The sequence below is a fragment of the Dreissena polymorpha genome, chromosome 13, assembly GCF_020536995.1.
Source record: "Dreissena polymorpha isolate Duluth1 chromosome 13, UMN_Dpol_1.0, whole genome shotgun sequence".
In the NCBI taxonomy this organism is placed as follows: domain Eukaryota; kingdom Metazoa; phylum Mollusca; class Bivalvia; order Myida; family Dreissenidae; genus Dreissena; species Dreissena polymorpha.
Window position 1 is genome coordinate 59,495,228 of NC_068367.1, and position 144,179 is coordinate 59,639,406.

The window sequence follows — 144,179 nt, forward strand, 5'->3', positions numbered from 1 at the left end:
GAATTTAATAAAAACTCAGTATCAATTACGAGACAAATTGACAGACATAAACGCTACAATATTTTAAGACATGAGTCATGATATCCCTACATTTAGTACTACTATAAGTAAATCATAACTATTATTAACTACTTGCCTCTGTTAACGTTGTCGGCCATCTTGCTTTTTTGACATTAACGCGGGAAATCGTGTGAGGTTTTTCGACTGGTTCGCGATTTTCCAGATCGTACGCTTAACTAAAATCTTAGCTGTGATTCGATACTTACGACGGCGTTCATAAAACGGGTATTAGCGGATCGTAAATGAAATCGTAAGTCAAGGATTTAAGATGAGATCCGCTAAGATAAGATCTGTTGATAAAACGGCCTCCGGCTTTCTTATACATAAATACAATATTGTGTTTGTCCATAGGTGCGTTATGCCATTCATTGAGTTTGCTCATAAACACATTTTCACTGGCATAAATAAACTGAATTGAAGAAGGAAAACAAAAAGACCAATTCTTTTTTGTGTTTAGTCTTTTCTGGTCTACGTTTGCTTATCAGCATTGCACAAGTGTCACAGATTATTGAGCATGGTATGTTTCACAGGTGCCCGCAAACTAAGCCTCTGTCTTTTGTCAGAACATTGAACGATTATTGTTATGTTTCCTAGTTAATTGGACAGCCTTTACAAATTATAATCTATTTTCTATTAGGGTTTCTTTGTGTTTTTTTTGCTGTTGTAAACGTGACAGCAACGTGCAAAACGGATGCTTATGTAAAAAAGTATTCCACATTATTATGCACCAATGTGATTTACAATTGACAATAAAATGTGTTGCAGGAAGAAAACACTGTTGTTATTCTTATGATCACATGCCGATTTTTAAGCAGAACAATCAAGAATTCTAAGCTGTATGAACAGTTTTTAAAATTTCATTCAATTCAAAGTTAAGCTGTTCTTTGATACGTTCACTGGTAAACAGATTTTCATGTGTACTTTAATTTCTTAAAAATACAAAAATTCTTGTTTGTAAGTCCCTGTATGATACACACCAATTACATGCCAATAATGAAATGTGTGTCTACGCATAGGTTTATACTGCGATATCATGTAAATGTTTATTTAAAGATCCTCTGACATTGTTGCCTTTTGATACAAAACACTCACTGTCGGCATTTGAAACGTGAAATCATGATACATATTCACATGTATTTACACTTAACCCTGAATCAAAAGTTGTTTTCAACAATGCGGCCTAGTCCACACGTTCAATCCATTGTCAAGGTTATCACTGATGCTGTTCATAAAGCATATGTGCTTAAACAGATGCGATTTTTTTGCCAAATGTGATATGCTTATTTTAAAAGAACTTCCATACGCGCACTATATATCTGAGTGTATTTGTTTTATGTTCTTAACAGCTAATGATTCAGAATATGAAATGTATTTATTTATGTGGGGGGTTGGGGGTATTCACAGTATTTGGGCTGCTTTGAATGAGTATTATCATATTTTAATTCGACTCGAGCTTCATCTGAAATTCGTTCACGTGTAAAGACATTAAAATTGCAAAACAGATTTCGTAAAACCATTTCTCTTGACACGAGTATGACCTTAATGTTCGGATAAAAATGATTAAATCCCTATTTAATACTTGCTATCAATTGGTTATTAAAATGTGTTGACTTGGATATATAAACTGCAATAGATTTTAAATGTATTTAAAATTATGCGGTTTATTTAAATTAATCTTCGTTGTGCAAGTATTAAAGTTCTTATCATAAACCGATTGTCCAGTTATTCGAAAAGCTCGTTTTCGGCGTTTGTTTTCAGGTGAAATTAATATTCGAATGTGCGCATGTTTTGCTTCCGCATAGTTCATCCAGAATCAAACGTGTCAACCTAAAATCATGTGCTCGTATTTGGTTTAATCAACTATCGGGCTAAACCCTCATATCAGTTTTTGCTTCAATTGGGTGTTGACATGACATCCTTGTCAAGGTTAGCCCATGTGATGTTGATTTGCGCTAAAATAAAACGAGCTCTTATTTGCCAAAAAAGATATCATGTTTACATGGAACACTCCCAGCAGATATGATTTCACTAATTAAGTATGCGTTTGAAATTCAGATAGATATTTTATCATTTTGAATATTATCAGTGTTGATAACGCATTTAAATGCAGCCCCACCCTTCTAGGCATTATCCTCACCATTACAATTTTAACGTTTTAACGGTACGTAGATGCAGCGTAATACCAAACGGATTGACGATTGAAATCAGTATCAAACCCTTAACATATCATATTTAATGATATGCAATGAGGGATATCTTCCAACGACCATATTCACATACCCATTTTATGACGTAAGAATAACGAATGCACTTGGAACCAATAAATATATTAACAGAGTTTGAATAAATACACTCTACAATTTTTGCATAAGTCATTGATACAAATTAAAATTTGTATAGATGGAGGTGTTACGGTCCCTGTCTTATTAAACTGTATGATACGATTCGGGATTACAGTTTAAAGAAATTTCTTAATTTTTGAACTTAAATCTAAGCAATAGTTGGTGATTAAGAGCCTTCATCTCTATGCAACATTTCTTCCTATAATAGTTGTACAAGTTCATTTAAAATATGATCGCATGTTGCAACCATGATAAAAACACAATCGGGAATGCAAAAACAAGTTTAAGTTATGATTATCTGAAATTGATATATACGATGCTGAGTTCTGAAAACTTTTAAGAGAAATTTGGTGAACATTTTTATTCATCGTGCCAAAAAAAAGTATACGTTATGTTATTATGGTGTATCTAAACAATGTAGTAATTATATGGTAATACAATCGTATTGTTATTTTCTTTTATTCTTTTTTAATTTTAATTACGATGATATGAGGTAACTGTTGATACCCTTTATTTCTACTTGCTGATTATAAGGATCTCTTAAGCCGGTTTAAACCCACACGCAATGTATTTGCCGTTTCAATGCAGTATCCACAGCTTTAATCATCATTGCATGTTCAAGTTCGCATTGTATATAGTGTCTTGTTTTATAGGTAATTTGCATTAAAAATATTTTTTTCTAGTTTTTTTATTTCGCAATTTAAAAACCAGAAATATATATGTTTATATCCGTCTTTTGAATTCTAAGCAGGCAAGCGACGACGGACCATTCTTGCAGTAGAAGACAGGTTAAAAATCTTCGAAATTATTCTAATTAAAATCACCTCAGTATTTTTAGAATGTCCATAAATCTTCTATATGGGTGTTTGGCCGTGTGCCTAAGATATTACAATAAAATAGTTGCTCGATGCAACATCATCTTGGTTGAAAATTTGAAAATAAAATACTCACGTTATAAATGTAGGCATATATAAAAAAATATTACAATTAAAGCACCTATACACATAAAATATGTTACAATACAAGCACCTATACACAACGACCATTATTATAATATAAAACAGTTCTCACCATTTTGAACTGAGTTAAGGTTTATGAACTGCGTTTATCCGGATACAAACCGTGTGAATTTAACAATTACGTATACTATAAGCTGTGTGGTTTGGATAGAAATGTTATATATAGCACATAAACAGTTCAATGTCACGACGAAATTGATGTCTGTTTATAGTCGCGATGTCCCCGGCCGCGATATAATATTGACTTAAACAATTAAGGACAAATCTTTAATTAAGCGGGTAGATATCTCGGCTAATGACATGTGAAACATGTATCCGCAGTGTTTGTATTTTGTATTAATATCTGCACTTCAACATTCATATATTGCACTATAACGTTTACTATCTTTAACTTTGATACTATATTTGTTAAAAAATGATAATAGTTTACACCTCTGAAAGGTGTAGAAAGATCTTGAGTTTACAGTGACACAAGCTGTCAACATTATCAAACAGTGCCGGACAAATAGAATTATCTGAAAGATTGTGTTATGTTTGGGTACACACAATTATTCTGCATTTTAAATAATACAAACTCAAGTAAAACATTACAATTTATAAAAATCAAGTGTGCGCATAATATCAATACACCCCTATACTAGTGTTTAATACACCCATATAGTAGCGTTTCATACACCCCTATACTAGTGTTTAATACACCCATATAGTAGCGTCTCAGTTTTCACTGCATGATTGCATATTTGAAATGCTGACATGTAAAGTAAGTTGCCCCTACTGTTAATTAAAAAAATGAAATGAATGCAATAAATACTACTAATTTTAGTTATTATCCATTCAATAATAATATCAGCCTTTTGGAAGGAAATAGGGTTTCGAATAGCATTTTACTCTTCTAAAAATGGAATGACTTAAGTGGCTAACAGTCACGTACTAGTGATGGGTGATTAATGAAGTAATTACCAGATGACGTGTTAGCAAATGCTAAGTTAATTGACCTGTTAGCCGTGGAAGTATCAGAAACTATTCATCGCACGTAATAGCATAGGTTGTTTATGTAATTAGCATTTATATCGCATTGGGGGCAATTAGGCCGCGAAAATTAAAAATAAGATCAAATTGCTATTTAATTGACACTATATATAAACGGCTCTTCGAGATAAGAATGGTAACGTATCACTAATTTATTCGGCAAATAAGCAGTCATGATTGATCAAATTGAATTTAATTTGTTTGTCAATTAATTTCGATAGCGATCAAAGGGGATTGAAAACAAGTACTCGTAATTCATATACGAAAAACTTGCTTCGTACTTTAATGTCGGAAATATGAAGTAATATGCACGTTATATAAAAAAGTAATATTCATTTGAAATTAAGCATACACTTGGAATGTCACCATCATATCAGAGCGCAATATATATGCTCCGACGATTGTCAACCTTTAAAGTCACTATAACGCTCAAAATCAACGAAAATTTCGTTAAGTATTTCGTAAATAAAGTTAACACCTTAACAATCAGTGTTCCTTATAGCAATAGCCAAAATTTCAACGCTAGATGTGGTATGATTACTTAGATTTTTGTAGATACAAAATGCTCGTTTTTATTTATTTGTGGCCACAATTAATTCCGGTTGTGTAGAAATACCGAAATCCCCGTAATTACCGAAATCTCCCGAAATCCCCAGAAATCCCCAATAATATTTATTATTTATCAAAATACTGCGGATATTAAGATAGAATATTGCAAAATACAAAATATTCACTGATAAAAAATTGTTTATATCCATGTTTGGTAGTGAAAAACTAAAATATATGCATAATTATTGGGATTCCGAGTATGAATCCATAGTGCATGTTTTCACAAGCACGATCAGGTACAGAAATCCCCGCTGTAAATATTGTTGTTAAGTTTTTGTCTGTACCTCTTCTTTCTAATATCAAAAAGCCACCCAGATGATTTGTTGACACTTGAAGAGCTTTACAGCGGGGATTTCTGTACCTGATCGTTCTTGTGAAAACATGCACTATGGATTCATACTCGGAATCCCAATAAGTATGTATATATTTTAGTTTTTCACTACCAAACATGGATAAAAACAATTTTTCATCAGTGAATAGATTGTATTTTGCAATATTCTATCTTAATATCCGCAGTATTTTGATAAATAATAAATATTATTAGGGATTTCGGGGGGTTTCGGTAATTACGGGGTTTTCGGTATTTCTACACACCCGGAATTAATTGTGGCCACAAATAAATAAAAACGAGCATTTTGTATCTACAAAAATCTAAGTAATCATACCACATCTAGCGTTGAAATTTTGGCTATTGCTATAAGGAACACTGATTGTTAAGGTGTTAACTTTATTTTACGAAATACTTAACGAAATTTTCGTTAATTTTGAGCGTTATAGTGACTTTAATTAATTTTATAAAAGGCAATATTTTGCTATTTGCATCTGATTAAAGTTACAAAGTTTGCATATTAAATCTTACTAGGGGCTGAGCTATCGGTCTAATTAAAATGTCAACGTTAAACTGAAATACATACTTACTTAATTGTATTATAGAATTTATGGAAAAGTGTTTGAACTGTTTGTGTACAAGTTGATAGTTTCTTTCTTGGCATTTTCATAAGATAATAGTATATACTTTATATTGTTTCGAAGTTACATAATAGTATTAATTATGTTTTTTATTAAATGAACATACGCGTTGTTCAACATTCATCATTTCGATGGAGATGATCAGCAAATGATTTAAGAACTGTCAATAAATCAGTTAGTTTTACATTTTGTCGTACTCATAGGCAACGCTCTAATATTGGCCAAAGTTACATGCCTTATTTGTAACAATCTGAAAGTCCGCTCTTAAAATTTCACTGTAAGCGAAACCACAGGATTGCATTAGAAAATTTGCTTGATTTGCCGTTTATAAAGAAACGAAAGGTGAATTTTAAAGTTTATTTTATACACTAGGCATTGCTTATGTAAAATAATCTCGATTGATGAACACTAATTTAAATCTGTGGTACACTTAATCATACGCGATTAATAGTGTTGCTACCAATTATTGCTAGTTATTTCGCGACGGAAGCAGCGATTGTTACCACTAGGCGGGGAATTAGATAGTGATTAAATGGCTACAGGTAGCGAAAATAATAGGATTAACTGAACATGCACGAATGCATTTAGTTGAAAAAACAATTAGTGACATCGAATAGTTTGATAAGTGTGTCCCTGTTGTTTATTTTATTTTATTTCAGTCTCATCCATTTACATGTACACCATAGTATATACAAGATATAAAAACACATATATAACAACATCTGTAAATGGCCATTCAAATTTGAATTATAAAAGACTATAAAAATAGTCTATATAATACAGAGATCACATTTATGGTAAAAGATAGTACATGTATTCCGTAAGTGAGTGAGTGAGTGTGATTGTGTGAATACTATGTATGCAATATCAATGTTTTCATCTTGATATATGTAAATGTATCTGACATTTAAACAACATGATTACTGAATTACTGGAGAGAGTATATACATAATGCATTCAAAAATGCAACAACTGTACAGTTAACTAAAAGCCATATCAGTAGTGCTAATCTTAACTTTCATTTATAAGATTAAAAAATGCCTTTAAAACAAGAATTTTAAGATACTAAAATGAAATATTGTGACTTTTGCCAACATGGTAAAATGTAGATAAAATACATATCACCACAGGCCAGGCCTGAAGTGAACTGATTAGCACCACTGATATGTACTATATCATATTCTTAGGAAATTATAATGTTTCCGTGTACACTATGTAAAACAATAAGATCAAGTAAGACTTAAAGAATGAATAATCCAAACATCTGATAGTATAATCATGAATAGTATGGTAATCCATGGCTCGATTGATAAATTACAAATTGGACATAACCGTAAATTTTCCGGTAAATTATCATATCTTCCTGTTTCTAGTCAAGTAGGTGCCACTCCACACCGGAATTTAGCAAAAGCAGATCTATATGTTATTTGCATTTTAGATTTCACATAACTTTCTGTTTCAAAATCATGCTTAAAATACGATATGTTCTAAGTTTTTTCCTACCAGTACGGGATGGACCTTGTTCACTCTGGAGGTTATTGTTGCACATTCATCAAGATAATTCAACATATCAATACTTCTGAAATAAGATTTAACATAAAATTGCCAATTTCTACAGTTATAATTACTTCTATGAAAACATACTGAGAACACTTTACTATTAATCCTTGTGTCGTTCATACATTTCAATCTATGCCATTGCATATCAACAGATCTCCATTGTTTCACATGTGGTGGTTGCCATGATAATTCACCATAGAGAGCACTGTTTGGTGTATATTTGCCCAAACCCAAGAAAAAGCACATCGCTCGACTCTGGACTGCAATTATGCAAGAGAATGATCTTATACCCCACACTGAGGCCCCATAGGATATGACTGGCCAAACAGTGCTATCATATAGTTTCTTAAAAACATTGTATGGCACTCCGCCTATAGATTTACAGTTGGCAATGAGTAACCCAAGGGCCCTGCCTGCACTTTGGGAGACATTTTTAGCAGTAAGATCATAATCAAGGAACTCATTTAATAATAAACCCAAGTAAGTATACCTGTCAACCACTCTCAACTCATAGGGTCCACATGTGAAATTATATGAAGTTCGGTTGACAGATTGTGTTCTGAAGTGTATAATATTACTCTTTTCAGGGTTAACATTCATATGATTCTCAGTACACCATTGATATAAATTATGAAGCATAAATTGCAAATCTTCTTCCTTTTCTGCTAATAGAACAATATCATCTGCATATAATAAAATACATATTTTACTACTATCAAGAGTAACACCTTTATCTAGGTCTTTAATACGTACAGCTAAATCATTTATGTACAGATTGAATAAAAGGGGAGATAACGAGAATCCCTGCCTCAAGCCACACTCAACATTAAACCAATCTGTACATATACCATTTATTCTGACACATGATGTAACATTACTATACAGAGACTTAAAATCATCTAAAATCTTTCCTCCTATACCAATATCTGGCTGAGAGAGATAGTTTGGTCCATAAAATATTTTTATCTATAAAATCATACGCCTTTTTGAAATAAATAAAAGCACAAAACGTTGATAACGTTAACTTCTTTCGTGTCTCGATAATATTAGTAAGGGTTGCAATACCTCGATAAGATAAAGGATCCCTTGGATCTGACGTATTATTTTTAAGAATAGGATTAATAATCATTTTGTTCAATTCTGATGGAATAAAACAAGCATTAAAACATACGTTATATAAAACTTGTAAAAATGACACAGAATAATTTTGTAAAATCTCAACCGCTATATTGTCAATACCACACGCTTTTCCTTTCTTAGCTTTCAAAGTAGCTTTTCTTACTTCGTCAAAAGTAATACTTCTATTTAGCATTAGACATCTATCTTGGTTTAAATCAACTGTAGTAGTTGCTGAATTACTGTCACTAGGTATAGAGCCTCTAGATACAAATAATTCAATAAAATCTTCCTTCCATTTAGACAAACCTTGCTCTGTATCTGTAGATACAGACAATGTATGGTTTTTTTATTTACCTTAATCAGCGTTGAAACTGTTGATTTAATTCTTGAAAGGTTTTATCAAAACTATGCGTTTAAGCAGCTGGGCAAAATTTGTGTAATTTATTTGCTTCAAAATTAACATTACATCTTTAGCTTCTTAACACCATTTGAAGATCGATATTTGTATTTGAGCCGTGCTCTGTAAAAAGTGATTTTCATGCATGTGCGCATAGTTTCGTCCCAGATTAGCCTGTATAGTCCGATAGGCTACTCAGGGGCGGCAGTTTCCGCCTAAAGTAGATTTTTGCGAAAATATGCTTTCTTGAAACGATCATAAAAGCGGACTGAACAGTCAAATCTGGGACGACATTTTACGCACAAAACCAACTTTTCACAGAGCGCAGCCTATTAATATTGTATGCGTGGGCCAGGATGATGCAAACATTTTCAACTATGTTTCTGCAAACACTGTGCTTCTTGTGGGTTCTGGCCAGTACAGGATTGTCTAAAGAGATCAGACATGTAGTATGATTTATGCTTTGCATTCGTGTTTTTGGTGTGTTTATTTTTTCCGAATAAATACCAATTTTTAAATCGTATACCTGTCCAGTCGTTTAAGATATGAAAATACAAATTATATATTCATCATGCACATTTACAAACTACAAATCTTGTTACGTTTTGTTGCAATAAAACTAATAAATGATAGTGACTTAAAAACAATGGTTTGTAAATTATTTACCCGTAATCATCTACACTGATAATGTTGGATGCATACTATTCAACTTAACCGGTCACATATGTACAAAGTCATTCAAAATACCGCAGAGTTCTGAGAATGATGATACACATGCAAATACAATTTATTGTTTTTCTACACGAATTAATTAATTAAAAATTAGTAGTGGAGGATGACACTTTCAAAGATTGGCTCATATTATCTCTTAAACGTGAATGTTTTTCTGTGTTATTATCAGTTATTACTGATCAAAGGAAAAATACGCGGTTTACAGTTTTAGTTAAAGATTTATTTAAAGGCTCTATAAAGGTGAAGATCCGTAATTATTAAATATTTTTTAAATATTTTTTTCATATTTTATTTATAAAGGTTATCAAAAAACAAAATATATATGCTATTGGACATTAAAATAAAATATTAACAAAACAACTTGTTTTGAGCTCAAAATAAAGTGTCCTCCAAGTCAATTGTGTTTACAAACAATCAGTTTATTTACATCGCTGTTTACTCGGAAAAGAGAAATTGAAAGTGACTCAGGTCACCAAAAATATAACGATGATTTTTAACGTTTTCCGGTATCACCCACAAAATAGGTCTCTTCTAAATGGTTAAAATGTTTGTAGTGATTTAATAAGTTACTTTCTGCTGGTTAAAAGTTGTTTAAAATAGAATTAAAATTAAATTTTCTTTCGGCTATTTTAGCATATGTCACCGCTCTGAGGCTACACATCACGTTAGTTGCAAAAATGTAAACATTTCTTCCAAGTATGAAACGGGTTTATCTTCCATAATTCTTGACAACTTTGTACCTAAGCTGTTTTATTAGCAGTTTTAATGCAAGAGTAACTGAAATCCGGTAAAAATCAGACCAGTTGATATGCATAATAATTGGATTTGTCACCTTTATAGAGCCTTTAACGCGTCGTTATTATTATTCTAAGAAATTCACAGACTTAGAGGCTTGTTCTTTGATTTATTCTCATAGCATTTCAAGAAGATTACTTCCGTGACAGAATTGTCTGTTTTCGGAATATAAATAAAAAATAAACTTTTTATTAAATGAAGGAGTAAGTGGATCAAATAAAATAATTGCAAATAAAATCACTTTCGAGTGCAATCGTAGGCAGGTACTGAAATAACTTAAATCCCATGGATTTCTTAAGTTGTGCCGTTTAAGATTGAAAGTGCATTACTTTGGATCACACGTCAAAAACTCTTAATAGAAACGGTTTTCATTCAAAATAACGTGTACATATTTGTTGTTGTTTTACCTTTTTTTTTGCTTGACCGAATTTTCCTTACGGTCATTTCGGTGTTTAGGCCATTGCTAACTCCAGCACACTGTTGTTATGGACATGGTATTTTTACTCGACGGAAAGACAGGTTTCTACACACAATCTATATATATAATTATTAAACATCTGTATATCATCCCATACAGATGTTTCAATATAATGATATTTTCATTGATGTAATGTTCAAGACAACAGAAACCCAATACATTGGTACTGCTTTAATAAACCTTATTGATATTGGTCGAAAATCGGTTGCTTAAAAGACATTTATTTTAAAGTTTTCACCTCTAATTTCCGATTATGTCGGCAATTGTGTCAATTTCTCCTTGATTTGGAAATATTTATCTTCGGTTATGTATTAAATTGTACTGAATTGAAGTAATTATTTAATATTTATTATGCACCTCATTCGAAGGTATATTGTATTGCATTGCATGGTTAGGTCAACATATCAAAGATTTAGTTAACATAAATATAGGACATGAAATTTGAGGTCGCCATGGCGTAGTGGATATGGTGGCCGTCTAGTGAACTGGAGGATCGATCCCCACTAGGGGAGCGTTCTTTAGATCTCAAAATTAGACATCAAGTACTGATTCTAGCCCCAGAAAACTGACTCGAGAGCGTTTCAAACAAGTCGTATGCTTTCGATGAAATCGAGCTAAAATAAATAGGTTTAAACTAAACCAAACGATATATATAGAGCGTACTTTCCTAAGAATATCAAATTTGAGAACTGTTAACTAAGGCGGAAGCAAAACGTCAAATTAGTTTTAGGTCAACAGGTTTGATATTGCAGGGGCTAAGACATGTTATTCGTTTCTACACACATTCTAGATATTTATTTGACATTATAGCATCTGATGTGGTTACTCGGTGGGAAAGGAGTCATTATGTCGAATTTTAGGTCAGCAGATCATATGTCATAGTAAAGAGGCATTAAACGATAATTCAAACATTATTAACAAAGCTACTAGGTCCTGCTGGTCGTGACCGAAAAAGACAACCCCACAAGATATTTAGACCATGGAAGCAGGGTTCAAAATCTCTGGCATTCAATACTAAAACAAAATCTGTTTTACTAAGTGCACATTTGACGACTTGGTCCCACGACCGAACTATTTTGGTGCGTGACCTTAAGCGCGTGATCCACCGTGTAGAAACACCTGAACAATTAGCCAAGCTTCGCTCCAATACAAATAGATCGTACGCATCGGCCGCAAGAGGTGGAGGGGGGGGGGGGGAGAGCATGAACGGACATTTTCCACTCTTTCTTTGCTGTACAGTATGTAGATTTCATGTTCATGTCTTGACCATACAACAGTTTAACGCGGTACACCTGTTTGTTATTTTATACTATATTTATAAAATTCACATCCTTCACATAAAATAATCGCCACGCAGTGATGTTCAAGCGTTATCACGATCGAAAAATTATAATCCGCTTAAATATTTACTTTGAATGGATTATATGGACACTTCTATGCCTCGCTGTCTACAATAAAATAAATATGATTTTTGTGTTGTCACCCCTCCAAAACCGTTATATATCTCTGATATTTGGAATTTTAATGATATAAAGTTCTATTAAATGTGTACAGATACGCTTAATTAAAATTATATAAGCATATTATGTACATAGAATGCACGCTTTCTGTATAAGCTTATCACAAAACCTTTTACTCCGTAATGTGTGTATGTAATCAAATTCATTTCGTCATTCAAATCCATTTAGATTAGCTTATAGATCTTTAATGCCATTATATTTTCAGCTATATTACTGATAAAGTTTTGTTTTTTTTCACTGGTACAATTGCGTTTATTGTAGTATTCCCTTTTCTTTGTGTTGCCGTATAACTGTTTGACTGACGAATTACTACTACATTGTTATAATTCATGTAGAAAAGTAAGTCCATATCCTGTGATTTAGTGAGTCTATCTTTCTCTTGATCAAAATGCTTTTTAAATTATATTACTGTATGAAAGCGCTAGTTGTCTTGACTTCTTGTTAAGTGAGATTACTAATTATATATTAGTTAAGTTAAGTGAGATAACTAATTATATATTAAGCTATATATAACTCATGGTATATGGACATTTAAATCTACAAACGTATAGCCTTATAAGAATGTATGTACATATGTCTATATGCGTATGAATTCATGAGTGGGCGTGTGTGTACATGTATCCGATTACTTGTGCATGTGTATGTGTATTGTTCTGGATCATTAGTTCATTGACATACTTGTGATTACTATAGCGTTCTATTGTCATACATGTGTTTTACCGTTTGACCGGCTTGTTTATGTTCTTAAAGTACTACTATTTGTAAATAAATGTTTATTAAATTAACCAACTATATACACAATATATAATTAACATGAACAACTTCAAATATATTAATTTACCTTCACGAATTTGTACGCTGATGTGTTTGTTACTGATTTAATGTTTGATGGGCTTATACATACTACATTATGTATTATTAGTTCACTGAAATAATTATGCTAATAATAGTGTTCTCTTGTCTTGTAGATATATAACCGTTTGGTCGGCTTGTATTTGTTCTTCTTTAAGTACTATTATTTGTAAATGAATGTTTATATAATTAAAGAAATATATGCATTATATATAATATACAAAAATATGAACAACTTTAATTAAATTTAATTACAAATGAATGTATAATATACACAAACATGAACATCTTTAATTAAATCAATTCAGCTTCATAAATATGTATGCTTATGTGTTTGTCACTGAATAACTGTATGATCGGCTTACTCATCATTATTTTTTTAACTGTAATACTGTTTTGATTTGCTAACTACTACTACATTGCTTTAATGCTAGCTGCAAGCAATCTAAATACTCTGTCTTGTGTCTCTTTATGAGTTCATATCCATGCTGAGTATGTTCTGCTTTTGTAACTATGTGATTTCACTGCTTCTCTTAAATGTACAATACCCTTATAGTATACTTATTTATGTCTTCACCGCATAATAGCACGTCATACCGTCCAACTTATGTGTACGACACTTAATTCTCTCGCTGACCAGCTCATTTACAAAATGACCCCTTACCAACTCACTTACATCTTTATAACCTTTTTTATTTGCTTTATTTTCTTACTTTATTGTTCTCAGGATGAAGGATTTGTTGATGAGTTTTGGACTTTTGTAAATCTTGTTAAAGTGCACTCACCTTTCTCAATGTGTCATGTTGATTACACATAACATTTTACCAACATATAAACTAATCGGATTGTTTTTCGCAACTTTAAATTTACTAGTCTTAATAACGTACAATGACGAAATTGCTCTAGAATCGTCTATTCTAAACATCAGTGGGCAGTCCTAACTTTCCCGACATATTCATCTGCCTTATACACGCGCAATAGTTAGTAGACGCTACTATTCTATTGTTATATTTGTAAGAACAACACTTTTTGTCTTTTTAATAGTCGTAATAGTTACATGGCTTTATACAATAATGTTGCTTTTTGGGAATATCGAACTAAATCCAGGCCCAGTATCGATTAGTTCCCAATCTTCCTCTGTCACGGAGTTGACAACCCTTACTGACTTATTGACAATGCCTAATAACTTTTCATTTATTCAGTATAATACGCAAAGTATTTTTAACAAAATGAATATTCTTACAGCAGAACTATCGAATTTTGATGTATTATCGTTTACTGAGACTTGGCTTCATAACACTATTGAAAATGGCGATCTACTTATCTCCTCATATCAACGCCCCGAGAGCAAAGATCGAACACATGATAGCCACGGTGGGGTCATTTTATACGTAAAAGATTTTATCCACTACGAACGCAGATCTGATTTTGAACCTATCTCATTAAATGTATTTGGATTGAACTACACTTGCAGAGTAAAAAGCGTGTCTTATGTGGTTTATTTTATAGACCTACAAACGCAGATGCATCTTACACTAATATAATTGATAACTCTGTAGGCTTAGAAATTGACACTGGTATAAATTATCAGATATTATAATAACGGGCGATTTTAACATGAATAACAATTTATCTACATTAGCAAGGAAACTTGATTCTTGGTGCACTGAGTATAGCCTTGTACAAGTTATTGACGAATCAACGCATTTCACAGAAAGGTCTTCGTCCATTCTTGATTTGTTGATTTTAAATAACCCAAACAGCTCGGTATTATCAGGTGTCGGTGATCCTTTTCTTGACCAACATTATCGCTACCATTGTCCTATTTTGGTCTATTCAAATATAACAAGCCAAAGGCAAAAATATACGAACGTCTCATATGGAAATACGATGACGGTAACTACGATTTGATACGTGACACTTTCTCTTTATTTAATTGGGAATCAATCGTAAGTACTGATGTCGTAATATATTGCACTAATATTACTGATACTATTATTCGAAATGCTAAACTTTGTATTCCACACGGTCTGCTCAGTTGTAGTACATAACACACATTTCGTAGCACTGTCCTTCAATTAGTGTTTGGTAAACAAGGAATTAAAACGTTATAACGTTTATAGAACGTTTAGGAGAACATGAAATAGCGACTAGAATTGTGTGCCAAAATAAGGCTTCAGTATGACGGAAAATGGATTTATAAACCTGAATACGTATGGGATGAAATAAGCTGCAACACAGTTTCCTTTCATCAACAGTCTCAGAATATTTTAGATAAAACTGGTTCCAAACGTTAAATGGCCAACATGTATTTTTGTTTTGTGAGTCGTTGAGTAGTTTTAAAATCGATTCAACTCATAGTCAAACAAATCATGTGACTACGAATTTTAACAATATATTTTGCTGTTTTAATTAAAGTGACCAACACGAATGCCTGCTCTCCAAACGATTCGGATTACAAAAGCAATGATGATTGTTAAATTAAGTATCAGTCATTTGTTTAGGTGTTGTTTGGTTGTTGTTGTTGTTGTTTTTTTGTTTTTTGGGGCGGGGGGGAGCAAATGCATAATTTAATACAAAAAAAGTATTTTACCGTAAGCATTAAATATTTTTATTCCAACGGTTCCCATATTTCGAATCGATGATGAAACACGTTTAAAAAAGAATTGTAAATTTTAGTATTTCGAAAGGGCCAACACTAGTATGGCACGATCAATTAAAAACCCACCACTATACAAACAAGGTTTGCATCTTACAAAGGCTGATCGAACTTTGTATTTGGAACAAATAACCTTTAAGATTATTTATGCTTTATTGAGTTTTTGTTTAATCTTCTTTCATATCATTAAATAAAAAGATGATTCATAGTTAGTCTTCTCAATATTTTACTCCTGTCGTAAGTCATTATCCGATAGGCCAACACATACATAATAGTTATATGCTGAAAGGCTGATGCTGATTATGTGAACAATATTGCATGTGAATACGTGTTAAAGCGAAAGTTAGACTTGCAGAATGTACTATAACAGGTGAATACCACAGTTCAAATATTCTGAATACGTTTCCTTTTAGCAATGGATAATATATTTCACTTCAAACACATAAATTTTGCACTGTTAAAGATTTCAAAAAGTAATTATAAATCCCAACTGCCAATACTTACAAGAAAAAAAGACTGAAGGAAAAAAGCTGGCAGCATTTTGTGGCTTTCTTGATGTTCCTTTTAAAGCGCCTGATTGGACTTTTATTTGAGAAATTATATCCGGAGACGTAAAAGGCACGGGCAGCTTCGGAAACTACGGCATTTACCGTCAGTGATCGGATAACAAAAATACGAAATATAACCTAACAGACGTTTTGATGGGAAAAAATAATAGGCAATTACACAATCTCAAGTTTTGCGATGACTTTAAATCAATTAAACAGTCATCTTCAATGTATGTCATTGAAAAGTATGCGTTTATTTGCAAAACCATGATGTTATTTTACAAATTCAGTATGACTAAATAAATTCGTACGATTGTTACATATGTATATATACATGTTTGAAACGACCATACCATTAAGCATTGATTCACAATTCCTCTCATCATGCTGGATATGATATGAAAGTTTGATTTATATTGTTCAAAATTTTAACAAATAATTGGTCAAGAAAAATGTACGAACTTTTTTAGAAACACATTCAAAGCTACAGTTATGATTATTGACACAAAGAATTATATCATCCTGCTGAATATACTTAGTGTTCATTTTGTGACAAAGATCTCGTCGAAACGGGGCACCATCCAATCAAATCAAATTGCAGAAAATTACCTTGATTATGCAATCGGTAAAATAACAATATCGAGCACTGAATCAATTGTAATAACACATTGGAAAATATTGAAACAATCCCAAGCATAGTTTAGTTCGTATTGGATGCTACATCGTTCACAAAATCTTAAGCGCCACGAGATTTATTTGCGTTTCGCTTTCTAATGTAAGCATTTTGTGATATACATGTTATAAACAACATACTTGAGCTGTGTTTTAATATTTGCGCATATTCATATTCATGATCATAAGTTGATAGGTTGCACATTGGGTGGACAAGAAACATGTTATCTTGCTGTGGGAAACATCTGGGATTTTATCTGTAACAGTAATAATATAATCTGTGTTTCGATAAACAGAACTGCAACAGCGTGTGCTTATCTGGAATGATAAAAATGCTAAGAATTCAACGGAAGTATTCGAGCATTAACTAAAAAATAATGCGTAAACACTTTGTGTTTAGGTCAGAGATTTTTTAAATCTAATAAACATTAGTTGCTTTTTTGCACATAACAAATTAAATACCCGGTCAATGGAACAAATAATAAACGACTTTAATTGTAAGTCTTCTCATGTCTCAATGTTCAGGAAATTGTAAACACATAATAAATAAACATGTTAATAAACGTTCTTATGCGCGATTTCTCGATACTGTTTAAGTTTGAATTCTGATTTAAAGGGTTTAAAACAAGTCGATAATGATTATGTTACACTTATTGATATAGATACGATTCGACCCGCAGCGTAAGTAAACCGACCTGTTATGTCAACCTGGTTATATATAAATCATTACGTAAACCAACCGTTTAATATCAAACTTATTACTTAGATATCAGCACAGGACGTTTTCTCCACTTCAAATAAAATTGTAAGCTAAAATAATTGTATTGCTTAAGTTTGTGTGTTTACTTATCTACAAGTACGTTCATTTACTCGATCATTTCTATCATTTACACAAACAGCAATAAAGCACACACATACACAACAAAAGCGTAAGCAAAAACTGTTTATTTGGGCAATTTTTGTCAATACGAACGTTTTGCAGGTTTATTGTGCCGATTTTGCTTCAAGGGCCCCTTTCACAGATTTTGGCATGTATTGAAGTTTGTCATTAAATGCTTTATATTGATAAATGTAAACATTTGATCTAAAAAGCTCTATTAAAAAATACAATTAAAGAAATAAAAAAAGTAACCCTCAACTGAGCTCGAACCACTGACCCCTGTAGTAAAACTCTGTTGAGACCATCCATGCTTATACTAAGATGGATGTATTTTTTACTTAATATAAGCAATCCTTGTAGTGTCACAAAATTTAACGACAACAACAAAACTCTCCAAATTATTAAATCTGAAATATGTTTAGTAATGAAAATAGTAATACAGTACTAACCATTAAAACACAACGAACGAGTTCAGTTTGAAAGTGACCGATGTGGAAAAATAGCAACCAGAATGGTCCTTTGTATCCAATTATGGTGACGTTCGGAAAAAGGAATACAATTATTTGCAACGAACTCTAGTAACTCTGCACACATTGGTCCAATCAATAAAATTGCAATTTGTATATGGCAATATGTTTAATTTCATTTATTATTGTTCGCATATCTTAATTCACGACCTCGAATAATTGGCAATTATCTCGACAGGCATACAACTATCTATCTATTTTCGCAATTATTTTTGATAACTGACCCGTTATAAGTTTGCACGATTTATTTATTCTTATCACTAATTTGTTCAACTGTTATCGACTTGGGCACAGGCAAATTCGTTTCTCGATTGTTACCTTTCTTGGTTTAACATGAAATAAAGTATCTTAATTAAAACTACAATGTTCTTTAATTGAGTGCACTTCTCTTAGCAATCTTAAGATTAATCACTTTGGAAAGCTAAAATAAGAAACACTAGTTTATAACTACTTTAACTGCCTAACGCCATATTCTATAATGAGTTTACTTTTAAAGAATTGATTAAAGTATTGACTCACACGCTGTTTTCATTTTTCATATTGCAAATAAACTATAGACACCATAATATTACAAACAATTATCATAACCTGTAGTATTTTACTTTATTAAAGTAACACATTGGCAATCGCTTCAGGCCACTACTTGGATAACGAATCGGTTTTACCTTACCAATTGTGTTATTTCTGATGCTTATACTTTTTATTCATCGTAAGAACATATTTTACCTTATATATCGTACCTTAGAAGTTTGAAACCATTATGAGCCATTACTACGATTTGAATTGTATATCATAACTTTTACCGCGCGATGAAAGAAATGGAAGCATAGCTTCTTACATTATGTCCCTATTTTTCACCACCACATTCGTTTCATAACTTACTTACTTTTACTTGATAACCAAGCCACAGCTCAGAATTGTATATACATTTATTTCCAAAATATATCACTGATCATTCGGTCCTTTAATGAACAAAGTAACGGTTTTCCTCATGTTGTTTAGTTCTGGTCTTCTCGCCTTAGTAAGCTTATATTAAACATGCTTAAATGAACAAATGCAGCAAACATTGTGATGAAATATAAAAAATACAAAAATATGTAGCCACCTTTCTGAAAATATAGGTTGAGATGCAAGTTGAGTATCACCCTTTTATGAAACAAAATACTTGAATTTCGTATAAAAGGCGATATTTTTGTTAAAGCGTCCAAAGCCAAATTATACATAAACATATTTTAAAAGTACCGATATGTGTATTAACAATTCCTTCTTGCACTTTTCCTCGTATCAGAGAAATATATCTTATTTCGGCTACATTAAGAGTTTCTCCAAATTGAATATCTTGATGACATTCGAATTTTGAACGTGCATTATGGCCTTAATGACATATACAAATATTTTCATACGCTTTGATTGACGATAGGAATAAGACATATTCAAAAACCAATAGAACTCGAGGCCAACAATTCATTCCAGAAAATCAGTTATCAGTTTTGATCGTGGGTTTCTACGTAAAAAATGTACTGAATAATGATATATTGGCATATGTGACCAGGCAACTAACACTTTTTATCTACGAACGCATGACCAACTACATGCACTTTTGTCTATGCATTTCAGGAATGGCTCGCTCATTTAGGCCTTACGCTGACATCGTTTTCATACCACAAAACATTGGTTCACTTAAAGTCTGTGTAACACAAATACAAATAATAGTAACGATCAGCAACAAAGACAACGATTAAAATTTAGAATACGTAAATCAATCAATCAGAAAGTCTTGATAATTACATTATTATAGTGGTCGCTATTGCGTAGGGGATGTGATGTTCGCTTAGCGTCCGTGAGGTCACGGATTTGATCCAATATGATAGAGCTTTATTATGATCTCCCCCAAAGATATCAAGTGCTGGTTCTACCCGGAATGGACTAGACAGAGTTTTAGCAAGCCTGTGCTTGTCGATGTTAACGAACTTCAATAAATAAGGATACTCTATATACTGTACTGCTCTAAACTGGCGAGTATTTCAGTTGCAGAGAAATCATTTCAATCAAGTCAAATGTAGTTAATGGCTAATGGGTGGTTATATGACCGTGCCTTTCTTAACAAAATGTAATGGAAATCTAATGACGACTGTGCTGATGTAAATGGGAAGTAATGAAATGAACCAATGGTTTCTTTAAATGTAATTTTATTCACGGAACCATCGCGGACAAGTATGTTAAGTCTGATGCAAATTCGTATATTCCGTTTTCTGTCTCCTTAATGGCGTAATCATGGCATCTACATAATATATCACTCTAAATAATCGGACAGTATATTTAACAGCTGTATTTGCTAGATTTCGGTTTTGTATTCGCTTATCTTGTGACACTGCGATCATGAATTTTTACAACCGGATTAAGGTAATAACACACGGCAGATAGATGCCTGAAGGCAATGGACCTTAACAGTTGCGTGCTTAATAACCATTTATACTGGTAGAAAACAATCGATTTATCTAAAAGCATTTAAAATGACAAGGGTTAGCAAAGACCTGAAGTTGTATTTATTTCAAAGGAGAAAAAGCATAGCAAAATCACAATAAAAGTATTGTACATTGATTTATTGCTTTTATTGCTATATTATTACAATGTTTGAAAACTTAATTATTATTGTCTCTAAAATTTCGAGATCGTGTAATTTTTAAAGTATTTTTCGTATCTACATTTTCGGACACGAAAGAAATAATGTTGGGGCCGAAAACTTTAGCAAATACAGTAATAAGTTGTAGTGAATCATTTGCCCACGAAAAATGACGTTATTTTGCCTCACAGTTATTCAAATTTTCACTGCTAGAACCATGTTCAACCACAGATACGTGTAATAAAAACCCAATAAATCACCGCGCTTTTAAAACATCTTAATCATTTAAGTCTGCTACGTTACACGTAGTTCGTAAAAACTCTGATAGGTTCTAGAGGATGCATCCGTGATACAAACTTATAATAAACTACATACTGTCTGATAATAACTTTAGAATCTGGATTCCGTCTTACGTTATATTGCATTTCCCTAATATGTGGGTTTCATAAACTAGCCGCGAAGGAGACAGAAAACGGAATATACTAATTTCCACCATACTTAAACATACTTTGCATCCAATGGTTACGCCAGAAAAGTTTCATTTCATTTGTTCTCATTTACAAAATCGCTGTCTTGATTAAATTTAAATTATTTTGTTTTTGAAAGAAAAGCAAGGTCATGTTTCCACCAATCGGTATTTTGTTTACATTTAACTTGACAGTTAGTCAGAAACTGTTATATAATCGGTAAACAATATAATAGTGTTATTATCCAGAAATAAAGCCTGATTAATTTAAGTATTCTAAATTTTACAATAGTTTTATTTGTGACTGATTTTGATCATTGTTTTCTTTTTTGTTACTTAGATATACAATAAATCAATTTAGCGTGTTATGACCTCGTTGTCAGCAGAAGACATAAGTTATGCATATTAACGTTTCTTAAATTTATAGACACTAATACATGTAGTTCGTCTTGCGTTCGTTGACAAACGTGTTTAAGTTATCTTGTCAAATATGTAAAGATATCATTATTCATTCCCTTTTATATATAACAAAAACCCGGATTTCAGTTTCCCTGAAATAAATTTTTGATTTCAAGTTCAACTGATTCTCGAACATGACTTATTGCTTTTTGGCACCAAAGTAATAGTAAGTTTGTCTCTCTTTTAGACCATAATGCAAGATTTAAAACGCTTATAAAATAAAGATATTGGAGAATCTCTCAAGGAAGCTGAAATTAATTATTTCTTAAATGTCATACTAGACAGAGTGCAGCAATAAGTTGCTTATAAATAGATTGGCAATTATGGATATTTAATGCATCATTTGGTTTTGGACGTTTATGAGAACTATATATAAGAATGTGCAAATATTTTTAATGTTATTTCATGAAAACAACGCATTCACCGATACACTTAACAGCGTTGCTTTATATGCTATTTTGTCATAATATTAGGTCACTATTGTTGCTGCAATTTTGAATATTCAATGCATTATTTGATTTTGGACGTTTATGAGAACTATATATAAGACTGTGCAAATAATTTTAATGTTCTTTCATGAAAACAACGCCTTAACCGATAAACTCAAAGGCATTGCTTTATATGCCATTTTGTCATTATATTAGGTCACTATTGTTGCTGGAATTAACAATATTCAATGCATCATTTTGCTTTGAATGCTTAAAGAAAATTCACATTTTATGAGAACTTCAGATAAGACTGTGTATAATAATTTCAATGTTTTTTTATGAGATGGTGATAAACACACAAAGCCGTAACCGATACACTCAAAAGCGATGCTTCATATGCCATTTTAGCATTATATTAGATTACTATTTTTGCTGAAACGGTTCATCTTAACACGCTTTATATCAGCATTCTAAGAGGACTTGACAAAAACCAAACCTTATAAAGAAAACCATATCTGTGTTTATAAAAGGTCCAAATGTAAGTCATATTATCTGAAGCTTAAGTGTAAACATTATTCGGAAACTGTGGCTTCGTTATCAAGTACATTAGAAGATAGTTCAATGTTAGACATTTGTAGAATTTTTAATATGAGATTTATAAAGACTGAGTTTCGAAAATTTTAAGATTGTGTCTATGCTGACAAAAGGTCATCTGTGCGCCCCTTTCGTAAAGAGACTGGTAGATATAATGGAAACACAATTGCTATATAAGTAACATATTGTCTTTGGTGTAATGCCACGGAAACTGTGGACGAATTTCATTTTGTAAGTGTTCAACATTTGTTGAAACAAGAAAGAAACACATACAAATATATTACTATATTATATTAATCCATTAGTTAATTAGATTGTGCAGATGCTTCAATCAACCAATACGCCTGAACTAATAAAACTTTATTTGTAAAGGAATCGTTAAGTATAAGATCGAATTAAATCGTATACAGTAGTTTACAAATTGTTTATCATCTGTACTTAAATATACATTTGTTTTGTACATATTCATACTTGTTTACAATTGCTTTCTGCGCGTATACATGTTGACATATATCAATACCAACCACATGTGATGTTAAAGATGTACAAGTCAAATGAAATTTGAAATCTGTCTCTCTGTCTGTCTATCCGTCCGTCCGTCCGTCCGCCGTCCATCCATCCGTCCGTCCGTCCGTCCGTCTGTATGTATGTATGTCTATACTGTCTGTCTATAAAAGGTGAGTAATAGGAACAGAGAAGAAGCTAGCTTTCCAGTTCTTTAATTTAACAAGGAACGTTATAAAATGCAATTGAAATATAGTAATTACTAACAATGTTTTCCATGTCCAAGGTATGGTGACAATTAAATGTGCAAACGGTTTCTAAACAGTCTCTGGTGTTATGTTATTTTGGAAAATGTTATCTCGCGTGTGAGTAAATATTCTAGCCAGAAGACATTTAACAGAGGTCTACCAATGCCATATGACCTCTTTTGATCGTTAAACTTAGATCATTTTAGAATGTGGTATACGCTAAGCAGTAAAACATGAAAGTCTCTAATTTAAGTATTCAAAATTCTTAATCTTACGATGCCTACAGTAGTGCTTTAAAGTTTAATAGTTTATATTTTTGCTTAACAATAAATCAAACTATCGAGAAACAAAAGGGTCTTCGCCAAGGTGGATCACAGTGATATAAATAAATAAATCATGCATAGTTACAACAGGTTAATTATACTCCAATTATCAATGAAGGGAGAAATAGGTAGATAATTTAATGTCGGTGCAGAAAAGACACAATCTATTGAGTTCGTGAAATAAGAAATGCGAACAGTAATTATTGCATTTACTGTGATATGACTGAGTCGGTATTTCGTGCACATGCGATTGTACTTTACATTTCCTTAAATCCTTGCCGCAAAGCAGAAAGAGAGTACACAATCTCTAGCAGACTAACAAGATAAAATCAAAACGACAGACGGGATTTTTTTTATAACACAATAATTGCGAATGCTTGTTATCGAATTGAAGATAATGGGATATATTAATTTTATGGCAGGTTCTTTGATAATGATATAATAATACTTAACTGGAAACGGCTGCTTGCACCAATCTTGCTCAGAATAGCGGTCATGTGTTATAAATAGTCGAGCAGAAGCACAGTATGACAAGAAGCATTTTGTAGTGATACTAACGGTATTTTATTATTATTTTTTATTTTTATGGTCTGTTTCGTATAGAGCATGATTTTGATCATAAATAAAACTATGTAGTACGAAGATTGCTGTGCAAACTAATATACACAGTTTCAGAATTATAATATATAAGTGCAACTTGTTCAACGTTATTGTCTGTATTTATATGAGCATTGTTCTGAGATAACTGGGCTTAATGTATGTGCGTAAAGTGTCGTCCCAGATTAGCCTGTGTAGTCCGCACAGACTAATCAGGGACGACACTTTCCGCCTTAACTTGATTTTCGGTAAGGAGGGACTTCCTTCCAACCCAAAATACCATAACAGTGGAAAGTGTCGTCCCTGATTAGCCTGTGCGGACTGCACATGCTAATCTGGGACGACACTTTACGCACATGCATTATGCCAAGTTTTCTCAAAACGCCACACATATGTATATCAATCTTTTTTGTGTGAAGTATGCAGCATATCAAGATTTTGCTAGCCAAGCGTTCAATATCAGCTTGATTTTTGAGACATAAAACACAGGCGTGCGGTATTAGTTACACCAGCATTGGAAGGTTTGTTTTCGTAAAACAATTTTATGTTTTTATGCTCTTGCATTGAGTTCAGCTCATTTCATATGACAAAGAATGTACAGAAATCATTTTATCAGGGATCTTTATACATATTGTATTTGTCATTGATTATATAACACATTTTAAACATAAACAAAACATGATGAACTGCAGATACATTAAATGAAATTCCAATCAATCATCGCGCTTTTAAAACGTCATTTTCACAGGTAACTAATATTCATCATTTAGTTCGAAAAATCTATCTAAGGTTCGAGACGATGCATCCGTGCTAGAAAATAATAATCAGCCGCATACTTTCTGATGATCACTTTAGAGTCTAGAATCCGACCTACTTAATTATCTTTCGTTTCCGAATATATGTGTGACATGATTAAGTCATTGAGGAGACATAAAACGGAATAGACTAATTTGGAACATACTTTAACATACTGAGCAGCAATGGTTCTGTCAATACAATTTCATTAAAAGAAACAATTGCTGAATTTCAATTGTTCTCATTTCCATATCGCAATCATGAGAGCCCTATGCTATTTGTTTAGGGCGATAAGGTAATGTAACCGCGCATTAGTTTGTTTGCATTTAACTTGATTGAAATGCTTTCTTTGAAACTGAAATCCGGGACAATGTTCACTATAATTGTTGAACTATCAATACGTTAAGACTGATTGATTTATGTATTCTAAATTTCATAATGATGTCAATTGTGAACGATCTTGACATTTTCTTGCATGTTTGTTATAAAAATAGCATATAAAGCAACGCAGTAAGTTTATGATTTATGTGATGAATACGTTATAAGCGTTGGACCTAAATGGCTAACTTGTTTTTGAAATTCGTAGACACAAGTGCCTGAATGTTATTATGAGTTTGAAGATAAGAGTGTTAAATTGTCTTGTCAAATATGTCAAGATATTATTACTCAGTGCAAGTTCCTTTTATGAACTCACGATCAAGACGAATCGATGTTTCCCTGAAATGATTTGTTGTTGTCAAAGTCAGCCGGTTCTTGAACATAACTTGTTGCTATTTTCAACCATAGTTTAAGAAAGTATGTCTTTTTTCATGAAGACCACATAGCACTGTTTAAAAAGCGAATTTGATCAAGATATTGGATAGTCTCTAAAAAAGGGATATGCAATAATAAGTGTTGCTGTCATACTAGGAAATGTACAACGAGGTTAATAAACAAATTCGAAATTGTGAATATAGATATGTGTCCTATGGTTTTAGACGCTTTACAAAAGTTCGTCATTTATGACACTTTGAGATAAGACTGGGTAAAACAAGACTTACATTATTTAGTTTACACCCAACTTTCCGAAAGGTGGCTGGATTTAATTTTTTTAATATTGACATTTGAACATGTTTAAAATCACCATGCTGAGATGACAAAACCAAAAGTAAACCATTTATGAGAATAATCGTACTTGTGTTCGTTAAAAGACCGAATGTTGAGTAATATGTTATGAAGCTTTAGTGTATGAATAATTCGGAGATGTAGTTTTGTTATCAAGTAAAAGTAAATCAGTTATAAAAAGAAAATATTCATTTAAATGTAAATTATATCAGAAGCTTGGTATTTAAATAAACAGTAAATATTATGAATATTTATTGAAATGGTAACATGTAACACAATCAAAAGTCAATGCATTGGAAATAGCACAAGCATATAATCGCTAAGCTAAATACTGTCTCGTTATCTAGGTAGTGTACGGAATCGATTTACTATTGGTTACTTTTATTACCTAAAAGATCTGTAGGTTATGATAATTATTTCCATTATTATGGTGTCTCTAATTTAAGTGTCATATTTGAAAGACTCATCACACCTGTTAGTCAATATTTCAATTATGGCACATTCCATTAAGGTCAGCCAATCAAATATAAACTAGTTTAGTCATTGGTTTGCAAATAGAAACATTGAATATGGTAGGCAAGTACTATAAATGAGTTGCTTTAATTTGAGTAGTTCAATATGGTTGATCGTTCGATTGTTACGAGTTGTTCAATCAATTCAAATTAACATGTTCGCCCTAATAGTGATTCCAATATTGTATATATATTCACAACCCAATCAACTAAACCATTAAGAAAAAAATGTGTCTGCGCCTTAGTCGACCCTAGTTTATCAAAATAGTGATAAGAAGATAAACATTAAAAAAAATAATTACGAGTCAATTAGCATACATTAATGGGTGGATATATGGTCGTTTCGTATGTCAAAGTAAAAGATCGATTGAGTTCGTGGGATAAGCAATTTGAAAATAAATATTAAACATCTTGTCTTAGACATATTGCATTTTTTTACTGGACCGGTATGTGAAAAGTAAATAAGCTGACGTTGCAAATTAGTGTATTCGGCTGTTTTTGTTTTAATTTTTAAACATCCAATATATGAGACATAGAATAACGTGTGTGGCCGTAATGTACATAATTATGTACTCCTGTTCATATATCCTGTGTTCTCATTGTTTTAAGCTGGTTAATACTGTAGTACTATTTTGATTTTGCACTAACATGTTCATGATACGTTTAACATAAGTTTCTTAGTACCAGTGATCGACCAGTGTTTGTTCATACTTTACTGAATATTCAAAAATGGGAAGGCCAACAATAAAAGGAGGTAAGAATATATTTCATCAACCCGGTATACGCATTATTGTGTTTAAAAAAGATATATGTTTATTGTTTATTTGACGAATTTCTGTCTTAAACACAAAAAATAACGACATATACGAATTATGGGTACACTAACTTGCCAATACTTTTCTCGAATTCCTGTCATTTTTACCATTCAAGATAATCACACCATGTTGAAGATGTGTTGATAAAAAAGATGATATAATTATTGTTACTGATGAAAAGCCAGATGTTCCCGCTGCAAGATAACATGTTTCTTGTCCATCGACAGCGCAACCTACTACCAATCGGGCAAATATAACAACACAACATTGCGATTTTGTTTATATCATGTATACACAACTATGCTAAGATCTGGTGATGTTATGCAAATAAATCTTCTTTTTTTTTTGGGGGGGGGGGGGGGGGTAAATGAGATATGTTAACGATGAAGCGTTGGAGCATGGAATCAAGGTTCTGCTTGGCTTGTGTTATTGATATATTCAGAAGCGATGAAATGCTCTCTATTGCCATTATGTTACATAAGGCATAAAAAGGACAACTTTCTAAAATGATTTGATTGGATGATGTCATTTTTTAACTAAGATATTCGTCAACAACATGTTTATAAAGCATATTTAGCAGGATGAAATGAATCTGTATATCATGTATCATAAATCTGACTTCAAGTGTATTTCTGGAATAATTCTGTACATCTTTCTTGAAAAAAATATTGCACAAAAGTTGAGAAAGCAATCAAACTTTTATTTGATATTCCGCATGATTAGAGGTATTGTAGAACATTACTAATTGATATGATCTTCTCATACAAACAAGTATATATATATATGTAACGAGTGTACGAATTGTACATATAATGCTGAATCTTCAAAATAATATCATTGTTTTACAATTCATTTCGGATCATTTAAAGCGCTTGAATGAAAAAAATTGTATTCTTTCAACAAAAATGATTTTATTTTTTATAAAAGTTTTCATATATCCCTCATAAAAAACACTACATTAACTGATGATTGTTTTAACCATTCTCATTATGTTCGGAAACATTTCCGGAATTTTTTTAAAGTAACAAGCTATGTATATTGTATTCTTTGATTCGAACAACATTATATATATTATATAATATATTTAACAATATTTAGTTATATATTTATTATTTGAGCACTCAATTTCAGAGATTTTCAAACGACTCACAATATAATTTTGAATCCTAGCATATTGACTTGTGGAAAAATGGTTGCTCGTTAAAATACAATGAGACTTTTCAATTTAGGCATACTTTTCAAGTGATATGCATACAATCCTATTTAATACTTATAATTACAATGCAATGTCGAACGATACAGTTTTAATGTCCGCGACTAAATCTAGTAGCTAAGATAAGAATAATAGCAATACCCCCGAAGGACATATGGATGGACATAGAAAAGTCGAAACGGGAAGAAAGAGTCATAGGCTATGACACAATGGGCGGAACAACTGCTGTGAACAGTACTGAACATCTATTTGAAAACATCTATTAATAAAGCTTTTGAATATTTGTCTTAGTATATGTGTTTTTTATGGAATAAATTGTATTTTCATCATTAAATAACATTGAATGTAATTTTGAAGCAAATATAAAATGTTTCAAAAAACTGTATCCGAACATTTAAAGATTTAGGTATTTACTGGAGGAAAAAAACAATATACGAAAGTCAATAAAACAGTGCATTATGTTACAAAATACTTTGTTAGGAATGTACAAAGCTAACAACAAAAGGGAAACCTTCAAACGGTTAAAACAATGGGTATGCAGTGAACGCACATAAATACGTTTAAATGTAGTAATTGTACCTAAATACTGTATTGTAGTGAAAGCTTACCTAAATCCATTTTTCTCTTTATGTCAATCATGTATCTCGTATCATCAATTATAGCAGTACGAGTGCCCTCGCTCTGGCAAATGCATTTAATTTTAATTCACTATATGGAAGACATCGATACATCAACACTATTCTACACGAACCTGTTGAAAAGTTTGTGTTTATACTGTAATCAATTATGTGCTTATATTGTTAACAATTCTGCATCAGAATGAAACAATGTCTATCCGAAAATCTTATTCCTCTATGCAAGACACTAAGACATTAAACCACAAAAGAAACATTAAACATCAAACGCAACTGAACTTTACCATTATACAATTTCTTGATTTCTAATCGTATGTTTAAGCTGAAGTTTTATGAAAGTGCACATCGAGTTACAACGCAATTTTTCTTCAGATCGCATCGTTTTAAGTGCAAGATTTGTCTTGCTATCAATTATGTTAATGTCTCCATGAAGTATTATATAGAAACTTTGCAAAAAAATCGATCATTATTTTAAAGAATTTTTTGCACTTGAAACAACCCATATATTTTAAAGGGGCCTTTTCACAGATTTTGGCATTTTTTAACTTATTCATTAAATGCTTTATATTGATAAATGTAAACATTGGATCGTAAAAGCTCCAGTAAAAAATCAAGAATAAAATTTAAAAAAGGAAAAGAACATTGCCCGGAGCAGGTTTCGAACCTATGACCCCTGGAGTCCTGCCAGAGTCCTGAAGTAAAAACGCTTCAGCCTACTTTGCTATTCCGCCGAGTACACATACTTGTCGTATTTTATACCTTATATAAGCAATCTTCGTAGTTTTACAAAATTTAACGACAAAAACAGAACTCTCCAAATTATTCAATCGTTTCGCGTTGCAACGCTTTATAATTTTTAGGTTTTAAAATCGTCAAAAGATGCATATAATGGCTATATTAGACCATGGTCAATGTTCAGTATTACTGTTTCTTCACAAATATCATAACTAAAACGAAAATGTGCGAATCTGAAACAACTTTTTTCAATTTTGTCAATTTACCAAAGCGTGAAAAGATCCCTTTAATGTGAACAATAAATATCATACATTTTTATGTTTTTATATCTATGCAAGTCATGAGTGGAAGATTACGTGAAAGACTTGCATCATAAGGTATTGCTCCTTAATGCGACCCTGTCCCCAATAAGCAGTCAATGTTATGGTCCGCGTTTTATGTATTGACTTTTCTTTTTATGTTTTCCATATCAATCGAATATCTACACCTTCCTCAAAGAGATATACAATAACAAGATTCCATTCATTTACCCTCCAATGTGCATTTAATCAATACGGTCTTTTTTGCTGCGGCACCTGAATCCAATATGCATTTTTTAGGAATGATAAGTTATGCACGATAAAAATCATATAACCCTAACGTAAAGCCGGGAATTATTGCTTAGTTAAGAATTTTCTGCAGCGGAAATATAAAAAAACACCAAGTGAAAAGCATCCGTTATATCAAATAAAATAGTAAGTTTATAATGCTGACTTACTAAAACAATATGCAGATCATACCCCAATCAAAAGTCTGATAACTTAGAAAGACTGTCGGCCAAAATAGAAGCAAAACACGAATAATTAGATATTTTATCAGAAGAAATATACACAATTGAGTATTTTTATTTTTTTTAAACAAAGATGGAACCGATTGTGAAAAATTGACCTTCAGTTGATAATTATTATTCCATTTGAAAAAAAGGGAACTTGTTTTCTTGATGTTATATTTCTCTGAGTTGATTTTATTTAAAGGATGGCAGGTCTGTTTACATTTATTTTGTGATATAATCGTTCATATATTTGTTAAAAAAATTCATTACTTTTTTTTTCGAAAATATTATATTGGTGGTCAAAGTGTAAAGGAGTGTTCTATACTTAATTTTTCTATTGTTGTATGAATTTGCCGTTTCCAATACTAAAAGAATAAATTTCAGCAACATAAATGCACATTTTGAAATACTTTTAATACGAATATATACTGAATAATATCGCTGTTATCTATGTACATTCCCATTAAAGATTTCCATGAATGAATTGATTATTAATATTATCAACAATTATGAAGATATTTAAGCCGTTAAGCAGTAGAATAAAATTAATGTTTGGAAACAATATCCTTTACTCAATTACGTGTATAACTTTCATTCAATGACATCTAAATAGACACAATTATAATAATCCAAAAACGTGTGATGTTAATTTTTCCAGACTTGGTCACAGTGTTCATAGACAAAAGACTTAAAATAATGCATACATTTGTTGACAAACTTTGCAGTACCACACTAAGTCAAGTCTTTATAAACCCAAGACTTGACACAATAAATACATTTGGTGACAAAGTTTGCAGTAGTTTTACTTTTGTTTTGGCGGAACTTAATAAGCAAAATAACACATTGATAAATTATTTACCCATGAAAGCATTGAACTAATAAAAACTGTTCTTAAGCAATTAATGTACACGATGGTTCTTGAAAATGACATACTTTTAAATAGGTTAGGATAACGGGCTTTCGCTATTGTGCAAATGCGACAGTGAATTGTGTCGTTTAATCAGGATACAACGGTTGTAGCAAAACAATGTGTGATCAAAGCCTGCGATTGGGAAGGAACCAATGCTTTCGATGTAACTTTATACGCGGTGTCTGTATAGGGGCGCATATAGTCACGACGATCGCTCGAACGATTTTTTTCAAGAAAGTCATTCTCCACTTATTACACATAGGACATTTTTAATGGAACGTGTTTTCTTCTCGAAACATACGTAACTTAAGATCCCTTATCGATGAAACAGTATACAGCAGGTCCTTCCACGCCAATAATTTTGAGGAAAATATTAATTCCAGTAAACGTATGACATTTTAATCGCTTTACAATATCTGTGAAATTAATAACTTAAGTTCAGATACCTTTTAAGGCAGCATCCCTACCAAAGAGTCATTAGCACATTTGTTAGTTTACTATTGTCCTCAAGATCTTTCATAGATTATGGAACACATATTGTTGTTTTTTTGTTCCTATTCTTACTGTTTCTGTCTGTGCATTCTGTTACATACATTAACGCATGCATTAACAAATCGTACTCGCAAAGCGCATCAAGCATTTTCACTGTCATTCTTGTTTAATTTCATAGTATTGTAATTGCGTTGTTTATTTAATCACTACTAATTTATTTAAAGAATATAGTACAATAATAATTTATAGTTTTGTATTTTTTTCCAGACCTATTCTTATGGTGCATTTATTAATGATCAAAATTAAAAGCTCTCCACTAGAATCTTGTTACACACAACGTTTTTCGTATAATATACTTCTGCTTAGATGGTATAATTTGGAACAGTAACTTTAGTGTTGTAAACTGAATTATGGATATACCCATTATACATTGAGAGTTTTTATCCATACGGATTTTCTTACTACACAAAATCATAAGAAAACTAATCCGATGTCCATTGTAAAATATAAATAACATACTAGATGACGAAGTACCATTCTTTTGCAAGGTAAGAGCAACTAATTGTAACATTTTGTATGAAAAATATGTTGCTTTTTCTGAATTGTTTTAAGTTGTCTCTAAGATGACATGCAATGATAGCTGATTCTTTATATTGAAAGGTTGTTTTATTTTCATTTAGGAAATTGTCTGTTTAACCATTTATGTTGTCGTGCCAATATTCATCGCGCTCTCAAATTTTATCTTAAAATTTAGCCAACATGCTCATGAATTTTAGTGAACTATCTAAACTTTTCCTTTTTAGTTAGTTATTGACGGCCAATTGTCCTATCATTTCAAAGTTTGGTGAAATTTGAAAAGATGACAAATGTTGGACTAGCCGAAGTGGCATTTGGCAATTTTCACATAATGCAAGGACCATTTTCAACACAAAAATTTGCAAAAAATGGCCATAATGGAATGTATCTTCAAATAGTACCATGAAATGTGTTGAAGATGGGATGAATACTGTTTGCCTAATGAAAATATTGAATTTTTGCAAAATATTGTAAGGGCCATAACATACCATTTTCCAAAACGAATTCAACTTATTATATATTTAATGACGTTCTATGAAACATAATGGAAACAAACTGTGTCATTCAAATGACCAATATACCGAATTTTCTTCATTAGTGTAACCAAAATATTGATCTGTAATACATATTGTAAATAGTAAGATACAAAGTGCATTACAGCATAGTGACCATTTGGAAAATATTATCACTTCCAAATATATAAAAATGAAAGTTGTGAGCTCTATTTTTGTACATTTCATCCTCATATGGGACTTTCATGGCTACAATTCTTAATTGCTTGAGACAAAAATTGGGAAAACATATTCCCAAACTTTCTAAAATACAAGGATTTATAAATATCTCAACAAATACTGATGAAAGTTTTCTCAAAATTTTAATAGAATACACAAAACATAAAAAACAACCAACTCATAACACACAATTGTAACGTAACATAAGTGAGCCTTGGGTAGTGTCCTCACAGATTAGCCACCGCCCTCCGCAACTATCCGCCTAAACAGCATTTTTGCTAAAAGAGACTTCATTGAAACAAAAACAAAAACAATAAAAGTAAAAAATTGCGTCCTCGGTTAGCCTGTGTGGACTGCACAGGCCAATCTAGGATCATACCTTAAGCACATGCATTACGACCAATTTTCTCGGACCCAGGGTCATATAAAGGTTGGCTATATACAGTATATAGTTTTAGTACACAGATTGTCAAACTGCATGGTAAACATCATTTTATTTGGATATCAAATTTGATGGTGATAAAATGATCAGTTTTTATACATATTCATGAACAAGGCAATTTTGGCGACAGTTTTTTAAAACAAAACATTTAATACAGTAATGTACACAAAAATCAACATTACAATAACACTCATTTGAGATGCCCGTATTGCAAAAGTATTGCAATATGTAATAGCAAAAATATAAATCTATTAAGTTTTGCTGTGAATTTTACTTCACAATAATATTTCAAGGCAGTTAAAACATTCTACTTAACCAAAAAGTCATCATAAAAAGTCATGAAAAACATAACAATTCTTACTTATCTATTATATTGTTCATTTGTTTTTGTTTTAAATTTAATACATGGTCTCTTACAAGATATTCTTTCTAAAAATGTTCTGCATACGCCGTTATAAAGCAGATTAATTTTAATAAATAGCTTTATAATATATTTAATACAGCTTCTGTTCTCACTAACATCCAAAGAATTGCTTTAGTTTTTCTTATATTCTTAATCACATGAACAAATAATGCAAGCTCTGTTTAAATGATCCTTAAGTGAAACATTAACATACATAAATCAGGAGAAAATAAGATGGTGCATGGTACCAGAAAATATGACGAAATGCAATTTACGAAAAACCAGTTTCGAAGTCGGACAAACTATTGCATATAGATACAAAATGGCAATAGAATTTATCATATGCACACCTCCCTGGCAGCAATCAAAATAATTTTTTAAAAGAATTGTGTAGATGCAGTATTAATTTGAAATACTGCAAGTGGTTTCAGAAAACCTTATTTTAATATACCATAATAGTACAATACATGTACATTTTAGTAAGATTCGGAGTCAAATAAAACACCCTAGCAGTCTCAGCAAAAGTCCAAAAACCATCACTGCCAAAAAGGTCTGGCAATATCGTACTACAAATTATAACTTGTTTTTTTTTACAGTAAGTGGTAAGTTACACTATGATACCACACAAACCCAATATAACATTCAATATAGAAGAGACTTATATAATATAGTCTCATTGTCGTCCACATAAAACAAAGGATCCAATGTTTCTGATGAACGCAGCGAAGGCAAAGGCTTTTTGAAATTATTATTTAGAATATCTGCGCTGTAACATCAAATATAGAATAGGCTTACATTACTGAGTCTCATTTTTGTCCACATTAAACGATGGATCGAACATTTCTGAACAATGGGAAGGCTCTTTCACGTTATTGTTTAGAATCTTTTCGCTGCTAATAGTACAACCATTCTTCAACGCCTGAATGTTTAACGCTGTCGTGTTTCGACTCAAACCATCGCGAGTTGTACACTCAATGTTCACCACATTAATTTTAAGTTCAAACTCGTCCGGCTTAAAGTCCAAATGACCGTTTGATTTTTCGCCGGAGGTCAGGTTGCTATCTGAGGCCATACCCATGTCAGTATCCATAGCTTCGCATTCGATGCTGCAACAAGGTCCAATGAGAGTGTTTTTAAATGGCACGGTTTGCTCAATGTCTGTTACAGATGATTTCCTCCCTATCATGTAACGTTTATGCGCAGAATTCATATTACTGACTTCCGATGTTTTCGTTGCTATACTGAATGACCTGCGGGTATTCATAAAACTCGTGCGGGACACGGCACTTGACCGTCGCATGTTTATCCTACTCCAAGACTTCTTTACCTCAGAACGAACCTTTAATATTGGAAAAAAATGTGTACATTTACACGCACAGGACTTAAAATTAGATGAGCCTTGCTTTTGGTAAACAGGGCTTAACGCATGTGCATAAGGTGTCGTCCCAGATCAGCGACGCGACGACACTTTCCTTTTTAATGGACTTTTTTTTATTTAAATAAAGTCTCTTGTAAGCAAAAATCCAGTTTAGGTGGAAAGTGGGCACTACACAGGCTCATTTGGGACAACACTTTACGCACATGCATTAAACCCCATTTTCGCAGCTCCAATGTTTTAAATATATTTGGTATAAGGCATAGCATGTTTTGGCACCATGAGAACTTAAAATGTTCTTTCTAATGCATGTACATTGTGAACACATACCTGTATGAGATAAGAAAAATGCTGACCCAGTAAACCATGCAAAATGAATGTACATTTTGTTAAAATAACAAAAATATTTAAATAAAAAGTAAATCGTTTTATCAAAAAGGAAAATGAGCCATGCAAACAAATACACTTTGAGAATTTTAACTTCAAAGTTTTATTTATATGTGGGGATAAGCTTTCATAAGAGGTAATGCAACATGCAAATTCAAGCACAATTTTGCAAATGTTTAAATCATCAAGACCTTTCCACACACCATTCAAATGATTTAAATTGCAATTTGCAAAATAAATGTGAGTTTTATGAAAGGAGGAAGCATGGCGCTTTAGTCATGGAACATACTTCTTCAGACACACGGAAAGAAATTGTATAAAGCCATTCACAAATGTGTCGCAAAACATGGATATTATGGTAGCACAATTTGCTCGACATGTATTTTGCAAAGTGTGCATCGCTAAGCCTTAAAATTATTGTCATGCAGATATTATTTTCATGGTATATTACCTGTAGTTCATTACCTGTAGTATAGTACCTTTAGTATATTACCTGTAGTATATTACCTTTAGTATTTAACCTATAGTGTATTACCTGTAGCATATTACCTGTAGTATATTAACTGTAGTATATTACCCGTAGTATATAACCTGTAGTAATTACCTGTAGTAATTACTTGTAATAGTTTACATGTAGTATATTACCTGTAGTATATAACCTGTAGTTTATACCTGTAGTATATAACCTGTAGTTTATTACATGTAGTATATTACATGTAGTATATTAACTGTAGTATTCTACATGTAGCATATTACCTGTAGTATATTACCTGTAGTAATGACCTGTTATAATGTGCCTGTAGTATATTACCTGTAGTATATTACCTGTGGTATATACCTGTAGTATATTACCTGTAGTTTATATTACCTGTGTTATCTCTGAGGTAAATATTTCGATTTACGAAATACATAATTTGTTTTGAAAGGGGATCTTCCCAATGTTTATGGCCTTATCTTTCTAACCATGTATAGTGATATATTGGATGGCAGCTCGACCATGGTGAAAACAGACATAAAAGAATTATATATATAGGACTAGCACGTGTAACCTACAACCTGCCATATTTGATGGAAGAAGTCAATTAATGTGGCTTGATCTCATATCGTCCCAATTGCATGCACACACTCATGCAGTTTACCTAAAATTACAATATTAATTTTTTTATACAAAAGGCTAAACAAGCCGTTTAGCGCTGACATCTGACCACAAGGAACCAAATTGTGCTGAGGTGGAGGTTTTCACACAGTTTCACATTAAATATTAAAATAAGAAAAACTGACTCAACATCTGTCATCTTTGTTTTTAAACATACCAAAATAATTGTTTCAACCAGCCAAGAAATCATAACAACCCAATTATTGAATGACCTGAGCAAGTTTCATGATGAGTGGGTCAAAAACTTTACTTCTAGATTATTAACATGGTTTTACTATAGCTACATAAGGAAAGCTGTCCAACCTGATTGCGACCGTGTTTCCACGGACAGGATCCTTATATCGCGTGGGGACAGGAACCTTACATCACGTGTAGAAAAGATTATAAGAAACATGTTTAAACAAGTTTAAGAAGTTTCTAGAGTTTTAACAAGCTTTTTCTGATGACGCCCAATACAACGTACAACAACGGACGCTGTACACAGACTGACAACACTGTTTGATCAGGTGAGCTAAACATGAATATTTTTTTAAGGGCTCCAATCCTAAACCAAATTGTTGAGGTGCGTACATTCACATGCTGGTCAGTATGTTTTTAAAGTTTCAGCTCTGTAGACGAAATATGTTTGAGTTGAAAGGACACATATTTTAATATTTAGAAGGACTCTAACTAAGGTTGTGTTGAAAACCTGCAAACCAAAATATGGATGTTCACACGTTCACATGCTGGTCAATATTTGTGCTTAGTGTCAGCCATCTTTTAGAAATATGCACTAAACAAAATACACAAAAAATGTGCGTAATTCCACTTAATTTCCCCAAAAAAATTGGGCTAAAACTCCGGTTAAAATAAAACATTCGAATCAAAACATAGAGCTGTGCAATACGTTCAAAAAGTGTCATCCCTCTAGCTGCCAATACTTGTTTAGTTATGCCCCACAACAGACTGACAAAAGGACAGGCCATACCATTTACAGACAACAAAAAAAGATTCAGATCACTTCCATCTATAAGTACTGTTATCACCATAACAAAATTACCTCAGAATTGGTGAAGCAGAGGAGAACAGCGATGAACAGCCCCTGGTATGAGTTGAAGAACATTTCGATGATCAGCAGGATAAAGGAGACGGTGCCCTCGGGGTCGATGTCGTCTGCCTGCAGGGTGGCGATGATGAAGTGGACTCCAAACAGCACTATCAGCACCACCAGGCTCTTGGCCAGCGTCCTAGAGGCAGCATTTTATAAGAATTACTATTGAATCTGGAGTATTTGACATAGAGATACAAGGTGCTTTTTGTCAAATTTGCGATTGTTATTTTGCCCCATTTCCAATATCAAAACGTATATAATTTTTCCCAATTGACTAACTAATTTCCTTTTAATGGTTGCCATAAATGTCTTATTTTTTGTAATCAAATGCAATATGGGGTTAATTGCCATATGCAGGCAGCTTTATGGGTTGAAGCTTAGAAAATACACTATTGAAACGCTTAAATTTTTTAAGAATTTTACGGAAGAATAAAATGCCCCTGGGACGTAACTTTCTGCCTAGCATTGATTTTCATTTCGAAAACGACTTCCTTTACAAGAAAACTTCTATTGAAGTAGGAAGTGTTGTTCCTGATTAGCATGTGTAGACTGCATACGCTTATATGAGACAGGACGTTCATTAAGCCCCGTTTCCCCAAGATTGCGGATCAGATATTAAGCACATGCGCCAGTGCATGTAGATATTTACAATATATATTGCGGTTCAATAATTCACATCTTACCTATATCTGTTGGTATTAAGTTGTTGAACAGAGTTCATTTTTGTCAACAGAAGGCGTACTATGTTGATAAAGAAGAAGAAATTCACCTGGAAAAAAAGTTGTGAATATGAAAGGAAATAAATATCTTCACATATAATATACATACCAATATGAATATTTTAATAGTAAAATGTACAACCATAACTTAATAATAACCATTTGCAAGGGTTTTTATAGTGCTTAAGATAATAATTTATCAGATTGCTCTCTATGAGTTTAACATGTTTTATGATAAATTCTAATATAGTATTCGAGCATGACAATAAGTTTATAATTTCTGTGTTTTTTTAGTGCAATGTCCTGACCGTTTATATCTTATAAAAAACAGAGATCATACTTTTAATGTGGATTGCCGTTTATATATAACACCCAAGTACCTTCACTATCTTCAGTACTTTTCAAGACATGAACGGATGGACAATTGGACAGATGGACGGACGGACTAACAGACAGACAGACAGATGGACCAACACACAGACTGACTGATAAACAGACAGACACATGACAAGCCTATGATCCACTTGAATGAAATTCCCTTAGGAAACTCACAAAAGCAAAAGTACTTACGACGATCATTATGTAGATGGGAACTTGTGTAATAAGGATCAGTCGTTTGGAGTTGTAATTCCAGCAACTGTAAATAACATAATGGGAAGATAATAAAATTGATAACTTTTAGTTAATTAAAACTTGCATTTACTTTTTTACATTGTTGGCGGAAAACTGGCTAGATGACCTTGACATTTTAATTGTTAATGAATGGCCCGTCATGTCAAGCCTTTAATACAACAAATGAGGAAAACATAAGGCATCCCAAATTCTTGTTCAGTCTGGCAGTGTGGTAAAACTTTGGACAGTACAGAATTTTGCTATGGAAATAACAGTGGCACACTTTGGACACCATTTCTGTAAAAAAAATCCATATGCACTCAGACCGTATTAAAAGGTAGTTTCCATATTTTTTTACAAAATGCAATGCAGTATGTGTCAATTTTTTTTAAGACATCCCCCAAAATACTGTTCTACAACGTGGTACAATCAGTTAATTTAACTTGAAAACGTTATAGAAATTAATCTTCAGACAAATTTAACCAAAACTTCAAAAGTTACCATTATCAGAACTTGAAATTATTCACCCTATGACCATAAAGCCAACTAAACCTAAGGTATAAGCATAAGAAAGTAGCTTAAATATGATCCTGACTCTGTGACCCTGCACCTTTGCCAAGACCCTGTATCCCTAGACACTGTGCACATAACTCTGTGCCCCTAGACCCTGTGCCCCTAGACCATGTGCCCCTTACCACGTGCCCTAGACCCTTACCCTGTTCCCCTTACCCTGTGCCCCTAGACCATATGCCCCTTACCCTGTGCTTCTAGACCCTGTGTCCCTAGACCCTGATTCTTTGCCCCTGTGTCCCTGACCCTGTGCCCCTGACCCTGTGCCCCTGACCCTGTGCCCCTGACCCTGTGCCCCTGACCCTGTGCCCCTGACCCTGTGCCCCTGACCCTGTGTCCCTAGACCTTGTGCACCTAGACCCTGATTCTGTGTCCCTGACCCTGCACCCCTGACCCTGTGCCCCTGACTCTGTTCCCCTGACCCTGTGCCCCTAGACATTGCCACTGTGCCCACGGCTCTGACTCTGTGCCCCTGACCCTGTGCACCTAGACCATGTTCCCTGTGCCTCTGACTCTGTGCCCCTGACCATGTACCACTAGCCCCTGACTTTGTGCCCCTGACACTGTTTCCCTAGACCCTGACCTTGTGCCCCTTTGCATCTGACCCTGTGCCCCTGACCCTGTGCCCCAGACCCTTTGCCCCTAGACCCTGTGCCCCTAGACACTGAGCCTGTGCTAGTTTTATGGATTAATAAACCCCAAAACAAATCCAGTCTAGGCGGACGGCATTGTCCCTTATAAGCCTGTGGGAAGAATAAAGCCTGGTTTTACAGAGACAGGCCCATATCGTGAAGATTACATATATAAGAAAAAGGTAAATAATACAGTTTTGTTTTGTGGATAGGAATTTCCCACTTTCCAAGAATGGATATTTTCTGTTCAATGTTATTATTACTCAGGAAAATGGAAGAGAAAACTGACCTTTAATTGTAATACGTAAGGAAGTTACCAGTTGTCAACCAAAAAATGAAATAATTTTAGCAGATGTTGCCTCTTTACCTGTATACATGAAGTCCACAACTTACTGATAGGCAAATTCTAGGAAGGAAGCCTAGCAACCCTGATTTGTTAATACAGTCAACTTGCCAATAGGAGGTCACACCAATAGGGGGTCACTATCGTGTATTTCATCAAAAAGTATAATCAAATCAAAAACAATTGTTGCATAGTGTGTCCCTTGGATAAATGTACAATTTTACAAATGTGTGAACAGATGCTCTAACTGTTGATCTGACAGGGGAGATATTGCTGTAAACAGTGATCCTTTTTTGGCGATAGTGAGTGCTTTTGTGTACATCATTATATTATAGGTAATGTTTATTTTTTTTTAATGAAACCTTATTTATTCTGAAATATGGTTTAATGACAGCGTTACAAACTGTTTTTTTTTATAGTTTTTGTGATCATATGATATTCTTTCATTGTCGTACTTTAATTGGTCATTTTTGCAAAAAAAAAACAGCAGTGTACTGCGGCAAAATATATATACAGAGAAATGAAAGAATAGCATTTATTTGTACATCTTGTCATATATACACAAAAGCAAAAGGACAACATTCTAATGGGACTATTTAACATTTTTTGGCATGTGATTCTCTATTGGCATGTTGATAGTATTTTTCCTATCAACCTGTTTGATAGAAAACAGTAAATTTCTGTAATAGTATTGATGTAATCATTAAATAAATCTTCTTATGGGGAATGTACTTATTTTCATACTGTGTGTCCGATGTGCAGAGAATATTTTTAAGTAACTTGTTTGAAAACAACAGGAGTTATAAGTAAATCATTCTTAGAAAATTGAAAATGGACATGATCTCTCACACATATACCCTAAATCATGAGAGATGTTTGAGTTCAAATTCGTCCAGAGACACAATGTATTATCCTTCAACCATATCACATTTCAATATCAAGTGTTTTATCTGCACAACATTTTCATTCCAGATAACACATTTTTATGTGAACTTGGCCATATATATAAGACAACAAGCAGAATATTAATATATTATCTCAGTGTGAATAGTTAATATAGCATCCCGAGGACAGTAATGTCAACTGCTTGAGGCAGAATGTCAAAGTGTAAGATAACCATTTGAAAGAGGCAATATTGACAATACCACAAAACATGTCGTTGCTATTTTTTTTTTTTATTATATGAGATATAAATACTGGACTAAACGTTAGTTTACCAGGTTATGTTGGGAAAATAAAGTGCACATCAATCCTTGTTTCTTATTAGAACATAAAGTTTGTAAGCGTATAGATGTTTGTGTATGTAAAACAGTGCTTTTATTTATTATGTCACACATGATTTTGTAAAATATTATTTCTAATTTATTTGTAACTTTTTATTAGAATTGAAAAGCTTTACAAATACATTTCACAAAGTTTGTGAAACATTTGAATTAGTATTATGTCAAAATAGCTCAACATGCGTATCTCCTGACTGTATTGTTCACAATTCCACTTGCTAGGAGCGTTTGTATGCTGTCGGGATGCATTGTTTTATGTGCAGCTTCGCTTTCGTCAAGACGGAAGTATTATTGTTTCAATGTTTTACACTGAATATTCAACATTTATAGGATATTAAAAGTATGTATGGATGGTTAAATGGGATTTAAATATGAGAAAGTAAGCTATAATAAAATATAAAAAATTAACTGATTAGTCTTATTTTTCCAAACTAATGCATTCATCATTACATTATTTGATTATTTTGATGTCAGTCATTCAGACCTTTCCAGGGAAAATCTTATTTAATCGTAGGGACAAGAAAAACCATTAAAAAAAATAAAAACATTTAATTCTATCACATGTTATTTATTAAGTTATAAGTAAGGTATTTGCAGATGATTTGTCATAGAGCACATGAGTGCCTTCATTGATATGGAATGACAAAAGTAAGTGTTGTGGTGCTTCATAGTTTCATATTTTGTCGGCATTCATACTATTTGTCTATGAAAAAAAACGAATCTGTATTGGTTGTTATCTGGTACATTAGGTTCTTGGCATCTTCCAATGTGGATGCATAGAGTGTTGGGTTCTTATGAGCAAACATATTGACCAGTAAACTGTAAGATGGCTTCAAGTCACTGTCCAGTCACTTCCAGAGAATATAATAATATGAGGACCAGTTGCCAACGGGTCCCCAAACATTTTTCGAAAACTCATTATTATTTACAATATAAAAAAGTTGGATTCTACATAACTCGGTCACACCTGTTGTGAGCACAGCGGGAAGATTGATGCAATGCCCCACCACCCCCTCCACCCCTATCTTAGTTCCAAAACTACGTCACTTTACAACAACAGCAAATTAGACATATTGAAGTATTGCCCCAATCAATGCCATCCCTACTCATACCTTGGTCCCATAATAAGTCAACATTTTGTAAGCAGAACCAGCTAATTTATGTATTGCACCTTCTTATCTCATCCCCACCAATTACAATGTCACAAGTTTCAAATCTCATCCCTACCCATTACAAGGTCACAAGTTTCGAATATCATCCCCACCCATTACAAGGTCACAAGTTTCTAATCTCATCCCCACCAATTACAATGTCACAAGTTTTACATCTCATCCCTACCCATTATAAGGTCAAAAGTTTCAAATCGCCTCCCCACCTGTTACAAGGTCACAAGTTTCGAATATCATCCCCACCCATTACAAGGTCACAAGTTTCAAATCTCATCCCCACCCGTTACATGGTCACAATTTTCGAATATCATCCCTACCCATTACAAGGTCACAAGTTTCTAATTTCATCCCCACCCATTACAGGGTCACAAGTTTCAAACCTCTCTTCCCCACCAATTACAAGGTCACAAGTTTCGAATCTCATCCCCTCCAATTACAAGGTCAAAAGTTTCGAATCTCATCCCCACCCATTACATGGTCACAAGTTTCAAATTTCATCCCCACACATTACAAGGTCACAAGTTTCGAATCTCATCCCATCCCACGACAAGGTCACAAGTTTCGAATCTCATCCCCACCCTTAACAAGGTCACAAATTTCGAATATCATCCCACCCACTACAAGGTCCCAGGTTTCGAACCTAATCCCCACCCATAACACGGTCACACGTTTCGAATTTTATCCCCACCTACAATGTCATAAGTTTCGAATATCATCCCCATCCACTACACGGTGATAAGTTTCGAATAACATCCCCACCCATAACAAGGTCACACGTTTCAAATATCAATTCCACCCATTACAAGGTCACACGTTTCGCATATCATTCCCACCCATGACAGGTCACACGTTTGGAATATTATCCCCACCCATTAAAAGGTCACAAGTTTTGAATCTCATACCAACCCATAACAAAGTCACTCGTTTCGAATGTCATCCCCACCAATTAGTAGGTCACAAGTTTTGTAAGACAAACAGACAGACAGAAACATTAAGTTATTGCTCAGTATTTCTCCATCCCATTCTTTGTCCCATAACTAGATCAGACCTATGATATGCATATCAGATACACTGATTAATTGCATCCCGAGTTTTAATATGGGTCGGGGACCTTTTTGATTGGGAAAAAGCATGGTGTTTTGACCTAAATTGGGTAATTAGTTTTGTTGTTGTTGTCCCCGACTTCGAAAATAACAACACCACTGCTCCCCCTCCTTCAGACCCACCATCATATTGTAACTAGGGATCAGGAATAACATCTGAATAGGGATAAGTAAGTGTTAGGAATAGGAGCCTGTGAGTGATAAGTGATGTGCTCAAAAACGTGCCAATGATCTGGACAGGATTTCAATCAGGAAACATACTCATCTTCCAAAGGCCATCTTCATATCAAAGTTCTTATAAATGAAGATCTTTTGAAATAATCATTGAACATTCACAAATCATAGGTATCTTATTACCAAATGCATTCATTTATAATTTGAATATATTTCCTCTTCAAGCTTCAATACATGAAATTAGACGATAGGGCACGGATGCTTTTTGCTCATTCCACGTTTGTCTAAAAAAGTTATTTATGACAAAACCTAGCTGTGAATATGACCCCTTGGGTCTAAACAAATATCCAAATTGAAGTTGATGATAGGGACAGCAAATATTTTTTGTAGGGATACGGTTGTTATAGGCAACACAACAAATTGTCAAATATATTTATACCAAGTAACTTAAGTAAGAGAAAAACCATTACACAAATATATCAGATTATATGTAAATCAGGCCAAAGAGGGGTTAAAAAAATTTACACCCAAGAAAATGAAACCTAGACACTATAATGTGATTTTTGTTACGTATTATACTATAATAAACCTACGTCTAAAGCAATTTATTTGCAAATAGGACAAGGCGCCCATGATAAATACAATGTGGCATTACCAAATTACTTCCCAATCAGAAGAAATGGAGCAATTTGCATGTAGCAAAAACACACAAGTACAATACTGAAACATTCCAGACAGTGGAAAACGTGGCCTTAAATATTTTACTAGAGATTTGTCGCAAACTTGGCAAATACCTCGTAACCTCTTTCAAAGTATTGTTCAAGTTAAAAACAAAAATGGGGGAATAAGTGGATCAATTTGAATTTACAGCATGTCTTGCACATGCACATTTTCACTTTATAAGGATGACATATTATAATATTATTTGTGATTTTTTTTAGAAATATGAAGGTAGTTTAGTCCACAAGCTTGAAACAATTTACGTTGACTGTCCTCTGTCAGTATTGCTAAAGGTCAAATTACTTAGAACACGTGGCGTATGGGAATAAAAACTGTCTTTCCCATCTATACTTCATGGTGATTAAATATTTGAAGTTTGAATTAAATCACTTGAGAAATTGACGTTTAAAGTGAACAGCTTTCACTATCTCAAAGTTAAGTTTCTGTCAAAACTTTAGTGTGCAAATGGACCACAAAAAAACATGAGTAAGGATATACTTAATTGAAAATGGCAAAGTGCAAAGTAATTTGTAAATTCTTAGCATAGCCCCCAGAAGGAAATAAATACTATATGGTATTACTATACATATTCTTTGTAAAAAATGAAACAAAAAGTTACGATTATGAAAACATTAATAAAATAATGATGACGATACATTCATAATATTTATTGGGTTCTCAAGATTGTTTTCACATGAAGTTAATAGAATTCTCAAAAATTGTAGACAACCTTGTCACTACTATATACACAGCTATAAATTAATTTCTTTATGAGATGAAATAGATGCATTGATTTAACTTCTATCAAATCCATTTTATGAAAATAAGAATACGAAATGCATTGCGCAAATCCTGGCAATGCCTACTTCAGACAAATTTGCCAGTCACTCATTTATTAATCTGAAATAATGCATCAAGCTGCGGTCAAATGCATTTCGATATTAAACTTTTATTCAACCAATAATGGTGATTTGTTAAAATTTCATGCATAATTATGCAAATGATTCACAAAATGAGTTAAAGATGATGCAGAATGCAGAATTGATGCAGCAGACTTGATATTAATGTTAAAGAGAACACAGTTTTCTCATTACAACTTACTAGTTTTTAGGGACAATTATTGATTATTTAAAACTATAAAAGATCGATTAAACAATATGATTTTTCTATTCTTTACTAAACAGATAAAACATCGATGAATAACAGGCTAGAACAATTTGTTGACAATAATGCATGCAATATTTAAGTCCCCTAAAGATCGTGTGAAAACCCTTACCAAACAAAAATCTGCATTACATTCACATTGCCTTTTGCCTTTTTCCAATATTTCATAATGAAAAACGACGTCGTATCTGCACACCAATCTTATGAATCGCATTTTAAACTCACTAGACTAAATGATCTCAAATGAAAAAAGCTCGTTCATATTACACCCTCATTGCTATTCGATGGTATACCAAGTTATATGATTGTATCCTAGCTTTCTTTAGTTAAAACTTATTTATGTAATCTGGATTGCATTGAAAGCATTAAGCTTATTGAACTGCCTTTGCGTGTATTTCCCGAGTAGAACCAGTACTTGTTATCTTTGAGAAAGACTTAGAGAACACTCCCTGAGCAGGAATCAAATCCTTAACCTCCCGGTTGCTGGGCAAAAACTGACTTATTTTGTGTAATTGTATTTTTAGAAACAGTAACCTGACATTTAACAAGTGCATATAGCTTACATGACTTTTAATATGTAGACCAAGTGTCTCAATCAATTTCTATGTGCTTTTCATGATGTTTGTTTTTTAAAAAGGACAAACAGAGGATGGGTGAAACAATGAAGGATTAGTAGAGAAAGGCCAGATAATTTTACCAAATTGTATAGACATATCTTTTGAAACTGTTGAGTATTTTCTATATATAGTGTGTTTTTTTTAGTAGCAGTTTCAAACCAATGACAAGTGCTAATAATATCTATATAAAAAGCAAACATATGTGCAATATTCAAGCAATATTTGCTGTACAAATGATATTTTCTTGGAACATACGATGCATGATGCAGCAAGGGGATTTATGGATCATACCTTTGCACAATGAAGCGAGGGAACTTGATGGACATTGCTAAGAAATCCATGGAAGGACGTAATACCCTCTCGGATTATTAAGATATATTACATCCATTTAACCATTTGTGTACAATTTAACCTAGTCTTAACAATAACTCAGACTTCCAATTATATTTTGGATTCCAAAATATTTTATCTTTTGACAAACACAAATGTTTAAACATTAAGAAGCCTGCAGTAAATGCATCACCTATAATCAGGATAGTGTTAGAAAAGCAAGTGGCAGAAAAAAAGGCATATCTGCTGGAAATGGGGAATATCATGTGCTAGTCATAGCCTCATACTATTGGTTAATTTCCAATTTTAAACACGAAACTTCATTAGCAGACAAGAAGTTACAATAATCTCTAGTAACACTGTAATGAAAAGCATCATCAGTTTGGCAAACAGAAATGCATTTTATCGGTGTAGTTGTCTAACAGGTTATGCAGGTTTCACCTTAATTGACATAACCCAATAGCAAATAAAAAGGTTGGGAGTAATTTCTAGCAAGAATGCCAAAATGAATAATAAGAATGTTCATATTGGTTAAAAATAGCTAAACTAAGAATTATATTCAAAATGTGTTAAATAACACTCGGAAAAACAAGTCATCTATCTTTTTGGTGTAATTGAGCATTAAGGATGTACTCTTTTGAGAAATCCCCATTAATTCTTAAGATATTTTCATACAACAAATAGACACATTTTATATTCTGTGCATTTTGTGCGAGTTGACATGAATGTATATGAATTTGTTTTTTGCTTAGAATTAATTATTGTCCTATTGTCAAAATGCAAGCAAAGCAGCCTTATTTATTGTTGCTGATTTGCAAAAAAAAATGTAGTTATGTCTTAAAAGAAACGTATTAAGTGTAAAATATTCATCTGCAAATTAAAATCCAGATTTGCAACACGGAAAATGCAACATAAAGACCATATACTGATGCATAATATTGATCGGCCAACACTGTCATACATGAGTAATTGTCAAGTCACTGAAATATGTTTTAATTTATAGCTAGAGTGATCAACAGAGTAAACGAAAACTTTGTTTATATCTCCAAACTTGTGTTCACAAATACTAGTCTTTGTTGCACGTTTACTTTCTCGAAGTTGGTTCTCCGATTATTCTGTAAAGTACGTGAATGTTTAGTGCCTAGAGTTGTTCCGAAAAAAAAAACAGCAGCAACATAGTAATTTATGACTGTTTACGCACATGACTTGTGCACAGTTTTCAAAGAACAAGACTCATATGAGTCGTGTCTTGAGAAAACGGAACATAATGCGTGTGCGTAAAATGTCGTACCAGATTAGCTTGTGCAGTCCGCACAAGCTAATCAGGGACGACACTTTCCGTCTAAATTGGATTTTTGCTAACAAGAGACTTCATTTAAACGAAAAATGTCATAAAAACGGAAAGTGTCGTCCCTGATAAGCCTGTGCGAACTGCACAGGCTAATCTGGAATGACAATTTACGCACAAGCATTATGCCCAGTTTTCTTAGAACGCGACTCATATTATGAAGTGTATCTGGATGCTTCTTGAGTTAAACCAATTAAACAATAAGAGTTCATCAATAACTTTAATGTTGACATTAAAACATACAAATATCAGATGGCTGGAACAGCTTGCCACACCTGTCCTCAACATAAAATTTCCATTTTTACAGCTTTTGCATTATGAAAATGCATCTTAGAGAATCAGCAAACATTACAAATAGTAAATTGTTTAAGCGGAAAATAGGGAAAAAAGGAAAAACAACATGACATATTAATGTCCGAAAAAGTAAAAAAGTAGGAACAAATAGTTGAAGGCCGATGACTTTTACAACAAATAGACACAATTTTTTTGTTCGTCAACAGATACCAATGAAAACATTACGGTACCAGTAAAGTGCTTAAAGACTACTTTGATTGTTATAAATTGTGTTGAAGTAAAAACAATTGTTAATGACATCATTAACAATTTATTTATTACATTTTAACAGATATAATACAAACTTTTGAGTGAACCTGGAATACAAAATTCGCTGTTGAATACTGTTTGAGAAAGCATGTGATAATTAACAATTTCTGGACTGACGTAAATTACAAAAGAATAACCGAACATCTGCTTCATTTTTCTCATCCCTTTGGAATATGAGCATGATTTTTTTTCATTGCATATTCAATTAAGAAACGACATTTTGCGGATTAAATTCTGACCATTATATCGTGAAGTTTCAAATTAGTTGTCTCATAATGATTGTTACGCTAAAGCTTAGATACACTCCTGTCGATGTCTACTTCTTTGGTACTACAGCGGTACTCTCCCCGGTCTACAGCAAATCATAGTGCCAGATTTGTTAAAAGTCTCCATTATCCGACGTGTCCGTTATCAAAGTGTCTACAACATCATGCATACCACTCTTAAAAACATGCTCTCTCTTCGTTCATATTTCATTTAACATTATCAAAATTTCAGTATTTTAAGCACAGGAATTAATCTACATGCTGGAACAGCAAACAACTTAGAAAGAATAGTAATTGTATAACTACACGCAATTCAAGTAGAAGATAAAACTCGGATATCAGAGTGCCCAATTTGTTGAGAATCTCCGTTATCCGACGTGCCCTTTATCGGGAATCGAAGTGTCTACAAAATCATGCATACCTCGAATTAAAATATGCTCTATCTTTGGTCATATTTCATTGAATACTAGCAAAATTTCACTACTTGAAGCACAGTAATTACTCTAAATGATGCAATAGCAAACTCTGAATCGCAATATTTGTTTATGTTTATTTTTTTGAAATAGGTACTGAACTTCCAGTGTATGCTGTTTTCCGAAGGAATGTTATCATATTTTGGCAAATATCTATCATTCTACCTTGTAATTCGTCCTTCATAATACACAAGGATATATCATTTATCAACTCCACCATGAACCGTGTCTCAAAGAAAACTTAAATTAAAGATATACATTTAAAAAAACAGGAATTTATATTTCGCGCGTTGCTTTTGTTTTTGTCTGTTATCGAAGTGCCATCCGTTATCCAAGTATCCGCATTACCAGCCGCAGCGTGAATAATCTGATATTTCAGTGGCATTTGTTCATTGCTTATATGGCATATTTTCGTCCATATTTGGGGGCGAAAATTTAGCCCCTTACACTGTAAACCAAAATCTTCTTCCACCAAATTAACTAAGAAAAATGAAAAATGGAATTTAAAAATTCTTTGCTAGGTTAAACATAAGTATTAACACAGTCTGTGTCTATTTTTAATAATGATAATGTGAAGATACTAACCATTCCCCAAACATAAAAATATACCTTGTTTCAAGTTATTGAACATTTTAATTCCAATTTGCAGTATATTTATTTTATCACCTTAGTTTTTGGATTGTTTAAGCTTTAAACATGTATTCAGAAAAATAACCCATCATTTTTCCACTGTTGACGGTTCTTTTACCAAACGCTGGTAAAAAAGAAAGATTAAGAAAGATAAAATACGGATAAGAACTGGCAGAGAGGAACACAGGGGATTCAATATTAATCAAGCACGTAGAAATCAAATTAATACAGTGTAATTCAAGTTATGTTCGGTCAGCTCAATATTAAGACATTAATCACCGAGAATGTAAATATATGTACATTGATGAACGCCATACTGAATCCACGATGGAATGGGACGGTATGGATCTTCCTAATAATTAGATTTGCCTGGAATACTTAGTCATTTGATCAAGACTTTTCTCCATATCCACGGTTTCGGGACCCAATTTGCTGCATTCGTTTCCCCTAAATTGATGGTTAATAGCAGCACAATTTTCTTTAATCGTGCTTTGTATATAATTGTTTTGAGATTCTTTTTTTAATTGACATGATTTATTAACGAAACATACCTTCTAATACAACGAATTTCTTCATTTGTTATTTCTTCATTTTTGAACAAAATTTCAAAAGAATGTAAAAACAAAATCAATAATTTATAAAATGCAGACCACTAAATTCATCTATTCAAGTAAATAGCTATAGAAATGTTTCTGCCTTCCTTTAAATTTGAACATGTATGTCAATGACGCATTTTCCCATATGGTTTAAGCCAGATTTTGATGTCTTTGTCGAAAACATGATGGAATTTTGGTCTATACGTACATTTATAAAACAAGTGGAACATTTTTGTCAAGGAAAGTGTTGGATTGTAAGGATGCAACCATAATATGAAAACAATTTATGAGCATAAAACCTAGAGTACAGGGTCAAATGAAAGCCCTTGGCATTTCTTACAAAGTTTTAATTGAAATTAAGCTGTAGCAAACCTGTACTGATACAATATACTATACTGATACAATGTAACATACTGAATAATTATATCATACTGTCACAATATACTCTTACTGATACAATATACACATACTGATACAATATATCGTTCTGGTTCGATATACCGTACTTTTACAATATACCATACTGATACAATATACAGTACTGGTACAATATACCGTACTAATACAATATATCATACTGTAACAATATACCGTACTGATAAAATATACCGTGCGGATACAAGATACCATACTGATACAATATATCGTACTTGTTCAATACATCGTACTAATATAAAACACCGTGCTGATATATCAATATATTATACTGATACAATATACTTTGCTGATACAATATACATTACTGATACAACATACCATTTGAATGTACTTTGGGTATACCCATATCTTGTTGCACCCCGATAGTTTTGTCTCATATATGAAACTTTTACATCGACATTAATTATTACCACAGTATTCCTTTAGATGCAAATTGTTGTTTAGAGAAGACTCCTACGTTAAAAAAAGTGTTTGAAGGAGAAAGTGATCAGAATGTGGTCATGTGTGTTGTTTGATTGGTTAAACAATATGAAACTCTAATAAAACGTATGTCATTACAGCTTAATTCGGTGTACATTTGTTAATGAAGTACTATGTCAACACACTTAAAATATCTGATTCATTTGCACAGTACTTGCGTCCATGTTTAATAGTTTAAGTCATTTGTAATGAATCAATGGTCTTTTAAGTCTAAAAAATGCACCAGTATGTTGGTTACCTCCAGAAACGTTATATACTTTGACATTTGTTCTGTATGGTCTGCTATCCAGTTTGTGTGGAAAATTGTATACAAAATTCCGAATTTATCCCGTTAATGAAGACTTACACATATTGACAAATCTGGGCCTCATGATGAGTGAGCCAGGGAAATCCTGACCCAATTGTTTTACTTACTTTTGGTTGGCTTTGGTCTAAGCTAACACAAATGATTACAATTACTTATTGGTTATTTATGTCGATTCTGGCCAAAGCCAAAGTTACCACAAAGGGAAATACTTAATATTATTTGTTTATGTAGATTCTGGCCAAAGCAAAAGTCAGCACAAAGGGAAATACTTAATATGGTTTGTTTATGTAGATTATGGCAGAAGCCAAAGTAAGCACAAAGGAAAATACTTAATATTGTTTTTTATGTAGATTCTGGCCAAAGCCAAATTAAGCGCAAAGGAGAATATTAAATATTGTTTGTTTATGTAAATTCTGGCAAAAGCCAAAGTAAGCAAAAAGGAAAAAAACTTAATATTGTATGTTTAAGTAGATTCTGGCCAAAGCCAAAGTAAGCACAAAAAGTTATACTTGATATTGTTTATTATGTTGATTCTTACAAAGGCCCAAACTACATGTAGCACAAAGGGCTATTCATACTGGTTGTTTACCTAGTTTCTGGCCATTAACCAAGGTTACCATAAAGGGCTAAACTTACGATTTGGGTTTTTTGAAGATTCTGTATATGGCCAAATCTAGCACAAAGATTTATTCTTGCAATAGGCTGATATGCTTCTGACCTTGGCTGAAGCAAGAACGAAGATTAACACTTACTATTGGTTGTTGACATAGATTCTGGCTATGGCCCAAGCTAGCACAAAGGGTACAGGAAATGCTGAAAGTTAAGCAGAAAATTATATCTACAAATTCAACAATAAATCTGAATAAATTCAAATGTTTAAACACACGACACTGTATGTTACAGGTGGAATTCATTATAGATTTTGATAGTTTGATTATAATATGAGAATCCTTGACATTTTCAACATTATCAACGATGCATTTTTTTTTAAACTAGAACTCTGCAAGTCAGATGTGTGGCATGATTAGGAGGAATTAATTGAAAAGTTTTATAATGAGTTCACAAATACTTCTTAATTTTTTGTTCACACACCTAAGCTAAAGATATCTAACGGAACATAACTCAAACTTTATGATTGGCCGAATGACGAATACATTTTTTTTAATATTCATGTTCTATAACACATATTGGTAGTTTATTATTAATTTATGATTACACAAAAACGTCTCAAAGCGTCTTCTCAATGGTTTTCAGCAACATTTAATGTTTGTGTTCGTTTTTTACGTTTTAAATGAGACATGCTATTGACGTATCAAAATGCCTTAAACTTCTTAACTTATTGTCCGTATAAAACTGCTAAAGTAATTCCTCCATATTACATGTCACACCACAACAAAAAAGCATTCATAATTTGCAATTTCTATGACCTTAAAATATTTCAGTAAAGACATTTTTGGATAGAAATTTCTTCTAAAATTTATTTTACAGTTTCAAAGAAATAAGAAACAAAATAATACAGTGGTAAAGAAACACACAGTACTTTGATCATGCTACATATTTGATGATCAACATATATAAAAAAAAAACTAAAAAAAATAAAAATGCCATTTAAGCGCCAAATGAAATGCATTGCTTATGCAACAGAAGTCTGGTATGACGATCTTAGGTTAATTCTCCAGAATGCTAATGCTATCAGTGTCTACAAATCGCTACATTTCCTTTTAAATATGCATAACATTCGCCAAGCAACTTCAAGACAAACAACATATGGCATTGACAGGCTGGTAATATGGCAGTCTGGGACAATAAGATTACAAACATTCATCACAATTTTTCATGAACATTTTAATATGTCTGCAATTTTCATAGTTTGAAAATACCAGTACTAGTGTACCATTTTATTTGTGTCATAAATTGTTTTTACAATAGAATAATCAATGTTTATAAGTTGTATTACTTATTTTAGATGTGTCAAATGCATTAAAATCTTACACCTAAAGTGTTATCTTTCCGTGTATAAAACATGCCAGCAATTGAAACCTTCATCAATATTGAACATGTCAACTTTTCTACTGAGGCAAGAATAGAAGTATTTGATTCATACAATTTTTCTAAAAAAATGTGTTTTGTGTCAGTTTTTTATTTAATTATCCTTGTTAAAAGGAGAAAGCATAACACTCTCCTCTCACTGTGTGCTTTTGTTGGGCTAACTATAAGGCAGCGATTTTCATCGCCCAATTAAAAAAAAAAATATCGGTACTGCGCAGATTGGGAAAAATAAGCATAAAAGCCCTGAAATTGGGAAAATTTGCGTAGTGAAATCTTCTGATTGGGAATTATGATTCTTTTTATTGCTTTGTACTTCATGTACAAACACATCAAAACATTCTTTTGCATGCCTTTTTGCTGAAATCTTTAGTTTCATAGCTCATTGTATTTGTTAACTTGCAGAAAATGCGCTTTTGGAACAAAATAAACAAAACTTTCTTATTAGAATTTCTCAGACAGAAATGGGGAATTTGTAATTTTTGCTGGATTGTGAAAGTACCTTGTGCATACTTTAAAATTGCAGCACCTGAAGGGTTTCGCGGGATGGAATGAGTGTGGAGATCAAATTTGAACATGAATTCATTCTTGTTTTATGGTTACATAGTTTTCGCAGAGAAATTTATATACTTATCATTATTTTTATGTGTTCTATTTTCAAATGTCCGGCCATGCGCTGCCGTGTGTTATCGTTTATATTACATATGAAATCCGATTTTTCTCTTCTGCTGAAATTTATCTCTGAAAAAGCTCTCTGTACATTTATTTTTCATTCGAATGGTTGCGCGATTTATGACACATGTTGTTCGACGTAATTTATGTTACGAAACATACAAGTTTTATGTGAGACTCTCCGAATTTTAAGGTCAAGTAAGACGTGGTGGTTTTTAACAGTAAAATATGTGTGTAAGGCATCGAACAAATCCAAAAGTATTTTATATTGTGTGTTTGTCATGCATACTTAACAACTTTGAAAGGGATACAATACAATAATGAAGCTTAAAATAAATTTCGATGAAAGGATGAAAGAGCAAAAAATTGAAGTGAATATAGTAACTTTATTGTTCTAAGCAATGGATTAAAGTTGCTATTGTTTGCATTGAGGGAAGAGTGTCGTTTGTACTAAATTATTGTTTATGACTCCTGATAAAGCTTCAATTGCGTCATCACTCTAATCTACAGCACTGTTTCAGTTGCAAATGATATGTCAATTATCCCAGTTGTGTGCTGCATGTTAACATACTTATTGCTGCTTGTTTGTTGATTCGTGGCCGACCATTGATTTATTTTCACTATTCCTATTTTGATTGGAAACAAATACTTATTTAGTGAGAATACGTGTTTTCAATAATATTGTTTTACTTGGTTTTAACTGATAGAGCTATACAGGGAAATAAACTAACTTTAAACATTTTGGATACCTTCAATTGGGCAATGTATGCAGTCATTTGGTATATTCTTTTTGAAATTGGGAATGGGGCAAAACAAATTTAACAAAGAAAACTACTGCCGACCGACTCAAATGCTTTGCGCTAATCCTTAACTGTTCTTTACTGTTCAGTTTGATATTTTGATAAATTCTGCCACATGCGCCTAAGCTTTCAGAGTTTTTTTATTTGTTCTATATTGCAAATGGCAAAATTATATTTTTCAAATCCAGAATTGGCCATGAATGGTTTGACTTTAAATCTAAATTTTTTTACATAGAGCTAGTAAGTATAGCAATAAAGAGTTTGACGTTGTAATATCCATTTAAGTGGTACTATTCTAAAGCTATAAATTACAATAGTATAAATGCCCCATGCCAAGTTAGGGTATATTGAAACAAAAATGTTAGATTTCTCAGGGTAGGTCATATTTCCCAAAATGGTGAGAAAGAGCTCCTGCTTCACAATCGTATTTACTAATCTTACTTACTCCATCCAAAGACGATGTACCAGACGACTTTGGTTTTCTCTGTGAAGACAGCAATGAAGATGACCATGTGTATATAGAGTGCCTCAACGAACACCCAGGCATAGCTGGCCATCAGTACGTAGTTGTAGATTGTATAAAACAGCCTGCATTCCCAGTGCTGTAGAAAACACAATATAAATTAGCGCCGGCCTGAGAAAACGGGGAGTAATGCTTGTGGCTTATCAGGAATGACACTTTCCGCCTTAACCTGGATTTCATTTAGAATGGACTGACTTTAAATGAAAAATTGTATCAAAGCGGAAAATGTTGTCCCTGATTAGGGATGAGACTTACTTAACGCAAATGAATGAAGCGCCATTTTCCAGAGCGAGGCTCGAATTGCAAGGCTATGAAAGATTCAATATTGGCTATATAACAGCAGTGTTTGAAATAATTGAAGATGGTGTTAAAAAGCTTGAATTTTCAGTGCTGTAGAATTTTGGCCCAAAATATGCCAACTAAGGAGTGAACAATAGAAGCTTCATGGGAATTTATATTAAAACGTGAATAAACAAGGGGCAATAGTTCTTCTAAGGCTTATCACAGACACTTTTCCTTTCTTTACAATTATCTGCAAATAATAGAAATTAAACTTTGAAAGTTTGAGTGTGATCCACCAAGTAGGTTAAATACTATAAAGCCTCAAAATCTGTTAATTTACGCACATGTTGTTAAATATATATATGTATATATATATATATATATATATATATATGTGTGTATATGTATTTATTTATTTATTTATTTATATATATTTATATATATATATATATATATTTAACAACATGTGGGTAAATTAACAGTTTCTACAATAATATTTACCAATCCTTCCGTGAAAATGACCATTCCGTTGGGCAACTCCACCACATCCTTCTCGAACCCAAGATTGTGAACGAACGTGTTCTCTCGGATGATGTTCGTGCACGCGCGTAGAATAAACGCAACAAACAGGTTCAGGTGAATGTAATTGCGGGGACAGCGGAGTTTCCTGCAATGCACAGCAAGAGTCATGTAAGTATAAAGTAAACTTATTACACATATACAAGATTTAATTTAAGAAATGCTTGGTAAATAAGGCCATACAAAAGTAACGGGAAATCTTATTGTGGCGACAGTGGGGTTTCCTGCAATAGACATCAGGATTTACGTACTTACAAAGACAAATTGACAGTGCATGAACAAGACTAAATATAACACTTGTTTGTATGTGTTTAAGTATTGTTGAAATTGCATTTACTGAGCAATGTAATTATATCTCCCAAAAAAAAAAGACTGAACCATTACCAAACAAAGTTTAGCCGACCTAACTACCTTACTTTCGTAGATCTTAGAGGAAACAAATATTTGCTATCCTGTAAAACTATATATATATAAAATCAACTCATAATCAGTACTACATTTTTGTTTTGGTCGTTGGCTAGCTAAACACCGATGGTGTAGTTTGTCATAAAATACCAAGTATCCTGATCAAATCGTCATTGTAACTGCATGTTTATTTCAAATAAAACTATTAAATTATAATAATAGCGATCATCTATAGCTATTTGAAATACGTACGTGTAATAACTTTCTACAATTTAGAAAACAGCCATATCGGATGCTGTTTTTGTTAAAGCAAACGTTATTCCCAACACATGATTTCGCACACATCTCCTCGTGCCAGTAATGCTCGATTGGTCATTGTCGGCTCGGGTGCTACTTAAATGTAACCCGGGCACTCTTAAGTATACTATAAATGTACCCCGGGTACGGGAAATATACTTAATGTACCCGAGAATACTAACGCTAAATTGGTCGTTCTTGGCTCTTTTTTCTACAGATTAATTATATTCATATTTATGTCAATATTATGTAAAATGTCCTGTATATTTTCGAAATACATACTCAAAAAGCATGTTCAGAAAGATTTTGCTCAAAATTGAATTTTGTTTCCGTAGCGCGTTTGACGATATCGGATCTTGGGCGGGCATAAAACTCGGGTACAGTCTATTGACCGGGTACGTTTTAGTATATTAAGCGTACCCGGGGTGCATTTAAGTATACTTAAGTGTACCCAGTGTACATTTACGAAAACACTGCGGAATATGTTCGGTAGCTCGGGTATTTCGATAGCTTTACTATAGTTAAAATCCAACTGAACGTTCGGTCAGACGAGGGCCAACATAGCATTTATACGATTTCGAGAAGTGTTTTCTTGTAGTTATGTGGTCAATGTTAGACACAAGGCAACCTTTTCCTACAATGTGGTACATAATTTACGAAAATGGTCTGCCATTTAGGCGATTAATTGCTTAACAATTTTGATGCTCGTGATTTTCCTGTGCCAAGAGATACCTACCTTGTTCATATATATTATTTAAGATATGTTTTGTCTAATTGATGAAAAATGTAGTTTTATGACATTTTGATAAAACCATGCACCCAAAACCTGTGTGCAAAACAACTTTTAAACACAAACATCTGAACCCACTATATATACGTCTTTAGTTAGGTTGTCGTATTTGTATTTAAATAATATTAAAACAAAACAATATTGGAAAAGAAAATATTGTTGCATAATATTGCGCTCTAAACTGTAAGACCTCGTGTTAAAGAAGAACACTTTCGTCAAATAACAGTACATGATGCTAATTATAAAGCAGTATGCTCATTTTATCCCGCAGTTGTCTTTATATTAAATATTCCTTTAAAACGAAGTAACGACCAATGCTTTTGGTTTATTCGAATGGAATGTCCGTACAAATTCTCAATCTTAACCGCTTTGTATTTGTTATCAGTATAAATACTAGAAAAAAAAAGATTAGCATAAACACACTTACATTCCCATGTTTCACTAGTTGGATGACAAAGCAACATTACATAAGTCGTAACGCAATAAAGTAGTGCTATTTGCTTGCGTCGTATCAACATACTGAACAATTTGTATTCTAGTAATTTCCTGTACACTAAGGCTAGACGCAGAAAACAAAACATCTGTTTTATACATATCTTATATGACTATGATGATGATGATCATCAATAATGTTATCAAATCACCGTCAGCAGTGAAAAGATCAACAGTATCACCAACAATGGAACAGGGTAGTCTCCGCTCGTGATTGATGCTGATTGCCAGTTTGACCATGTTTCTGGCCCACAAACACAACGGCTTACGTGTCTTGACCAAAGAAGTCTGTCAATTTGGCCATGTCCTCTGGCCCACGAACAAAACGGCTTACTTGTCTTGACCCGATGAGTCTGTCAGTTTGACCATGTCCTCTGGTCTACGAACACAATGGCTTACGTGTATTGACCCGAGGAGTCTTTCACTTTTACCATGTGTCCTAGCCCACGAACAAAACGGCTTACGTGTCTTAACCGATGAGTCTGTCATTTTGACCATGTCCGCTATTACACTAAAACAACGGCTTACGTTTCTTGACCCGAGGAGACTGTCACTTTGAGCATGTTCTCTAGCCCACGAAAACAACGGATTACGTGTCTTGTCCCGAGGAGTCTGTCAGTTTTACCATGATCTCTGGTCCACGAACACAACGGCCTACGTGTCTTTACCCGAGGAGTCAGTCAGTTTGACCATGTCCTCTATTCTACGAACACACTGGCTTACGCGTCCTGCACCGAGGAGTCTGTCAGTTTGACCATGTCCTCTAGCCCACGAACTCAATGGCATATGTGTCTTGACCAGAAAAGCCTGGTGTTATATCCTGATAACTTTTGTCGACCTACCGGAATACCAAAATACCTACGGGTGAATATGAAAAGAAAAGCAGCGATTTTCTTGGAAACGGGGGCCAATAATTAACATTGATAATGCGCAACAAATACGGTTACTCAATACAAATGATAACTTTGCTCAGTTTTCATTGCATAGCATATCGCGGTGATGATGGTAAGAGAGATAGATCCAAGTAAAAAATCAAACAGTGCATGCAAGGCAACACACACGCTATCAAAGATATTAAGTATCAAAGTGTTATCTTCGATAAGGCCATGTGCTAATGTGCGCCAGGTCGATGTGATACGGCGCATATAAATGCGGACCAATGTATAGCGAACACATAAACTGGTCGAGAGTTTTGAGATTTGAAACAAATTATTGAACTTATTTTCAAAAACAAAACACAAACAAACGGATACACGAAAGAATAAACGAAAACACGAACGCACCAACGAGTGAACAAACGAAAGAGCATTGCGCCTTGCGCACTTTTATCGAATCATGAGATTATTGATGCTATTGTTGAGAATTGCGTCTCGCTCGTTTATATCGCACCATGAGAGCATTCGTGCTACTTTTGGGACAAATGAGCATTTCGTCTCGCGCGTTTCTATAGAACCATGATAACATTCGTGTTATTATTGGAACATACGAGCATTTCGTCTCGCGCGTTTCTATAGAACCATGATAACATTCGTGCTATTATTGGGACATAGGAGCATAGCGCCTCACGCGTTTCTATAGAACCATGATAACATTCGTGCTATTATTGGGACATATGAGCATTGCGTCTCGCGCGTTTCCGTCGTACCATTATATCAGTCGTGCTATTATTGGGACATAGGAGCATTGCGTCTCGCGCGCTTCTATCGAATCATGAGATTATTGATGCCATTGTTGGAGCTGAATAGCACGTGCGCTGTTACCGATACATAAAACGTTGTGTTATTGAGCGAAAAGTGCGGTGCGCTTCGCGCAGTCTCCGATCGAGTTATAACAGGTGAACACATTAACCTTCACACATACAAAATACCAATAACCAAGACAAAACGATTCATCAATCATTTGATAGTTACGAGAAAAGTATAATAAATGACACACACATTTGTAAATTACTCGGGGGAGCCGCATTATACCTGTTTGATTTCTCTATCAGCGCCAGATGCGTTGCTGGCTGCGCAGCAAATGTTCGCAATTCCAATATTACAGTATGCACACGCCTCTTGGTCTGTAAGAGGTATTGAGGCTTGCTTTTTGAAAACGGGGCTTCGCGTTATAAGTGTCGTTCCAGATAAGCCTGGGCAGCGTGCACGGGCAAATCAGGGACGACTCTTACTGCTGCTGTGATACTGTTCCTTGACAGGAAGTAATCATCTTAGCAACAAATCCAGTTTAGGTGGAAAGTGTCGTCCCGGATGAGCCATTGCGGACTCAAAAGGTATTGTGGGACGATACTTTACGGATAGGGATAAAACCCCGTTGTTCCACAGCAAGGCTTTGTATGATATGTTTCTGCCTGAGTAAGCTGCTGCTATCAAAACAAAATAAAACTACCACAGCTCATATTGGAATTGTACAAAGAATGTGTCTGCATTAAGCCAAAAGTTACAAAGCTCGGATTAGGGATTGCAAATAAATATTCCCCTTGTGCTAATCTAAGCAAAATAGCATCGTGCTATAAACATTATTTTCGGAACGAGAATGTTTAAAGTAAAACAATGCCTAGATTTCGGACTGCGCACAATCTCAAAGAAATTATCATGTTTTTCCGGCTGATATTAGAAGAAAAATACTCTTGCATTCTGTATTAATGGGACTAATAACAAACTTGCAGCTCACGTCATGTTTGATTATCAATTAGCAGAACCAAGTGTCTGAAGAAATCAAACAATGCATATGCGAAATGCAACTTCTGACAGCTCAATTCTTTTCGGGGTAATACGTATTGCCCACGGTGATCCGTTTTGGCATTAAACGTTATACCGCTAATTAACTTATCTTTGCGGCCTATGTGGTGTAATACACAAGGTGGCCATAAACCATGCAGATGTTACCGAGAAATGATAGGAATTCCCATTTCCAATAATTTGAACTATTTGGCAAATTAAAGGAAATTGATAATAGCTTAATATATATATTATTTCAAAGTGGAAGGTATTTTTGCAATAAAGTATGCAGTGGTATTCGAACAAATTGTATCGCAAGACCCAATTATCAGGAAACGTTAACATGGATATCCAGATTCACACGATCGAAACGCATGAGGTTTTTGATATGCATCCTCTTTATAAAGATAGCGATTTTTTTATTTTGTAAACGCCCAAACATAGCGATAGATTCAAGAATGCGTCAAAACATATGTTTATCCGAATTATCAAGAGTATAATTTGTAGGGTCACGCTCTTTGATGCTGTTCTGTGTCCGGTATATGGAGCATTTTTTAAATTTGTTTCGAAGACAAATATTTAACTAAATGAACAACGATTATGTGCAACACATCTTGTTTATTTAAAGATAAGCACATGTATTTGACAACACTGACGGGGCTCGTTATGCTTGTAAATATGTTGAATAAAGTAACAACGACGATATAGCACTTGCAGTCTGTTAAAAGGACATGCATGCACAATTTGTGGTTACACAGAAAAACAAACTGTATATACCTAATAAATTTCATCTGTCGTTACACACAAACTGAAATATGGCATTTCAAACAAGGTCAGCTCACGAACATTATGTTGTGCGTACTTGAAATATGGCATTACAAACAATGCCATCAAGATTAACACACAAGCACCACGTAATGCTTACCTGAAGTAGGACATTACAAACAACGCCATCAGTAGGGCCACGAGTGACACGCCAAACCCAACGTTGTACATGGTCCTCAACGCTCCTTGATATTTCTAAAACAAATAAATACTGAGTATGCAAATTATTATTTTAATATATAAAAGAGCTACAAATATAATGACAGTCATGGACCACAGATTTACAGAAAAAATAGTAGCTCTTTTTAACGCTGTTGTCCATGTAAACCTATTTAACATGTAGTTATTTGGAACAATGAATTAAATCTTCACTTTACTGCCGTGTATTTCTAATGAAGTATTTTTCTATACGAACAGTGTTTTGTAGAGTATAATAGACGTTAAATAATGATAAATAATAACGGTAAATACACTATTGTACATGCAGGTTTACACCAGATAATAGGCAGCGTGCACCGTTTTTATAGGTATATCAATACGTTCGATGTCAATTGCACATAATGTCTGCACAGTTGTATTTTAATAAAAATATTTTATTTGAATTTTTGCCAGTGATGGACTAATCCCTTAAAACAAAAAGCGTCATTTAAATATGCAATGGTCGTAGTCTGATTTTGATCAATACAGGAACTTAACTTATTTGAAATAAATATTTGATTGGTTACTTTTTCAGCTTCCCAAAACACCATATATATTGGAATAAATGTTTAAAAATAGTTGCATAGAGCGGGCATGTGACCAAGCTTTATATGTAGTAATGCAAACAAAATAGTTGCAGATAGCGGAAAATTGACTTTCCTATTCAAAGTTTATACAAACCAACTGTGTAAATGCACAATATAGCTTCAATAATAATTGTAAGTGTTCAAACGTAAATATTGCCTTTGAAGTGGGTAGTTGATTGAGTCTACAAACACTCGTAATTTGCACAAACTGCAACATTCCATACTGATAATTGTCCTATTCAAATGTGTTAATTGTTACGTGTTTTGACAGTTTAATCGTAAAATCTGATCACCAGAAACTGCATAATTATTATCTGTCAGACAGCTTGCTCTTGTAATTTTATTTACAAATTGCATGGATCCTGTAAAGAAGTATTTCTTAAAATAAATCCAAAAAAGCTGCCTTTCAGATGGGCGGGTTTTTATTTATGTCAAATAAACCGCAACTTCAACTAGATTCCGGCACATAAAACTTGTATATTAACCACAGCTCGCTATGTTTATAGCACTTCAAGATATTTTCATTCGCTATGTTTTCATATTTCGGGAGCAGGTCAAGTGCAGGATTTCATAATACGGGGTTTTTATTGCCTCATTGCTCATTAGCAAAACTGCGAACACTAAGGGAGCCAAATATTTATGCTTACGATCAAACTCCGACTGTGGTATGACGACGGTATGCATGTATTTGTTTGCGTTCTTGCAAGCCGTTTATTTTAGTCATGAAAGGTGTTTTATTTAGTTATATGGTTAAACCAATAGTTCAATCATTTATATGGTGTACACGTGCGTTTACACGTTGAACGATGCGTGTTTCCCCAAATGTTAGTATGGTAGAAGAGTTAAGGACCTTACCATCAGCGCCTAGGCTTTAAAATGTTATCAAAATGTTGACATATTATTAAAATCCCTTAAATACTTTTTCTCAGAGTCGTGCACCAGATAAAGAATTATTCATTACACCGTTAAAATAATTCACGTGATACAACAGCGTAAATACTGACGGAAGGATTACTGTTCGTTAACTCAATAAATATATAAATACAACGTGTTATTTTTAGTGACTGTAAAACTATATGTATAAATGGCTACCTAAATATTCATAAAGAGAACTGCAATTTCGTGTATGTTCATTTTATGTTCATTGAGATAATTCGAAAGTGACTCTGAGTGACGTAAATACATGTATATGGCGTCTTCAATCAATATGTTTAAACAATGGAATGGTAAAGTAACGTTTGCTGGTATTAGACCTTGCCCACACAGATTTTTTTAATTGTTTTAACCTATTTATTTAAGCTCGATTTCATAACAAGCCTAAGCTTATATGAAACGCTCTCGAGTTCGTTTCCTTGGTGTCTATGTGAGAATCTAAAAAACGCTCCCATAGTGGGGATCGAACACAGAATGTTGGGTGGACGTCATAGTATTATGTAGGTAAGTGAAATATCTTTCGAATCCCTTAGTTTTCTGGAGCTTCTCTAAAAAAGCAAGTCGAAAAGACAGCGAAATTATGTGTAAACTATATATACCCAATCTTCCGTTTGGGAGAATTTTCGTACATACATTAAGTAAATCAGTTCAATTTCGCTTTTTTTAATTTGCTGAAAAAGGCTTATCATTTTAGTTTCATTAAACGTCACTTCTGTAAAGTAAGTACTAATAACATAATTACAACAGACATACGCTAAGATAACAACATTCTTAATTCGAACTATCCACTTAACCTACAACACTTTGCATTGCTAATTGCTGATATGAGTTGGATTATAATGCTTACAACAACGACGAATTTAAGTATTTGTGACCTTATCGCGGTGTTTGCGTCTATGTCTATATCTATCTCGGCTAGGTTTAAACCTGGGTCACGTGCGTCAAAAATAGGTCTTCCAGAAACAACTTAGAAATACTTTGTCACCACACATTTATTACTAAATCTCGGTGAAACTCGGTCAGACTGTTTACCCTGACAATATCTAGGCTGAGTTATTAGGTTACGTGCTTATACAAAATAGGTGACGCGTCAAATCTTAGAAAAAAACCAGTTGCCACCCTAGAAGTCACACGTACGACTTAATCTTGATAAAAACAATCGGCATATTTATCTTGACATTTTCTAGGCCGAGTTAAATCTGAAATACGTTCGTCCAAAACTAGGCCACCACGTCAAATCGTTTAAAAACATTGTTTCCAATCAAGCGGCCACACATACGACTCAATCGTGATGATAATAAGTCTAAATGTTTATACTGACTATACCTAAGTAGTAATCGAATGTGGGTCATGTGCGTTCAAAAACTAGGTCATAAGGTAATATTGTATTTAAAAACCTTGTTATCATTATAGCATACAAAATACGACTCAATCTTGATGAACTTGATCAGAATATTAATCTCGATTTTTTTTTCAAGGGATTCAATTTAGGTCACGTGCGATCAAACACTTGGTAAACAGGTCAAATATAGATGCCACATGTATGACTCAGTCTCTTATTAATATTTATCCTGACATTATAAACTTCATTCTGGAATCTGGGTCAAGTATGGTAGACACTAGACCATACGGTAAAGTCTTAAGCAATAGGTGTCCATGCAAACAAGTAAGCGCTAAACCAGCAGTATGGCCTGCTTGTTCTTGTTCTTTTATATAACGAACTGGTGTACAGCATAACTGATTTTGGAAATGTCAACATGATAATTCGAATTTTATTTTTATTTTAGAGATTGAATTCAGTCAGAAATAAATCAGTATTGTAACATCAAATATAAATATGATACATGGGTTTACCACTCTGAGGACTAGATGGCATAAATACATGAAAGTCTAAAAGTTAAATATTCTATTAAAATATTCGTTTTTGTTTAAAAGTCAATTATAATTGTTATATGGTAATGTAACAAACACAAGCTTCTAAAGCGTTAGAAGTATGATTGTGCAATCAAATTATTCTGACACTGCAAAGATATTGGAAGAGAATGATGTCATAACTTAAAGTACATTTCTATGAACAATACAACCATTCGGGAGTTACTCATTCTGCTGTGGTTCAGTGTGAGGTTCAACTTGCTTTTAATTTGGTTTAGACCAAAATGCTTTGTATTTGCTGCACACAGGAGCTGATACCATAAGTAATCAGTTTTAAACAAAATATAGACAATAAAATCCAAAAAATAAATTTTATGTTTCATGTGTTTTACTGTCTCGTCTATGCAATCGGTTTCCTGCATTTGGTAAAGGACTAAAGGATGGTGACGAAATTTTCTTTTCTGGCTATGTTTTGATGGTTAATCAATCATCTATATCCGTCACAATAAAAACACACATTGGGTAATTGCTATTTTATTTATTGGACGTACAATAGGTGTGATCCCTCTTTAACCGTTTTAAAGGCATGTGTTGCAAAGTCATCGTTTACCAATGAAAGACCTGACTCTGTGAATGACTGAATAAATTGTTATTAGAATCACACCGTTTGATTCACCGTAGAGATAATTACTCAAATAAACGAGCAGACATTTAACTAAGCGATTATCTTAGATGGGTGCTTGCTGCAATAGTTTATGAAGACGTCGTTTGATGAATAAGCCTATATCATACAGATAAGTTCGTGCATTCAACTATCGATGACTTATACGTTCTAGAAACAATCCAAAATCAACACTGGTTCAACCATGCAATCGATAATTAAATACATGGGTCGACAGCCAATGACCACGTTGTCTAAAGGTAAGCTATTCCAGGTAATACTTTCCCGTAGATTACCTGATATATTCTATTCATAGCATTGTTGATATATAGCGTAGTAGCGTTCTTACCTTACATCAAACGATAACCATCTCAGAAGAGTTTGCAGAACATTTTGCATTACAAAATGTTCTAGCCCCACGATATGACATTTGTTTATCTCAAAATTACTTAGAATATTTCATAAAGTTGTTATAGAACAACATATTTCAGTTGTTAATTAGTTAGGTTCGTGACGCTTTTGTTTGGTGTGTGTTTTCTAAACCACCTAACGTTTAAAGTCATCAGGCCAGTCTGAAGGAACAATTCTTACCGTCATCAAAGCGATAACTTTGTGTGATGGATCAGAAATATTGACCGAGATGTCGCGACTTGGCACGTCCCCGATACATGCAGTATAGTTTGTGAAACCAACGTCCGACGCCCTCTCTGGTCGCGGGTCGTGCCAGGTACCGTTTGGAAGACATTCCCTTGTCACCCATTCTGGAGAATAGAAATAATACGCGCGCTGTGAAAACGGGGCTTAATGCATCTGCTTAAAGTGTCGTCCCAGATTAGTCTGTGCAGTCCGCACTGGATAATCAGGAATCAAACAATTCGCTGTTTTTTAATAGATTTTTTCGTTCAAAAAGGAGTCTTTTTTAAACGAAAATCACGTTTTGGAGGAGAATACGGTCTGCACAGGCTAATCTGGAACGACACTTTACACACAGGCATTAAACTTCTTTTTCACAGAGCGCGCCTAAAGTTTAATTGATTCATTGACCACAAATCGCTCCGAAAATACATGTATTTAAATACTATCTACTTTCTTAAATACCATAACTTGAAAAAAATATCGTGTATATTTATATAATATTGACAAAAAACAACCAAATAAACAAACGTAAATCTTTGAACACTGTATAGTAGGTTTTGAAAATCTGGAATGCTCTAACGTTAAGGAAAATAAAACATATATTTTAAATTAAGTAAAACAACTAAAATCATAAAATGAATTATTGAACGCTGCATCATGATATGATATAAGGCGGGCATTTTAATAAAGTAAAACAAATAACACAAACACACCGTAAACCGTAAATCACCGAACACTGTGTAATACGGTTTGAACATGTTGATATAAGGCAAAAACTTAAATTAAATAAAACAACTACAAAACACAACAAAGTTAATCATTGAACACTATACCATTGGTTTTGTACATGTTGATATAAGGCGGCACGTTTGATTTGCCAAACATCCCGCTGAAGTCTTTTGAAAAGTAAAAAACTAACACAAACCCAAAGTAAATCACTGTACACTGTACCATAGGTTTTGAACATGTTGATATAAGGCGGACACTTTTGACTGGCCACGGTGCCCGCTGAAGTCTGAGGCCAGCACATCACCTTGTCCCAAATCACCGGACACGGATCACCTGAAAACAGAAGCGTTACAATAAGCCTCGTTCTGATAAAAACTGGGCTTATTGCATGTGCGTAAAGTGTCGTTCCAGATTAGCCTATGGAGTTCGCTAACCAGGGGCGATACTTTCCGCTTTAAAATGGATGTTAGCTTAGAAGAGATATCATTTCAAAGTAAAATTCCAATTACAGCAGTAAGTGTCGTCCCAGATAAACCTTACGTACTTTCATTAAGCACATGTTTCAAAAGATTAGGCTAAAATAACTATATGCTACCAGTCGATTTCGTTCACCTGTTACATTTTCTCTTGTACAAAACCACAAAATACATCTTTATCTTCTAACGTAGACATTTCATACAGAAACTTGGACGCAAAATTGCGTTAAGAATTTGCTTTACTATTGGGTATGATCGCTCTTTCAAAGTTAATAGTATGCAAAAATATAAAAGAACACATACTGAATAAATTATATGTTTTGCATACAAAATAAAGTTTTGTTTTCTGTTACATAATTAGTGCTCATCGTAGATAAAACAAGTTACAATCTTGCAATGTCACTTTGAGACTTTGTTGTCACAATGGGCATTACATGTAAATGATAGACACACTACATGATAGATTTACGCGGGACAGTATGTACATAATGGAAATTGTGTAACTAAGTATGTGTTATATTCGCTATAGGACCAATATTCTAGCAAAGTGAAACCATCTCGAACAAATATCAACCGGGAGTCAGCATTATAATCATTATATTATAGCACTGTCTCACATAGTAAATAATAAGGGCAACGTGTAAGAAGAATAAATCAGAGATCGTAATGGAGCAAATTAGCATGCAAAAAAAAACTATTTGCAATTACTGTTCTATTTAAACGCCTTAAGAGACATTAAACGGCCAGTAAAAGGATACGGGGGACTATCAAATATTAATTAATTTATATAAAATGTGTAAAAAAAAACTTATTAAACATATATTTTAATATAAATAAAAATAAAAGTTAAGAAGAACATGTATCGAAAAATGCGAAATAAGCCAGATATTTTATTCTGAAATCGACAATAGCTGTACAGTCGAATTCGCCAGCATGTATATCATGCATGTACGATGTGAATCTTAATTTAGTTGAAGGGTCATTTTAAATTTCTGCAACAACATCTATTCATACGACACATGAACACTAACTAAAAAGACGAATGCTTCGGTTATTATAGGAAAATATGTACGAATTATCTTCGTCACAATCGGCTCGGGGCGCTAATTTGTCTTTGCTGCATTTTATGAAATTCGTCTTCAATGTATATGTTTTCGTGACTATTTTGTGTTATTGTAACATATTTTATCAATATATTAAAATTGAAAACAAATATACAAAATCGTATATTCTCGCTTTAACGTTATATTCTTTATTATGCATATTATGTAAATACGAGACAGCTTTATGGCAATAATATGACATAATTTGCCAATGAGGTTAATCCCAATACCAAACATAGTCCTTTATATAGTCTTTAATACAAACAAACCACGACTATTTCGGGTTGCGTTAAAAACATTTTATTAACATTATACAATATATCGCAACAAGAACAATAATGGGACCAGCCTTTTCTCTTTAAGCGAACTCGTTAAACATCTGCACATCATCTTGGATTTCGTCCGACGTCATGTGGAATCATATTAACAAGCCACAGTAAACACTTTTTAACGAGCGAAAAAAAAAGTTAGAATAGTAAATCTAGAACAGTCTTCTGTTTATGACATATTAACCAGCAGTGGCGACAATAAAACACCGACACAAATGTAGGCTAAGGAAGGAAGAAAGAGTTTAATTGATGTATTACATTACTTAAACGCGCTGTGCAGATATATTTAACAGAAATACGGTGATATACTGAAATTAAATTCCCATTATTTCAACATGTGAAGAAATTTCTGACGCTGTTGACGTTTATCGGAGATAAAAACTGAACTTCACAGCAGATGGAATATTAAACTAAGAAACAGATGAACATTTTGATACCTTATCAGAAATACTAGATGCGGTGAAAAGAAAAGACACAAGCGGTGAAATAGATAAATAAATACATAAATTAATAAACAAAAATAAATAAATATTGAGGTGCAACGACGACCGAAGTTAATGCATTATGGCAAAAAAACACAGTAAATATACTCTTGAACTCAAAAGCGCTCGTGTGCCATTAAAACACAGCTCGGATCCTTCTTCAAACGCGCCAACAAAACATATCTGATCAACATTAATTTGACATATCTCATAAATTAATACGACACGCAATGAGTAAACGTGTTCATAATTATCAACATGTCGAGAGATATAAAGTTTTGTGAAAGCAGTTAGCTTTATTTGTAAGTGTATGTTATATTGTTCCATCTTCTCTCTGAAAGCAAAACTTTCTTTTCGGAGAGATGTTTCTTTAAATTACAAAATATCTATCCAGTCTGAACGAGAGCGTATTAAGCAATCCTTCATGTTGTACTTGTCTAATTATTTCTTAAATAATTTAAAAGTGTGTTTATTATTTTCCTGTTTTTCCTCTGTCTGTGATTTCTCAAAAAAACTAGATTTGATATTAATATACTTCGGTGTGTTTTTCGTGAGTGTGCTTCGTGACTTTGATAAGAGACGGTATTTCCTCTTATATCTATTAACAGTGTTTCTAGAAAAAACTTATCGTTAATTACAAACTGACTTTGGCTCTGATGAATATCAATTAACGCGTCTAAATAACACAAAGGAATGAATTATTTCATTCTAATACCAACTACCTATATATACATTTCTGACAAAAATTCAAAATCAGATAGCAAGTCGTTATGTAATTTCAATAAACATTTACCATCTATAATTTTAAAACTTTCAAACATGTCAATCATTGAATGTTCTGTTCTATAGCTTGTTTGTATTTAACAATTGATTAAATATCCACTCATGTTATTTGTTATAGCGTAACAAGGTTCAGACGGCTTATTGAAATAAGCAAGAACGCCTCCACGTGTATCAGTTTTGTCTCACCGTTTACATGTCTTAAAGTATTTGGGATTTCCTTTTTAATTGTTTACCAAAATATCATGTTCATTGCTTCCTATAAATATTCTAATACTAGGTCGAGGATTGTATTCAAGTATCAAATTATAATATGTATTGTTTTTGCAAATGTTATCGATTTTATATCAAAGACTTGTTCATTTAAAGACGGATTGTCTTTATCTATGCCTTAAACATTAACTAAAGAATTGTTGGGAACAGAAACTTAGTTTGAAGGCAATCATTTTCATTATATCATCATTTTACAACTGAATTTTGAAATTAAATGGTAACGCCGTCAAATAAATAGACCCAACGCTAATGAAGCAATCTCAAAACCATTGAAAATATATATATGTGCTTAGTTAAGGGGCTATCATTTTGATTTGATCGTCTTTTTACAATTGTATTTTTGTAATAACATGGCAACCCCATTCAAATAAGTTTACCCAACTCTAATGAAGCGATGTCGAGACAATGGGAAACATATGTGTTTCCATCTGCGCATTTCAGTGAATTTCTTGAAAAAGATGCTATTTAAAGCGTTTTGATATGATTCATTGCATGAAATCTGTTATCGTTATCATTTAGTCAACGATAGTAACAGATGAATGGTTTATGACACCTGAACGAAAGTTCAGAAAAAGTGATACCAGAAAATGAATTCGTTTGAAATTACAATCATTCACAATAGAAAACTTAATCAAAATAAAACAACACATACACTCTCGATTTTCGGGACATCATAGGTACTTTGAGTATTGACGATACGACTGCCCCAAATAAAGTTTGTATTATTTTTTGTTTGCGAAAGTTCGATTTATTTTCAATCGCTTGACGTCAACGTGCGGTATGTGTTTACAAATTGTATGTTTATGATGTGGGTACTTGTGCAAAATGGTTCATTTTAGTTAATATAGTTTTGTCGTAATTTTTGCATCTAATGACACATGGCAGCAAAACGACGTCTGCACTCAAGCAAATCAAACATGCCGTTAAGAGAAACACCTGCAGCTATCAAAAGGTTTTTGTAACTCACTAAATACAGTACATAGTACATATGTACACAGTGACACATGCAGGTCCTTCATCGTCTATTGTAGAGTGATGCGAACACATGTAAAGTACTTGTTCACAGTTTGGCAAATAATCAAATCAGTGTCTTTTATTCGAAAACGGATGTTTGAATGCTATTTCAACAATCGGAAAAACATTACCGGCTAAGAAACACGTACTTATATAGCGTATAAAATACTTTACTTCAAACGCTGCGTTGTCCATTTTTTTGTGTTACTCACACTCACATCCAATTTTATTAATATTTGGGGGTCTCATGAAAATTTACGTTTGCAAATAACAATAATAAAAGGGTTCTATAAATACCAGTAGTGACGTACTTAATTCTTGATACGCGAATGTTTAAAATATGCCTCACCGGTCATACGGCATTTCACAGATTTGATTTTCCGGATACTTGCTTATTTATCAGCAAATAATTGCAGTTTGTCTCAATCGATAACTTAGTGTTCAGAAGTAAATGGCAAAACTTATTATAACATAATTGTGATACACTACAAAATAAAATGCGATCAATGACTTTAAGATATTTGTCTTGGAGGTCATTTGTCTGGGGGACGTAGTTCTGGTTCGGCACAAGCCCGAATATGCTAAAATATCGTGCTGGAATATATCTGAGAAGGACATTAATTTGGCTCGCCTATTGGTCACTATTGTATGCACAGTGTATGCATTCAATATATCATCTAATCTGATGTTTTTATACGCAACATTTACAAGCAACAGCATTATATTGCATTGAAAAGATATCGGAAATTTGTATCTGTTTTGTTTTCGATAAAGCAGAATATGTGGTTTCTCTGTATTATACTTGAAACAGACGATATGCAAGGACGACGCGATTGAACGAGTCTCGTGTATTTGCTTCGATATTGCACAGTTTGTCTAATTGAGCTATCGAACACAACACTCAATATAAAATTAGAAAACGGTTACATTGCTGTTTATTAAAACTGTGTCATACATTAAGACTGTGTCACATATGCTAAAAACTTAAGAAAAACAAAGTTTATTTTTAAACCGTTGTTTATATTTAACACACACCGATGACTATGATGCAACCAGACGCATCTAGGTTTGAGTAGTATTTAGGTTTTAAAAAGTTGTTAGTTAACATTTATCCGACTGACCCTAAATTTTTGCGAAAACCATTAATTTTCTTTTCCTTATTTCATGCTGAGTTTTCGATCATTCTTGCTTGATTTACTAAATAACTAATTAGATTATGGTAAGTTCTGGTATATTCGATTATATTAATTGAAATAACTTGTAATTTTATAAAATTAACTCAAACAAGTTAAAAAGTGATTCATTTTTTGTGAATGATATCGCATTATCTTGCTGAATTGGAAATTGTAAAAAAGTTATCGAAAAATAAATAAAGTTTAACCGACCTATCTAATGGAGATGTTGAGGAAACAAGTTACTTTTCAAAGGGTTTTTCACTTTAGCATAATCATGAAGTGAAAAGTAGGAGGCATGAACAAAAAGTACTTATTTATTCAAAATCATATCATACTATAAATATGAAATGGTATTACTGTATTCTAAACTCATTCAATATTTTAGAAGAGTAGAAATTTAAAAAAATAAAAGCAAACACATGGAAATACAAGACTCGTTTGTGTTTTCCGTTAAAAGCTATTAAAATCAACCGAAACAGTGTAACATACAGTTGAACTTTATTGACTGATAATGTATTAAAGGAAATAAGGGAATGTCTTTGATTAAAATATACAAAAAATACCATGTGGTGCCAGTGTCTATTTGCTTTATGATGACACAAAAATGAGTATGATTTTAATTTTAGGACATAAAGAAACTTACAGTGATTATTCCCAAAAGATTGCCATATTATTTTCGAACATGTGACTTGCTCAATACATATGCACATATAAACATTAATGGCATGATACCATTTAATTCCATAACGCGACAGCAAACGTCTTTTTGAGAGATTATTTTGGCATTCACATCAGAACAGAGATCCATACAAATGCATGGGCTAGTCTGTAAATTGATTTTATATCAGCACACGTTAATGACGACAAAACTTTCATGTCTAATGTAAAATAATGCAGAAGTGTGGTTTTGATTTTTTTTAAGCCATACGAATTACGAACACGATATTCTAATTTTCATGTGATGCTTTAAACTCGGAAATATATTTCCGATATTTCAAGGTAAATTGTTGACAACTGTAGGGATAACAGTAAAACCAAGACAATGATATTGTTTTATACGTTGTACGCGTGACGTATGAATGACGAACAAAGAAATGCATGATATCTAGTTATTTAAATGTAAAGATTTAATAAACGTTAATGATAGAGAGCATTTTAGAAGATGCCTTTCAAATCGTGTTTTCTGTATTCAAGTAATGTATTTTTATAGATCAGAATTGATGATCTCTAGACTAAAGTATGTGTAATTAGATACAGCATTAAGTTATCAAACAAGCTGGTTAACGGAATTAAATAAAGTTACCATAACTATATATTTTCGTTGGTATTTGATTATGATTTAGGTTTCCATTTGTATTCACATGTCAGCTGGCAGACTATTAATTCATCACAAATGCAAATTCTGCAACCCTATTGCATTTTGTTACAATGAGTATGTTTTGTTTATTGTTCTTTGAGCAAAAAGAAACTTTTATTGATGTCGAACGTCTAATTAAAAGCATGATTATTAGTCCTTTGTAAAAAAATGGAACCTTTTTGCATGGATAATATTTATAAATACGAAGTGACTTTAATTGTATTCAACACGAAAAGTTTGGGAATATAATAAGCTGAGCTAAGCGATTTTAAAAGACAAAACATCGATGTAATGTTTGAGCTAAATCCTCAAAGCAGTTAAAGGAGTTGAACACACACCTTCAGAACTATATGCTCTATAATAGACAAAGAACACTGTATACTAAAGCTCATCGCAGCTTAACATTATTTCTTTACGATAATCTACACCTGCAGTCACTCAACTTTGAATGTTTAAGCGGGATCCATTCAGTAGTAAAAGGTAGAAATAAATAACCCCCCACTATTTCGGTATTATATATTCATAATTAAAAATGTGGCCTTCAGAGTCTTCACATATGGTTTTTTTAATGTGACTTAGTGATCTAGATTTTTACCAACTTGGCCATCTCAGCCGAGACCTTATTTGGAACGAAAGATTTCACTTGCGCAAATTTTCTTATCAAGTTTCAAGGAGATTGAACAATAAGTGGGGCCTATAGATCGCTCATAAGCTTGTCTCAGTCTTAGACAATATTACATTGGGAATACATGTTGGCAATAGAGTGTAGTCAAAGTAAATGTTGACGAAGCTGGACGCACGACAAACTGAAGGATACAAGGCGATCACAAGAGCTCACCATGTTCCACGTTGTTCTCATGTGAGCAAAACAGATAAAAGGCCATGCCTCTGCAAAAACTGTCGCACCAAAATATTCCCTCTTTACAATCATCTACAAATTAAGTTCATTTATCTTTGAGATATAATGGTACCTTATACATATTTTTGATATTTCTCCAGAACATTAACTTCCCAAAATATCAAATGAAGTCTCAGCTGTAATAACGAGATCCTTTACCGATATTTCTAGAATTATATCTATTATACGTGATTTAAGTCATCTATCAACAAAAATGTACTTTTTGTATTACAAAACAAAACCTCCCAAACGTCAGGGTTTCATTACAAAACGACATATAAACCGTAAATCACAAAGAGGTCATTTCAATTTGCTCTGAAAATGATGGTGGTCGCAAACGGAAAGATTGTATTCAAGCAAGCGTACATGGTTTTAGATAAAGGACAGCCGAGTCAAAACATAAATACTTGAATGGTCATCATATGCTGAGTTGCTAGTTGACAGCTTCCAGAGTAGGTGATTGCACCAAACTATATTATATTGCGATAACATTAATTTAAATCATAACATGTGATCAAAAGGGACGATACTGAGGACAGTATTTACAGTGAATATTTACGGACTCTGCTCAAAGAGCTCATAAAATTATAAATGAACAAAATCAAACATGAAAGTGAAAAAGCGATTAAACTTTGACCGTTGATGTCACAGTTATCGAACAGTTTAACGATCAACAAATATATGTATATATTATTTGATTACAACTTTCCAATATTTAACTCGTGTATACGTTTTGCTTAGATAATGCGCTGGGTTTAAGTCTTATAAATCTGATAATGAAAGATGTACCTTATATCAAGGCAACAGTTTGCAAAAGCCTTTGGACCTAACAAGACTGACCTAAATACGATAACAAACATGCTATTACTTTGGCTTGCTGACTGAGTGATCGTTTAAATTACCTCAACCAAGCCAATTAGGACTGACCTGATATATTGCTGTGAAATGTGTCGTTTGCCATCTCAGTGCATTTATCGAACATCTCTAACATCTCAGCATGCATTTCCTCTGGTGTCAGGAATACCACGCCCTACAAAAACATGGAACAAATGCGTCAGCTATAAATTGTACAGTCTTGTACAGTTGGGTCCCCATCATATGTCGTTAAAGTGGGCGAACAGTGGAAAAGAACCAACAACAGACTAGTATACTAAGTGTACAGGTAAAACTTGTTTGTTTGATGTAGTATATTCAATATACATATATATTTAATTGTAATTGTGCTCATGTTAATGACCTAAATCTTGCTTTAATTTAACAATTATCATATTTATTATTATCATATTTAAATATACCAAACGTTTTAACAATAATTACTATAGTCGATTTAGGATTTATAACATTTATTGTCTACGCGTATATACTAGAATATAAATATGTATAATACCCATATAAAACCAATATAATATCTAACCTCAGCCGAAATAGAAACATACATTAGCAACAAATCTATATAAAAAGACATAGACCACAGGTGTGAATGGGATCCTTAACGATGATTTTTAATAAATAGAAAACTACATGTGCAACAAATGTATATAACAAGACATAGACCGCATGTGTGAATGGGGTCCTTAACGATGATTTGAAATACCAGACCAGGGATCATTTATGGATGGTTGATGAAATAAGAGTCATAACGTTTTGTTTGTGAATTCGTAAAATGTTTTGCTATTTACATTAATAAAGTTTTTTTACCACGCTTCTCTTATATTGAGTGTATACTCATTGGGTATATTGATAACTTTCTACACAATACATAACAAACATCTTGTCCGCACTAGCATGCATGTATTTCGACGAAGAAGCATTTATAGCCATTGTATCGGTAATTTATTTGACACGCAACGCAATTTCATTTTTTTTTAAGTATTAAAACGCTTTGTTAACGACCTTTAAAGAACATTAAACACGAGGAATTGATAGTTCCATTTCAATCGAATCCCTAAGATCCTATTCAATTAAAATGTTTAAAGCCATATTGGAAACGTATTTATCAAATAGTCCATGTTGCGACAACACTTTGAATATCTGTACTCGTCTTTTTGGTCACGTTTTGCTAGCTCACCAACGCATTTAAACCCGATATGTCTTTCTTTCAGCGTGCCAATGCGGTGATCCCAGTTCTATCATTGAATGTTTTAAATAGGTGTGCTGTTACAAAAGGAGTGGATTAAAAGAAGACATTCTCTTCTTATGGAGTATCTGGAGTTTAAGTGTTTGAAAAAAAGAACTACATTAACATTGTTTGTTAAAATTACGTTTTGAACTACGTAACAATTGTCGATCTTAGTCTGTGCTTGCTATTTTTATTAATTTACTAATTCAAATGAAAAATTAAGAAGTTAGCTTATACTTTAATTTTCATAAAGATGCATAAACAGTGATGCTTACTGTGTTTAATCACTTACAACACAATACGGTCATATAATTGCCAATGCTCATCTCAAGGACATAACATGTATCAAATATAAACAATACATGAAAAAAAAACAAGGTATTCAAATATACACAACGTACAATATATGCAAGATTTGCATATATTTAACATATACATATATATATTTACCATATTTATATATTTAATATAACTTCTTTGCCCCGTTGTTCCGACTTAACTTCACTTTTTTTTCTTTTTCAAGCTATCCAATACAATTGTAAAACGACAAAGTTTCTCAATGGATATTCCGTTATTTGCATATTGAGGTATCCGTACATTCTCGTCGCAAAGGCAAGAGCAAAGGAAATCGCCAGCAGATTAACAGTTTAAGAAACAAAATGACAGGCTGTCAATTTCCATAAATGCAATAATTGTGAATTCTCGGAATCGAATTGAAGATACTTGTTATTGCTCATTTTCTGACAGGTTCTCTGAAACCATAATATGAATAGGAAATTGGGCACACTTTCTTGCATTAACTTTGCTAAGAATAGCGGACGTTATGAAATAAAAAGTCTAGCATCTATACGTCTGAAGGTATAACATATGCCAAGAAAGGCTTTTGTGACAGTTATGGTATATAATGTATTTGTTCGCATAGTAGACGTTTTAAGTTTAATTTACTATTAAGTAACCACTGGCAGATATAATACCTAACAAATAACGCAGCATGTTAAACAATGCAGTGTACTCAACATGGATTATGATTTATCCGCCGTGTTACGTTTGTGTTCGTGGAATTATTCGTATGCATTTTTTCAACCATCGAAGTATAACCACTTTTTGTTTTTTAAACAAATGGACTTAACAATAGTAATAATAACAATACACAGTATAACTTAACATTACATAGTGTACCTTTAAAGTTGACACTTTGTTTTTAAATCTTTGAAATGTATTCAAACGAAATCCAAAAAGATTCAATTCAACTCGACAATCTATTTTGCGTGATAAGCGTTTCATTCTATTTCGGTGTTCTACAGGGAACGAATTTATATCAATAATTTCATTTCATGTTTCATTTGATAAACCTGACAGTGAAAGGAACGAAATCGAATTTCAAACAAGTTAAAACAATTTTGTTAGATACAATTCACTGACACCTCTAGCGTGTGACACTTCAGCTCAGTGTATAAAAATATCATGTACTTTTAATTTAATTAAGAATAAATCGAAGGGCAATAAAAACGCAAATAAATTTCCAAATGCTTTAACACGCGAATGCCTTGACTACGTTTAATAATGAACGTGTTTTAAAACATCAAATCTGGCATAGTTGTGCTTGAATTGAGTAAGGAATATATTTATCGTTATATTTAGAAAATCGGCACATTTTTTTGCAATAATCCAAAATGGCATATTCGGGCGCATAAAACCTAATCGAACAAAATATTCCTACAAACTGTTATATTAATATAAAACGTGAACCACTATATTGCATGTTTGAACAAACAAAAGACAAACAATCAACATAATACAGTGGGAATACATAATCATTTTGTTAAGATTCTGCGATTGTCGCGTCATGCATCCACGCGATGAAATGAAACGTGTTAGTGTCTGTTCTGCAAGTTTTATGAAAAATAATTACCAAAGATAATAAATTTCAGTATTCAAGCACATATAATCTGCATATAAATGGTTATTTTCTGTGAAATCCGTAAATTACATCGACAACGTATTTACTTATTAAAACCCTGATAACTTATAAAAAAAAGTAATATCATGATTTTTGCATCCGCGAAATAAATTTAAGGATGATTTTACGAAAATTGAAATAATACCTTAAATGAAATAATAATTTGCAGAGAATCACATGTCATTTTAAGTAATGTTGCTTAAACATCGTATCAAATAAACAATGCTTGAACCAAGATAAAAAACGCACTGACTGATTAGGTGAAATCAATAATCGGGTTTCGAAACATCTTTTTCTAAAGTAACCTATTTGAACTATTTCCGTTTAAAACAAATCAATAGTTCCTAAAATAACTGACACTTTCTAGACGATGTATCCTTTCTACAAAACCACAATCCATTATATAATTTTCTGATAAATAGTTCAAGGTTATAGACACACTATGTCTCCAAATGTGTGGGTGACAAGATAACGGGTGATTGTGGGTGACAGAACAACGGAATATACTAATTTAAACATACTTCACAGTCCGATGGCTCCGTCAATAAAATGGCGATGCATTTTAAAAATCCAAGGTTTCATTACATGTTATCATTCTAGTTTCCCATTTAAATATTACCATTACATTCCAAGCTATTTGCAATAAAACGCAATTTCATAGTCTTTGACGATAAATGTTTCTTGAAATTATATTTTGTTTGATTCTAATTCACAATGATGTAGTTTAAATATGAAGACTGTGTGGACCTGGTCGCCCTTAGATTATTCGCCTTACGTAACATAAGACTGCGAACATTTAAACTAATTTTGTTAATGATATTGTCATTACCATCCTACTTCTTAACACATGCACCCCCTACCGAGACATCCTAAAGCAAAATTACACGAGTTTTAACTGTTCCTAAATCAGTTGACTCAGGATGATTTGAATTGTCGTTCCAATGGTGTTTATAAGTGCTGCTCCTGGAGAATTAATAGTTGTATTTTATCAAGTGGTCTCTGCAGTTTCTCCTCAGAGGATGTTGAATATGCGCATTTAAAAAAGACGAAACCACGAGTAAACCATATCATCGACATGTTAACTGTGTTCATAAAGGTCGAATCGAGAAGTGAAATACTTTGAAGCTGAAGTGTATAAGTGTATCTGAAGTGTGCCACTTCGTTATTTAGTTAAAGTAAGTCCGTTCTCAAACCAATCATAGGTAGTAATAGGGAAGAATGCAAATAATATGCGTTTTGCAATCCGTTTTGTGAATATCAAATGTACTTAAGTCGATTGAAATTGAGTTATTTTGTCTTGAGGGTTATAAACGTAACATTTACTTGTATTTGAAATATAAAATGCTCAAAGGATAAATACAAAGTGATCTTAGGTAACACTGCAGATCGGTACGGTATAATGTACGGCATTAAAAACCATTGGCCACATGCATTACATAAACGATATGTAGACGTTAATGAGGGTGTATTACCTGATTATGCCTAGTGAGTATCACGTTTTTAATATGGGTAGTAAAAATCGCAAAGGTGAGTCAATTTTCCAGATATACATGTGTCAACTCCGGTAACGATTCTGACAATTAGTATTACTATTAATGCCAATGGGTTACAGTAGTATGTTTCGAATTTAACTAGCAAAGGAACAGAAAAATCGATCAACAGATTTGCCCTAACCAACGTGGGACACAACAAATAAAAGCAATGCTATCCTTTTGCAATAACACGAACTAGTTACCGTTCATAAATGGGCTAATAAATTACTGTGTTTTTGTGAAGATAAAAAACACACTCTTATCGATCCATGGAATAAAACAAGCAAACAATTAAGACTTGTTCTTAGATTTATTGACATTTCATTGTAAGACCCGTGTGTTGCTATGTTATATAAAAGTATCTGTCAATTGGTACATTCGCTTGTTCGTCGTCTTACTGGCTTAATCCTGTCACCGCCTTATATTTCAGACAGAGTGTCACGTATGTGGCATTATATAATCAAAAGTAGTTATCAGAAAGTATGGTGTTGCATTTTTTTCTTGTACGGAGTATTTCGCAAAGGAGCGTGTTTCCAAACATGCAGTAACATGCTTAATTAATATTTATCTGATTTTTTTTTGTTAAACTCAAACAGGGTGCTTGGTTAGGTTTTAATATGATTTTATGTTCGAGGAAGCAAAATAAATTTGATATCAATTAGCATATATAACTATATTATTGATTATTTATTTTCATTAAAATGCCAATATAATTGCTTCTAATCATGATTTAAACGTTGTTTTTTAATTATTGGTCATTTACAAAAAATTAGAGACGCTGAAAATGTGTTCAATGTATAAAATGTATCGAGTTCAGAAAATAAGCATTAGCCTTTTTAAAGATATGATTAAAGACCTGCTTAAAGAAGAGCAAATGATTAAAGTTACCGGTAAGTTCAATCCCCCAATAGTCTCGTGCATCATTTTGGTGATAAAAGATACGGATGCTGCTACAGAATGAATTAAGAGTGCAGAAATTTACGATAACATAACATATATGCTTACTTAAAATGTCAGATGTTGCCACAAGCAAATATAAATATTACTTGTCAATTACATACGCAAAGTATCAACCATCCGGCATATTTGAGAAAAAGACACTTCTATGCTCTAAACATGAAAATCAATTTATGAAGGCAACAATCTCTGATACCTGATTAATACGGTGATATTATGTAAATGATTCTCACGAGCGTCATGATTAAGAAATGAGCCAAGATATGCATTGATATACAGCATAACAGTTTTTATGTTAGCATACTTCTACTTCTTCAACCCCATCTTTTAATAAAAAATAAAATATAATGGCCACAGCTCTTTATTTTTTAAATGAATATTGTGTATGACACTTGACGTTTTTATAATGATGTCATGTATTCTTGGACTACACTTTTTTGTAAATACGTATGTAGCTGTTTTGAAGCTTTTTGCGATTAAAATATCATCAGGTACCTTTTCTCAGGTTGATGTGAACGTAGAAGTATAATTCAAATTCGAACATACATCCGTTTCGATTGTAGTATCATACATAACATACTCACTTACTACTTGAGGAAAGCGCTATGTACGAATACCTGTGTTGAAAGGTCGTTCGAATAAACGGCATGATGATAATGACTTTAATATTTATTGCTCAATATTCTTATATCATTTAATTGAATAAAACATTAAGCATGTTGTTATATTGATATATGTCTTGTATATGTAGGATAAATGATGTATTTTTCACAAAGACAATAAGCTAAGAATAATTTTATACCTGTTGCAATTATCAAACTACATTTTTTTCATTTTATGATCACTATGTATTAACCTTATCCATATGGCATTTTCACTAAAATATGTTGTATTTCGTTCCTTTTTAAAGTGATATTTCTTCGAAATGGTGTATGTTTTGTATTTAATTAAAACGCATGCTGTTATTGCATATGTATGTTTATGACGATGAGCTGTATATATGCTTACGTCGAAATAAATTAATATGTTCTGTTCTGTTCTATACATTCGTAAATGCAAAGTAAAGTAATTGACCGAAAACCAGAGATCAGACAACATTTCTTTGGCAAATGAGGAATAATTATTTGGCCATTATTTAAAGAAGCCTTATGATATTGGGCAGATTATCAAACTAGGTGGTGATTATATGCGCACGAACATCACCAGCATCCGATGTAAACTATCGAGTTTAGCAGCATCTAGACATTTAGTCATTTAGACATTTGCATCTAGATTGAAGTTCTCATTGCTCTTCGGCTATTTATTGAACACAAGATATTATGCCAACATCATTATTAGCTATTAGCATGATGATTCAATGAAATAACTTTGAGTTTTTGAGCGGACATTGTTTCTCTGGACGTCGCCTGCCCACCAGGGGGGTTCCCATAATTTTTTAAACGGTCGTATAGATAACATCAAATTTTTAATATTGTGGCCAATTGAGCTTATAATGTTTTCTTGTGCTGTAAAAACTGTACTTTTGCACTGAATAGGCACATGAATCATTAATTGAAATACATATAATAACAATAAAGAGGATACAGATATAAACAGTGTGCCTGCTCTGAGGTTCGACCAAGGGGCCTTTAGACGCACTGCGTTCGCGCCACCACAACTCCGCGAAAGCTTTTGCATTTGTTGTGACAGTTTAAACACTATGCCGGTAATATACGTTTTTGCTGTATTACCGATGCATTGCTAATGCTTTATAATTTTTCCCATTTCGAATTAGCAAACGACGTACATATACATTTCTATGTCAGGAGGTTTATTGAGTTTTTAATATATTTGATATATTCATTTTTAATATATGACTGTTCTGACCAACGAATCAAACTCACACGTGGTTAGCGTGTGGCTATGATATTAATTAGTGAAAACATAATTTTGAATGATAAATAATCATATTATAACGAAAAATCTAATTTTCTGAAAAACTAAATTTCACTATCAAATATATATATATATAACAAAGTATTCAACTAAAAATCACCCGAAAACAGGGTGCATCGCTTTGAACAGCCTTCACTTCATCAATTTTGCAGCGATTTTCATGAACCCGGTCTTATTCAACGCAGAAACGAATTTCCTTTGGAAATGTATATATCTTGTAATATTGCTACACATGTTGGGTCAAATTTAATTTTAAGAAATAAAACGTTATACAATTCGCGTGACCTACTTGACAGCGATCAGACAGGATTCATGAATGAAATCTCCAGGTGTAAAGACACACCTTCGCATTGGACCAATGACATCACTCGTGTGTTTGAAATGTCAGTTAGTTGAAATGTATGTAAACAAGTGCTTCAAACGGCGCTGGACAGTTAGTTTTGATGCATAATGCAACGGCAAGCACGGTAAGAATTTTTTTTTCATACGTTTTGTTGAATTATGGTATCGAGGTCCGTGAACTTTGCAGTGAAAATGCCCTTTACTCCGTGAAGAGTTCAGTCTTATATCCAGTCTGATCGATGTCAAGTGTGTCACGCGAGTTGTGTATCGTGTTATTTCTTAAAAGTTGACCCAGTATTTGTATATTGCAAGACCTCTATATTTCCAGAAAGGAAATTCGATGTATGCGTTGAATAAGACCAAGATCGTGAAAATTGCTGCAAAATTGATGAAGTAAGGCTGTTCAAAGCGATTCACCCTGTTTCCAAGTCTCCAAGACGCTCAATTTTCTTATTTAAATCTTTTAATCAACAAAGGCTTACAATAGACTTTGGCAATCATTTAGTTTTTATAATTTCATGTGATACTGATACACAAAGAATTCATGATTTCATCAAAATACACATAATAAATAAAAATCAAATACTAGTATTTATAACTTGCTTAAAAATGAATTTGGGACAATACGAAACCTCATTTTCATAGACTCTGTTTACAACGCTTTGTTGGCACAAGTAAACACTCGATTGAATATTTGAATTTAGATATGCACCTCTAAACTCGAATGTATGTATGTATTTATTTTGACCTTGCGGTCAAGGATAACCCATGAAAGTGCAAGCACTTATTTCCAATGGGGTCCTTTGGTTTTTGCTGAAGAGACAGCAAGCAGAAGAGACAGTATTGGGATACAAGGAATCCGGGTGCGATACCCTAGCTCTTTGCGAATAGATACCTTGGTTCTTTTACGTGCTCAGTGTATAGCACCGATACACGCGAGAATTACCTGGGTATCATACCAGTACATCTCTAGTTGGGTGGGAAACACTTGAAGCATTTCTGAAATTTCCAGTGCCCCGGCCGGGATTTGAACCGGGGACATCTGGAATGGTAGACCAGAGTGTTACCACTCGACCACCGCACCACCCATAAGTACCGAAGTACGGAAGTACGTAGTTATTTTTCCAAATAATATAAATAAGAGCATAGACGTTACCAACACAAATAAATAATATTTGTAGTGAAGGTCAAACATGAGAAATACATTCAAATGCCTACCATTTCTAAGCTTTCACCTTAGTGTTCCTGACGCAATTTAAAGTAGTGCTTTCCTTTCATGCATTCATGTATTCTAGTGGCAATTCTAAAAAACATAGACACAGCCACATTAATAAATATTCTTGAAAGAAAAAGAACGCTGTTTTTGTCACAGTTCAACCCAATTTTACGGTAACAAATATTTGCAAACAATATTACATAAATTGCATTCCAAGTTGAAGTTGTGAGTTTTATAGCAAATTTCACCCAAGACAATTCAAAGTAGATGTTTGATTGTGTTGGTTTCTATATAGTTGTTTCGTGCAGTGGATGTCGAAGCCAATGTCAAATAGAGATTTGTGTACACATGACATTTGAATCACATAAATATTTAAACATTTCAACGTATGTAATGATATTCTGTTAATATTGTATGCGTGAAAGAAAAGCACACACGAGTAGAATAAACTTAACGGTATAACTGATTACGGTATTATCATTAAAATATGATTTTAAAGATACGTATATACTTACATGTAACCGTGCATTCAATCGATTTCTTCAATCCCATATATTGTATGGTAAATGTCGCTTTTCTATTAAAATTACTAAATTTCAATTATAAAAAGGCTATTTAAAATATAAACTGTATCTTTTATGTGTGGACGGTAGAGTTTTTTATGTAATCCTCGTACATATATTAAAACTAGGATAGTAATTGACGTAAAAAAACATATAATTCCTAAACGCAGCTGAAATGAAATGAAAAATGTAATGTGAAATTAATTGGAAAAAGGCCACATGTGTGAATGAATTGGTTAATGATGATTTTTACCGTTTACCAGAGAGTATTTATGGATTTTTGGTGACACAAAAGTTATTATTATATGTTGAAACATATTTTTAAATTCGTGTATTGCTAAATAAATTGAAAGAGGTTCTCTAACAAGGCTGCTATGATATTGTATAGTCCCATCATGCTGTGTTGTTTTAACTTTATATCGAGTTTATTGTATTTAAAAACATCTTAATTCTCAGGCATTATACGAACATATTGTTCCGTTATTACGCCAATTTTTAAACCTTATATATTGGTTTACTGTGGTCAAAACATACACGTTTATGTTTCACACAAGCCGAAAATGTACGTTATGAGCATTACAACGCCAATAAATGTTTAAAGTATTTTTGTGTGTAATCTGTTAATAGTAGTCCACCATTGTGAATGCGCCAAAGCAATTTGCTTCAGTGAAGTGTAAGGAATAAACCATCATAACTTTACGTTTCCATTACAAGTTTACATTTATCAAAATGACAACAGCATTCGGATCCATAATAGACATACATACCTGAATGAAAAGTAAATCTTTTAACTCGGGTATCGTATTATTATCTAGACGATTGACATCATTGCACACAAAGGCTAATACTTGTTTAGGAAGAAAATACATATTTGCCTAAATTGTAATTGGTCAATAGCAATACGATAGTCCATAAGTTCAAAAACAACTTAGAAAAGCCAGAAAATCATTAAGTATATAAAGTATGTAATGAAGCTGTGTAAAGTTTTGTAAGATAGATGTCTTATTTAAACACCTTTTTCTGACCGCGGTGTCATAGGTTTGTTTTCCTGTACTTCTAACTCTTATTAAGAGCATAACAATTTAAATTGTGATTCAATAGATATTACAGCAGCTTTAATTTAAAAATTCTCCCGTTTCTCTGCGTTGACGGCGTTAACGAAATAGAACAAGGAAATATATAGTTTTTATTCTATAAATCCACAATTTCTTTTTAAAAAATGTCATTGTTTTATGTAGTTATCTTCCTGCATTCGCCTGTGTAATCAAGTCTTGAGCTATATGTTCGTAGTGTTTTCGTTGTTTATTAAAACAGTACACGTTATATTTGTATGACGTATTCATGATAACCAGTTCTATAAGCCATTGCTAGGTGATTGAATGGTTTATGAGCTTAAATCATGTTCCCATTTGCAAAGAAAAATTGTCCACGTACCGTTAACAGTTTGGTCTGTTAAAATGATTTGAAAAATTAAATACAATTTATTTATATAATTATTAGCCATTTTACATATCATGTTCATCGATGTGTGATTTTTAATGTGATATTTACTTCAAAAACACGATCTGTCCCTAACGTTGTAAATGCTCATCATAATTTTACCTAATGAATAATTTCTACAGGAATACGATAGTCTTCATGTTATGTATTTTTCAAAGCTGGGCAACACAATCGTAAAACATTGCTGAGTATGAATCGGTTTATCGTGCATGGACGATTATACTTTCAGTTTCCCGAAATCCTCGTCGCAAATGTAAAATAATACGAAACTTCTAGCATACTAACCAGTGTTAAAACATTTTAGTTACACAATAATTGCGAATGATTTGAATCTAATGCAGATAACGGCTTCTGATTATTTTATGAAAGGTTCTGTGAATATATAATAAATGATATCTGGAAACGACTGCTTGCACAGAGGTTGCTTATATTTTCTGCCAATGTGGAATTAAGAGTCGATCAGTATAACAGATAAAGATACATCTTATATTAAGTAGGGGTTGTAAAATAACGTACGGTATTTTCTTTTAGCAAACGGTATGGTCTTTCTCGTATAGAGCCAGATTTAAATTATCAACAAAATTGCCATGAAATACCAATTCAGCAACTAAGAATGCTGCATGAAACACATTAAGCAGTGTGATAATATATAACTGTGACTTTTGTCCACTTACATTCACTAACACATATTTTGTACCATGTTGTGGTAACAATAATTACTACTTTTAATATCATGTTAGTTGTAAAATAGTTTTACTTCAACTTGCGTGCTGCGTTCGGAAATAAAATATTTAAATGGCGATCAAACGAACTTTCAGTAAAATGTAATTAACCCATATAACAAATTTAGCGTGATAAGTGTTTCATTTCTATTTCGAGGTTCAATAATGAACAAAAAATTATGCATAAACAAGACTTATTCCAAGCAATAAAGTCCCCTTCCGGTGAAACTCCTCCATTTTCAGCAAATTTTAGTCTATTTGTTGCGACAGCAACCATAATTCTTGACTTGAAAACAAAATGATATGACGTGCATAATCTCCATATTGCCATCTCTAAATGTTACAAATTTCATGAAAAAATATGAAGAACTTTTAAAATTATCGCAGGATCCAGAAAAGTGTGACAGACTGACAGACAACTGACAGACAGAGCGCAAACCATAAGTCCCCTTCGGTTTCACCGGTAGTGGAAATAATAAACATTAAAATTCAGACGAAGGTAGACAATACAAGCGGAAATTAAAACCCATACACGTTTTGAGTACACACATGAATGCCAATACTATTTCATGTATGTTTCGGTTTATTTCTCATTGATTCATCATCATAATCGATTTTTCTTTGTATATAAAATCCACAAATATGGTTTAATTGAACTATGAACAGCAAAATCAAATTATTTGTATTTGGATTGATTCCAGCTGTATATTTGTATTGAGTACCTTAAATGTATTTAGACAATCACCACCGACGTCGAAGCTTAGAACGATACGTCACATTTGCGTTTTACCATACATAGCGAAACACTTCCCCAGCCGTACATACAAGTAATTGTTTTCTCTATTACAATGCAGTCATATGTTGAGGTATACATTAATAACGGTTTGCACGACTACCTACCCTACCTTTGGCAATCTCATTGTCTCCTCGATAAGGAAGGTTAAGGTTTAAAAAAAAAAATTAAAAAAATCATCTTTTTTTAAGAAGCCGATTGCAATACACATTTTCAAGATGCAAAACTATCAGAGATTATGAAAAAATCATTCAGAGGCTTCAATACTTGTGTAGCCAAGCATTTAAGATTAGCTTGATTATGTAGACGTCAGCAATTTACGTGTGTGATGCTGTATATCAGTATTTGAAGGTTTTTGCTTGACAAACAATTTAATTTTGTTAAGGTTTTTACATTAAATTCATCACAATTTAATTTATCAGCAATTGTTACACAAATTTAATTGTTCCCTGATTATATAAAACATTTTAAACACAATATAAAACAAACAAACGATCATCAAAGAATGCAAATTAAAAATTCAAGGTATGTTATTTCGAGTTATGAACCTGTACTTCGCACCAGGGGCTTGCATTCCTTAAAACACATTAAAGTCGTATGTTTTCAGAGTCCGATCGACACTAAATTGACACTAATTTATATGCTTATTCTTAACTAAGCTGTTTGGTTTCCAGGTATTAATGGCCTATTCTACATTCAAAGTACGTGACACATTCACCCGTTTTCAAATTGATATAAACGCATACGTTATGAAGAGAATTCAAGAACAGTAAGGTTATTTTGGAACATTTACAATATTGCAGGAATAAATGAATGGAAATGTAGAATATTTGTACCATAATAACTACTAATTACCCATCAGTGTTTGGACACTCTAAATTTTCGGACAACCTCTTTTTTCGTTACTATTAATTTTCGGACATGCGGGTTTTGGTTTATCATATATGACTCTAAATTTTCGGACAGTATATTTAACAGCGCTATTTTCCAGATTTTTGCCCTGATTTTGCTTATCTTGTTACACTTCGATCATGGATTTTTACAACCGGATTAAGATCATAAAACAAGGTAGATAGATGCCTGAGGGCAAATGAGCTTAACAGTTGCGTGCTTGTGTAAATAACAATTTATAATGGAAGAAAAACAAACGATTCACCTAAAAGCATTTGAAATGATATCGTTCTTTCATGGAAGAAGAATGTGAAATGTTTTTACATTTTTGTTTTGTATCATTTCAGGCAAGAGTATGCAAGACATGAAATAGTTTTTATTTCAAAGCAGAGAAAGAATAGTTTAATCACAACAAAAGTATTGTGCATTTATTCATTGCTTTTATTGCAATATGATACAATTTTTTAACACCGAATTAATGTCTCTTAAATTTCGGACACCTATACTTTCAGTATCTACATTTTCGGACACGAAAACATAATCATATTTAAGTGTCCGAAAACTTATGTAATTACGGTAATCAGTTGTAGAGAATCATCTGCTCACGAATATTGAAGTTATTTTGCCTCACCTTCATTCAAATTGACAGTGCTACAACTATGTTAAACCACAGATACGTGTAACTACAACCCTAATCAATCACCGCGCCTTTAAAACATCATTTTGTCAATTAACCAATCTTAATCATTTTAGTCTGTTAGAAGTAGTTCGTAAAAACTCTGATGAGGATGCATCCGTGATACAAACTTATAATAAACTACATACTGTCTGATAATTACTTTAGAATCTGGATTCCGTCTTACGTTATCTTGCATTTCCCCAATATTTGGGTGACATAATCAAGCCGCGAAGGAGACAGAAAACGGAATATACTAATTTCCACCATACTTAAACATACTTTGCACCGAATGGTTACGTCAGAAAAGTTTCATTTCATTTGTTCTCATTTACAAAATCGCTGTCTTGATAAGATTTCAATTATTTTGTGTTTGAAAGAAAAGCAAGGTCACATTACCACCAATCGGTATTTTGTTTACATTTAACTTGACAGTTAGTCAAGAAACTGTTATATTATCCGTTAACAATAGTGTTATTATCAAGAAATAAAGCCTGATAAATATAAATGTTCTAAATGTTATAATAGTTTTATTTTTGACTGATGTTGATCATTGTTTTCTTTTTTGTTACTTAGATATACAATAAATCAATTAAGCGTGTTATGATCTCGTTGTCAGCATAAGATAGAAGTTATGCATACGAACTTTTCTTAAATTTATAGACACAAATGCCTGTAGTTCGTCTTGCGTTCGTTGATATACGTGTTTAAGTTATCTTGTCATGATACCATTATTCATTCCCTTTTTTATATAACAAAAACGCACACAATCAAGACGGATTTCAAGTTTCACTGAAATGACTTGTTTTAAAGTTCAACTGATTCTTGAACATGACTTATTGCTTTTTGGCACCAAAGTATCAGCAAGTTTGTCTCTCTTTTAGACCATAAAGCAAGATTTAAACGCAAATTAAATAAAGATATAAGAGAATTTCTCAAGTAAGCTGAAATTGATCACTTTTTAAATGTCATACCAGACAGAGTGCAGCAACATGTTGCCTATAAATAGAGTTACAATGGCTATGTGCAAACAGCATAAAACCAGAACAGCCTGCGAGTAAAATTTTTATGCTGTTTGCTTCTCATCATTATCAAAGGTTTGGAACTTAAAACTTTAAAACTTGAATCTAGCAAGAAAGGTCTTTAATTAAATTTAATGGTCTAAGGGACTACTAACACATCGAAATAAGTATCTATGTGGTATAGGGTTAAAGTTCAATATTTTATATTTTTGATTAACAATCAATCACACTGTCGAGAAACAAAAGGGTATTCGTCAAGGTGAATCACAGTGATAAAAATAAATAAATCATGCACAGTTACAACTCCAATTATCAATGAAGGGAGAAATAAATAGATAATTAAATGTCGGTGCAGAAAAGACACAATCTAGTGAGATTCGTGAAATAAGAAATGCGAACAGTAATTATTGCATTTACTGTGCTATGTCTGAGTCGGGATTTCGTGCACATGCGATTGAACTTAACGTTTCCTTAAATCCTTGCCGCAAAGCAGAAAGAGATTACACAATCTCTAGCAGACTAACAAGATAAAATCAAAACGACAGACGGGATTTTTTTACCACACAATAATTGCGAATACTTGTTATCGAATTGAAGATAATGGGATGTATTTATTTTTATGACAGGTTCTTTGATAATTAAATAATAATTCTTAACTGGAAACGGCGGCTTGCACCAATCTTTCTTAGAATAGCGGTCATGTGTTATAAATAGTCGAGCAGAAGCACAGTATGACAAGAAGCATTTGTAGTGATACTAACGGTATTTTATTATTATTATTTTATATGTATATGGTGTTTTTTCGTATAGAGCATGATTTTGATCATAAATAACCATGTAGTACGAAGATTGCTGTGCGAACTAATATACACAGTTTCATATATTTATAATATATAAGTGCAACTTGTTCAACGTTATTGTCTTTATTTATATGAGCATTGTTCTGAGAAAACTGGGCATGTGCGTAAAGTGTCGTCCCAGATTAGCCTGTGTAGTCCTCACAGGCTAATCAGGGACAACACTTTCCGCCTAAACGGTAAGGAGAGACTTCCTGAAAACCAAAAATACCATAACAGCGAAAAGAGTCGTCGCTGATTAGCCTTTTCGGACTGCACGTGCTAATCTTGGACGACACTTTACGCACATGCATTATGCCCATTTTTCTCAAAACGCGACACATATGTATATCAATCTTTTTTGTGTGAATTATGCAGCATATCAAGAATTTTGCTAGCCAAGCGTTCAATATCAGCTTGATTTTTGAGACATAAGCAACAGGCGTGCGGTATTAGTTACACAAGCATTGGAAGGTTTGTGTTCGTAATTTTTTTTTGTTTTCTATGCTCTTGCATTGAGTTCAGCACATTTCATATGACAAAGAATGTACAGAAATCATTTTATTATGGATCTGTATACACATTGTATTTGGCATTGATAATATAGCACATTTTAAACATAAACAAAACATGTTGAACTGCAGATACATTACATGAAATTCCAATCAATCATCGCACTTTTAAAATGTCATCTTCACAGGTAACTAATTATTCATCATTTAGTTCGAAAAATCTATCGAAGGTTCAAGACGATGAATCCGAGCTAGAAAATAATAATCAACCACATACTTTCCGATGATCACTTTAGAGTCTAGAATCCAACCTACTTAATTATCTTTCGTTTCCTAATATATGTATGACATGATTAAGTCATTGAGGAGACATAAAACGGAATAGACTAATTTGGAACATACTTTAACATACTTAGCAGCAATGGTTCTGTCAGTACAATTACATTAAAAGAAACATTTGTTGAATTTCAATTGTTCTCATTTCCATATCGCAATCATGAGAGTCCTATGCTATTTGTTTAGGGCGATAAGGTAATGTAACCGCGCATTAGTTTGTTTGCATTTAACTTGATTGAAATGCTTTCTCTGAAACTGAAATCCGGGACAATTTTCACTATAAATGTTGAAATATCAATATGTTATTACTGATGGATTTATGCATTCTAAATTTCATGATTTTAATTGTGAGCGATCTTGACTATTTCTTGCGTGTTTGTTCCAAAGATATACAGTAAGTTTATGATTTGTGTGATGAAAACATTATAAGCTGTGGACCTAAATGGCTAAGACGTTTCTGAAATTCGTAGACACACGTGCCTGTATGTTATCATGAGCTCGAAGATAAACGTGTTAAATTGTCTTGTCAAATATGTCAAGATATCATTACTCAGTACAAGTTCCTTTAACAAACGATAACGACGAATCGATGTTTCCCTGAAATGATTTGTTGTTGACAGAGTCAACCGGTTTTTGAAAATGACTAATTGCCATTTCAACCAAAGTATGTCTTTGTTCATGAAAACCACAAAACACTGTTGAAAAAGCGAATTTTATCAAGATATTGGATAGTCTCTAAAAATGGATATGCAATAATAAGTGTTCCTGTCATACTAGGAAATGTACAACGAGGTTAATAGACCAATTCGAAATTTTGAATATACAGTAAAACATGAAAACAACAGTCAGTCAAGGGAAATGACCAAAGTGACCGTTGTCCACAGTTGTCCGTTGTTTTTGGATCACATGTTTAAGATGGTTGGTCAGTTTGTAGTATTGCTACGTCCGTTACCCCACCAAGTCGTTTGCATACAGTGTAAACAAATGCTCATTGCCGATAACTAAGCATAATAACAGAATCAACTTGCATTGAATAATACTGACTACTATCTTATAAATTGATTTTATTTCATATTATTAAACTAAAGCAATGACTTTATCAACGCTAGTATAATTGTTTACTCGTGCATTTCGTTCATTCAGTAAATAACGCTTGTCACGTGCCATTGACGTTACGTCCGAACAAGTCTAAAAAGCGGATTCGCTGTCATAAACCGATCACATGTAAATTAGTTTAGTCATTGGTTTACAAATAAAAACATTGAATATGGTAGACAAGTAGTATAAATGAGTTACTATTATTTGAGTAGTTCAATATGGTTAACCGTTCGATTGTAACTAGATGTTCAATCAATTCAAAAATATTTTCGTTCTAATAGTGATTCCAAGATTGTATATTTTGACAACCCAATCACCTACACCATTAAGAAACAAATGTGTCTGCGCCTTAGTCGATCCTAGTTTATCAAAATAGTGATACGAAGGAAATCATTTTAAAATAAAATTACGAGGCAATTAGCATACATAAATTGGTGGATATATGGTCGTTTTGTATGTCAAAGTAAAAGATCGATTGTGTTTCGAAATTTGAACAATATATATTGAAAATTAAACATCTTGCCTTAGACATATTGCATTTGCATTGACTGGACCAGTTTGTGAAAAATAAAAAAAACTTACATTGCAAATTAGTGTATTCGGTTGTTTTTGTTTTAATTTTTAAACGCCAATTATATGAGACATAGAATAACGTGTGTGGCAATAATGTACATATGTTCCCCACTTCATCAAGCCTGTGTTCTCATAGTTTTCAGCTGGTTAATACTGTAGTACTATTTTAAGTTTGCGCTAACATGTGCATGAGACGTAAAACATAAGTTTCTTAGCATGATTGATCAGTGTTTGTTCATACTTAACTGAATATTCAGAAATGGGAAGGCCAACAATCAAAGGAGGTAAGAATATATTTTATTAACCTTTTTATTAACCCGGTATATACTTTATTATGTTTAAACAGGAGATATGTTTATTGTTTATTTGAAGAATTTCTGACATTAACACAAAAAATAACGACTATTACGAGTTATAGATGCAATAATTTGCCAAATTAACAGTCAATACTTTCCTCGAATTCCTGTCATTTTTACCATCCAAAATAATCACAAAATGTTGAAGATGTGTTGATAAAAATGATATTATTATTGTTACTGATGAAAAGCCAGATATTCCCGCTGCAAGATAACATGTTTCTTATCCGACGACAGCGCATCCTACAAGCACTCGGGCAAATATAACAACACAACATTGCGATTTTGTTCATATCATGTATGTAAATTTATGCTAATATCTTGTGACGTAATGCAAATACATCTTTTGGGAGGGGTAAATGAGATATGTTACGATGAAGCATTGAAGCATGGGATCAAGGTCCTGCTTGGCTTGTGTTATTGATATATTCAGAAGCGATGAAATGCTCTTTATTGCTATTATTTTACATAAGGCATAAAAAGGGCAACTTTCTAAAATTGATTTGATTGGATGATGTCATTATTTAACTAAGATATTCATCAACAACATGTTTATAAAACATATTTAGCAGGATGAAACGAATCTGTATATCATGTATCATAACTTTGACTTCAAGCATATTTCTGGAATAGTTCTGTACATCTTTATTGAACAAATATTGCACAAAACATTGAAAATGCAATCAAACTTTTATTTGATATTCCGCATGATTATAGAAATAGTAGAACAGTACTAATTGATATGATCTTCTCATAAAATATGTATATATATATATATATATATATATATATATATATATATATATATATATATATATATATGTGTAACTAGTGTACGAATGGTACATAAATAATGCTGAATATTTACAATAATATAATTGTTTGGCAAATTAAACGCATTATTTTCATTATATACATTAAACATCACTTGAGGGTGTTTAATTGCCTCTAAATCTGATCCATCAAAACGTCTGTTAGTTTAAATTTCGCTGTTTATCAGACCGCTATCGAACAATGTCGAAGTTTTCGTAGCTTTACGTGTCATCTTCGTGTACGCAAATATTTCCGGAAATAATTGTCAAATTGAGCGCTTTAAAAGATACATAAATAAATCTATAAGGGTTATGAAACATTTCTAAAAAGATACATAATCAGATGCTTCGCCCTGCCGTTTTCACCTGATATAGTACAATTCTGTGCGTCTAGAGATTGTTTGAACAAGTATTCTTATGCAGAATTGTCAACGATATCAACATCAGCATTTCAACATAATTATTAATGTAATAATAGTATTGGCGTATCGGATAATGCAGGCAGACAAGAGTAAAATAAGCAAAGTGCAGACCCACTAATAATCTTTTTCTTATTTATTTATGGAAGACGATAACATCCTCTGTAAACCACAAATAATCTTTGTGATATTTTGTTACAAATAAACAATTTCAATCTGCCTTTATTAGACGCGAACCTCGTTTGTTGTATTGTATTTTGATCATGCTGTTTGTGCTTTCGAAATACTTATTCGTACGGTGCGTTTCTAAACATGTATCATCATTTCGAATCATTTAAACCGCTTGAATGAAAAACAATGTATTCTTTCAACAAAAATGATTTTATTTTTATAAAATTATTCACATATGCCTCATTAAAAAACACTACATTAACTGATGATTATTTTTACCAGTCCCATTATGTTCGGAAACATCCGGATTTGTTTTTAAAGAACAAGCCATTTATATTGTTCTCTTTGATTTGAACATCATTTTATGTTTAACAAGATTTAGTTATATATTTATTATTTGAACACTCAATTGCAGTGATTTTCAAACAACTCACAATACTATTGTGAATCTTAGCATATTGACATGTGGAACATGTTGCTGTTCGTTAAAATACAGTGAGATTTTTCAATGTAGGCGTAATTTTCGAGTTAATACACCTATGATATGCAGAAAAGCCGATTTAATACTTATAATTACAACGCAATATTGAACGACACAGCTTTAATGTCCGCGACAAACAATGAAGTCATTTAATTAGTCATCAATGAAAAGCAACGTAAAGATTTGCATTTGACCAGTTGGTAACAAAGTAGTTCCGTCATAATCGAGTTAATATTTGATTTCTTGTTTTGTTTTAAAGGAACGTGGTTTCGTTGTAGGATTTTCGTCTAGCACTCGGAAGGTCCCTAGTTCGAGTCCCGCTTGACCTCGGAAATTTACTGAGCAAATAATTAATCCAAAACTTGCTCCTTTCCACCCATTGTTATAAATTAAACATGTGAGAGAAATAAGCAAAAATGCCGTGGCTGCATACAGCGCAGAATGAAACGGACTTTTTATATCCCAGTGATCGGGTAACATGATCGGGTTGCAGATAAGTCTAGTATCATAATCAGACTATTAACCTATGCCTATACCTCTTTGCCTCTCTTAGCAATACTGTCGAGAGGGTATGTTAAGATATGTGGCAAGGTCTGAAGATGTAGATGTAAATCTAGAGTCAAAGATCAGAATAATAGCAATACCCCCACAGAAGGACGTACGGATGGACATATGCAAGTCGAAACGGGCAGAAAGAGCTATAGGCTATGACAAAATGCGTGGAAGAATTGCAGTGACTAGTACTGCACACTTATTTGAAAACTTGTATTAATAAAGCTTTTTAATTTGTGTCTTAGTATAGGTGTGTTTTCGTTTTACTATTAAATTGCATTTTCATCATTAAATAGCATTAGATGTAATTTTGAAGCAAATATAAAATGTATCCGAACATTTAAAGAGTCAAAATGTCTTAGATTGATTAAATGTAGGTATTTGCTAGAGGAAGAAAACACTAAGGAAAGTCAATAAAGCAGTGCAAACCTTCAAACGGTTGAAAGAGTTGGTTTTAAAGTGTGGCTATCGAGTGAACGCAAATAAAACAGTTTAAATGTTATTATTGCTCCTAAATACTGTATTTTAGTTAAAGCTTACCTAAATCCATATTTTTCTCTTTATGTCAATCAAGTATCTCGTATCATCAATGATAATAGTACATATGCCCTCGCTATGGCAGATGTATTTATTTTAATTCACTATATGGAAGACATCGATACAGCAACACTATACTACACGAACCTGTTGAAAGGTTTATGTTTATGATGTAAACAATTCTATGCTTATATTGTAAACAATTATGTCTGAGGATGAACCAAGGTATATCCGAATACTTAATTCATCAAGGCATTATACTAAATTTTAAGACGGTAACCCGCTAAAGAAACATTAAACATCAAACGCAACTGAAATATATTGTTTTACAATTTCTATATTTTTAATCGTATGTTTAAGCTAAAGTATTGTGAACGTGCACATCAGGTTACAACGCATTTTTTCTTCAGATCGCACCGTTTAAAGTGTGAGGTTTGTTTTGCCATCAATCATGTTAATGTTTCCATTTAGCATTATATAGAAACTTTGTACAAAAAAAAACGATCATTATTTTAAAGTATTTTTATGTGCTGAAACAACCAATACATTTTTAATATAAACAATAAATAAAGTAGATTTTTTTTTGAAAAAATATCATTTACTCAACTTCTTTTAGAACTTTCGTAAAGTAGACACAATTACAATAATCCAAAAACATGGGATGTACATTTTTCCAGACATACAGTTTTTAGAGACAAACTACTTGAAACAATACATACATTTGTTGACAAAGTTTGCAGTACCCCACTTAGTCCAGTGTTAATAAATCCAAGACTTGACACAAAACATACATTTGGTAACAAAGTTTGCAGTACTTTTACTTTCATTTTCGCTAAGCAAAATGAGCAAAATAACCCATGAAAGCATTGAACTAATGAAAATTGTTCTTTAACGACTTCGTTTTGAACATTGGACAGTCTGTAACACATTTAAAACAAATCTTCTTGTGCAGTCCTCAAACAAGCAATTAGTAATAATTATGGTGACTGAAAATAACATACTGTTAAATAGTTTGGATTCCTGACTTTCGCTTTTGAGCAAATTAAATAATGCATTGTATCGTGCACTCAGGATACAACGGTCGAACAAAAACAGAACAACAACAAAAAACAATTACTTTGTAATCAAAACCTGCGTTTGAAAGGTAGCCTTGTTTTTTATTTCATACGATAAATAATAAATACATCAGCGTGATTTTGTTCTTAAACTCTAGTTAAAATCCGACATAAGCTGAACCAAGTACACTTGAGAAGAATCCAACGAAAGTCATGGCAGTAAATTCAATGTTTGACATTGTTAGATGCGGAAATATGCACTCAACAATCTAGGCTGAATTCTTGTACTAGACAGTTAATCATTCTAACAAAAAAAATATTCTAAAGATGATATAGTTAGCAAAGTGATGTAAATGGTACCAAAGATATGCCATTCACCTGTCAGACAACTTTTGGTGCGTATGCCTGTGTGATATTTACAAATTGTATTATGTCATTTTCGTATCATTTATGTTACTTATAAGCTTTGATTCAACTCTTTTGCATTACAGATAAATCCGTATCAATACAGTATGGTTTAATATAATAGACTTCCCCACTTTCTACTTTAACAACATCTAAAACATTATTCCCGACTTGAGGGCAAGCCGTTAAACGATGAAATCATCAAATAATGTGTTGCAATATTGCATGATCAACAGACATACTAACCAATAAAACCTAGCTAAATTCGTAGCCATGTTTGAATTATTGTATTCTCATTAATGCCCACTTTAACCTTGACATTGTTGACCAATTATTCGACAGAATGGCTCCTTGACCACCGGTTGACTACATCGTATGATCGAGTGTAAGAGAATTATCTAGATAGTAAATATACAATAATTACTTCATTTTAGTTTACTTATGAAGACAAATAGTTCCAAAAAAAACTACACCATAGCGCAACATAATCGGGCATTAGGAATAAAAATATGTATTTCAGCATTTCATTATGGAATTTCAATTGTCTTTAATATCACTTTAAGCGAAATCGTTATAAAAAAAGATGTATGTCAATCGGGCATTAGGAGTAAAAATATGTATTTCAGCATTTCATTATGGAATTTCAATTGTCTTTAATATCACTTTAAGCGAAATCGTTATAAAAAAAGATGTATGTCAATCGCAGACAACATTCTTTATGTTGCATAAGTAAAAATTCCATGTCTCTATCAATACTGTGATGCCATTTTTATTTCTTTAAAACCGAATGACATTCGGGGAAATTCGGTCAAGCAACATGTAGGTAAAACACAAAAACAAACTAGCACGATGTTCTTAAAATGGTAACCGTTTCGATAATAAAAATTAAATCACGATATTGTGTAATGCAGCTTCGATGTTAAATGGCACTACTTTAGAAATTCGTGGGATATAAGTTATTTCAGTACCCATCTCTGATTGCACTAGAAAGTGTGGATACCCTTGGCAATTAATTAATTTGATGTGCTATAAATGTTACAGCTTTCATCACCTATGTTATACTAAATCTTTCATTTCCGAAAAAATCTTTCTTTTAAATTCATATTTCGAAAAGAGACAATTCTATCAAGGAAGGTAATTTTCTTGATTTTTGTTTAGAGTTAATTAAAGAACAAGCCTCTAAGTCTGTGCTTTTCTTGGAATAAACCTCATGTCGTTTTAAGAAAATGTATTATTAAAACTGTTATTCGATTATTTTTCCTTTGATCAGTGATAACTGATAAAGAAAAAACATATATATCAATAACATCATATGAGCAAATTTACAAGATGATATCCTCCAAAGCTAGTTTTCTATTTATTCTATAGTGGGAGACAAATTAAATTGTATTTGCAGGTTTTAAGTACTAATTAATTATTAAATCATTGGTTTACTATTCAATTACTATTTAATTATTTAGTTATGATTTTACTATTCAAGTACTATTAAATTATTCAATTTGGTTACATAAATCAATTCGTATTTAATAATATAATTATGGTTACAATATTGAAATACTATTCATTTTTTAACTTAAATTCAAGTTCAATAAAACGTCACTAACATATGTAGTTTGCAAATGATTAATGCATTCAATCTATACTAATAGTTCATAAATTGTAATCGACTGATGTAACACTGACAAAATTGGTAAATTTTGTGCAAAAACAACAAACAACAAGCCATGAACGCATAATACAAATCATACTTACATGTCTGATCTCTTTAGCAAATCCGGTAGTTGTCAGAAACCACAAGAAGCACAGGGTGTGTAAAAACATCATTTAAATCGTGTGCATCATCCCATGGGTATATCAGCATAATTAATATCAGTTTTTTCACTATACATGTATTTTATCACGCATACACAACCATTATTATATCAATCCACTAAATGTGTTATATATAAATTGCTATGATAATCATACTGAAAATTAGTTAAACAAATTTCGACCAGCTTCTATCAAGCGTAACAGTTTTAACGTCTAATTAAAGTAAATCACAACACATACAGCGAATAAACATTTCTCAAAATATCCAGTGGCACTAATCGTATCTTCAAACTAACTCCATTCGTGGATGTTCAGTTAATGCCATCCTTCTCGCAACCTTCATCCATTAAATCACTATTAAATTCCCCGCCTAGTGATTGCAATCGCCGCTTCTGTCGCGCAATAACTAGCAATAATTGGTAGCAACACGTTGAACCGCGTATGGTTAAATCAGTACCACAGAAAGCTATTCAGTTGTAGCACAATCGGTATTTCACAAGAAACTGTTACCATAACATAATGGCGTTCTTACAATAGTCTCGCGAGTTTCTTAAATCGGCATCATCGGAGTCTATATGAGTATTTTTCATCCGCGCTGCCTTGCATAGGAAATAAACTTCATAATTCACCTCATGTGTCTTTTTTAAACAGCCAGTAAAGCATATGTTCTAATGATTTACATGGCAATAAGAAATGCGCACTTAAAGATTATCCCATATAACGCATGCGGTCAATGTCAAGCACTGCGTATGATAACGAGCTATTTTGAAACTAAATGATTTATTGACAGTTCGTTAATCATAAACGATTCACCTCTATTGAAATGATAGCCTTTCAACTTCATTTATGTACAATTACTAAAGTTTTTAAAATCAATTCTGATTAAACAATCCTTTGATTAAGTCTTCATGCAAAGAACATATCAAATTCCATGAATATATAGCTAAAAGTATTAACTTTATAGTTTTAATTTACATAAGACCAATAGCTCACCCCCTAGACAGATTTAATATACATAACTTAAAAAAATAAGCAGATGCAAATAACAAAATATCGGCTTTCTTTAAACAATTAAAAAATGACAACAGTTATTGGAAACATTCCACGTAAAAGCATCAAGTTCTGAAAAGTGATCAAAATAATATTTTTAATCTATCGAATGAAAAAATTGGCTCTCGAAGTATGCGTTTTGCATATACCTAATATCAAATGAATAAAATCCTTTTTAATTGTAAAGAGATACTTAAAACACATACTAACTACAACCGACCGGAGTTCAGCACACATTTTGAACGGAAAGTACAGTCAATCTTTTTGCTTTAAAATAATATTTTATTATCATCGCATTCCGTTACGATGCTTAGAATACAACCGAAATTAGACATACAATCATTCTTCCAATACCATTTTTATACGATCGATCCAGTTACGACCACTCTTCAATATTTCTCACGTATTATCTTATTCAGGGAAGCTCCAACGCTTCTAACAACGTCATTCTCTCGATTAAACAACGTGCATATTAGCGGGCCCTTCATATTTCCGGCGGTAAAACAAGAAGCACGCACTTCACTAACGACATTCTAGTACTTGTTTTGAATCTCGTTTGATCGCTATCAATATTAATTGACAAACAAATTTAAATTCAATTTGCTCAATCGCGATTGCTTGCTTATTTTCAGAATAAATTAGTGATACGAAGTCGTGTTTATAAGTGTTAATTAAATAGCAATTTGATACTATTTTTAATGTGCGCGGCACAATTGCCTTCGATGCGATATAAATGCTAATTACATAAACAGTACACAACGTGCGATTAATAGTTCCTTCAGCCAATAGGTCAATTAAGATAGCATTCGCTTACACGTCATTCTGTAATTACTCCAATAATAACCCCATCATTAGTATTAGTATAATCTCCACAAACTACGTGACTGTTTGATGGTTAAGCTTTCTATTTTTAGAAGAGTAAAATGCTATTGAAAGACATATAACCTTCAAAAAGAAGGTGATGATCATTTAGAGATAATGTCCTAAATTAGAACTCTTAAATGCATTTCATTTATGTCATTTAAAGTTAGCACACCTTACTAAATTACATGTACATGTATAAATCAATAGTACGAATTGAAACTATCATATTGAGGTGTAATGAGACTATGCGTATGCTTGTTTTATATACAGTGTATGTTATTTTACGAAACTCAATTCATCATCATTAATATACAATAGAACTGTTTGAACTCAAATGTGACATATACACTTAACATTAATTTGTCCAGCACTGTTTGATAATGTTGGCAGCAAATGCCACTGAAAGCACAGAAGATCTGCATACATTTGTCGGGAAGATGTATGAAAGTGTTGGCAAACTTTAAGGTTATACACCCTCAGTTAAACCCATAATGAATGAGAATGTAATAGTACAGTATACGCATATTTAAAGATAGTATCACATTATCGATACATGATTTATCTGTCACAAACCGAAATCTATACCCGCTTTGTTAATCAAAGCGCTGAAGGCACTAAGGTTGTTCGCTATTGCATAATTTAAGACGCAACTCATTTCTCAAAATTAATCGCAAGTTTGAAATGAACAAACGCCATTCACATTTATAAATAACGCACGGGTCGAGATTTGTGTTCACTTTTTATCATCCTATTTATTTCATAGAGAAAACTTAGACAAAATAACAACAGCATGACCCTTTTTGGACGTTCTGAAAGCATAGAACGTATGATGAAAATGTTAATGAAAACTGAATATACAGTTGCAATCACCATCATAGTAAATGAATATTGATAGAATATCGAATACCTATGTCACTAAGAAAATAATTTCATGAAGAAAATGCCCTTTACATTTTTTTAATTATTGACACCATATACAAATTCAAAGTATACAATACGATAATTGATGAAAATAATTATACAAGCACTACGTTTTACTCACGAATTAGGTAGTCGTAAAGAAAGCCCTGTTGAACCAGTTTTGTTGTTTATGCATTACTTTTTATTCTAGGAGTTCATACGGTGTCAACAACTCTGACATAAACATAGGTTTAGAGCACTAATGGGCTTTTTCGGCGTAACTGTTTTACCCAGCTTTTTACCTGAAATGACTTTTAAGTAACGCCAGTAGACCCGCATGAATATTTTCGAATATTTGATAGGCTGATTCGAGATAAAACCTCTGAACTTTGGCTACATCATTGTGTCTGTGCTCAGCGCAAAGGATGTTGCACTGTTCAGTGTTAAGAACTCACGGACTACTCTCTGTATGTTCAAACGACACAATTTGTGGTCGAGTAACAATAACGCGTTAAAAGCCATCTCGCAGAATTTCAGGGTCAGTACTCGTTCACTAAATCGTCCGGGGAATATATAATTGACTATCGATAAACAGTTTTGCTTTCAAGATAAGAAAACAAACATTATCGAAATAGTAATAGTATCACGATACGAGGAAAATCGTTTAATTATCTCACTACGATGTTTGCCGTACTAGGTCAGCACGTCTGGAAATCGTTCCTGAACGCCTTGATATGCTACCCTTATTTACAAGTTTGATAATTTGAATTCAATTTTGTATCGCAAAGCATTTTGCTAAAATGTGCCTTTTACAATTCGCAATGAGATTTTAAATGACCCTCGTCATGCGAAAATGGGTCTTATTCCATATGCGCCCACCATATATATAGCCCACTCAGTCTGCGTATATCTCAGTCTCGTCAGGAGAAATATAATGAGACCATAACACATTGAGTGTTTTTATAGCGAACAGCATCGCCTCTGACCAGACTGCGCAAATGCACATGTTGGGTTTCAGATACGCTGGCCGATGGGCATTAGACCCATTTTCGCCTGACGCGGCTATGAAAGTGTGATTTAAATGTGTCGGAAAGAAAACTGCCTTTAAATCAAATATTAACATACGATATATTTCGATAGTGAAGACATATTCTCACTAATAAGGCATGTGAGGACACTTATGATGTGCACTGCCGTAGTATAATTTGTATCTACTTTCACTAATGTGTGATATGACAATGATAACACACATTTCATGCGGTGAATATTCGACTTACAAGTGAAAAAACACAAAAGTTAAACTTTTGTTTTCAATTTATTTATTTAAATTGCAAACTTTATTTCAAAGCCAGCATTTACGCCGACTACCTTTTAAAAGATACTTCTGTTTATATTTAGCAGGGAGCGTGTATTAAGGTTTTTTTTTAATATTCGGTATTAGCGATTATAAAGCATTTTGAGGTTGTCTATATTATACCTGTAGTAATTGGTGAACTAATGTTTAACGTTTTATAAATTGAGAACAGTGAATATAAACAAGCTTAACCTTCTACTTTTGCGTTGTTAGCATCCGTAAATACAAAAGTTTGCCGCTATCTGTTGAGAGCAAAAGAACATTTCCCAGAAATATCAAATTTAACCGCGCTGTAGAAGCATCAACAAGGTTACGAAACAGATACCAGATCTTGTTATATTTAATTGTTTTTTATATTTGATTTTAGCGATTATGAAGCATTTTTTGTTATTGTCTAACGTATCTCTGAAGTTATTGTTGAATTCATGTTCAACGTTTTATAAATTGAGAATATAAACAAGCGTATAACCTTAGACTATTGCGTTGATTTACCGAATCTATTAATAGCCACAGATTATGAATGGTCTGTACTACGTCATTAAGACGCATCAAATGGTGGACTGTTTTAATCATTCATAAACAATCTCTTCCGCGACACGTATAATACAAACATTGTATATTGATTCTTTTCTATATACGTGTAAGCTCCGTTCAAAAATATTCCATTTAACACGATATTCACATAATGTTTCCATTTGTGAATGAATATAGTTGAAGGACTCAAACCTCTTGCATAAATTATACAACTCTTTCTCGCGCGTATACGGCAGATGCGGCAGATGTGGTGGGTAGTAGGCTTTCCGTAGATAACAGCGAACTGACTTGAATCTGTCCTCAACGACATTAGCTGTTTGCTACGCAAACAACTAAAACTGTGTCAGTAAATTGTTTTACTAAACAATAAACCTATACTGAGCACATTGTTAAATGTATAAACATACAATTATTTCTTTAAATGCAATATTATGTCGTGTGTTTAAAATTAACAGTCATTTCGAAAACACAAAAAATAAAGCATACGCAATGTTTTATAATCCATTTTTAGTCTCCAGTTAATTCTAACCCAGTTCACAAACCCTTACGCACATCAAGATGGTATGGCTTGTTTGTGTGTTATTTAATTGTTTTCATGTATAGATGTTTTTGTTGTTATATCCGTCGCCATGAATCATATAAATTTTGTGTCAAAAATAATGATGTTACATAGAGCTAGCTACATGTAGCATGTCGTTGTACCACTAATTACAGAGGAACAATTCCAATAATAAAGTTCAAATCATTATAAAAAGCTAAAATAATACATAGATTATTTTAATTAGTATACACTTTTGCTACTTTTAATCTAATATTAACTGCCAAAAAAAATCCGTGTATATACCATTGTCGTTTTAGCTGTTGGCACAACAAGACAGAAATCAGCATGATTGAAAATATCGTATTATATTAAAGTTTTTTTATTCAAATTTAGAAATATAAAAAAACAGAGAAATTCTTGAAGTCTGAAAGTTTTTTAATGCAAATAACACTACCTTTCCAATACAAGACACTAAATGCAATACGAGTTTTTGTACGAAATCATGATCAAAGCATGTGTCACTGCCTTGATAAGATCATTGCACAGCACTGTAGGTTAAAACCGTTTAAAGATATCCATTACCATGCAATAAGTGCCAAGTGGAGATTAACGTTACCTTATAACATCGTCATCACAATTAAAAGGTTATCAAGGAGAATAAATCAATATTATTACTATTTAATAACTTATGGAAAAGAAACATCAAAACAACATAATTGATTCGTTTTGAGGCATTATGAATTTAAATAAGTACCACTACCGATTGCATTATTAGTAAAAGTCCTAAGAACTCAGCATTGCAAAGTTCAGATCATCGTAAACTTAAATTTGCTGTTGCATCGCCGATTGGATTTTGATCATGTTGGCCATATTCTATCATATTTTTAATGAACAGTTAGCTATAAAGAAAGACATGGTGATATACCGTCGAAATGTCAAAATGTAATCGGCAGCATAGTACCTTGAAGGGTGGGGCTCTAGTATATATGAATAGATCTATACCTTAATAAATTGCAAGCGCGTTTATGATTAAAAATCATCTATGCTGGAAGTTCAATGTTAACTTGTTATCACATTTGGAAAAGATATTCGCGTTTTTATCTAAGCACAAATCAACATCACATGCGCTAACCTTGACAACGAATGGAATATCAACACCCAATTAATGCAATGTGGGATATGTGGATATTGCCCAATAGTTGATTAAACAAAATACGAGCACCTGATTTGTGGTGGGACATGTTTTGGGATTTGAATCTGGGTTTAATATACTGGTAAGGATAACAACTGATACGTGTGTACTTTCATCATTCGCATTTTGATGATAGTTTCAAATAAACGGCGTTTCATTTAACATTGATTGCAATATATATATTGCAAAATAGATATCCGCTTAAACACATGTTTATAATTTATTGATAGCAATTATGAAAGAGAGGAACGTAGCACTTTTATACGACATTTAGAGAACAGCACTTAATTGCAGTTAAGATCTTTTACATATAAAAAACGAATGGATTTATTTTCTCTGAATTCTGAGTGTATAATGTATAAGGATAAGGGAAGGTTGACCCTGAACTTACACTGAGTTGCAAAACATTGTGAGATATTACATTCAATTATTAATAATCAACTGTTTGCACCTCTCTATTACCAAAATTGAAATCCCCGTTGGCACAGAACGATGCAGATATCAAGGTAAAGGTAGAAGAATTGTTCTCGAAATCCTCCTCTGAAAGCGTACCGTTATCACCTTTGTATAAGTGCATTAGTAATTTTACCCTTAAAAAAATAGAATTTTTAGCATGTTTATTTACTCATGTAACTCATTGGAAAACTAGTATGTTTCTAAGATGCTTGACTTGTAAGACCCATACATTGATGATATCATTAAATACCATCACATTCAATGGACTTTAAATACGCAAGTTCTGAATGGATACATCATACTCGGTGTAACACATTTCCTCTGTATAATAAGAACTAAGTATTCTGGGAAATTATTTGTAACATGAAGTTGGATAAGTTACCATACGTCTAAATACAAAATCAATGATTATGTGTAAAATACATTACCGCGCACATCTGCCATAAAGTTATATGACATGGCTGCATTAATTTGAACCTATAATATACTTGTTTAATCATTTATGTTGGGAGTTTACTTTAAATGAGCTTTCGAATTCGGCAAAAATGAAAATTAGCGATAACGTTGACAACGGAAGAAATATCAACACCCAATAAGCAAGGTCGGGCATGACATATGGATTGCGCCCTATTGTTGATATAACAATATACGTGCATCTGATTTCCGAGGCCATGTCTTGGGTTTTGATTCTGGATAAAGTCACCCAAGTCATTACATGCGAATAAAAATTATGATTTCACAATTCAAATGCCTAAAATGATTGTTTAGTTTATAAAGACAATTAAGTTCTTGAAAAAGAAGAAACGGGAGTAGTTTAATAATGGCACAAAAACAGCGAGTTAAAACATGCAGAATGTCTAGCCGATCTTACAAAACATTTGAATGATATCAGAGAAGAACTTTGCGTCAACACAAATTATAATTATTGGCATACTCACATGCATCAATCAAAGCGCTGAAGGCACTGCAGTTGTTCGCAACTCAGTTTTCAAAATTATGTAATAGCTTTTTATATCGCAAGTTTGAAATGAGCACAACCCATTCACATTTATAAAGAGTGTGTCTTAGAGAACAGGGCGAGATGTGTTTGCACTGTTTATCCTCATATTTGTGTTATAGAGATAACTAAGACAAAAGAACAATAATATGTCTCTTTTTTCGCAATTGGTTGCTGCACTGGCAACCATCTTTAGAATTTGGGTTGCCTTGCTAAAGAATAAAAAGCTTAGAATCATGTAAATGTTGTGTTATGTGTATCTAATACTTTATCTATTTTCTTGAAATTATTGAGCAACAATTTTGCCGACATGCCAGACTTTTAATGCATCATGTCTTGTTGTGAGCCGGAATTCAATCATTTCCTAGGCCTAATTGATCCACAGTCGCCAATTTGTAATTCCATGTTTAATTGGATTGAGCTTGTTGAAGCTATGAAAAAGCTAGTTCAACTGTCAACAACTTTTGAAATTGAGTTTCATGGGCTTAAATCTACTGGCCCCAGGCTAACAGGCAACCACTAAACATGAAAGTTATTCATGATGTAAGATCTGACAGTGTATTGAACTCATTCAATTTGCAAGTCTGAAGACATTGAAGGGACCTTTTCACGTTTTGGTAAATTGACAACGCTAAACGATTTAATTCTTTGGAGAGTTCTGTTGTTGTCGCTATGCTTACATAACGTATAAAATACATCTCCCATTGTATGAGCACGGATGGTCGAGTGGACTAAACGACAGACTTTTATTCCAGAGGTCAGTGGTTGAGAATAACTTTTTAAGTTTCTTGTATTTTAATCTTATTTTGTTTAAATGGAGATTTCAAGATCCAATGTTTACATCTATCAATATTAATCATTTAATGACAAACTGTGAATAGGTCCCTTTTAGATGTTTACTAAAAAGGTAAACATTTAGAACTCATTGGTTGTTTATTTGATTTAAAAGTGATTTGTTTATTTGCCTTGTCAGCGAGGTTACTTTTAAGTTATTATCACTTTGTTTTTCAAATCATTAATATAACAGAGATAATTTAAGCTTCATTTTGGGAAAACACCAAAAAATCACGAAGTGTCTACCTTGATTAGCTTGTGCGCACTGCACAGGCTATTCAGTGTGCACAGGACACCACTCATTTGACATGCATGTTAAACACAATTGTTAACATACACACACTGGCTGTCTGAAGTGTTCCAGTGGTTAAGTATAAACAGGCAGATGCGGTGGTTATCGTTCTTAGCGTTGTTAACAGCAGACTGACTTGCAAAACTTGCTCTTAAAATTATTTGTCCGCAAACGCGACCAACAAAAAATGACATTTTCTTTCGCCGTTTAGGAACCCATTTTTGTATTTTGAAGGAAACAAAAGTACACATTCAAAGCTCTTCCCAATAGAACAGCATATAATCTGATTAAAAGAAAAGTAATAAACTTGGTCAGAAAGCTTAGAATTCTTGACTGTTCTGCCTGAAATAACTAGTGTGCTCCACACAACATACCTTATTATTAGCTTTAAGCGCACTTCGCAAGAACAGAAACAGCAACAGCAAAAAACAACAGTTATTTCTTTCGCAACACGTGAACAACATCAGTAGTAACAAGAAAACTAATTTTGATTAGAACACGCCGAAAAATAACAGGATTCATTAAGTACGTATTTGTTCAACACTTGTTGATATGAGAAAGAAATACATAACAAAATACTATAATAATTTATCTTTCATTAAGAATGTACAATCGCTACAATCAACTAATAGGTCTCAACTGATAACACTTTGCTTATGTGTTATCAGATTGCATTTGTTAAATCGTATAACGTAATTTACCAAATTGTTTCTCTGAAATTTAATATGCATTTGTTTGATATATATTCATGTTTTTGACACTTGTTTTTTTCTTCGAATATACATGTTGACATACATCAATACCAATCGCATGTGATGTTGACGATATAAATTGTGCAAGTCAAATAAATGTTCTGTCTGTCTGTCTGTCTGTCTGTCTGTCTGTCTGTCTGTCTGTCTGTCTGTCTGTCCTGTCTGTCTGTCTGTCTGTCTGTCTGTCTGTCTGTCTGTCTGTCTGTCTGTCTGTCTGTCTGTCTGTCTGTCTGTCTGTCTGTCTGTCTGTCTGTCTGTCTGTCTGTCTGTCTGTCTGTTGGCTTGCTGACTGGCTGGCTGGCTGGCTGGCTGGCTGGCTGGCTTGCTGGCTTGCTGGCTTGCTGGCTTGCTGGCTTGCTGGCTTGCTGGCTGGCTGGCTGTCTGGCTGGCTGACTTGCTGGCTGGCTAGCTGGCTCTCTGTCCGCCCGTCTGTCCATCCGTCTGTCTGTATGTTGGTGTGCCTTTGGAAACTGGCGAGTATAAAGTATTTCTCTTACAGAGCAAGAATTGCAAGCAAGTTAAATGTAAAAAAATACAAATTGGCATTTATATGAAATTTCCTTTTTAACAAAATAATGGAAAATAATTGTGATAATGGAAATGAGATCAAATGAAATGAAACATTGATATCTTTTAATGTTACATTATTGACAAAACCATCGATGCAAAGTATGTTAAGTCTGTTTAAAATAAGTATATTCCGTTTACTGTCTCCTTTAATGGCTTCATCATGTCACTTACATATTGAGAAACGAAAATAATGTAAGACAAAACCAGAATATAAGGTAATTATCCAAAATTATGTTTACGTAAATGAACACAAATAGTACACAAAGTCATTGAAAAATGTAACATCGCACTTTTTACTGTGTATTTTAGTTCGTGCAGAGTTCTTCTTTATTGGATCGGTATTGCATTGCAATTGTTTATAACTAAAATCATGCTCCATACGAGAAACACCATAATATTATGGTGTAATAAATGAAAATACAGTTGGTATTACTACAACCACTTCATGAAATATTGTGTACGTGCGTCCGTGCTTCAGTTCTACTATTTATTCCCCACTGGCAGCTTTTCTAAGCAAACTTGTGCCAAATCAGCCGTTTGCAGTATGGAATAAATATCATATTATCAAAGGACCTATCATAAAATAAGCAAAGGTCATTACATTCGATAAGATTACAAGCATTCGCATGTATTGTGTTACAAAAAATAGCCCGTATGTCATTTTGTTTCATCGTGTTAGTCTGCTGGAGATTTCGTATTATCTCGGTGTTTTGAGGCTAGGATTTACGGAAACTGTAGGCTCCATCTCAAATGCAAGAAATTTCGCTTCAGACACAGCAATATAAATAAAGTGTAAATGAAATATAAAATGCCAATACAGTAAATGAAATATTATTTGAACTTTTGAAATAATTTAAACAAACAATATCGATATATAATTCAAGAAATTGTATTTATTTTACATTTTATGAGAATTTATTCAAGCTTCTTAACAGTAAAATAAAACGGGCTTGTAAAAACATCTAGTAATAAGATATTCGCATGGAGATAACGAATACGTCTTTCAAAGATTACATATTATTTTGGAATAAACAAAAGGAAATGTCATTCAAAATTTGGCCAATCTTACGAGTCCAGATTGTCACCTCACTTGCAAACAAGGAAATGATTAAACTGAACCCGTGAGATTTATAGAAATTTAAGTATTTATTTCCTCGTACATGTTCATTAATGTCGTTAACGAAGAGTAATGTGAGGGTTATGAAAGGAAAAACCGGTGTGTGTGTCAAATAACTTACAGATTAAATGGCTTAACATACTTTTTCTTCGAAAAAAGATTCAGACAAAATTGTAAAGAATCTTGACAACGCAGTCAGATTAAGGAAGAATGCGTTAAGACAAGACAATCTAATTTAAGAAATGTTTGACATTTGCAGTATGTTTACCTGATTCCTTAACATTGTGTGGCGTTTACAAGTTATATTTTAGCACATACACTATTTCCGATTGAATAGTATGCATATATGTAAACACATCCTTAGTTTTTTTGTAACAGAAACGTAGTTGAAATAATGATGATTGAAGCATACACTTTTCAAACAAATGAAAATAACGCAAATATCCTTTAAATATGATAAATTGTGCTTAAAACATAGTTTACACAATCGTTGTGATGAACATAAAACGTGCCCTGCATTGGAGTTTCCACAATGTTATGCTCATAAACGCCTGCTTTGTAATATTAGATTGAAGGTTTGTGTCCACCACAGCAGAACAATTCATAAGCCCTTAAAATAGACGTATGCACATAGCGACTGTATATATTGTGTGTTTGTAAAACAAATCCTATCTGAAGTAAACGTCAGTGTGTGGCATGTTGTTTATACGATATCATTGCAACGTTGCACGATAATCTATGTCAATTAATATAGCAATATATCGAATTCAAAATATACTATTCATCAAAAAATAAATAAACCACATAAAATGACTCTTGTTTCACCAATCATAAATACTATTTCGTAACTTATAGCAAACAAAATCGCTCCAGTCACACATGTGGCTTTTTTCCTAAATCTTTTCACATTTCGTATTTTTATTTCAGCTAAGTTGAGCTGAATTTAGATACATTTTGTGTTTTCTACGTCACTCTGTCTGTATGTTACATGTAGTCTGTCTGTCTTAATACTTACAATACTCGGTCTGCGTTTTTCCTTGCTTGAATTCAGTTAATTAAGGTCATTGAAAATTGTTTTTGAGCAATGTCAATAAATTCCAGAACAAATCCAGGGAAAAAAATGTATTTTATTTACTCATAGGACATCACGCTTTTAATTTCAGCAATTATGTTCACGCTATAAATAGAAATACAATTGTTCATACGCTTATCAAAATCTTTTCTGTGCAATGGGTGCAATTAAACGATTTTGATGAAACAAGCAGCCGCTTTCTATCACTAAATGTATGTATGAGAAACGGCCATACGTGTCTTCCAAACATGGTATAAACCAATAAAGTGTCAAATACATTATTAACATTAACGCAACGTGTATGGTCGTTTTGTTTTAAAAAGGTTACAATTCAATATAAATTAGAATAAGCATGCTGGAATAATAATGGCAAATGTTACAGCTTTTGTTACGCATTGCTTTACTTATAACGTGTCAATACTATTAATAGAGGTGAACATCATTGTGAGTTTCTTAAAACAGATTATAAATTAGACATTACGTGGTTTGAGTATTATGATAAGTATACCATTTAATTTCGTGGGGATTTTCAATGTAGTGTTAACAGGTGCTATAGTATTATGACTAACGCAATAGAATATTATCCGGATGTTGATGAGAAAAAGGACTGTTCGCTGTATAAGCACTGAATTTGAATGTGACAACAATGAACTTCTCGTTTAGAGTAAATCAATGTTTTCAAAGTGTTAACAATGTTTGTCACAATCGGTGGTCGTATTTGCTGCTTCATACCAAGCGTTTTCAAATACAAACAGTAATAAATGCTTTCTAAGAAACGAAAGCGTTTAAAGAGAAATACACGTCAAAAACTGTTAGATCTGCTCCCTTAAAAAAAAGAATTCACTTTTTTAGCTGCTTACTTCGTATGGAAATATAAATTTGTATGTAAACATTTAATATATCTTTATATATATTCTTCTCAACAATAACCAGAAAATATTCGTGAACATTAAACATCATATGAAACTGCTATTGTGTTATCGAATATATTATACCTAATGTTAATTATGGTAACAACATGTTGCAAACTTCAAGTAGTGTTTCAAATTCATCGAAACATGGATAATGGTAAGCACATTCAGAAAAGGTAAAGTGTATTCAGAAATGATACTAGATTGCAAATCTACCTTTTGCAAAAACTCGAGAACTAAGCAGATATCAGGGTCGACATTATGATTAGGAATTTTACTCGAAAAGCGTAGCATTATAACGCCTTTGAGTGTATACATCGACTTAACTTTCCCGAAATTTTATCAGAGTTTAAACACGTATGTTGACTTATGAAACTCATTGGAAAACTAGTATGTTACATATGTGCGTGAATAGAATGTGACCCATACAATCATGATTACATTCTATTCCAACACAAATTAATTAAATGGAATACACGCTTGTTATATATGAGGTACTTCATGATAGGTCTAATAAATTTTGCGTGTTTAACAAATACTAAATATTCTAGAAACACCTATTAAAAGTGAAATTATTAGTTGGATAAGATATCGTAGGACTTAATCTAAATTCTTTAATTCCTTATACACTATGCCATTTTTAAACTAGTATAAAAAAAATAATAACGTTAATTTCAACCAATAATATATTTGTTAAATCAATGGTTTTAGGATTGTATTTCAAATAAGTTATAACATTCGGCAAAATATGTTCACTTTTATTTAAGCACACATGCTATAACAACAACATCAGCGATAACCTTGACAACCGATGGGATATAAACACCCAAAAATAAGTAAGGTGGGACATGTGGGCAATGCCCATTTGTTGATTAAACTATGTACGTGCATCGTTATCTTTATGTTTGATTCTGGATTAAGTGATCCAAGTCAAACAATGCGAGTATTTATGATGATTTTACGTTTCAAATACCGAACGTTAGTGTTTTTTAATAGGCAATTAATTTTATGGCATAATGCCGTTCAAGGCATGTTGTATTATCGCACACAGAGATAAAACAAACAAGAATTCCTGGAATCGTACATAACATTTGAATGAAATCACAGTATATATCTTTGCGTTAACACACATTTTAATTAGTAAAATGATAACGTGTATCAGAGAGCTAATATCCGACATTAAAGAAAGTTATCTGCCCCCGACAATAAACATTATTAAATTCGAACTTTGCACAAACAAGCAAATATTATAAACAAACATTCATATCTTCTGCAACACATATTTTTTATCGATAGTTAAATAAAAGTTGCGAACATATAAGCGGAATATATTCATTTGCAATGTGCTGCCACACAAACAACATAAGCAGTAGGAGAACAGGAAACCAAATAAACAACAATAGTGCATAATTTGTAATAAAAGGCTGTCCAATTAAGAGGCAAATATTGCAAAAAAATCACTGACAAAAGACAGAGGACAAAGTTATGGGCGATTGTGTCCTATAACATGCTCCATAACCATTGACACTTTTGGAGTGCTGATAAGCAAACGTAGACCAGTAACACGACCACGAACTATAGATAAGACGGATATGAAACGGGACCGTATCGGCAAATATCTTGTCGTAACTTAGTCACGTGACCGGTTGCTATCGATTAGCGTACATCGAAGCGCCAAGGTCATACATTTTGATGTACCCACTCACGTCTTTTTTTAATTGTACTTCTCGACCGATTTTGACAAATTATATATCATTAAAAAGCCTACGTTACGAAGTTTTCAGATATATAAATATATATTATGTTTTTCTTCTGATTTGGGCAGCCCAGGCGAGTTGTAACTTTAACTTTTGCAAATATCACACCGTTTTAGAATCTAGATTTACGGTTGACATGTTCGTACTTTATAACGGTATAAAGTATGAACATGTCAACCTAGATTCTAAAACTCCAAACGTTTGCAGCGTTAGGATCGCGCGCTAATTTCGTACGCCTTCATTCCTTATTTACTTTCATGTGTAAACTCTATTTCTCTATCGTATACAGAATTCTATTTACCAAAGCAAGATGTAGTTTTAACAAGTGGGCCAAGATGGCCCTAATTCGCTCACCTGAGACAAGTCGCTTCATTCAATCTTTACCTACCAGCAAACTTAACCTAGATATTGTCCAGAAAAACATCCTGGTCAAGTTTCATCATTATTGATCCAAAACTCTGGCGTATGGAGTGTTTTTGTAAGATTTGACCTGGTGACCTATATTTTGAGTTGACCCCTCTTACCAAACATCAAACTTTCCTTACAAAAATAAATATTTTGACCAAGATTCATAAAATCTGATACAAAAATGTGACCTCTAGAGTGTTATAAAGAATTTTGTATAATATAATGAACATTTGGATAATCTGATGGCAATATTTATGGCATTACTTATGTGATTTTGCTCATTATCAAACTTGACTGAGATCTTTCAGCAACTTTCATAAAGAATGCTTGAGAAGTGTGAAAGCTAGAGTGTTTTACAAACCAAATGTGGACGGACGGCGGACAAAGACCAATCCTAAAACCTCACCTGAGCAATCAGGTAAGCTGAAAAGTGTGTCTCACCTATCTGAGCCATTTTCCAGCTTGTCCGAGAAATCAATGAAACCAATGTATTGACTAAGTTTCACGATGATTAGGCAACAACATGTGACTTCTATAGTGTACGATCACAATGTTTCTCTCTAGTCACATGAGGAAAACTGTTCCACACCCCTGGCGGCCATGTTTTTTTGACCGATCGGGAACCATTTGCGAACTCATTTGAGATATATATATAAAACCAATATTTTCACCAAGTTTCATGATGATTGGGCAAAAAATGTGACTTCTATAGTGTTCACAAACTTTCTTCACTATATAAATATAAGATAACCCCCCCCCCCCCGGCAGCCATGTTATTCAACTGACCGAAACCATTTTTGAACTCAACTCTTGTATCAAAGAAACAAATGTTTTGATCAAATATCATGAAAATTGGGCCTAAAATGTGACTTCTAGAGTGTTCACTTGTTTTATCTATATACATATAGAGAAAAATGCCCATCCCACTGGCGGCCATGTTTTTTCACCGATCTAGACCATTTTCGAACTCGTCCGAGATATCAATAAAACCAATGTTTTGAACAACTTTCATGATGATTGGGTAAAAATTGTGACTTCTAGTGTGTTTACAAGGTTCCTCTTTAGCCAAATAAGGAAAACTGCCCCGCCTACTGGCGGCCATGTTTTTCAACGGACCAGGACCACTTTTGAACTCAACCAACATAATCATCAAGACAAACATTTTGATAAAGTTACATGAAGATTGGGCATGAAATGTGACTCTACAGTTTTGTCAAGTGTTTTCTTTTTTTTTACCGAGTGACCTAGTATATGACCCAGCATGACCCAGTTTCGAACTCGATTGAGATATTATTGGGACTTATATTCTGACCAAGTTTAATGACGATCAGACAAAAAATGGAGTGTTTACAAAGTATCTCTATAGCCAAATAAGGAAAATTGCCCCGCCTACTGGCGGCCATGTTTTTCAATGGACCAGAACCACTTTTGAACTTAACCAACATATCATTAAGACAAACATTTTGACAAAGTTTCATGAAGATTTGGCATGAAATGTGACTTTTACAGTGTTTACAATGTTTTTCTTTTTTTGACCTAGTGACCTAGTTTTTGACCCAGGCATGACCCAGTTTCGAACTCGACCGTGATATCATTGAGACAACGCTTCTGACTAAGTTTCATAAAGATCGGAAAAGAAATGTGCCCTCTAGAGTGTTTACGAACAAATGTTAACGGACGGACGGACGGACGACGGACGGACGGACGGACGGACGACGGAAAAAGACCAGTCACAAAAACTCACCTGAGCAATCAGATGAGCTAAAAACTGAACTCCAAATATAAACGCTACACATCGGTATAAAGTACGAACATGTTAACCGTAAATCTAGATTCTAAAACGATATGATATTTGCAAAAGTTAAAGTTATAACTCGCCGGGCTGCCCAAACCAGAATAAAAATATAATATATATTTATATATCTGAAAACTACGAAACGTAGGCTTTCTAATGATATATAATGATGTAAAATCGGCCGAGAAATGAAGATGTATTTTTTTTTTAAAGACGTTAGTGGGTACATCAAAATGTATAACCTTTGCGCTTTGATGTACGCTAATCGATAGCTATCGGTCACGTGACAAAGTTACGACACTGTTAAACGCGCGCGGGTAAAACATAAAATGTTTATTTTTGTGCTAAACGCGTTATAAATCCACTAATAACATCGGAAATATACTAAAAGTTATATTTTTTGAAAGGAGGAATTAATAAGTAACACGATAACGTATCAACCAATAAAATCGGATGATTAGTTTTTGCATAAAATTGAATTTACTACAGTAAGGGTCAAATACTCGACTCAACTCCTGTCAATATACGCTCCGTGACAAGACTAAGAACTCAAATTATTGCATAAACTCTATAATGCACCCTGGAGGGATGCACACACTTGGCAAAAGGAGGGCTTGAGCGGGAGAAATCGTGTGTAAACAATGCGATTCACGTGCCACTCAAGCCCTGTTATGTGTTTTTCATATCCATAAACTGGTCCACGCTCAGTTACTTTTCCACATTTTCCATTGGATTCAATAAAGTTATTTTGAACTTTGTTAATAACTCCAGCCTTCGACGACTTTCAAAGCATAAATGGGGGTCTAAATAAGCACCAGTTTCCTCATACATGCAGGGATAAAGGCAATGAATATTTCAATCCACTTTTCAAATGATATCATCTGCACTCTCTTGACAACAGCTTTATTTTATTTGTAACGTCAATGAAGTGAGAGTTATTACTCAACACTTTCAAACGACTATGCTGTAAATTTAGGTGTTTATGTACCGTCATCGTTTCTGCAGTATGCTTCAAATACTTCAGTGACAATATGTTGGCAGTATTAATTTTAAGAAAATTAAGTTAGAACGAAATAAAAAAAGACCTGTACGAAAACAATGACTTATTCTGACGATATTTTAATCCATCACGACCAGTAAATTCCAAAATTATTCCTCATGTATTACTGTGCGCGGCTGCATTTTCAAATTTGCATTTATCTACTGTTTAAACACATTTTAAATCGAAAACTGCCTATCCGAAGGTAAAGCATCGTCATTTCTGATGCCCGCGCCCGCAGGTGATCATGCCCTCGAAAACGTGTATTATCCCTATATACGTTTATTTCTTTTTCCGACTTTATTTCAGTTTATTTTAATAACATGTGTTTTTCAGCATACTCAATTTATTTAAAAATACCGATTTAATGGCAGCCATATAAGCGCTGTATAGAGTAATACCGAGTCCATGCGCTCATTACAATAGTGGGAATTTTTGTATGTAATGGGCTGATACTAAAATGTCAACTCGCTCGATGAAAACAGAAGCAGCGTTGTAAAACCTTTTAAACGTGATACATTGCAATAAAATGTAAACTATGCAACATGTAAACGACGCGTGCGAATCATATTTCTGAAGGTAAATATCAATAAATTTAAATAAGCATACTGGGAGAATAAAGACAAGTATTACCGCATTTCTGTTGGTTTAGCATTGTGTTACTTGAAACTTCTACAAACTATTGATAGTCGTAAATAATAGTATGAGTTGATTAAAACATATGTTGGATATTACTCAGCGTACATTCATCCTTATTATCAATTGAGAAGATTTAAAATCCCCTTGGTTCTAATTTGGCACAATGTATTGCTGATATCAAAGTTGGGAAAAACGTTTAGAATGTTTCTCTAGAATCACCCATGAAATATACTATCAACTGAACATGTTTATACAAATACGTTGATATTAGAGACCTTTGTTTACTCTAACCAAATTAGATAATAATTACAAAACGTTATTTGGACTTAAAATAAGTAATAACGATTGGATAAAATTGTGCTTTCAAATATATAACTAAAATAAACACATAAAAAATATTAATCAAAATCATTGTAGTAACTATTAAATTAAACATACGCCATATGCAAAATTTACATATGATATATGTATGACTTAAATGGAAAATAAATGTAAATATTGGAACAAATGAGCGCATCTGATAATACACAATTATACTTTAAAAAGTGTTATGGCATTTGCAGCATCAAATGTTCTGATTTATGTGCATGAACATTTTAATACTTTTCCTAACTCTTTTGCAACTGACGCTTTGGGTTAAGTTTCATAATCGCTATAGAAGTATATAAAAAATGTGTGGTGCACCGATTGTCTTTGTGTGTGTTTTTACTTGTCGGTTTTGTCATAATATTGCAGGGAAAGTTTTAAGACATTTGACCACGCGTTCGATTTGTGCCAGCCGACCGAAGTGAAAAACACAACTGGACGAAGAAGCGAGTGAACAATATATTTCATAATCTATTTATTTTAAATACAGCTTTAACAATCAGCATATTTAACAGGACTAGCGGGTATAGAGAGCGAACTAATTGAATATGGCTCCATTTAAGAAATGTTCATTGCGGTATGGTTGGTTATTGAACATGACCGAGATATTATGCCGATAAACATTATAACAAAGTTGTATGATGATCCCACTTTATCTTTTTGAGACATTGAGCAAAAACGGATGCCACTCGCCCGCAACGTGTGCATTAAATTGATTACATTGTAGCAGATTGAGAACGTATTAAAATGCGCATAGCAAAACAATAACCAAGTTCCAAAATCTCTTTCTTGATCAATTTTATATTGCTTTCTTAGTTCAGTAAAACATAAGTGACGTGTATACGTTTGCGTCTTTTTAGATATGTAACTGGGAAAACAATTTTGGCATTCCCTAAGAGGCTCATTTGCTAATATTAAATGTTTGAGTCAACCAATTTTTTAACAAGGCTTTAACAATGCTTTAACAATCTTGCAATTTAAATGTGTATATATAGTTTCTTAAACAGCACAAACATGTTTATGATAATAAACATAATAAATCAAATCAATTAATAGTATAACGTTCAGTAGAAGCCTTTGCGACAAAATAAAGAACATTATTTTCATAAACGCTGTTCACAACATTCTGTTCACACAAGTAAACATTTGATTGAATAATTGCAATTTTGGAGTTCATATCATTACACGAATTAAATAAAATTTAAACAACGAGCATGAGCATGACCAATATACATATTAAACATAAATGTCGTGTGAAGGTCAAACATAATAAATAAATTCAAATGTTTATTATTTGAATTCGTTTATTTATGTGTTCATAACAGCCATTAAAGGTTAATCGTTCATTTCATGTTATGAGTAGCTTAACACATGTCAGTAAATGCAACAGTGTTCAATTGTGTATACATTGGCGTGACAATAACGTAGTGACGTCACCATCTATGTATAGAATGACAGTGTTCGCAACGTTTAAAAGTGGCAATTCTAAGAAACATTGATACAAAAACAGAAAGAACACAGACTTTGACACACTAAAACTCAGTCTTACGTACAAATAATGCAAGTTACCTTCTTGAATTTCGGGTTTAAAATAAGTTAAATTCCAAATATGAAGGTATATATAGAATATTATTTGAGTTATGGATAAAGATCAAGTTTATCATGCGATGCTAAGAACCGATGTAGCGCGAGGCTTGACGAGCGCTAACATGGTTCGTGACGAGCATGATAAACTTGATCTTAACCAAAACTCACATAAGATTCTATTTATCCTATTATTTTGTGGTCGTTTATCGTTCTAAAAGAGTAAAAATACTTTAAAATTCAAAGAAACAGCGCTGGTTTTCCAAGTTGACTCCGAAGTGTTTGTTTACTTTAACGTCATCATTTTCAATGACGTCACATTGAAACATTCAGTGTTCTTAAAGGGATCTTTTCACGGTTTGGTGAATTGACAAAATTGAAAAAAGTTGTTTCATATTCGCAAAGTTTCGTTTTAGTTATGATATTTCGAGGAAACAGTATTACTGAACATTTAGCATAGTCCAATATAGCCATTATATCTATCTTTTGACGATTTGAAAACCTAAAAATTATAAAGCGTTGCAACGCGAAACGATTGAATAATTTGGAGAGTTCTGTTGTTGTCGTTTAAATTTACGAAACTACGAAGATTGCTTATATAAGGTATAAAAAACTTACACTGTGTATATTCGGCGGAATAGCTCAGAGGGCTAATGCGTTTTTACTTCAGACTTACTCCAGGACTCCGAGGGTCACTGGTTCGAGCCCTGGTACCGGCTACTTTTTTTTCCTTTTTTTAATTTTATTCTTGATTTTTTTTCTGGAGCTTTTAAGATCCAATATTTACATTTATCAATATAAAGCATTTAATGACAAACTTCAAAATATGCCAAAATCTGTGAAAAAGACCCTTTAAGATAGAGATCGGAAAACCATGGTCTAAAATAGCGATAGTATAAAGCTCATGTTTATACGATCGTTGTTATACTATCGATTTTCATCTGGTAATATGATAAAATACAAATACAATACAAGCCAAATGCATTCAAGACTTTTCAAAGTGTTAAAGGTATTAATCTGGTTGGTTTCTACATAATACTATATATACTACTAGTGTGGAGTGCGTGACGGGGCAAATTTTACATTTAAATGCTGTATACATGACATTTGAATCACATAAACATTGAAACACAGGTTGCGTATGCTGATATATATTTATATATAGTATGATGTTCTATTATTGTTTCCCTACGTGCGAAAACACTAAAATAAGATAACTATAACAGTATTACTAACATAGTAGTTTTTATAAACGTATTCATTTAAATGTAACTGTGAACTCCTGATTGAGTAAATCTCCTGTGGTGTATAGCAAATGAAAAGTTTCTTTCATTGCAACTACACGATTTCAATTATACAAATTGTACTTAACTATGGAAAGCCAAAGGGGACCCCCGCTAAAATACATATACTTATATAGTAAATATCGGGATTTTCATTTTCCGCGGAACTTTCACTTTCCGCGAAAAACCAAGGCCAGCATAGCCATAAAATACTGCATACAAATCGAAATCTAAAAAGCGCGGAACTTTCATATATTTTCCGTCGGAACAATTATCTTTCAACCCTGTAGAGAATGCGGGCTCAAATAATCGCGCGGAACCTTAATATTATCTACTCTGTACAATAGAAGTGTATTGTATAAAATCGCGCGGACCTAATCCACAAAGCGCGGAACACAAATATCTTCCGCGAAAATTAAGAATTGAATTACTGTACAAATCTCGGGTTGCTATGTAAATTGCTGGTTGCTAATGTAAAATCGCGCGGAAGATTCATTACTCCGCGCGATTTTCAATAGCATTGAATTACTGCACGAAATTCGGGTTGCTATGTGGTTACGCGATAAAATTTGATTGGTTCCGACACCTAGAAAGAACCAATCAAAACTCGCGTCTTATCCAGCATTCATGCAGTCATCATGATGACGGTTGTTTCACATTAACACAAAACCTTTTAAGGGCGAAAGAGTGATCAATTTTGATGACAATAGCGATGAGGTTAGTATTTAACATACATGAATTATGAATTTTAATTCAATTAAAACAGCTCAAGAGTATCGAGTGTTGTTTTCACGGTTTATCTATATGCAAACGTCTCTGTTAAAACATAAACACCCGCAAAAACACGTCATAATCATATGTCGTCAAATAATGAAATATAGTGTTTGTGTGTAAGAAACATCTTCCCTTAAGCTCAGTTAGTAGAGAGCCAAGTTATTGTTATGGCAGTCGTTTGCTCTAGTCCAGCACCGTATACATCTTCAATTAAAAAGAAAAAGAACAAGGCTTTACAGGCAATTCATCCCAAAGGCAACTCGTACCTTGGTCAACTCGTACCCATTTTTAGCTCGGCGTTTTCGGAGAAAACCCGAGGTATTGTCATAGCCAGCTCGTCGTCCGCCGTAGGCGTCGTGCTAAAACCTTAGCATTGGCTCTAAAATCAAAGTGCTCCACCTACAACTTTGAAATTTCAAATGTAGATGCACCTTGATGAGTTCTACACGCCACACCCATTTTTGGGTCACTAGGTCAAAGTCACTGTGACCTCTAATATAAAACTTTAACATAGGCTCTAAAATCAAAGTGCTTCCACCTACAACTTTGAAACTTCATATGTAGATGCACCTTGATGAGTTCTACACGCCACACCCATTTTTGGGTCATTAGGTCAAAGGCCAAGGTCACTGTGACCTCTACTATAAAACTTTAACATTGGCTCTAAAATAAAGTGCTTCCACCTACAACTTTGAAACTTCATATGTAGATGCATGTTGATTTGTTCTACACGCCACACCAATTTTGGGGTCACTAGGTCAAGGTCGTTGTGACCTCTAAAAAAAATCTGACAAGCACCTGTAGCAGAGCGTGGCACCCGTTATGCAGTGCTCTTGTTGTCAACTCGTACCTCATTCAAACTATTCAACTTGTTTCATTTGTCTTATTTTGTCACAATTGTAAAATTCTTGAAAGACATCAACCACAAGTCAGGTTTTTTTTCCCACTTTTTGGGAAGATAGCCCATGGCTTTATAATTGGGAATTTTATCGGCATTTTCATGAAATTGGGAAAATAAATTAATTAGCATTTTTTTTCCACACGAAAAGTCCACTGATTAGGGAAATACTAAATTTGATATAACCCTTTATAATCATTCAAATTAAAAGAACAAAATCATATAATACTTTGTTAGATGTAATTGAATTAAAAACGAGATAAAATATACATTAGACATCTTTCTAAAAACAAAAAAAAAACAAAAAAATATATTTTTTTTTTTTTTTTTTGGAAATTGGGAAAATTTTGCCACATTTTGGGAAAAAAGTATACTTTTTGGGATTGGGAACATAGCCGAATTTCGGCTATAAAATCGAGCCAAAAAAAAACCTGCAAGTGTCAATTTTCATCAACACTTTCGCTGCTTATACATATCTGCAACAGACAACTTGCGCGAGCAATGCTTAGATAATTTAAGTGGAAACATCAAGAGGAAAATAAAAATTGTCTCTATGAGTTTGACTTATAAGCTAACCATCCTACACCTATTTCTGTATATCGGGTACGGGTTTAGTTTGGGTAGGTACAAGTTGACTAAAAGACAGGTACGAGTTGACCACAATGGGTAGGTGTTTACCACGGAACAATTTGACCGGCATGCAGAACAAGATTATTGATTATTATATTTAACTGTCACACAAATCTGAAAGATAACACAATGTATTACAAACACAATGACTGTCAAGACATTCTAAACTTTTACAGTTAACATATAACAGGTGTACACATCTGATATACTGACCAAATTAAATAACTCAAGATTCACACCAGATACGACACAGTTTCAAAACTCGACATTTTGTCTGCATGCCACGCCAATTTAGTCCAAAAAATTTGATTTAACCAGTGAATTCTGAGCTATATATCTTAAAGCAGAATGAACATTATGTCTAAAAAGTGTTTTTCGGCTAAATTCTGGTATGAACTATCTTCACACAAAGCATCTGGTAAACCTTCAGATAGCAATAGCAGAATGCTAATAATGAGTATAATGTTCTGTATTGTGGAAGAAATACATGTAGTAAAATAATATGATAGTATGAAACATGGTTTTTGTATTTTATAGCTGTAGCAGTGTTCCCAACTTGAACATCATCTTCTGTGTACATATCTGAGGCAGAGCCAGCTTGCCCATCTGACCTCTGTTGTGGACAACCGAGTAAGAGCCAGCTTGCATGTCATCTGTTCTGGACATCCGTGTTAGAGCCAGCTTGCACGTCCTCTATTGTGGACATCAGTGTTAGTACTAGCTTGCATGTCATCTGTTGTGAACATCCGTGTAAGAGCCAGCTTGCACGTCATCTCTTTTGGACATCAGTGTTAGAGCCAGCTTACACATCCTCTGTTGTGGACATCCGTGTAAGTGCTAGCTTGCACGTAATCTGTTGTGGACATCTGTGTTAGAGCCAGCTTGCACGTCATATGTTTAGGACATCAGTCAGAGATAGCGTGCATGTTATTTACTTGTGGACATTAGTCAGAGCCAGCAAGGACAATCTCTGTTGTGGATATCTGTCTTTGAGCTTGCACGTCATCGGTTGTTCACATCCTTGTAATAACCAGCTTGCACATCAACTGATGTGGAAATCTGAGTCAGAGCCAGCTTGCACATCATCCGTTGTGGACATCTCTTTATGATTCTACTCTTTGCTTAGATTGACACCGTGACTTTAGTGTAAAATGTTACAACCTTAAGCTATTCCTATTGTTGAATAAAAATATTGTGTCATTAAAATATATTTTGTTGGATAATTTGTATGTTGAGTTGTATTGTTTGGTCATTGCAAAGTATCAAGTTATTTTAAGACAAGAAAAAGCTCATCTTTCATCATGTATTTATATTAAAATTCTTGAATGTTAGTGAAGGTACAGTTCATATAATTAAAAGCAATTGTAATATGATTGCTTGTGTTTTATTGCACAGTGAATACCATCTTGTCTTTATGCTTACATATAGAACGGAAAAATAGTAAACTGTCGTTTTTATATGCAATGGGATTGTATATGAAGACTTGTATGTTCAGATGAAAAAATTGCCATAATTTTTCTCTTTATATTTTATTCCTGCTAAATGGTTGATGCAATAAAGTTAAGTCTTTAATGACTTGTGTTTCTTGTAATATTATTTGTAAGCAAATTTGGCTGTAGTATTAGATGCATGCTGTACAAGGTACTGTAAATCAACATTATATTGTTTGAGTATGAATAGATAATTCAAGGTGCACAGCCATTAATTTTGCCCTCCACCATCTCCGATTTTGGTTAGACAGTTGCAAGTTACTTGCATTAGTATGAAGTCTTAAAATAACTTAAGTATAATTGCTGTTGTGTTATTATTAACCTTTTCCTGCTCTGAGGAAATTTTAAATTTTCTACATGCAAACATCATAAAACCAGAACAGCCTGCAAGTAACTCACAATCTGTTCAGGTTTTATGCTGTTTGCTGCTCATCAGTATCCATGGGTTGGAAACAAAGCCTTTAAAACTTTAATATAGTAAGAAAGGTCTTAAATTAAATTTATTCTCGAATGTGTCTTAGTGCGTTTTTGAGTGGTACATGGTTAAATGTCTCATTTTGTTTTTGATTATCTTTGGTTTATTGAACATATATGAGCCTTGCTCTGTGAAAAAGGGGTTTAATGCATGTGCGTTAAGTATCGTCCCTGATAAGCCTGTGCGGTCTGCCAAGGCTAATCTGGAGTGCACATGCATTAAACCCCTTTTTCACAGAGCGAGGCTCTGTATTAGACAGTGCATTCAAATAATACAATTTAAATCTGAATCTTTTATTTAGTTGCAATACTTTAAAGCTTACTATGCTTGCAGTTTTAGTGAAAACACAAACTTTTAATCAAAGAAGCATATAATGTGTATTACTCATTTAATCAACTTCCACTTTATTCCATACACGTGTTCGACTCTGTGACATTACGTTCTGTCAAAGCTTTTTATTGCAAATTCATTAAACATAAATTGGTAACCTTGGGTATCCAAAAGGAATCCAAATTTTACTAGCCATAGACTTTCCAAAATGCAATTGTTTCTGAGAAGTATTTTTCTCTAGAAGGTGGCAAAACTCCTAAGCAATTCCTTTTTGGGCTAATGGTAGGGCTTATGCGTGTAACACCCATTGACAAATTATTAAATATACATTGAAAGGTCATTGTTCACAAAACAGATCATGATATAACATGATGCAGCATTTTGTACTATATCAAATTAAATGTTGCTGAAAACAGTAGAATATTCAAATTATGGACATTTTATTCTGTTAATAATGCTATCTTTCTAACATTACAAATCAATAAAGCATGCTTAACAATAGCAGAACTCTTTTGACTTTTAATTATCTTTTCCAGTCTTTAAATCTTTACAAAATTCATTGTCCCACTAACACCATCCTATAAAACAGGTTATGGCTTCCAATTGTTAATCAACTATAAAGCATGAACAAAGGCACAAATATCGCAGTATCTTTTGCAAATGATACAAATGTCCATGGCCTCGATACGGAACAAAAAGCAAGATTTCTTGTCAGGCGGTAAGCTGAATTCCTCGAGAACATTCGAAAAATGTCCATTTAATGCGCCACTGGGCCGTTCCTATTTAAATGGGCATCATGCACAGAACTTGGCCATCCAGGTCATATGTCCAAACATTTCAAGTTACTGTCATAGACTGCTTGAAGAACTAAACTGCTGATAAACAAGGACCTATGCTCAGATGTTGAAGCAGGACATGCACTGTGGGTTCCATCAACAGTCCAATCATTCTACATCATTCATGAAATCCATAGGCAATGATCTTCAGCTCATGACGAGATTCTGGAAATCTGATGTACTGCTCCATCATTGCTGACAAGTTGAAATGACTGTGTAATGTTGAGTCCCTGAAATACAAAAGTAAAATTCATGCAAGAGTTTAGCCATATTAATTATGCTTGATTGCATTGAAAGCTTTATGCTTATTAAGACATTCTAGAGTCCGTTTTCTGGGAATAATCAGTACTTTGTATATATGAAGATAAAGAGACCGCTAATAAACAGGGTTGAACCCAAAATGTTCCCATCACTAGGTGAACACCATATCCACTACGCCAGCCTGACAAAGTAAATGAAGTGAAGCTTCTAAGTTATGTCTCATTTGATTGTTAACAAGAGCACCGCCCTGCGGGTTCAGACCTCTCATCTATTTTTTTTAAAGTTGAAGGGACCTATCTCAATACTTCAATCACAAAGGAGGGAGAGGTGGGGTGGAGAAGGGTGTATAGTGTGGTGGTGTGGTCATTTATTACACTATCTTCCAAAAATGAAAAAATGATAAAAATAAATATTTGTGTTTTTTAGCCATGTTTAAAAAAAAATGGGCAGGGGGTATAGTGTGAGGGTGTGGTCATTTATTAGATGATCTTTCAAAATGAAAAAAAAAGTACTTTTTGCTTTTTTTTGGGGGGGGGCGTGGGGGATGGTTTGGGTGGAGTCTATTGTGGTATGTCAGATAAGAGTTGCTTTGTAACGCTTGTAAAGAAGTTATGGAAAATTTAGCAAAATTTAATAATTTCACCTTGAGAGTCATGGTCATTCAAAGGTCAAGGTAAAAATTCAACTTGCCAGCTACAGTTACTTATGATAGCATGACAGTATTTGAAGTTTGAAAGCAATAGCCTTGATACTTGAGAAGTAAAGTAGATCAAAACACAAAATTTAACCACATATTCAAAGTTACTAAGTAAGAAAAGGACCATAATTCTGTCAAAATGACAACCAGAGTTATTCAACTTGTCCTGTACTGTCCCCTTATGATAATTTGCGAGTGTTCCAAGTATGAAAGCAATATCTATGATACTTTAGGAGTAAAGTGGACCAAAACACAAAACTTAACCAAATTTTCAATTTTCTAAGAATAAAAAGGGCACATAATACTTTCAAAATGCCAGTCAGAGTTACATAACTTTGTCTGCACAGTCCCTTTATGATAGTAAGTGTTGCAAGTATGAAAGCAATAGCTTTGATACTGTAGGAATAAAGTGGACCTAAACACAAAACTTAACCAAATTTTCAATTTTCTAAGTATAAAAAGGGCACATAATTCTGTCAAAATGCACGCCAGAGTTATCTAACTTTGCCTGCCCAGTCCCCTCATGGTAGTAAGTAAATAAGTTTTATACTTGATACTTTATGAGAAAAGTGGACCTAAACACAAAACTTAACCGGACACCGACACCGACGCAGACGCCGACGCCAAGATGATGACAATATCTCTTTTTTTTTCAAAAAAAAAAGATGAGCTTATAAATAAAATGTAACATATTGCAAACTTGATTACACGATTTTTCATAAATACTCTTTCAGCTTTTTATTTATATATGAAGGCTAGGGTCACTTTCAGCGAGCCTTACAAAAAAACTAACTATATTTGCAATTGTCAAGACTCCTTCACATACAATTTACCTTTGCTTATTCCAATATCCTTTTGCCAACCAACATTGTGCGGTCACGTACCATACATGGTTCCACAGTTGTACAGAATTCCTACAAAATAAATGAAGTATACATTTACAATTCAAATTTCTTTTCAAAGAATGTGTAGGTAACTAAATTCCCTATACATTACTTTAATGTCATAAAATAAATTTCAAACAAGGGCTGTTTGTAAAACATGCATGCCCCCCATATGGATTGTCAATTGTTGTGGCAGCCATTGTGTGAATACGTTTTTTGGCACTGTGACCTTGACCTTTGACCTAGTGACCTGAAAGTCAATAGGGGTCATCTGCGAGTCATTAACTATGTACCTATGAAGTTTCATGATCCTAGGCATAAGTTCTTGAGTTATCATCCGGAAACCATTTTACTTTTTTGGGTCACCGTGACCTTGACCTTCGACTTAGTGACCTCAAAATCAATAGGGGTCATCTGCGAGTCATGATCAATGTACCTATGAAGTTTCATGATCCTAGGCATAAGCGTTCTTGAGTTATCATCGGGAAACCATTTTACTATTTAGGGTCACCGTGACCTTGACCTAGTGACCTGAAAATCAATAGGGGTCATCTTCGAGTCATGATCAATGTACCTATGAAGTTTCATGATCTTAGGCAAAATCGTTCTTGGGTTATCATCCGGAAACCATCTGGTGGACAGACATATGGACATTCGGACCGACATGTGCAAAACAATAAACCTGCTCTCCTTCGGAGGGGGGCATAAATATTTAACAGATATTTAACAAAAATTAACTTGATTCATCAAATTAATCAGTATCGAATAATAGACCAGTTTCACAATATGAACACCGATACTATTTTTAGATATCAATCATATCACCTGACGCGTTGAATTGCAGAACAAGGCTGAACGTGGAACTGCATTTTCTTTTGCTATGCAAATTGCGTTGAATATCAAGATTTTAATGCGCACTGACACTGGTTACAATTAAGTCAAACATATGAATACAGACAACCATCACATGTCATGCTGTGTTAAGTAAAAAAATTGATAAGTAATTCAAATATAAAAATTATAACACCTAAATAATGATTCAAGGACATAAGTTATGTACTATTAGTGTATATTAATGAATTATATTTAATCTTTATAAATAACAATAGATGTGTTCATCAGAAACACAATGCCCACTACCTGCGCCGCTTTTAATTATACATATATTTTTTTAACCTTTGACTTTGAAGGACGACCTTGACCTTGAACGTCCACCACTCAAAATGTGCAGCTTCATGAGATACACATGCATGCCAAATATCAAGTTGCTATCTTCAATGTTGCAAAACTAATGGCCAACGTTATTTTTTTTCCGGACAGACGGACATACTGACTGACTGACGGACAGTTCAACTGCTATATGCCACCCTTCCAGGGGCATACAATTTCCAGTTACCAATAAGCATCAGAGTAAATGTGGTCTGAAGACTAAATATCGATTATTGCACAAATTGAAGTCATAAATTAGCAGTATACAATACTAAGTATTGTAAGACTACAATTTTCAAAGGTAGGATGTGTACAATTTCATGAATTATAGAACGTGTAAGAGTTGAATCAAGCATCAGACAAAGTCCTATCAAATAGAAGAAAATGACACAAATGTTTAGCATTAAATTTTTGAAATATTAAAAATATATAGGTATAAAGCACTTTATAATTATGATAAAACTGGCTAATATGTATACAGTATTTAGTTTCTGACAATCTTTTTGGACAGATGACTTTCAATGTTGACAATATCTTTTATGTTCAGTAAAAGCAACAATTGAGTATTTGGCGTTAAATTATTCCAAGAAACGGCTATGCAATGCTACAACCATGAGACGCCATGGTCACATGGAGGTGTCATTAATTGTGTTAAATTACCAGATGACCAGATATCTACAACATGTGGTTTATGACATCACGTTGTTATTTAGTATTTGTCTGCACAGTATCTGATCATAAAGAGGTTATGGGTTTGTGCTGAATACAGGGGAATTTAAACGCAAGATCTATCAATAAATAAAATAATTGATTAATCACCCAAATAATGCGCAAACAAAGAGTTACAGATAATCCAATAAGTTTTAGACTGTAAATTTACACACACTAAGAATTGAAAGCCATACTTGGAGTGTCAGAGTTTGTGCAAAAAAAAAGAATACAAACAAGAATACAAACAAGTACTTTAATCAAGAAAATGTATTTCATATATTGGCACTTAAAATGGAAAGTATATATTAAGTAATTAATGGCTATTTCTGACGAAGTCAACTTGTGTTGGCAATATCATTTAGTAGATCTAGCTGAATGATCAAAAGCAGAGCGATATTGCGATGCACTATTAGAAATCTCTACACGTTCAGCCTCATTCTGGAATTCTGCAATCATTTGACTACCTGCTATATTGGCTTATTGTGAAAAGGGTCTATTCACTTATAAATACTTTAAAGAAGTAGATTTTCCATCACTCTACAGCTGTTGGGCTTTCTTAAAGGAAGTTTGGGAGTAAAATAAATCTACTCCAAGTTTTTATCACAAAAAACTTCCAACAAGTGGAGAATTAGCCGCATTTAGTGGATGATTTAGAAACATGATCAATTTAAATTAGATCTACATGTAATAGCTATTGAAAAGTTAAGTTATCCAGTTATTCTTGCTGCAATGTGGATAAGAATAATACAAACCAATAGCTGACAAACCTGATATCAGTGATATGTTGACCTTTGAAGTCAAAATGGAGACCTGAAATCTGTCTGTATAGAGAGGCACAATTTGTTTGGCATATCTTCAACCATTACTGGCAACACACACCTACAAAATTTATATATAAATTATATTAAAACATAAATTTATTAATAATTTTATTTATTAATTTATGACGAAATGTTTTAATCTAGGTCAGCTATAACGAAACTAAAAACGGATTAAAAACAATACCTTATTTTAATTAATAGGTTGAAAACAAAAATAAATGTATAAATATATTGACGTTCAACTGAACGAATACAAGACACAAGTACATTACATTACAATAAGTTATTATTTCAGTCGCATTCGGAGAAAACTGGACTTAGTGCATGTGCGTAAAGTGTCATCCCAGATTAGCGTAAGCCTGTGCAGTCCGCACAGGCTAATCAGGGACGACACTTTCCGCATTAACTTCATTTTCGGTAAGGAGGGACTTCCTTGAAATTAAAAATACCATAAAAGCGGAAAGTGTAATCCCTGATTAGCATGTGCGGACTGCACAGGCTAATCTGCGATGACACTTTACGCACATGCATTAAGCCCAGTTTTCTCAGAACGCGGCTCATTCAATTAACAATTGTCAACATTATGCATATTATCGGATAGTTTTACACAATATTAAAAAAGTACAAATACAAACCTGGTAATACATGTAAATGATCGTATGCAATACAGTTATTGATCCCAATCTGATCTATTTCCGAATTATCTGCGAATCCATCGAGTAGAAACAATAACCATGCAATTCGCTCCGCCATCTTGAAACGTTATACTTACTGAACGCACTGATTGTGTTGCATTTGTTACAAAGTATCTGATTGGTTATTTCTAAGTATCGGATCCAATCAAATTTTTCGGGTAACTAGGGATTCTAACACCTAACAACCCGAGATTTGTACAGTAATTCAATGCTTAATTTTCGCGGACGATATTTGTGTTCCGCGCTTTTTGGATCTGGTATTTACTGGATTTTCTCTCTTTAATAGACTTCTTAAAATAGCATTCTACAATCTCCGCGCGATTTTAAACACTACTATTTGTACAGAGTAGATAAATAACGTTCCGCGCGATTAATTGAGCCCGCCTTTTCTACAGGGTTGAAAAATAATTGCTCCGACGGAAAATATATGAAAGTTCCGCGCTTTTTAGATTTCGATTTGTATGTAGTGTTTTATGGCCATGCTGGCATTGGTTTTTCGCGGAAAGTGAAAGTTCCGCGAAAAATGACAATCCCGATATTTACTATATAAGTATATGTATTTTAGCGGGGGTCCCCTTTGGCTTTCCATACTTAACATATTTTGTGTAGCTTTTATGTGTAGAAGTTTTATGTAGGACATAATACTTACGAAACTATGGAAAGCCAAAGGGGACCCCCGCTAAAATACATATACTTATATAGTAAATATCGGGATTGTCATTTTTCGCGGAACTTTCACTTTCCGCGAAAAACCAATGCCAGCATGGCCATTAAACACTACATACAAATCGAAATCTAAAAAGCGCGGAACTTTCATATATTTTCCGTCGGAGCAATTATTTTTCAACCCTGTAGAAAAAGCGGGCTCAATTAATCGCGCGGAACGTTATTTATCTACTCTGTACAAATAGTAGTGTTTAAAATCGCGCGGAGATTGTAGAATGCTATTTTAAGAAGTCTATTCAAGAGAGAAAATCCAGTAAATACCAGATCCAAAAAGCGCGGAACACAAATATCGTCCGCGAAAATTAAGCATTGAATTACTGTACAAATCTCGGGTTGTTAGGTGTTAGAATCCCTAGTTACCCGAAAAATTTGATTGGATCCGATACTTAGAAATAACCAATCAGATACTTTGTAACATATGCAACACAATCAGTGCGTTCAGTAAGTATAACGTTTCAAGATGGCGGAGCGAATTGCATGGTTATTGTTTCTACTCGATGGATTCGCAGATAATTCGGAAATAGATCAGATTGGGATCAATAACTGTATTGCATACGATCATTTACATGTATTACCAGGTTTGTATTTGTACTTTTTTAATATTGTGTAAAACTATCCGATAATATGCATAATGTTGACAATTGTTAATTAAATGAGCCGCGTTCTGAGAAAACTGGGCTTAATGCATGTGCGTAGTGTCATCGCAGATTAGCCTGTGCAGTCCGCACGTGCTAATCAGGGATTACACTTTCCGCTTTTATGGTATTTTTAATTTCAAGGAAGTCCCTCCTTACCGAAAATGAAGTTTATGCGGAAAGTGTCGTCCCTGATTAGCCTGTGCGGACTGCACAGGCTTACGCTAATCTGGGATGACACTTTACGCACATGCACTAAGCCCAGTTTTCTCCGAATGCGACTGAAATAATAACTTATTGTAATGTAATGTACTTGTGTCTTGTATTCGTTCAGTTGAACGTCAATATATTAATACATTTATTTTTGTTTTCAACCTATTAATTAAAATAAGGTATTGTTTTTAATCCGTTTTTAGTTTCGTTATAGCTGACCTAGATTTAAACATTTCGTCATAAATTAATAAATAAAATTATTAATAAATTTATGTTTTAATATAATTTATATATAAATTTTGTAGGTGTGTGTTGCCAGTAATGGTTGAAGATATGCCAAACAAATTGTGCCTCTCTATACAGACAGATTTCAGGTCTCAATTTCGACTTCAAAGGTCAACATATCACTGATATCAGGTTTGTCAGCTATTGGTTTGTATTATTCTTATCCACATTGCAGCAAGAATAACTGGATAACTTAACTTTTCAATAGCTATTACATGTAGATCTAATTTAAATTAATCATGTTTCTAAATCATCCACTAAATGCGGCTAATTCTCCACTTGTTGGAAGATTTTTGTGATAAAAACTTGGAGTAGATTTATTTTACTCCCAAACTTCCTTTAAGAAAGCCCAACAGCTGTAGAGTGATGGAAAATCTACTTCTTTAAAGTATTTATAAGTGAATAGACCCTTTTCACAATAAGCCAATATAGCAGGTAGTCAAATGATTGCAGAATTCCAGAATGAGGCTGAACGTGTAGAGATTTCTAATAGTGCATCGCAATATCGCTCTGCTTTTGATCATTCAGCTAGATCTACTTAATGATATTGCCAACACAAGTTGACTTCGTCAGAAATAGCCATTAATTACTTAATATATACTTTCCATTTTAAGTGCCAATATATGAAATACATTTTCTTGATTAAAGTACTTGTTTGTATTCTTGTTTGTATTCTTTTTTTTTGCACAAACTCTGACACTCCAAGTATGGCTTTCAATTCTTAGTGTGTGTAAATTGACAGTCTTAAACTTATTGGATTATCTGACACTCTTTGTTTGCGCATTATTTGGGCGATTAATCAATTATTTTATTTATTGATAGATCTTGCGTTTAAATTCCCCTGTATTCAGCACAAACCCATAACCTCTTTATGATCAGATACTGTGCAGACAAATACTAAATAACAACGTGATGTCATAAACCACATTTTGTAGATATCTGGTCATCTGGTCATTTAACACAATTAATGACACCTCCATGTGACCATGGCGTCTCATGGTTGTAGCATTGCGTAGCCGTTTCTTGGAATAATTTAACGCCAAATACTCAATTGTTGCTTTTACTGAACATAAAAGATATTGTCAACGTTGAAAGTCATCTGTCCAAAAAGATTGTCAGAAACTAAAGACTGTATACATATTAGCCAGTTTTATCATAATTATAAAGTGCTTTATACCTATATATTTTTAATATTTCAAAAATTTAATGCTAAACATTTGTGTCATTTTCTTCTATTTGATAGGACTTTGTCTGATGCTTGATTCAACTCTTACACGTTCTATAATTCATGAAATTGTACACATCCTACCTTTGAAAATTGTAGTCTTACAATACTTAGTATTGTATACTGCTAATTTATGACTTCGATTTGTGCAATAATCGATGTTTAGTCTTCAGACCACATTTACTCTGATGCTTATGGGTAACTGGAAATTGTATGCCCCTGGAAGGGTGGCATATAGCAGTTGAACTGTCCGTCAGTCAGTCAGGATGTCAGTCTGTCCGTCTGTCCGAAAAAAATTAACGTTGGCCATTACTTTTGCAACATTGAAGATAGCAACTTGATATTTGGCAAGCATGTGTATCTCATGAAGCTGCACATTTTGAGTGGTGGAAGTTCAAGGTCAAGGTCGTCCTTCAAGGTCAAAGGTTAAAAAAATATATGTATAATTAAAAGCGGCGCAGTAGTGGGCATTGTGTTTCTGATGAACACATCTATTGTTATTAGGGATGGCAAAATTATTCGAATATTCGAATATTCGATTGAATGGTCAGCATTCGAATAATAAAAATGATATTCGCATATTCGCATTTTTTTCCAAACGTTATTTCACCAATATTTAATGACCTGCAAACCGCTTACAAAAATGCAACCGAAATCACCTGGGAGTAACATGTTTGACGTGACGTTCTTCGTGTCAAACTGATAACGCGGCCCGTATCAGTGTTGATTGCGCAATGCAATATACACGCTCTAAGAAAGGCCCCGACTGTTGTTTGCCAATGGGGTGCCAATTTACGGTTTCAATTGACTGGCGAATAATAATTACGTTTTGTGATCACAGTATGTACAGCCATTAAAATGTGTGAATTACTCAAATCGCACAATGCAATATACTTACTATAAGAAAGGGCCCGAACTGTTGTTTGTCAATTAGGTACAAATTAAGGGTTTCAATTTACTGACGAATAGTAATTTAGTTTTTGTGATCACAGTTTGAACAGAAATTTAAATATGTGAATTACTCAAAAGTAACAGATGATATAAATTAAACAATCATCAAGGAATCATAATTCAAATCTGAAAATGCCACCAGCCCTTTCTGCAGTATGGAATACTTTACACGGTCTGTGGATAAGAAGACCGCAACGTGTAATGTGTGTAAACGTATTTTTACATATGCGCGGTCTGCTACAAATCTGTGGAATCATTAAAAAATAAAATTCTATGACACGATGTTTTTCATTCTATTTGTGCCCGATCACAGTATCGGTCATAGTATTAGTCGACAGCGATACAATTATTCGATAGCAACGTTAATAAACAGCCTCGTATTTAGCAAACGGATATAACTTACAAACCAATGGAAATTAACACATAACAAAGAAAAATCAATCCAGCCGTTTTATGCGAATATTCGAATATTCGATTGAATGAATTTGCGAACATTCGAATACCGATATTGGTATTCGATGCCATCCCTAATTGTTATATATAAAGATTAAATATAATTCATTAATATACACTAATAGTACATAACTTATGTCCTTGAATCATTATTTAGGTGTTATAATTTTTATATTTGAATTACTTATCAATTTTTTTACTTAACACAGCATGACATGTGATGGTTGTCTGTATTCATATGTTTGACTTAATTGTAACCAGTGTCAAGTGCGCATTATAATCTTGATATTCAACGCAATTTGCATAGCAAAAGAAAATGCAGTTCCACGTTCAGCCTTGTTCTGCAATTCAACGCGTCAGGTGATATGATTGATATCTAAAAATAGTATCGGTGTTCATATTGTGAAACTGGTCTATTATTCGATACTGATTAATTTGATGAATCAAGTTAATTTTTGTTAAATATCTGTTAAATATTTATGCCCCCCTCCGAAGAAGAGCAGGTTTATTGTTTTGCACATGTCGGTCCGAATGTCCATATGTCTGTCCACCAGATGGTTTCCGGATGATAACCCAAGAACGATTTTGCCTAGGATCATGAAACTTCATAGGTACATTGATCATGACTCGAAGATGACCCCTATTGATTTTCAGGTCACTAGGTCAAGGTCACAGTGACCCTAAATAGTAAAATGGTTTCCCGATGATAACTTAAGAACGCTTATGCCTAGGATCATGAAACTTCATAGGTACATTGATCATGACTCGCAGATGACCCCTATTGATTTTGAGGTCACTAAGTCGAAGGTCAAGGTCACGGTGACCCAAAATAGTAAAATGGTTTCCGGATGATAACTCAAGAACTTATGCCTAGGATCATGAAACTTCATAGATACATAGATAATGACTCGCAGATGACCCCTATTGACTTTCAGGTCACTAGGTCAAAGGTCAAGGTCAAAAAACGTATTCACACAATGGCTGCCACAACAATTGACAATCCATATGGGGGCATGCATGTTTTACAAACAGCCCTTGTTTGAAATTTATTTTATGACATTAAAGTAATGTATAGGGAATTTAGTTACCTACACATTCTTTGAAAAGAAATTTGAATTGTAAATGTATACTTCATTTATTTTGTAGGAATTCTGTACAACTGTGGAACCATGTATGGTACGTGACCGCACAATGTCGGTTGGCAAAAGGATATTGGAATAAGCAAAGGTAAATTGTATGTGAAGGAGTCTTGACAATTGCAAATATAGTTAGTTTTTTTGTAAGGCTCGCAGAAAGTGACCCTAGCCTTCATATATAAATAAAAAGCTGAAAGAGTATTTATGAAAAATCGTGTAATCAAGTTTGCAATATGTTACATTTTATTTATAAGCTCATCTTTTTTTTTGAAAAAAAAAGAGATATTGTCATCATCTTGGCGTCTGCGTCGGTGTCGGCGTCCGGTTAAGTTTTGTGTTTAGGTCCACTTTTCTCATAAAGTATCAAGTATAAAACTTATTTACTTACTACCATGAGGGGACTGGGCAGGCAAAGTTAGATAACTCTGGCGTGCATTTTGACAGAATTATGTGCCCTTCTTATACTTAGAAAATTGAAAATTTGGTTAAGTTTTGTGTTTAGGTCCACTTTATTCCTACAGTATCAAAGCTATTTTGCTTTCATACTTGCAACACTTACTATCATAAAGGGACTGTGCAGACAAAGTTATGTAACTCTGACTGGCATTTTGAAAGTATTATGTGCCCTTTTTATTCTTAGAAAATTGAAAATTTGGTTAAGTTTTGTGTTTTGGTCCACTTTACTCCTAAAGTATCATAGATATTGCTTTCATACTGGGAACACTCGCAAATTATCATAAGGGGACAGTACAGGACAAGTTGAATAACTCTGGTTGTCATTTTGACAGAATTATGGTCCTTTTCTTACTTAGTAACTTTGAATATATGGTTAAATTTTGTGTTTTGATCTACTTTACTTCTCAAGTATCAAGGCTATTGCTTTCAAACTTCAAATACTGTCATGCTATCATAAGTTACTGTAGCTGGCAAGTTGAATTTTACCTTGACCTTTGAATGACCATGACTCTCAAGGTGAAATTATTAAATTTTGCTAAAATTTCCATAACTTCTTTACAAGCGTTACAAAGCAACTCTTATCTGACATACCACAATAGACTCCACCCAAACCATCCCCCACGCCCCCCCCAAAAAAAAGAAAAAAGTACTTTTTTTTCATTTTGAAAGATCATCTTATAAATGACCACACCCTCACACTATACCCCCTGCCCATTTTTTTTAAACATGGCTAAAAAACACAAATATTTATTTTTATCATTTTTTCATTTTTGGAAGATAGTGTAATAAATGACCACACCACCACACTATACACCCTTCTCCACCCCACCTCTCCCTCCTTTGTGATTGAAGTATTGAGATAGGTCCCTTCAACTTTAAAAAAAATAGATGAGAGGTCTGAACCTGCAGGGCGGTGCTCTTGTTAACAATCAAATGAGACATAACTTAGAAGCTTCACTTCATTTACTTTGTCAGGCTGGCGTAGTGGATATGGTGTTCACCTAGTGATGGGAACATTTTGGGTTCAACCCTGTTTATTAGCGGTCTCTTTATCTTCATATATACAAAGTACTGATTACTCCCAGAAAACGGACTCTAGAATGTCTTAATAAGCATAAAGCTTTCAATGCAATCAAGCATAATTAATATGGCTAAACTCTAGCATGAATTTTACTTTTGTATTTCAGGGACTCAACATT

The 144,179-nt window shown here is 33.2% G+C and overlaps 1 protein-coding gene and 2 long non-coding RNA genes across 3 annotated transcripts in view; 1 reads left to right on the forward strand and 2 right to left on the reverse strand.

The window, feature by feature from the left end:
* Positions 1-34,555: 34,555 nt before the first annotated feature.
* Positions 34,556-104,420, reverse strand: LOC127856582 (secretin receptor-like). Its single transcript, XM_052392878.1, has 12 exons — positions 103,823-104,420; positions 78,627-78,729; positions 70,035-70,145; positions 69,039-69,208; positions 64,297-64,391; positions 58,590-58,755; positions 57,729-57,885; positions 54,518-54,578; positions 40,481-40,547; positions 39,875-39,960; positions 39,141-39,327; positions 34,556-36,522 (listed from the first exon to the last, which is right to left on the reverse strand). The coding sequence occupies exons 1-12, from the start codon at positions 103,892-103,894 to the stop codon at positions 35,980-35,982; spliced, it is 1,818 nt and encodes a 605-aa protein (XP_052248838.1). The 5' UTR covers positions 103,895-104,420; the 3' UTR covers positions 34,556-35,979.
* A 27,176-nt stretch (positions 104,421-131,596) lies between these two features.
* On the reverse strand, positions 131,597-137,492 carry LOC127856567 (uncharacterized). Its single transcript, XR_008038122.1, has 4 exons — positions 136,841-137,492; positions 136,152-136,263; positions 133,414-133,494; positions 131,597-131,852 (listed from the first exon to the last, which is right to left on the reverse strand). It is a non-coding gene; the product is annotated as an uncharacterized LOC127856567 (long non-coding RNA).
* A 565-nt stretch (positions 137,493-138,057) lies between these two features.
* Positions 138,058-144,179, forward strand: part of LOC127856384 (uncharacterized) — a 7,274-nt gene continuing 1,152 nt past the window's right edge. The window contains exons 1-4 of the long non-coding RNA XR_008037993.1: positions 138,058-138,204; positions 138,780-138,891; positions 142,535-142,615; positions 144,168-144,179. The exon at positions 144,168-144,179 is cut by the window's right edge and continues 1,152 nt beyond it. This is a non-coding gene — a long non-coding RNA (uncharacterized LOC127856384). The remainder of the gene's footprint in view (positions 138,205-138,779; positions 138,892-142,534; positions 142,616-144,167) is intronic.

Bases quoted from the DNA above. Each gene is read 5' to 3' on its own strand.
- LOC127856582 (XM_052392878.1), bottom strand. From the start codon at position 103,894: ATGATGTTTTTACACACCCTGTGCTTCTTGTGGTTTCTGACAACTACC. The intron at 70,146-78,626 runs GTCAGTCCTAAT...TTCTGTTTTCAG, and splicing joins ATTTCACAGCAATATATCAG to GTGATCCGTGTCCGGTGATT. The intron at 40,548-54,517 runs GTAAGTGTTAAT...TGTTATTTACAG, and splicing joins ATCTATGTCAACAACCAATA to TTGCTGGAATTACAACTCCA.